The 116,058-nt window shown below is 44.0% G+C and overlaps 5 protein-coding genes and 1 long non-coding RNA gene across 58 annotated transcripts; 3 read left to right on the forward strand and 3 right to left on the reverse strand.

Annotated features, from left to right (window-relative positions):
- Nucleotides 1–5,391: 5,391 nt before the first annotated feature.
- On the forward strand, nt 5,392–39,555 carry htra1b (HtrA serine peptidase 1b). 2 transcript variants are annotated; one of them, XM_036946272.2, is made up of 9 exons: nt 5,392–6,237; nt 15,664–15,763; nt 17,237–17,441; nt 34,756–34,950; nt 36,924–36,956; nt 37,527–37,641; nt 38,213–38,270; nt 38,371–38,466; nt 39,172–39,555. In XM_036946272.2, the coding sequence occupies exons 1-9, from the start codon at nt 5,781–5,783 to the stop codon at nt 39,338–39,340; spliced, it is 1,428 nt and encodes a 475-aa protein (XP_036802167.1). In that variant the 5' UTR covers nt 5,392–5,780; the 3' UTR covers nt 39,341–39,555. The 2 variants fall into 2 exon arrangements, with proteins under 2 accessions (XP_036802167.1, XP_036802166.1); XM_036946271.2 differs by having other exon boundaries at nt 5,459–6,237; nt 37,527–37,662.
- A 6,223-nt stretch (nt 39,556–45,778) lies between these two features.
- c16h10orf88 (chromosome 16 C10orf88 homolog) lies at nt 45,779–50,424 on the reverse strand. The gene is made up of 6 exons (XM_021564853.3): nt 49,127–50,424; nt 48,661–48,858; nt 47,757–47,826; nt 47,362–47,562; nt 46,753–47,117; nt 45,779–46,392 (listed from the first exon to the last, which is right to left on the reverse strand). The coding sequence occupies exons 1-6, from the start codon at nt 49,285–49,287 to the stop codon at nt 46,185–46,187; spliced, it is 1,203 nt and encodes a 400-aa protein (XP_021420528.1). The 5' UTR covers nt 49,288–50,424; the 3' UTR covers nt 45,779–46,184.
- LOC110491425 (prolyl 4-hydroxylase subunit alpha-1) lies at nt 50,397–65,363 on the forward strand. The gene is made up of 15 exons (XM_036946283.2): nt 50,397–50,546; nt 52,322–52,428; nt 52,656–52,752; nt 53,794–53,945; nt 54,460–54,597; nt 54,974–55,222; nt 55,501–55,712; nt 56,289–56,465; nt 57,113–57,183; nt 59,550–59,649; nt 60,190–60,243; nt 60,439–60,504; nt 62,172–62,240; nt 62,351–62,447; nt 62,618–65,363. The coding sequence occupies exons 2-15, from the start codon at nt 52,344–52,346 to the stop codon at nt 62,686–62,688; spliced, it is 1,638 nt and encodes a 545-aa protein (XP_036802178.1). The 5' UTR covers nt 50,397–50,546; nt 52,322–52,343; the 3' UTR covers nt 62,689–65,363.
- Nucleotides 65,364–65,479: 116 nt separating this feature from the next.
- LOC100136179 (arginase-1) lies at nt 65,480–84,999 on the reverse strand. Of its 3 annotated transcripts, XM_090202021.1 has the most exons (23): nt 84,809–84,999; nt 84,506–84,701; nt 83,897–84,328; nt 83,117–83,268; nt 82,728–82,944; nt 82,077–82,217; nt 81,814–81,929; nt 79,904–80,033; nt 79,633–79,799; nt 79,367–79,496; nt 79,192–79,289; nt 75,752–75,906; nt 75,449–75,604; nt 75,066–75,171; nt 71,624–71,777; nt 70,022–70,204; nt 69,786–69,858; nt 67,341–67,515; nt 67,052–67,211; nt 66,369–66,463; nt 66,165–66,269; nt 65,903–66,039; nt 65,480–65,809 (listed from the first exon to the last, which is right to left on the reverse strand). In XM_090202021.1, exons 16-23 carry the CDS (start codon nt 70,127–70,129, stop codon nt 65,646–65,648), a joined length of 1,017 nt encoding a protein of 338 aa, XP_090058147.1. In that variant the 5' UTR covers nt 70,130–70,204; nt 71,624–71,777; nt 75,066–75,171; nt 75,449–75,604; nt 75,752–75,906; nt 79,192–79,289; nt 79,367–79,496; nt 79,633–79,799; nt 79,904–80,033; nt 81,814–81,929; nt 82,077–82,217; nt 82,728–82,944; nt 83,117–83,268; nt 83,897–84,328; nt 84,506–84,701; nt 84,809–84,999; the 3' UTR covers nt 65,480–65,645. The 3 variants fall into 3 exon arrangements, with proteins under 3 accessions (XP_090058147.1, XP_021420546.2, XP_090058148.1); XM_021564871.3 differs by lacking the exon at nt 84,809–84,999 and having other exon boundaries at nt 83,789–84,328; nt 84,506–84,646; XM_090202022.1 differs by lacking the exon at nt 84,809–84,999 and having other exon boundaries at nt 82,073–82,217; nt 84,506–84,627.
- A 1,832-nt stretch (nt 85,000–86,831) lies between these two features.
- LOC110491429 (uncharacterized) lies at nt 86,832–87,792 on the reverse strand. Its single transcript, XR_016487141.1, has 3 exons — nt 87,654–87,792; nt 87,290–87,383; nt 86,832–86,926 (listed from the first exon to the last, which is right to left on the reverse strand). It is a non-coding gene; the product is annotated as an uncharacterized LOC110491429 (long non-coding RNA).
- A 9,430-nt stretch (nt 87,793–97,222) lies between these two features.
- Nucleotides 97,223–109,773, forward strand: LOC110491423 (SUN domain-containing protein 1). Of its 50 annotated transcripts, none has more exons than XM_090201984.1 (21): nt 97,259–97,447; nt 100,460–100,668; nt 100,777–100,985; nt 101,124–101,381; nt 101,594–101,716; nt 103,111–103,191; nt 103,679–103,789; nt 103,906–104,004; nt 104,646–104,739; nt 104,912–104,970; nt 105,072–105,235; nt 105,376–105,645; nt 105,872–105,958; nt 106,172–106,230; nt 106,335–106,464; nt 106,668–106,967; nt 107,368–107,452; nt 107,656–107,771; nt 107,927–108,094; nt 108,290–108,382; nt 109,031–109,773. In XM_090201984.1, exons 2-21 carry the CDS (start codon nt 100,535–100,537, stop codon nt 109,145–109,147), a joined length of 2,757 nt encoding a protein of 918 aa, XP_090058110.1. In that variant the 5' UTR covers nt 97,259–97,447; nt 100,460–100,534; the 3' UTR covers nt 109,148–109,773. The 50 variants fall into 50 exon arrangements, with proteins under 50 accessions (XP_090058136.1, XP_090058110.1, XP_090058102.1 ...); XM_090201976.1 differs by having other exon boundaries at nt 97,263–97,447; nt 105,376–105,657; XM_090201987.1 differs by having other exon boundaries at nt 97,278–97,443.
- Nucleotides 109,774–116,058: the final 6,285 nt, after the last annotated feature.

The following is a 116,058-nucleotide window of genomic DNA, read 5'->3' on the forward strand; positions in this document are numbered from 1 at the left end:
ATTAAAAAAAATAAATTCCCTATATAGTTTGACAAGGACCCATAGAGAATAGAGGGAAAGTCGTCCACAAAACTCTGCCTAAACCTGGAGCTGGCCTGTCCCTCACACTGAGCAGTTGGCGAGAGCTGTCTGTTTTGACTGAGAGGCCCCTGGTTTCTCGTAGGAAAAACCAGCTGGAATACATTGTGCCCTCGGAGCAGGCCAGGCATGACTCATGGTCACAATGTTATGATGCATAGGTATAATGAAAGAAATCCTGCTCTGAAGCTCTTGTTTGGATTGGGAACAAAATGGCACTCCTCTTCTGCTCCCATTTGAGTCTCGTTAAACGAACATACTTCCAATAAAAACACAGAAATAACAAACTGCTTAAACACATTGGAACAGGTTTCCGAGAGTTTGGATGTTACTGGGAGGGAACGAGTTCAGCCAGTGCTTGTTGCAGCAAATTAGATTCAGGACCTAACAATTGGAATCTGTCTCCATTGTTGAGTTCATGTTTGAATAACTCTGACTTTGATTCAAAGGGACATTCGTAGTGCTTCATTAGATCTCGTAAGTTCACACTTAATGGGCTTGTATTGTCAGATAGTGTCACTCTAAAGAACACAAACTGGAAAGAAACCTCTGGGAAATCTATCTATATTGATGACTGCAGTGAATACAGTTGACCTTGGTCAGGACATGGGGAACTAGGGACCTAGACATGCAGGCTGGACACCACAGTGTAATGATGCTGCGAAGACCGCAGGTCTCTGACCACTGATCTCAGGTCTGTTCTGCTGGCCCTTGGCTGTCAGGGTCAGTTGTACGCATCAGGTGTGTTCTGATCCCAGGGCCTGTGCCGGGAAGTGATGATGTCAGCAATGATGACATGGCCCCTAACGGAGGCCTCTAAGTGAGTTGAGGATAACATAAACAGCTGGAAGAACTCTGTAACCAAAGCAGAGCCTCCATGGTCCAACCCAGTGCCTATCAATGGCTGGGTCCAGCTCTAGATCATCCTCATTTTTCTGGGGTGCTGAGGCTTTCTCCACACTGGTTCTGGGTGCCTAATGGAGATCTCACTGAGGGAGTGGTTGGAGCCTAACATCTGCACAGCCAGAGAACACAGGAAGCTTCCTTCCCTCCCTCATCGATTCATCGCTGTGCCAGAATATGTTAAGTAACCACAGTTATTTGTGTGTGTGTGTGTGTGTGTGTGTGTGTGTGTGTGTGTGTGTGTGTGTGTGTGTGTGTTCCAATGTAATGGTGCAAAAGTGCAACTGAATATTATAGATATACTTCTACTTCTTTTTCAGAAATATATGCATTAGACTGGTTCTGAGAAACTCCATTCATTACAGTATATAAGCAACTGTGGATCCTTGATAAGCACTATATAAAACAAATGTGTTATTATTATCATCATTATTATTAGACGTTTCCTGCTCAACCAATCACTGCTTTGCATGCCTGGCTTCCAGTTTCTTTTTTTCACATCTCCCATGATTCAAATTAGGAGAAAGACACAAACAGCACAAATCCCCCACCACCAAAATAATGTATAAAACAAAACAGAGTAGTTCAATTATCCTGAGATGGTAAGCTCTCCACTCTGTCATTGCATTGCTGCAATTAACTTAATTCCCCCCACATGTATTATTTATTTCCCGCTGTAAAAATAATAAGCACTCCCAGATTAAATTGAAAGTGAACAATAAATGTTACAAGAGGTGATGTAAGTTATCAACAATGTCAGGTAGTCTAGCGGGTGGGTAGTTAGCCTATCGGTTGGCAGGTAGCCTAGCGGGTGACAGGTAGCCTAGCGGGTGACAGGTAGCCTAGCGGGTAGCAGGTAGCCTAGCGGGTAGCAGGTAGCGTAGCAGATAGCCTAGCGGGGAGCAGGTAGCCTAGCAGTTAAGAGCTTTGGGGTAGTAAACAAAGGTCACTGGTTCGAATCCCAAAGCCAACTAAGTGAAAAATCTGTTTGTGCCCATGAGCAAGGCACTTAACCCTAATTGCTCTGGCTAAGAGCAACACAAACCTATAAACTTCCAACTGCACTGCTGCCTCCCTGTGCAACTTTAGACTCACTTCCATAAGAAAGAACTACATTTGCTTCGTCAGCACTTGGTAGAAGCTTCTTAATCAATTTAATAGACCAGCAACACTTCAGCACCTAATAAGATAAATGGTAGAGCTCAGCTGGATCTTTTGCCCACTAGTACGGTTCAGGATAAAGAACAATGTGTTCCCACAGAAAGATGGCTCTCTACAGCCAGCTGTGGTTAACCAACACCCCCAACCACTGCCAATATATTTTGGGGACAGGACAATGACGATTAGGAGTGTTGTGGTCAGATTTTAATCAAGTAAAGAACATTGTCTCTTGTGGCTAATGTGGCTTTCTTTGACATCCAGCACCTGGATGCAGTATTACTGTACATCTTTCTCCCTCAAACTGCTGGTGGTTCTTGTTTCTCAGCTGTAATGGGGATGTACTGTAGCACTGGCAGCAGCATGGCATGCACCAGGAACGTGGAGGGTGAACAGGATATGTCCTGGACAAGGGTGGGGAACGAGATAACTGTTTTTGACACCACACTCCAAAAAGCAAGTTCTGCAGGCTCTAGTTTTGTCTAATCTTGATTATTGTCCAGTCGTGTGGTCCAGTGCTGCAAGTAAAGACCTAGTTAAGCTGCAGCTGGCCCAGAACAGAGCGGCACATTTTGCTCTTAATTGTAATCAGAGGGCTGAAATAAATAATATGCATGCCAGTGTCTCTTGGCTAAGAGTTGAGGAGAGACTGAGTGCATCAAACATTGTGTTGAAAATCCTAAATTGTTTGCATAGTCAACTTACACACAGCTCTGACACACACACTTATCCGACCAGACATGCCACCAGGGGTCTTTTCATTGTCCCCAAATCCAGAAACAAATTCAAGAAAATGTACAGTATTATTTAGAGTCATTTTTGCATGGAACTTCCTTCTATCTCATATTGCTCAAATAAACAGCAAACCTGGTTTCAAAAAGCAGATAAAGCAACACCTCGCGGTACAACGCCTCTCCCCTATTTGACCTAGATAGTTTGTGGGTAAGCATTGATATGTAGGCTACGTGTGCCTTTTTAAAAATGTATGTAGTTCTGTCCTTGAGCTGTTCTTGTCTAATGATGTTCTGTATTATGTTTCATGTTTTGTGTTGACCTCAGGAAGAGTAGCTGCTGCTACTGGGGATCCTAGTAAAATACCAAATAATTCAAGTCAAAACCCTGTTTGTTCTGCTTGTGGTGTCTCGGCTGGCAGAAATATAATTATAAACTAGGTGGTTCGAGCCCTGAATGCTGATTGGCTGAAAACCGTGGTATATTGGCCATATACCACACCCCCTCTGGCCTTATTACTTAATTATAGAGCATTGCAATTTAACCATGCTGAAATTACCTCCCCCTGGCTGATATAAGACATTCATAGTGTCTTGTCCCGCCAATGAACACAAACGTTCTTACTTATCAACATCCACAGTATTACATAAGCTACAGTAAAGTAATGTTTCTGCTGGTGGTAGTCAAAACCACAAATAGAGCAGAGCTGTGCTGATGAGAATGGGTTGAGACTCATTCGTTTTGTGGGCCATTTGGAGTCTGTCTATGTGTTGATGATGGGGCTGTGAAAGGCGAGCGGGTGTGACTCATACGTGCTGGAACAGCCAGGTTCGGAAGACATGGATGAGGGGATGGAGAGGGGGATAGAGAGGAGTGGAGGGGAGGATGTTTCCCGGAGCTCTGTTTGACTCCCCTCCAGCATCACTCACATCGTAAACTGTGATGAGATGTCGAGGGTCCCATAAACGATCCCTGAACATGCCAGTGGGTCAGAATCACTGTTCTCAGACCAGCAGCACTGTGTGAGTTCTCTTAAGCTAGGCCCTTAAGGACGCTCCGATTCAGTCAACTCTGACACTCGTTGATGTTAGTTGTTTTCTGCAGTGGCATCCTCGAGAATCTAATTGTGATTATACTTAACAATGTCCTGTCATAATCTGGCAGATTAGATTTATAACAAAATGATAATTCATATTTTTCAATTTAGTTATTCAGATCCTACAAGTGATCAACACAGCTCCCAAACACTCCCAACGCTCTCACTCCCAGTGGCAATGAGAGAAGTGAAGAGTGGGCGGTTTCTCCAGCATAACTGCCTGGGATTTAGTGTTACATTCACTGTAGCTGTCGACACTTAAAACAACATGAGCAAGCTCTCGTTGTTCCTGTTCCTGTTGTTACTGTTGTTCCAGTTGTTTCTGTTGCCTTGGGGCAACAGGTAGCCTAGTGGTTAGAGCGTTGGGCAAGTAACCAAAAGCGTTCTAGATCAAATCCCTGAGCTAAAAATCTGTTGTTCTGCCCTTGAACAAGGCTGTTCCTAGGCTGTCATTGTAAATAGGAATTTGTTCTTAACTGACTTGTCTAGTTAATTTAAGGTTAAACAAGAAAAAAAGTTGTCAATCATACTAAAGGCCTCAGTCATGGCTAGAAAGAATACAGCTTTTGTCAAATGAATATCAAAAGTTGAAACATTTTAGCTAACCATAACCCTTTTCCTAACCTTAACCTAATTCTCCTAACGTGCTACCATAATTATCCTAACCTGCTGCGTAAATTCTTCTAACCTGCTACAGAAATTGTAATCTGACAAAAGCTGTATCCTGTTTAGTCGCAATGAGGGTGGTAATGGCAACGAACACAAAACCAGCGTTAGGCTAACAGCACCCTTGGAAATTATGCATTGTGGGAGAGAAACTCTTCAAAGACCATTACAAGCATCTGTCGTTTAAAGTGCATTAGGATTAGAGGGTATTCGATCAATCCATTACAAACAGCACATGGAAGTGATTATATTTGCTTTTGGATTCCAGTACGATGCCATGGAATGGATGAGCATTCCAGAATACTGACGTAGACATTAGGGTTCTCAGAATCATGCACTAACATTAACGGACATAACATACTGTAGGCGTTTGCCTGGCCCTTACCCAGACCCAGACCATCAACAAATCAAGGACTGCAACCCCAAATCTTTAAACTGAACTATGATAACCTTTGCATCACTTTCCCGGCTGTAAATTCAACTGCTGAGGATTCTATCATTTAAAAAAAAAAAATGCACCAAGCATATATAGTGGCTTTTGTTTTACGTAACCAGATTGTTGAACATTGATAGTATGGCAAAGGAAAATCAATTATCAAAGAGCATGCAATTGCTTTGGGCATCTTTGAATTTCCACAACAATAATTAGGCCAAGTCCAGTGCCGTAATTAAATCTATACAACTCAGTTATATGATGTGGAAATTAATGGGTAGGCGATGCTACTATAAGAGCAAAAGTGTATTGCCATTGTTTCTTTGAACAACTGAATGAAGCAATGTATGATCAGTTTGAAATGAACTCAGGGTACATTCTGATGCTCTGACATAGCCTCAGTAACAGGGCGGGTGGAGGAGGCATATGTACTGAACCCTCTGCACGTCAGTAGAGCCCACCCATCGCCTGTCTTGTTTATATTGCTACAAGGTGTTGTTGCCTTTATAAACTCTGCAACATCACAGAGGGAGTTACAGTAGCGTTGTTGTCTGACAGCAGTAGACTAACGAAGCACAGTTTAGTGAAAAGCGACTGACATTTATTTTCACATTTATGCATCGTTTATTATTTATGCAGATAAAACATTTTTGTAGAAACGTTTGAAAATTCGTTTTCTGGCATCATTGCTTTTTTTCAGTTTAATATTTAACAATGTTTTGGTCGGTCATCTGCGCAACTTTTCTCCTTGCTCCTTTAGTTTGCGAGGCAAGAACCAAGCGATATGTCATCGGCTGTCCAGATAAATGTGACAAATCTCTATGTCCCCCGATCCCTGCGGACTGCATGGCCGGCGACATACTTGACCAATGCGACTGTTGTCCGGTCTGTGCGTCCGAAGAGGGTGAGGCATGCGGCGGCACAGGGAGATTAGGGGACCCGGAGTGCGGAGAGGGCATGGAATGCTCGATAACGGACGGAATTGGGGTGTCCGCCACAGTGAGGCGTCGGGGCAAAAGCGGTGTGTGCGTCTGCAAAGGTTCGGACCCGGTGTGCGGCAGCGACGGGGTGTCCTACCAAAACATCTGCGAACTGAAGAGAGTGAGTAATCGGGCCCTGAAGCTGCAGCAGCCACCGGTCATCTTCATACAGAGAGGAACCTGTGGCAAAGGTATTGGAATTCAACACAATGTATAACAAATTACTGGTTGTCTTGATAAAAGCCACAGCAAGTGCAATATTGTGCGTAAAACCATAATGCATAAAAGGTCCAAGAAAGACCAAATATAAATAATATTATCCATTGAAATGGTCTGCGTTGAAATGTCATAATTGCTTGCTCATTAAAACATCCCATCTCCCGAAATTACATGTTACCGAGTTCAACTGGATCTGTCTTAACTGTAGCCTAGCACAGTGGTAGAGCCAGTATGTGCCAAGATGTATAACAATCACACCCAACACATTTACCAGTAGCCTACGGTTAAACCAGATAGAGATTTTGTGTCGTACATGTTTTTCACAAGGAGATACCATATCCTACAAATATCTTAATTTGTTGGTTAATAACACATTTTACTTGCAATTTGATTGACATTTCAATGGTGTGTCTTCGTGGCTGTTTAGGTTTTCTTCCCTGTCCGTGTTATTTTGACTAATGAACCGGTAGGGCTTCACGTGCCGACCTGGACGTAGTAAACATACATCTGGGACACTCCAATTAGTATGATATGTTACATTTCGTATAGTATGTATTAATATGTGGATGTCCATCATCCATGTCGTATGATATGTTACGAATTGCAATTCTTACAATATGTTACACATTTGCAAAATATATGATATGTTGCTAATTCTAATTTGTTGTAGCTAACGTCATCTATCTATTGGTCAACGTTAACTAGATTATGGGTTGAGGTTAGCAATTAGGTTAAGGGTTAGCCAACATGCTAGTTGCAAAGTTGCTAATTAGCTCAAATTGTCCTGACGAGATTTGAACACGGAACCCTTGGGATGCAAGACATTTACGTTATACGCCTACCCATCCACCCCAACCAACTGCCATACTTTAGTTTTTGCGTGAAGTAACTTTCTGTCTTAACTAACTATTGACCCAGGGTGAAAATCTGTTGAAATCTAACAAGGCTTTCTTGGGAACTTGGTGTATGCAGTGTAAATAAATACTGTCTTTCTGCTTCTGGGATGTGTATAGTTGTGATGCTTGGCCTCAAGGTACACATTGAAAACGCACAAAGCTATGAACACACCATTCACACCTGGATCATTCTGTGCCAGCCAGCTTTCTGCTACAGTAAACTCTTGGAAATAAGGTGCTATCTAGAACCAAAAAGGGTTCCATCAGCGGTTCCTATAGGAGAACCCATTGAATAACCCCTTTTGGTGACAGGTAGAACCCTAGCGGGTATCCAACTCCTGCTACCCACTCATCACTCCCTCATTCTTCTCCTCCCTCTCCCAACTTTTGAACACAAAACTCCTTTTCAGATTTTGGGATTCTGTTTAGCACCTTCAGGTCAGAGGACTGGCTTACCTTGATACCTCAAAAAAGAGCTGTTTCACTCAATAACTGAGGACAGGATCGCTCAGCCAAGCCAAAGATATGGTAGAACTCGGTCATAAAGCCATTACATGAGCTGCTCCCACCTATGTTATCATGGCATCTGGACCTCATGAAGTCAGTCGATTGTATAACTTCTAAACAGATCAAGATCTAGGTCAAATTCGACAGTCATTGAGCCATGTTTCGTCATGAGGTGACTTGTTGCATATATACTGTATATGTGTGATTGACAGGCATGGATATAAAATCAACTAAACTCTGTCAGTAGAAAGTGAATGGAATGGTGTCTTAATACCTTTTGAATGGAAAGAAGTGTCAATAAAATCTCTAACAATAAGATGTTTTGTTGCTGGAGAGGTTCAAATCAAATTTGAGACATGTTTAGTTAATTGGTAGCTAAGTTTGTTAATACTATGTTAATACCTGTTTATTTATTTGCTCTTGATGATGCTCAGCTCTCTGTATGAGTGACATGATGGAGAGTGCTGTGACGAACTGCTCCACAGCTGACCGTGAAAGACAGTGACAGAGCACAAGCTGTTCCAGACGACTGTGTGATCTCGCTCTCTGTAGCCGATGTGAGTAAGACCTTTAAACAGGTTAACATAAGACCTTTGAACAGGTTAACATTCGCAAGGCCACAGGGCCAGGTGGATTACCAGGATGTGCATTCAGAGCATGCGCTGATAAGCGGGCAAGTGTCTTCACTGACATTTTCAACTTCTCCCTGACCTAGTCTGTAACACCTACATGTTTCAAGCAGACCACCATATTCCCTGTGCCCAAGAACGCCACAGTAACCTGTCTAAATGACTATCACCTCGTAGCACTCGCATCTGTAGCCATGAAATGCTTTGAAAGGCTGGTCATGGCTCACATCAACACCATCATCCCAGACACCCTGGACCCACTCCAATTCACATACCGCCCCAACAGATCCACAGATGACGCAATCTCTATTGCACTCCACACTGCCCTCTCCAACCTGGACAAGAGGAACACCTACTTGAGAATGCTGTTCATTGACTACTGCTCAGAGTTCAACACCATATTGCCCACCACTAAGCTCAGGACCCTGGGACTGAACACAACTTCCTCTGCAATTGGATCCTGGACTTCCTGACGGGTCGCCACCAGGTGGTAAGGGTAGACAAGAAAACATCCGCCACACTGACCCACAACACGGGGGTCCCTCAGGAGTGTGTGCTTAGTCCCCTCCTGTACTCCCTGTTCACCCACGTTTGTGTGGCCGCGCACGACTCCAACACCATTTGTTGATGACACGATGGTGGTAGGCCTGATCACCGACTACGATAAGACAGCGTACAGGGAGAAGGCCTGAGACTGGGCGGTGTGCTACCAGGACAACAACTTCTCCCTCAACGTTAGCAAGACAAAGCAACTGATCGTGGAGTACAGGAAATGGAGGGCCGAGCATGGCCCCATCCATATCAACAGGGCTCGGTGTTCCTCGGTGTCACTAAGGAATTAACATGATCCACACACACCAACACCTATTTCCCCTCAGGAGGCTGAAAATGTTTGGCGTTGTCCCTCAGATTCTCAACTGCTGCACAATTGAGTGCATCTTGACTGGCTGCATCACCGCCTGGTATGGCAACTGATTGGCATAATAATAATAATACAGTAGAACAAAAGAAAACAAAAAGTCTAGATACAGTGAGTGCAAATGAGGCAAGATAAGGGAGTTAAGGCAATAAATAGGCCATGGTGGCGAAGTAATTACAATATAGCAATTAAACACTGGAATGGTAGATGTGCAGAAGATGAATGTGCAAGTAGAGATACTGGGGTGCAAAGGAGCAAGATAAATAAATAAATGCAGTATGGGGATGAGGTAGGTAGATAGATAGATGGGCTGTTTACAGATGGGCTATGTACAGGTGCAGTGATCTATGAGCTGCTCTGACAGCTGGTGGTTAAAGCTAGTGAGGGAGATATGAGTCTCTAGCTTCAGAGATTTTTGCAGTTTGTTCCAGTCATTGGCAGCAGAGAACTGGAAGGAAAGACGACCAAAGGAGGAATTGGCTGGGGGTGACTAGTGAGATATACCTGCTGGAACGCGTGCTACGAGTGGGTGCTGCTATGGTGACCAGTGAGCTGAGATAAGGGGGGACTTTACCTAGCAGAGACTTGTAGATAACCTGTAGCCAGTGGGTTTGGCGACGAGTATGAAGCGAGGGCCAATCAACGAGAGCGTACAGGTCGCAATGGTGGGTAGTGTATGGGGCTTTGGTGACAAAATGGATGGCACTGGGATATGGACTCACAGATTCTGCAAGAAACCCCTCAATCATGCAAAACTGTTGCTGTAGTCAAATAAAGAAGAACCTATTGAGGAAGATCTATTCCACACAGTTGTATTTGACCATGTTTACAGTATTAAGACATAACACTTCCTGCCAGCCTGTGTCTCTCTCTTTATGCACTCACTTCAGATTGTGAGAGGGGCCAAAGCAGCCTGACAGCCAGTCAAGCCAAGCACCCCTTGTCAAATAGCTGATGGACTCATCAGGAAACCATCAGTGGGTAAGAATAGACAGACAGGCCATGGCATGCCCCATAATCGGGAGTTCCACTTGGCAGAGAAACGCACATCTGTAAGGTTAGAGGGCTATTATTTTCTCGCTCCACGTGATACAATTTCAATTGGGGTGTGTGTTTGTTTGTGTGTGCATCTGTGTGTGCCTGTATCTGTTCGATCATGCTATAGGCTTTCAGTGCACAAAATAGCTGGTGTGACTGATAGTGATTAAGAAAGATAGAGTGTCCTCAATTTTACAACTGATCTTTTGACCTTTTATCAAAGCTGAAGTATTTGTATGTGATTTGATTTCACATGGCGTGCCTGAGTGCATGTCTCTGTGTGCAGGTCAGGTCGAGAGAACTCTCTCCTCTCTCTTACTCTTTTCGGCAACATGATGACAAGAATTATTACAGATAAGTTGACTAGTCATGATGGTGGAGGCTGGATCTGGAGACATATAGCCTGCTATGGCTCAAGCACATACCACAATCCACTTCTCTGGGTGGTTTGAGGTCAGTTAAAGTCCTTATAGCCTTAGATAATATTAATGAAACAAACACAGACTAGGCTGTCATGACCTGTTGGATTGAAGTTGCCAGAATCTAATATGCCAATCTATACCGAACAAAAATATAAATGCAACATGTAAAGTGTTGGTCCCATGTTTCATAAGGTGAAATAAAATATCCCGGACATTTTCCATACACACAAAAACCTTATTTAGCAACAATTATTTGTCCAAATTTGTTTTACATCCCTGTTAGTGAGCATTTCTCCTTCGCCAAGATAATCCATCCAACTGACAGGTGTGGCGTATCAAGAAGATGATTTAACAGCGTGATCATTACACAGGTGCAACCTTGTGCTGGGCACAATAAAAGGCCACTCTAAAATTGTCACACAACACAGTGCCACAGATGTCTCAAGTGTTGTCTCAAGTGTTGAGGGAGCGTGCAATTGGCATGCTGACTGCAGGAATGTCCACCAGTACTTTTGCCATATAATGTTCATTTCTCTACCATAAGCCAAGGCACATACTGTACATCAGCTGTATGTGACCAGGCGAAAAAACCTTTCCAAGCCAAACCATACCATAACCTCTACACACAGCCTACATCGCTGTCACCATATTAGCTAAAGTAACATAGTCAGCATAGCTAATAGAACTACAATCGTGCAGTAACGTTAGTGAACAGTCAGTAAGCAGTTACCCCGGTGGGCCCCCGGGACAATACATTTGTCAAACCAAAAGCTTACCTTGACTTGGAAGAGTTTCAGTGTTGTGTTGGAAAGTAATAGCCAGCTAGTTAACATAGCATCCCTCTGTTTGAGAAGGGTGTTTCAGTAGGCTACACTAGCTAGCTGCATTTTCTAGCTAAGTAAGTGAATATGAAAGTGAAAAAAATATGACAATCTCTCTCGCTCTCTATTTCTCTCTTGCTACTCTTTCATTTTGGAAGTAATTAATTTCTTCAAAACTGTTCAACTACTGTATTTCTTTCTCATTGTACATGCATGTATGTACTGCAGTGCTAGATAGCTGTAGCGTAAGCTTTCAGTACTAGATTAATTCTCTGATCCTTTGATTGATTGGACAACATTGCAGTTCATGCTGCAAGAGCTCTGATAGGTTGGAGGACGTCCTCCGGAAGTTCTCATAATTACTGTGTAAGTCTATGGAAGGGGGTGAGAACCATGAGCTTCCTAGGTTTTGTATTGAAGTCAATGTACCCAGAGGAGGAAGGAAGCTAGCTGACCTCCGGCTACACCATGGTGCTACCCTACAGAGTGCTGTTGAGGCTACTGTAGACCTTCTTTTTGAAATAGTGTGTCTTAATAAATTATTTGGTGACATGAATATATTTAGTATAGTTTTATCTAAAAATGATAACTTTTTAAATGTTTTACAATTTTTATTTGTATGAAATTCACTGGGGAGGATAGTCCTCCCCTTCCTCCTCTGAGGAGCCTCCACAGGTCTCATTGTGAATGTCCATGATGTTGTGGTTGGGGTGATTGGGAGTGCTCAGCCCAGTTCAGCAGCCCTTCTGCAGTGCATTATTGTTGGAATGTAAGATAAAAGGGGGAGACACCAGTTATTGTTTTGCCTATCATAGGTTGTGTGAGACCAAACCACACAACCTATATGAACTCTTTTGTCAGTTTGCGAGGTGGTTTGGAAAGATGCTATTTATTAGAGGGGGAGATGGAGGATAGGCCTAGGGATATTATTTGACTGGGCCGACACAGACCCAAAGGGAGGAGGGGAAGGCGTAATTGCACATGTTTTGCACGCACTGCAGCTGTTCTGTAACCAAAGGTTGCGCAAGGTAAAAATCAAGTGTTATGGTTATAAAACTTCCTGAGTTTTATAAGCTCAGTGAGGAGATCAGAAGATCTTCAGCTGGACTGACCATGCAGTACAATACGGAGCCTCAAAGCAGATGTTCCAATTTCCCTTTTTTAGATTCAGCTGAGTTCTGTCCCTCGCACTACCGATCTGGATGTTATCAATAGAGAATATGCTTATGTTTATACAGTATAGTGATGATAGGAGGTCCCCTGCGCTCTTTAAAGTTCCTTTATAAGAGTATAGTGTAGAGCAGTGGTTCCCAAACTTTTTATAGTCCCGTACCGCTTCAAACATTCAACCTCCAGCTGCGTACCCCCTCTAGCACCAGGGTCAGCGCACTCTCAAATGTTGTTTTTTGCATTGTAAACCTGCCACACACACACTATATTATACATTTATTAAACATAAGAATGAGTGTGAGTTTTTGTCACAACCCGGCTTGTGGTAAGTGACAAAGAGCTCTTATTGGACCAGGGCACAAATAATAATAGAACAACAATCAAACATTTTGGTCTTTATTTAACCATCTTACATATAAAACCTTATTTGTTAATTGAAAACGGTGAATAACTCACCACAGGTTAATGAGAAGGGTGTGCTTGAAAGGATGCACATAACTCTGCAATGTTGGGTTGTGTTGGAGAGATTCTCAGTCTTAAATCATTTTACACACACAGTGTGCCTGTATTTAATTTTAATGCTACTGAGGGCCGAGAATCCACTCTCACATAGGTATGTGGTTGCAAAGGGCATCAGTGTCTTAACAGCGTGATTTGCCAAGGCAGGATACTCTGAGCGTAGCCCAATCCAGAAATCTGGCAGTGGCTTCTGATTCAATTCAATTTTCACAGAACCACTTTTTGGATGAGGCTCTCTTGTTCAGATATCGGTAAGTGGACTGGAGGCAGGGCATGAAAGGGATAACGAATCCAGTTGTTTGTGTCGTGCATTTCAGGAAAGTACCTGCATTATTGTGCACCCAACTCACTCAGGTGCTTCTCTATATCACATTTGACATTGTCCGTAAGCTTGAGTTCATTTCCACACAAAAAAAATCATACAATGATGGAAAGACCTGTGTGTTGTCCTTGTTGATGCAGACAGAGAAGAGCTTCAATTTCTTAATCATAGCCTCAATTTTGTCCCGCACATTGAATATAGTTGCAGAGACTCCCTGTAATCCTAGATTCAGATCATTCAGGCAAGAAAAAAACATCACTCAGATAGGCCAGTTGTGTGAGAAATTCGTCATCATGCAAGCGGTCAGACAAGTGAAAATTATGGTCAGTAAAGAAAACTTTAAGCTTGTCTCTCAATTAAAAAAAACATGTCAATACTTTGCCCCTTGAAAACCAGCGCTGTTGTAAACGCGTTACATGCTCGCTGCCCATATCATTGCATAGTGCAGAAAATACACAAGAGTTCAGGGGCCTTGCTTTAACTTCTTATGGCTGGGGGGCAGTATTGAGTAGCTTGGATTAATAAGTTGCCCAAAGTAAACGGCCTGCTCCTTAGTCTCAGTTGCTAATATATGCATATTATTATTAGTATTGGATAGAAAACACTCTAAAGTTTCTAAAACTTTAGAAATCAAAACAGGAAGTGAGAAATCTGAGCTTGGTATGTATTCACTACAGTTCCCAATGAAATCCCCTTGAGATATTAATGATGTTGCACTTCCTAGGGGTTCTAATTGAGGTCAACCATCTATAGAAATTTGAATGAGACGTCTACTGTGTTGTGGGACTGAAGGAGAGCAGAATCTAGCAGTCAGCCATTTTCTGATCACGCGCATTCCCACTTGCTCATCAAGACACAAAGGAATACCCCGGTTGGAACTTTATTGAAGCTATATGTTAAAAACATCCTAATGATTGATTCTGTACTTAGTTTGAAATGTTTCTTCGACCTGTAGTATAACTTTTTAAAGTTTTTGTCCGACGTAACGCTGACCAGAATGAGCGTTTGGATATGTATACCAAACGCGCTAACAAACGGAGGTATTTGGACATAAATATCGGACATTATCGAACAAAACAAAAATGTATTGTGGAACTGGGATTCCGGGAGTGCTTTCTGATGAACATCATTAAAGGTAATGGAATATTTATCATATAATTTCTTGTTTATGTTGACGCCAACATGGTGGCTATTGTGACTATTTCTTCTGAGCGCCGTCTCAGATTATTGCATGGTTTGCTTATTCCGTAAAGTTTTTTTTTAAATCAGACACAGCGGTTGCATTAAGGAGGCTGGGAAAATGGCTGTTGTGGTTTGGTGGTCACCTAACATAATCGTTTGTGGTGCTTTTGCCATAAAGCCTATTTGAAATCGGACCCGGGGTGGGATTAACAACAAGACTACCTTTAAAACGGTATAAGATACATGTATGTTTGAGGACTTTTCATTTTGAGATTTTTGATGTTTCGAATTTGGCGCCCTGCACTTTCACTGGCTGTTGTCATATCATCCCGTTAACGGGATTGCAGCCATAAGAGGTGCTTTAACAAAGTTAACCATTTTCACTGTTGTGTCCAAAACGTATTTCAAGCTGCCAGGCATTCCCTTGGCAGCAAGAGCCTCTCCGTGGATGCTGCAGTGTACCCAAATGGCGTCGGGAGCAACTGCTTGCACCATCATTACAGATGCCAACATGAGCAGCAGCTACGTTTGGCTACATACGGACCATTAGTGGAATTCCCGCGAGAGAGTAATGGTTAATATGATTGGATGTTAATAATTTGACTAGGCTACCTGTATTTGACATTGTGTTGTTATTTCGCTGAATGCAGATGGTTTAATTCTATTTTTGGCAGTGAAACAATGCTACTCAGGCGAGAGAAAAAAACTAATTGGACGGCATTGCGCGTATCCCTGGGAGTTTGGGAATACCTTGTGTAGACTTTACAGAGTGTAGTGTGTATATATATACAGTATATATATATATATACATGCACAGTATAGTGCTTAGACTTTGAGCAAACATTTTATACAGATAGATATGCCCACTGTTCCAGTCCAAGCCAAAATAATCCTTTTCCTACCCTGAAGTATTTGGAAATATTTCGGGGCTTGTGGTAAATATATAATCCTGTATGTGTTTGATGTTTTCCAGGCCAGGAGAATCCAGACAGTCTGCGCCACAGATACAACTTTATTGCTGACGTGGTTGAGAAGATTGCTCCTGCTGTGGTTCATATTGAACTCTACCGCAAGTAAGAACCTCTCTTCTTTGCATCACATTCACACACACGCCCACACACACACACACACACACACACAAACACACACACACACCAACACACAGAAACATCGAACATGAAAAAATACTATAGTGTATACTGTAATATTTACTGTAGTATACTGTAGTATTTCCAGTTTACTATAGTGTACATACTGTAGTAAAAAAGAGCAGTATATACTGTGGCATTTACTGTAGTGTTTTTGCAGACAGTTATTTACTGTAGTGTTTACTGTAGTCTTTTTGGGGACATTACTGTACTGTTTCCTAAAGTGGTTCTGTTTTATTATCTTTAACATAGAAGTGTGGTCTTTCTCCTACTGGAGAGGTACTAAAAGAGCTAATGTTCCATAACCTGTAGGTAGGACTGGGTTCTGAACGGAGAGGTCAGAGCTTCTGCTCTTTTCTATAACCTTTAGGGAACACAATATATGCTGTATACTTGGCATGTAGGTTTCTCACTTATGGCACAAATTAGGGTTGTGTTTTTGTGGACTGTAGTGTTTTTGTTGACATTTCTCTAGTATTCACTACAGTGTATTTTATTGTGGTTACTACTGTAGGATTTACTATAGTACTCTACAGTATACTACCAAATGCTATTTTACGTACTACACATGATCGAGGGATACAACAGTGTGTAGTATATTATTCTACAGTATACTACAGTTTACTACAGAATTCTATAGTAAGTACTGTAGTATTCTATAGTAAACTGTATTTTTGTATGTGGGATGGCCAGGTCTGACAGACCAAGCACACACACACACACACACACACACACACACACACACTGACCACAGTAGAACAGGTACTGTATCGCATGCGGTTTTTCCCAGTAAAAGTTATGATAAGAAAGTGACCAATTTCACTCTAAGGTATATAGGAGTGGATGGAGTGTTAGACAAGTATAGACCTATATTAAACACTGTAGATCAACCACCAGATCTCCTGCCTGTCACAGCTGTGTACATAGTTGTCTGCCTGACTCAGGACCTTGTATAAATTGTTTACAAAGTTGATCCTGCTGTTGCTATGAGAACACAAACATTCTCCTGCCCTCCTGTTGATAAACACATCATCAGGAAATTTGTTCAAGGGATCTTTAAGAGGGGCTTTGGGCTAAATGGTATACAGTATGTTTTGTAGTACCATGTGGTCTTCTGCTCATGGACATGTGGATTTACAGATATTGCAGAACATGTACTTTGGCCGATTTTCTGAAATTCTTCTACAGGACATCACAGAGCTTGGTTGCAGGCACTACAAGGTGGAACAGTTTTAGGTGAAAACCAATGAAGGATGTTTCCCTGTCTCGCTATTTTTCACCCTGTCTCTCTGTCTCGCACCTTTGTCACCCTGTCTCTCTGTCTCACCCTCTGTCTCCCTGCTTTACCCTCTGTCTCCTGTCTCTGTCCTCTGTCTCCTGTCTCTGTCCTCTTCCCAGGATGGTATTCTCTAAGCGGGAGGTGGCGGTGGCCAGTGGTTCTGGCTTCGTGGTATCAGAGGACGGCCTGATCGTGACCAACGCCCACGTGGTGGCCAATAAGCACCGGGTGAAGGTGGAGCTGAAGAGTGGCGCTACCTTCGACGCCAAGATCAAAGACGTGGACGAGAAGGCCGACATCGCCCTCATCAAGATCGACGTCCCAGTAAGGCCTGTTACCGCTCTCCAAACCTCTCTTCTTCAGGAGTCTCTGAATGCACCGGTGCTTCTGTTTACCTCAACCTCCCTTTTCTCTCTCTTTCACTCCCTCCTTCCCTATCTCTCTTTCACTCTTGCTCTCTCTCCCTCTCCCCCTCTCCCCCTCTCTCTCTCGCTCTCTCTCTCTCTCTCTCTCTCTCTCTCTCTCTCTCTCTCTTTCTCTCTTTCTCTCTCTCTCGCTTTCTCTCTGAGATGGTGCCAGAGAACAGGAATGTGATGGAGAGATTTTAACAGTGGCTCTGAATGGTCAAGACAAATAGCATCAGTCTTTCAAAGATTGTCATTCATCTGCTCACACAGGCTGGATTAATTTATGGCCGACAAATCCCTGCATGAAAATAATTGTGAGAATGTGTGAAAATAGGGTCTTTTTGTGGTATGATTTAGATTGAATGAACAGTTTTTCATCTTTGGTCCAGTTTGTTCTAATAACTAGGGGTCAACATTATGTTTTATATGGCTGCTTCTCCCTACTATTACCAAAAGAGTAATCACCCAGTTGAGGGTTAGAGCTGTTTGGGTGTCAAGGAGGAAAATGTTCCTCTGTGTGTGTGAACCAGTCCCAGGCTTAGTTCCAATGAACTAGTCCCAGAAGACTGGAGGAAGTGTGTGTGTGTGTGTGTGTGTGTGTGTGTGTGTGTGTGTGTGTGTGTGTGTGTGTGTGTGTGTGTGTGTGTGTGTGTGTGTGTGTGTGTGTGTGTGTGTGTGTGTGTGTGTGTGTGTGTGTGTGTGTGTGTGTGTGTGTGTGTGTGTTTGAAGAGGTGTATCTGGAGCATAGGGTGTCTTACTCCCCTACACTGGCCGGCTCCCGTGCCACGTTACTGTGAGTCCTCCCAGACAAGCCTCTGGCTGACTCCTGGATGCTGCTCAATAGCGTGTCACTTTTAATTTGATTTGCAACTGAAAGTGTCAACATTATAAATCCACTTCTGAAAGGTTTTATTGTTTGTCTCTGAACATAGACAGTGTATTTTTACTTCCATAATGACTTCAAGTACTTATAAGTTAGAAACCTAAATTGTCGAAAGTCATTAAACCGACAATTACACTGTAATAACCTCACCAAAAACACAAAGAGAACCCTTAGGAGGGAACCCAAGGACTGACGGACCCGTTCCAGACAGAGTGGTCAAACTCCCTGACCCTGTCTTGGAGCGTGAGGTGGAAAGATTACATTGCGTTGGTGTGATGGCGGAGGACCGCCCTCAAAGCGGAGTGGGAGCAGCACAGACGTACTCCTGCGAGGCATATATCTGCATGTGCCGTGGCTCGCTCACTGCTCCTGTTTCCATTGCGTCAAAGGATGAGTCTGTACAGGCTTTGACAGACAGTGAAGAGAAATGGTCTCCTGTTGGCAACAAGGACAGGATTCTGTTTCTCTGTTTCTCTCCCCGCTCAGTGACTGATTGACTAAATGTGGATCTGGGTCGTTGTGCTCATCCCCAGTCTTTTCTTTAGTCAAATGGCTGCTGAGGCCCACTCCTTCTGAGCATGTGCAAACACAGGGCTGAAACGACAGAGATGGTCGCCTCACTTCGAGTTCTTAGGAAACTATGCAATATTTTGTTTTTTTTTATGAATTATTTCTTACATTGTTAGGCCAGGAAAACTTAAGTCTTATTACATACAACCGGGAAGAACTATTGGATATAAGAGCAACGTCAACTTACTAACATTACGACCAGGAATACGACTTTCCCGAAGTGGATCCTCTGTTCGGACCACCACCCAGGACAATAGATCTAATTCCAGTAGGCGACCCAAAACAACGATGCCGCAGAAGGGGCAGACGAAGCGGCCATCTAGTCAGGCTCCGTAAACGTGCACATCGCACACCGCTCCCGAGTATACTACTATCCAATGTCCAGTCTCTTGACAACAAGGTAGACAAAATTTGAGCAAGGGTTGCCTTCCAGAGAGACATCTGAGATAGTAACATTGTCACGTTCTGACGTTAGTTCCTTTGTGATGTCTTTGTTTTAGTATGGTCAGGGCGTGAGTTGGGTGGGCAGTCTATGTTCTTTTTTCTATGATTTGGTATTTCTGTGTTTGGCCTGGTATGGTTCTCAATCAGAGGCAGCTGTCAATTGTTGTCCCTGATTGAGAACCATACTTAGGCAGCCAGTTTTCACCCTTGAGTTGTGGGTGATTATATTTTCTGTTTAGTGTGTTTTGCACCTGACGGAGCTGTTTCGGTTGTGCTTTTTTGTTTCTTTGTTTGATAGTGTTCAGTTTAAATAAATAACATGAACAAGTACCACGCTGCGCTTTGGTCCTCACCTTCTTCCACCGACGACCATTACAAACATTCTCTGTTTCACGGAAACATGGCACTCTCAGGATATGTTGTTGGAATCGGTTCAGCCACTGGGCTTCTCCATGCATCGCGCCGACAGAGATAAACACTTCTCTGGGAAAAGGAAGGGCGGGGGTGTATGCTTTATGATTAACAACTCATGGTGTAATCATAACAACATACAGGAACTCGAATTCCTTTTGCTCACCCGATCTAGAATTCCTTACAATCAAGTACCTACCAAGAGAATTCTCGTAAGTTATAGTCACAGCTGTGTAAATTCCCCCTCAAGCAGACACCAAGATGGCCATCAAGGAACTTCACTGGACTATATGCAAACTGGAAAACATACATCCTGAGGCTGTAGTTATTGTAGCTGGGGATTTTAACAAAGAAAGTTTGAGAACAAGGCTACCTAAATTCTACCAGCATATTGATTGCGCTATGCGCATGCGCAATACCCTTGACCACTGCTAATCTAACTTCCGCGATGCATACAAAGCCCTACCCCGTCCTCCTTTCAGCAAATCCGACCACGACGCCATCTTGTTCCTTCCGTCTTATAGGGAGAAACTCAAACATGATGCACCATTGACTAGAACCATTCAACGCTGGTCCAACCAATCGGAAGCCACGCTTCAATATTGTTTTGATCACGCGGACTGGAATATGTTCCCGTCAGCCTCAGAGAACAACATCGACCTATACCCTGACTCTGTGAGTGCGTTTATAAAGAAGTGCATTGGATATGTTGTACCCACTGTGACTATTTAAACCTAACCCTAACCAGAAATCGCGGATGGATGGCGGCATTTGCGCAAAACTGAAAGCGCGATTTACCGCATTTAACCATGGAAATTGGTCTGGGAAAATGTCTGAATATAAACATTGTAGCTAATCCCTCCACAAGGTAAACAAACAAGCGAAATGCCAGCACAGAGACAAGGTGGAGTCACAATTCAACAGCTCAGACATGAGACGTATGTGGCAGGGTATACAGGAAATTACTGACTAGAAAAATAAATCCAGCTACGTCACAGACACCGACGTCATGCTTCCAGACAAACTAAACACCTTCTTTGCCCGCTTTGAGGATAATACAGTGCCACCGTCACAGCCCACTAACAAGGACTGCGCCCCCCCCTCCGTGGCTGACGTGAGTAAAACATTTAAACTTGTTAACCCCCGCAAGGCTGCTGGCCCAGATGGCTTCCCTAGCCGCGTTCTCAAAGCGTGTTTACGGACATATTCAATCACTCCCTATCCCAGTCTGTTGTCCCCACATGCTTCAAGATGGCTACCATTGTTCCTGTACCCAAGAAGGCAAAGATAACTGATCTAAATTATCTGCAATCGCCATCACACTGCACACTGCCCAATCCCATCTGGACAAAAGGAATACCTATGTAAGAATGCTGTTCATTGACTACAGCTCAGCATTCAACACCGTAGTACTTTCCATGCTCATCATCAAGCTGGAGGCCCTGGGTCTCAACCCCGCCATGTGCAATTGGGTCCTGGACTTTGTGAGGGGCTGCCCCCAGGTAGTGAATGTAGTAAACAACATCTCCACTTCACTGACCCTCAGCACTGGGGCCCCACAAAGGTGCGTGCTCAGCCCCTTCCTATACTCCCTGTTCACCCATGAATGCGTGGCCATGGACGCCTCCAACTCAATCATCAAGTTTGCAGATGACACAACAGCAGTGGGCTTGATTACCAACAACGACGAGACAGCCTACAGGGAGGAGGTGAGGGCACTCAGAGTGTGGTGTCAGGAAAACAACCTCTCACTCAACATCAACAGATGATCGTGGACTTCAGGAAACAGCAGAGGGAGCACCCCCTATCCACATTGAAGGGACAGCAGTGAAGAAGGTGGAAAGTTTTTAAGTTCCTCTGCGTACACATCACAGACCAACTGAAATGGTCCACGCACACAGACAGTGTGGTGAAGAGGGCGCATCAGCGCCTCTTCAACCTCAGGAGGCTGAAGAAATTTGGCTTGTCACCCAAAACCCTGACAAACTTTTACAGATGCACAATCGAGAGCATCCTGTCGGGCTGTATCACCGCCTGGTACAGCAACTGCACCGCCCTCAACCGCAAGGCTCTCCAGAGGATAGTGCAGTCTGCACAACGCATCACCGGGGGCAATCTACCTGTCCTCCATAACACCTACTGCACCCGATGTCACAGGAAGGCCAAAAAGATCATCAAGAACAAGCCACTGCCTGTTTACACCGCTACCATCCAGAAGGCGAGGTCAGTACAGGTGCATCAAAGCTGGAACCGAGAGACTGAAAAACAGCTTCTTCTCAAGGCCATCAGGCTGCTAAACAGCCATCACTAACTCATAGAGGCTGCTGCCCACATTGAGACCCAATCACTGGCCACTTTAGTAAATGGACCACTAGTCACTTTATACAAATCACTCTAAATAATGCCACTTTAATAATGTTTGCATATCTTACATTACTCATTTCACATGTATATACTGTATTTTATACCATCTATTGCACCTTGCCTATGCCGCTCGGCCATCGCTCATTAATATACGACATGTACCTACTCTCATTCACCCTTTTAGATGTGTGTATCTTGTAGTTGTTGGGGAATTGTTAGAATACATGTTAGATATTACTGCACTGTCGGAACTAGAAGCACAAGCATTTCGCCACACTCGCCTTAACATCTGCTAAACATGTGTATGTGACCAATAAAATTTGATTTGATTTGATCTTGCATTTACTATAATAACAACTAGATGGTTGATGATAAAGTAAGTACTAGTTGTTGACATGACTGTATTATAATTACTGTATATGGATTGCTTGGGATATTTAGAGGAACTTTAGAGGAAGCCTGGAAATCAGTGGTAAATGACTGATCCTCTGTGACAGGAATTACAGTCCTCCATTGCATAGCTTATTGACAATGATCAAACATGTTTTCGGGAGTGCATTAATATTTTCACTGATGCTATCTGCACACTGTGTAATTATGGCCTTTGGGACTTGGCTGAGGAAGTTCACTAATCGTAATGCTTGGATCGGCAGGGGCTAAAGCTGATATCAGAGGGGAGTAGGTTTAAGACTATAGGCTTGTAGAGTGCATAGGGCTCTATTTTAACAAACCTAAAGCTTTGAACACACCTGACAGCGTAATTGCATTTTGGTACACCAGAATTACATTCATTCGGTGTGTTTTTTTTCTCTCGATTGTGCACGTTGGATTTTTCATTCGAAATAAATCTAATTCTGGTGTACCAAAATGCAATGATGCTGTCGGTGCGTTCGAAGCGTAAGCTCAGGGTCCTAGGTTCAGGGGTGTGTCAGAAATATTTTTGCTATTTTCCCTGTCACCATTGTCGGCGCACTTGCTGGCATTGGCGCGAAAGGGATGGGTTGATGAATAAACAAGTTGTGAGTTTGTCGAGGTTTGGTCCCTCACTGGCCAATCAGAACGTGTTCCATGGCCAAATATGTGGTTGCTTCAGGTTGTGTATTTACGTTATTTTATGTATCGCCTTGGAATCAATTCCAAGGTTAGTCAAATGGTTTACAGAAACAAATTAACAAAATGTAGACCTTTCCCATCTTTGCTAAATAAATGAACTTGAACCCATTAGCAGACCGTATTGTTCTAAGTAATTGCGTGGCTTCAATAAACAAACGTGGTCAATAAACAATATTAAATTAATTATTTATAAGGGCTATAAAGAGAACATATATTTATAATCAAATTCTAAACAAAACGAAACATCAACTTGTTTTAAGTAGGCTATGTCACACTTACAGGCACCATAATCTCTCCCCGTGTGTTTTATATTGTCTAGGGGATTTTGTATGTCATTGGGGTTTTGTAAGTCTAGGTGTTTATATGTCTATGGTTGCCTCGATTGGTTCTCAATCAGAGGCAGCTGTTTATCGTTGTGTCTGATTGGGGACCATATTTAGGTAGCCATATTCCTTGGGTAGTTTGTGGGTTCTTATTCTATGTTTAGTTGCCTGTCTGCACTAGCTATGTTAGCGGCACGGTTTGTATAGTTTGTTCAGTGTTCTTTCTTTCATTAAAGAAGTATGTACGCTTACCACGCTGCGCCTTGGTCTCCTCCATATGACGACCGTGACACCGTGGACATATAATATGAAAACAACATAGACTATGGAGGCTTTTACTCACACCAAAACGGGACCTGCATGGCTAAAATCATGTGGGCTTGCCTACAATGCGTAGATTAAAAGGGAATGTCAGCTCAAAGTTTAACTCCTCTTAAACTTGATATTTTATGAAAGCTTTGGTGATTAAGATTGACTTCCAAGCGGTCTCAGGAGCCAAACCCTTTATCGACAGTCTTGACTACTACGCGATTGCATTGGGCAGACAAAAAAGCCTTAATTGAGAGGAGGCTTTGCTTGGTTTTTAATCAAATAAAAAGGGGAAAACGTTAGTCTTTTATGTTTTTAAATACGAAGTATACAGGCACCAAAAGCCCGTCAGGCTACTCTAGGGCAGTGTGCGTCACGGCTGGATAGGGCAGTGTGCATCACGGCTGGATAGGGCAGTGTGCGTCACGGCTGGATAGGGCAGTGTGCGTCACGGCTGGATAGGGCAGTGTGCGTCACGGCTGGATAGGGCAGTGTGCGTCACGGCTGGATAGGGCAGTGTGCGTCACGGCTGGATAGGGCAGTGTGCGTCACGGCTGGATAGGGCAGTGTGCGTCACGGCTGGATAGGGCAGTGTGCGTCACGGCTGGATAGGGCAGTGTGCGTCACGGCTGGATAGGCTACGTTTCAGCTGTCAAAATCCATGACATAACCAACTGCGTTACCGCTAAAACCAGCTATTGGTTGGTCTTAAATATCTCTATGAACGCTGCCTGGAATTAGAACGTTGGATCATGTTTTGAACGACACATCTCAAATATTTCCACCCCTCCCATCTGAGCGCAAGCAAGCTGATATAAGACAGGTAAATTGCCGAATCTGGTGTTAGGGCGCCAGTTTTTACATGACAAGATTGCAAACTAACGTGCATTTGACACTAGTTCCACCTTAAATAGAAAATGAGCCCATAGATTTGACACCTGTTGTGCTGTTGAAGTTCTCTATCGAGGACAAATAGATACTGGTTGGGGAAATGTGTCCATCTTGAAGTGTCACTAAGTGACTACCTATGGATGAGTCACATCCCAACGCTATGTACAGTTCTGTCAAACCACAGGAGCGCCATAGTTAATCACAGTCCACACAACAAGAGAAGCCATTGTTTTTCTGGCTGGTGCTCTGTTGTGGTGGCTGGGTTTGTATGTAGTTTGTGTTGTGAACTGATGTGCTGTGCCATTGGAAGACAGTTTGCACATACACAGACCTGTCGTATCTCAGTCTTATGCGAGACACCTAAACCAATATTATGCTCTCTTGCTATTCTTAAAGATTCCAGTCTTCGTGTCTGTGCGGTGTGTTTGTTCAGCAGAAACACAGCGGAGTCTAGATTTGGTTGTCGTCCAAAATGGATTCTATGGTCACAAAGGACCATTGATTATATTCCCTCAATGCCGCCAAAGCGTGGATGATGGAAAAGAACTGTTACTGCATCCGTAAGAGTCCATTGTTTACGTGCTCGTTAATAAAGCATCTACATTGAAAAGTCAGTGAAGTGGACCTCAGCTGACCTTTTCATTCTCCTGGATCTGAACAGTACAGAACATTTTCCTGTAGCCATGCTTCCTGCATAGAGGAGGATAAGGTTCCCAATTGTGCTATAACCACAATCTGGAGGGCATTACCCTGTCATACTGAATTAACTGCCTTAAGATGTATTTTACAGTAGTAGTACATGGTATACAACTTATTCAAATCTATCAAAGTACCGCTGTCCAATTCCCCTCTTAAGACCTGTTTTTATGAAGGTTGTTGGAGTAGTCAGATGTACTGGAAAGAGGAAGTTCCTGGCACCATTTGGTTCACAGGTGGAGGCTTGATACTGTATGCATTCATATCAGAGATAAGGTCATGAAGAACTTGTTTCTACTGATCAGTAAAGAGATGCTGCCTAACTCTGTCGTCCGAGTTAACCCTCTTTTACACTGCTACTGTTGACAATGATAGCCTGAATTATAACTTGGGGTTTGCATGCGTTACGCAACTCGTTTCACATCAATCATTCATTGGTGTCAATGAGAGATTTGACAGACATCAAGTTAGGATTCGGTCTGAAGATCCAATTGAGAAATGTTGTTGAATCTTCTTGACGGAGACAGAGTCGTCTCAACACCCCCGCACTGATGGAGGCGAATCAATCCAAACATTTGGATAAAGTAAACAAGTGTTAGGTAAACGAAACAGATGTTTAAACTCTACCATTCAGCTCTCTCTCCATCTAGCAGATGTTGCATTTTTTTTTATGTTCCATGACTAATCCAAACCAAAGAGCAGAGAAGGAGCCGGCCCATCCCAGCCCATAGGTAGACCCTTCATACCTGTGGTTTGATCCACCTAGTCGATTTGTGCCAATCAAACAAGAGTACAAAGAGAGAGATGGAATTTTCTAAGTGGAGACGCTACCTGGCATCAACAAAGTCATCACTCATCCTTGCATTCTTTTATGACGTGCAGTAAGACATATCCAAACTAGGTCAAAGCCTGCACTCTGTTACTTGAGAGTAAATTTGCAACATGTGTGTTATTCAATTGGAGAAAAGTAAACTGGACTGGAGTCTGTTAGACAAAAGAGAGTCACACTCTAGTGGTGCAGAACAGAGATGAAAGACAGCCCAATATATATCTCTGCCAGCATTCCCAGGCTTGTGTTTCTTTCTTGGCTCTGAATTGGGTTATTTTTGCTCCCTCAGGGACATTCCCCGATTATAAATCTCTGGGATACAATGTATTTCCAGTTCCTAATGGTTGGAAAGAAGGAGGCAATTTGTGTAGTTCTCAGTAACCAACATTACTTCTGTCTGCATAGATTTGCTATATCTCTTAATAACCGGAAAGAAAGTGACATGGTAAGTTCACTGTAACAACCAGTAGAGCTCTGAAGAAGGAGCCCCGTGACCCAGGGCTGGCTAACTTGCCCAGAATCAGGTCCTGAAAACGTAATCCCATAGTCTGAGGGTTTGAGTATGATTTACTGAGCTTGTCCCTGATCTAAGAACAGCCAGTCACAAGCTTCCCCTTCTGCCTGGATTGAACATTGACATTCTTGTCAAAATCTGGGTTTGATTAGCCTTTATTGGAATGGGTTATATATATGTGTGTGTGTTAGTCTTTATCTCATCCTTTCCCCATTTCAGCAGCCTCAGAGGGCATTTGTCATCCATTTAAAGCTGGTGCAGAAAGACCACATCAACAGAGAGGGAAATGGTGAATCACTTCAGATGCTCATACTTGCTATGGTCAGTGCCAGAAAGGATCCAGCCAAAGAAAACACATTCTCAAGTCCAATGGCCCCATTTCTCAAAGTTAGCCATTTTCCCATTTGTCTTTCCTCAGACAGAAGATAGCCAGACCAGGGTGACCCCTTAGGAATGTCCAGGTCAGTCACAGACGGATCCTGTGGACTCAAACGATTGTAGAGACACGGAAAATGTCACCAAATGCAATTCCTTGCCTTCAGAAAAGCCAACTTGGCTATGGTGTTATCAGTCTTTTCCCAATGTTATATCGTACACTTATAGGTTTAGAGTTATGAGAGACTTTGATCGTATTTTCTCACCATGTTTGAATGCTAGAGTATCCCAATGTGAAGAGCAGCTCTGGCCTGGAGGACAGGACGGGTTGTTACACTACAGGAATTGGAATAGGTATTTGTGGGTCTGTACACTCAGCTGTGGCCTGGGCAGATACAATCAATCAATCAAATGTATTTATAAAGCCCTTCTTACATCAGCTGATGTCACCTTAGAACCCCAAACAGTAAGCAATGCAGGTGTAGAAGCACGGTGGCTCGGAAAAACTCCCTAGAAAGGCCGGAACCTAGGAAAAAACCTAGTGAGGAACCAGGCTATGAGGGGTGGTCAGTCCTCTTCTGGCTGTGCCGGGTGGAGATTATAACAGAACATGGCCAAGATGTTCAAATGTTCATAGATGACCTGCAGAGTCAAATGGTAATAATAATCACAGTGGTTGTAGAGGGTCCAACAGGTCAGCACCTCAAGAGTAAATTTCAGTTGGCTTTTCATAACCGATCATTCAGAGTATCTCTACCACTCCTGCTGTCTCTAGAGAGTTGAAAACATTAGGTCTGGGACAAGGTAGCATGTCTGGTGAGAAGGTCAGAGTTACATAGCCACAGGCAGAACAGTTGAAACTGGAGCAGCAGCACGACCACGTGGACTGGGGACAGCAAGGAGTCACAAGACGCAGGCCTCCTAATTGTCCCTAGAATTTCTACGCAAACAGCTGGAGGCAGGGCTTTCTCCTATAGAGCTCCATTTTTATGGAATGGTCTGCCTACCCATGTGAGAGACGCAAACTCGGTCTCAACCTTTAAGTCTTTACTGAAGACTCATCTCTTCAGTGGGTCATATGATTGAGTGTAGTCTGGCCCAGGAGTGTGAAGGTGAACGGAAAGGCTCTGGAGCAACGAACCGCCCTTGCTGTCTCTGCCTGGCCGGTTCCCCTCTTTCCACTGGGATTCTCTACCTCTAACCCTATTACAGGGGCTGAGTCACTGGCTTACTAGGGCTCTTTCATACCGTCCCTAGGAGGGGTGCGTCACTTGAGTGGGTTGAGTCACTGATGTGATCTTCCTGTCTGGGTTGGCGCCCCCCCTTGGGTTGTGCCGTGGCGGAGATCTTTGTGGGCTATACTCGGCCTTGTCTCAGGATGGTAGTCGGAAGACTTCCAGTTTGGTGTAGTGCCATCTCCGTTCCAATTTTCTGGAAGCTTGCTTCAGAGCTCGGGTATTTTCTGTTTACCAGGGAGCTAGTTTCTTATGACAAATGTTTTTTGATTTTAGGGGTGCGACTGCATCGAGGGTATTGCGCAAGGTTACATTTAGTTCCTCAGTTAGGTGATTAACTGATTTTGTACTCTGAAGTCCTTGGGTAGGTGGAGGGAGTCTGGAAGGGCATCTAGGAATCTTTCGGTTGCCCAAGAATTTATAGCATGGCTTTTGATGATCCTTGGTTGGAGTCTGAGCAGATTATTTGTTGCTATTGCAAACGTAATAAAATGGTGGTCCCATAGTCCAGGATTATGAGGAAAAACATTAAGATCCACAACATTTATTCCATGGGACAAAACTAGGTCCAGAGTATGACTGTGGCAGTGAGACATGTTGGACAAAACCCACTGAGTTGATGATGGCTCCGAAAGCATTTTGGAGTGGGACTGTGGACTTTTCCATGTGAATGTTAAAGTCACCAAAAATTTTAATATTATCTGCCATGGCTACAAGGTTCGATAGGAATTCAGGGAACTCACTGAGAAATGCTCTATATGGCCCAGGAGGCCTGTAAACAGTAGCTATAAAAAGTGTATGTGTGTGTGTGTGTGTGTGTGTGTGTGTGTGTGTGTGTGTGCGTGCGTGCGTGCGTGCGTGCGTGCGTGCGTGCGTGCGTGCGTGCGTGCGCCCACGGCTAAAGGTTATTAATGAGAAGTGAGGGAGAAAAAGTAAGGTGCCCTCTTTCCTGGCAGGAAACCGTAGCAGTAGAAGATGAGGTTTTCCATAAGCATGTGTGATTGGCCTTGAATACAGACTGAGGAATCTGTTGATACCTTTACATTGTTGTTCATCCCAAATAGAAACACAAGCTGCTTCTCAAATTGACTAATTAGGATGTCTGCAAACAGTTTGACCCTGGATATAATCATTTCTCATCTAGCTCTGGATTTAATGTGTGTGTATAAGACACTGCTTTTATTGGCAGTCACAGTCCTCTTGTGTACGATATACAGTATATTTTATTTTTTAAATTATATTTCAGCATTTATCAGTACTGAGCAAACAAGTCTACCTCTCTTGGTGATCTGACTGTTCAGTCCCTATTGACTCAGGTACACACACAGACACACAGAAACACACAGAACAAGCTGACACACACACAAGCAGACAGGCACAGGCACACACACACACACACACACGCACGCACACACACACACACACACACACTGTGCCAACAGGTGCCTCGTCAATCACTCCAGCAGCAACAGACAGCAGCCTTGACTAGTGGATCCTTCCTGCAGACGGCTGCCAGGTCTGACAGTCCCTTCTGCACCCATTATCCCCCCTGTTCCCCCCTGATGTTTACCTCTCTGACAGTCTGGTCATTTCCACTGACACACACAGTCCTGTCTCTCACCGTTCCACACTGGCACTGTATCAGAGGGCTCAGCAGCAAATATCATCCCAGTCACTGAGAGCTGACAAGGTATCCTATTAGCTTAGGAGCACAATGGAAACTGGAAAGTCAAGGAAACGTTAGGCTGCATCATTGCATCAAGTCTAAGGTCCTGTTACATCGAGACACACTCAGGGACAGACAAAGCAAGACTAGTTTCACTGCCCTGCATCCTTGCAGAAACCGAGCACCGATGAAGCTTCTGTTTTAATCAAATGGCTTCCCGGACTATTTACATTGACCCCCTTCCCCCCTTTTCTTTTACACTGCTGCTACTCGCTGTTTATTATCTATGCATAGTCGCGTGTACAAACTACCTCGACTAACCTGCACCGCCACACATTGACTCGGTGGCGGTACCCCCTGTATATAGCCTCGTTTTTGTTATCTCATTTTATTGTTACTTTTTATTTTTTACTTTAGCTTATTTATTATTTAGGATGGAAGAGGAGGGTGGAGGGTAGAGGTCGACCAATTATTATTTTTCAACACCGATACCGATTATTGGAGGACCAAAAAAGCCGATGCCGATTTAATCGGCCGATTAAAAAAAAAAAAATTATTTGTAATAATGACAATTACAACAATAATGAATTCACTTATTTTAACTTAATATAATACATCAATAAAATCAATTTAGCCTCAAGTAGATAATGAAACATGTTCAATTTGTTTTAAATAATGCAAAAACAAAGTGTTGGAGAAGAACGTAAAAGTGCAATTTGTGCTATGTAAGAAAGCTAACGTTTCAGTTCCTTGATCAGAACATAAGAACATATGAAAGCTGGTGGTTCCTTTTAACATGAGTCTTCAATATTCCCAGTTAAGAAGTTTTAGGTTGTAGTTATTACAAGACTATTTCCCTCTATACCATTTGAATTTCATTAACCTTTGACTATTGGATGTTCTTATAGGCACTTTAATATTGCCAGTGTAACAGTATAGCCTTCGTCCCTCTCCTCGCTCCTCCCTGGGCTCGAACCAGCAACACAACGACAACAGCCACCACATCGAAGCAGCGTTACCCATGCAGAGCAAGGGAAACAACCACCCCAAGGCTCAGAGAGAGAGTGAAGTTTGAAACGCTATTAGCGCGCTCTAACTAGCCAGCCATTTCACTTCGGTCACACCAGCCTCATCTCGGGAGTTGATAGGTTTGAAGTCATAAACAGCGCAATGCTTGACGCACAACGAAGAGCTGCTGGCAAAACGCACGGAAGTGCTGTTTGAATGAATGTTTACGCGCCTGCTTCTGCCTACCATCGCTCAGTCAGATACTTAGATACTTGTATGCTTGTATGCTCAGTCAGATTATATTCAACACAGGCGTGTTATTACTAGATAATATTACTAGATAATATCTAGTAATATCATCAACCATGTGTAGTTAACTAGTGATTATGATTGATTGTTTTTTATAAGATAAGTTTTATGCTAGCTAGCAACTTACCTTGGCTTACTGCATTTGCTTAACAGGCAGTCTCCTTGTGGAGTGCAACGAGAGAGAGGCAGGTCGTTATTGCGTTGGACTGTAAGGTTGCAAGATTGGATCCCCCGAGCTGACAAGGTGAAAATCTGTCTTTCTGCCCCTGAACGAGGCAGTTAACCCACCGTTCCTAGGCCGTCATTGAAAATAAGAATGTTTTCTTAACTGACTTGCCTAGTTAAATAAAGATTAAATAAAGGTGTAAAAAAATATATATAATTAAAATAATAAGAAAATGGCAAATCGGCGCCCAAAAATACCGATTTCTGATTGTTATGAAAACTTTAAATCGGCCCTAATTAATCGCCCATTCCGATTAATCGGTTGACCTCTAGTGGAGGGGGTAGAGAAGGGTGGAGGGGGATGGAAGAGGAGGGTGGAGGTGGATGGAAGAGAAGGGTGGAAGGGGGTAGAGGGGGCAGAGTTGTCACTGGGAGACGGGTGATCTGATAATGCATCTGTGAGTACAACACCATGGAATGCAAAAAACTGCCTGTTTGTCAGTCTGCCTCTCACTGCCCAGAGAGAACTGGGTCACTCAAGCCCACGTCCTTATCTCACTATACTAGAGTGATGTGCTCCAGGTACTGGAGGTAGTATACAGAGTACTGTGCTGTACAGGAGTTGTTTTCCTCCAGAGATGTAGTAGATGTAATCCTGACTTGAGAAATCTTTTCAGTAGCTTGGGCTGTTCTATTGTTCTGATCTACAGTGCATTCGGGAAGTATTCAGACCCCCTTTTCCACATTTTGTTATGTTACAGCCTTATTCTAAAATGGATTCAGTTGTCCCCCCCCCCCCCATCAATCTACACACAATACCCCATAATGACAAAGAAAAAAACGGTTTGTTTTTTACTTTTTGCAAATTAATACAACAACAAAAATATGTAAATATCACATTTAGATAAGTATTCAGACCCTTTACTCAGTACGCTGTTGAAGCACCATTGGCAGCGATTACAGCCTCGATTCTTCTTGAGTATGACGCTACAAGCTTGGCACACCTGTTTCTCAAAATAGTTTTTGTTTGAGTTTTTGTTTGTTCGGGCTCTGGCTGGGCCACTCAAGGACATTCAGAGACTCTTGCATTGTCTTGGCTGTGTGCTTAGGGTCGTTGTTCTGTTGGAAGGTGAACCTTCACCCCAGTCTGAGGTCCTGAGCGCTTTAGAGCAGGTTTTTATCAAGGATCTCTTTATACTTTGCGTCGTTCATCTTTCCCTCGATCCTGACTAGTCTGAAAAACATCCCCATAGCATGATGCTGCCACCACCGTGATTCACCGTAGGGATGGTGCCAGGTTTCCTCCAGATGTGACGCTTGGCATATAGGCCAAAGAGTTCAATCTTGGATTCATAAGACCAGAGAATCTGGTTTCTCATGGTCTGAGAGTCCTTTAGGTGCCTTTTGGCAAACTCCAAGTGGACTGTCATGTGCCTTTTACTGAGGAGTGGCTTCTGTCTGGCCACTCTATCATAAAGGCCTGATTGGTGGTGCTGCAGAGATGGTTGTCCTTCTGGAAGGTTCTCCCATCTACACAGAGGAACTCTGGAGCTCTGTCAGTGACCACCGGGTTCTTGGTCACCTCCCTGACCAAGGCCCTTCTTCCCCGATTGCGCAGTTTAGCCGGGTGGCCAGCTCTAAGAATAGTCTTGGTGGTTCCAAACTTCTTCCATTTAAGAATGATAGAGACCACTATGTTCTTGGGGACCTTCAATGCTGCAGACATGTCTTGGTACCCTTCCCCAGATCTGTGCCTCGGCACAATCCTGTCTGGGAGCTCTACGGACAATTCCTTCAACCTCATGGCTTGGTTTTTGCTCTGACATGACCTATATAGACAGGTGTGTCTTTCCAAATCATGTCCAATCAATTGGAATTTACCACAGGTGGACTCCAATAAAGTTGTAGAAACATCTCAAGGAGGATCATTGGAAACAGGATGCACCTGAGTCCCCTAGCAAAGGGTCTGAATACTTATGTAAATAAGGTATTTCTGATTTATCTAAAAACCTGTTTTCGCTTTGTCATTATCGGCTATTGTGTGTAGATTGATGAGGATTTTTATTTATTTAATCAATTTTAGAATAAGGCTGTAACATAACAAAATGTGGAAAAAGTCAAGGGGTCTGAATACTTTCCGAATGCACCCAACAAGCTTTCGCAGTCTCACTGCAGAATCAAACGTTTTGAAGGTTTAGGCATTCATTCTGAATGCTTAAGTTCCGCAACGCTCTAGCATAACCCAAGCCTACTTGATGGCAATAGAGCTCACTGTTGCTCTTAGTGGCCAGTTTTAAAGCAATCTCCTCCTTACCTGGACAGACGTCTAATTTCACAGTGGATCTTGAGAGACCAGTGTGACAGATAACCTGCTGACTGCTGGGTGGCAGACAAGACACACTGACACTGTGTGCCAAAAGCCCTTCCTCCCAGTCTTTCCCATCCCATCCACCTGACCTCCTTCCTGGAATGTGTCAGTTTATCCCATTTCCAGCCCATCTGGCAGAGTGCTTAGAGCTGTCGGCCAGGGAGCAGCCTGCTGTTCCTGAGTCAGGTCTGGATGTCAGGTCTGGATTCCTGGAGCACTGAGCCCAGGGTAGGGGGCCAATGGTTCCTCTCCCCATATACCTGTGGCTGTATCCCCATGACCCATCTCCACATCCTGCCCCCCCTGCCCTGTCCCGACCTATTCATATCTAGGTCTAGTGTAACCCAGCCATAGTGACAACTGTATAACTCTTATCCATTCTCCTGTCATTGTTGATGGATTTTGTCTGTTGTAGATTGTGTCAGTGAGATGGAGGAAGTGGCAATTCATTGCCTTGATATCTTTTCATAAAGCATGCAGAGTATGCAGACATCAGGGCATATCGTCACTTCCTCTCAGTGGATTTACGGAACGCTATGTTGACCCCCATATGTTTGTTGCTTTTCAAGCATAAACAAACAGGATGTAACGAAGGCACTTCCGGCATGTCTCAAAAGAGGGGTGGTCTTGTTACCGTAGATACTGAATGTACTGTAGCTACAGCTAGTACTGTATCTTCATGCCAACTGTTTCTGTTCAGAATGCACTCTATAGAATACACATCTTGACTGATCTGAGTCCTGTGTCTCTGTGTTTAGATGAAGCTGCCAGTGCTGCTGCTGGGTCGTTCAGCTGACCTGAGGCCTGGTGAGTTTGTGGTGGCCATCGGCAGCCCCTTCTCCCTGCAGAACACGGTCACCACAGGTATCGTCAGCACCACCCAGAGAGGAGGCAAGGAGCTGGGCCTGAGGAACTCTGACATGGACTACATCCAGACGGACGCTATCATCAATGTGAGTGATACATCCACATCATCAGCACACACACAAGCAGCTGTCACACAGGGCATTTAGTTGTGGAACACAGCTGTCACACAGGGCATTTAGTTGTGGAACATAGCTGTCACACAGGGCATTTAGTTGTGGAACACAGCTGTCACACAGGGCATTTAGTTGTGGAACACAGCTGTCACACAGGGCATTTAGTTGTGGAACACAGCTGTCACACAAGGCATTTAGTTGTGGAACACAGCTGTCACACAGGGCATTTAGTTGTGGAACACAGCTGTCACACAGGGCATTTAGTTGTGGAACACAGCTGTCACACAGGGCATTTAGTTGTGGAACACAGCTGTCACACAGGGCATTTAGTTGTGGAACACAGCTGTCACACAAGGCATTTAGTTGTGGAACACAGCTGTCACACAGGGCATTTAGTTGTGGAACACAGCTGTCAGAGCAGGGCATTTAGTTGTGGAACACAGCTGTCACACAGGGCATTTAGTTGTGGAACACAGCTGTCAGAGCAGGGCATTTAGTTGTGGAACACAGCTGTCAGTGCAGGGCATTTAGTTGTGGAACATTTAGTTGTGGATATTTAGTTGTGGAACACAGCTGTCACACAGGGCATTTAGTTGTGGAACATTTAGTCGTGGAACACAGCTGTCAGTGCAGGGCATTTAGTTGTGGAACACAGCTGTCAGTGCAGGGCATTTAGTTGTTGAACACAGCTGTCAGTGCAGGGCATTTAGTTGTTGAACACAGCTGTCAGTGCAGGGCATTTAGTTGTTGAACACAGCTGTCAGTGCAGGGCATTTAGTTGTTGAACACAGCTGTCAGTGCAGGGCATTTAGTTGTTGAACACAGCTGTCAGTGCAGGGCATTTAGTTGTTGAACACAGCTGTCAGTGCAGGGCATTTAGTTGTGGAACACAGCTGTCAGTGCAGGGCATTTAGTTGTTGAACACAGCTGTCAGTGCAGGGCATTTAGTTGTGGAACATTTAGTTGTGGATATTTAGTTGTGGAACACAGCTGTCACACAGGGCATTTAGTTGTGGAACATTTAGTCGTGGAACACAGCTGTCAGTGCAGGGCATTTAGTTGTGGAACACAGCTGTCACACAGGGCATTTAGTTGTTGAACACAGCTGTCAGTGCAGGGCATTTAGTTGTGGAACACAGCTGTCAGTGCAGGGCATTTAGTTGTTGAACACAGCTGTCAGTGCAGGGCATTTAGTTGTTGAACACAGCTGTCAGTGCAGGGCATTTAGTTGTTGAACACAGCTGTCAGTGCAGGGCATTTAGTTGTGGAACACAGCTGTCAGTGCAGGGCATTTAGTTGTTGAACACAGCTGTCAGTGCAGGGCATTTAGTTGTGGAACATTTAGTTGTGGATATTTAGTTGTGGAACACAGCTGTCACACAGGGCATTTAGTTGTGGAACATTTAGCTGTGGATATTTAGTTGTTGAACACAGCTGTCAGTGCAGGGCATTTAGTTGTGGAACATTTAGCTGTGGATATTTAGTTGTGGAACACAGCTGTCAGTGCAGGGCATTTCGTTGTGGAACATTTAGTTGTGGATATTTAGTTGTGGAACACAGCTGTCAGTGCAGGGCATTTCGTTGTGGAACATTTAGTTGTGGATATTTAGTGGATATTTAGTTGTTGAACACAGCTGTCAGTGCAGGGCATTTAGTTGTGGATATTTAGTGGATATTTAGTTGTTGAACACAGCTGTCAGTGCAGGGCATTTAGTTGTGGATATTTAGTTGTGGATATTTAGTTGTGGAACACAGCTGTCAGTGCAGGGCATTTAGTTGTGGATATTTAGTTGTGGATATTTAGTTGTGGCATGCAGCTGTCAGTTCAAGGCATTTAGTTGTGGAACACACAACAGTAGCTCCCCCTTATTTGCCCCGTTACACACGAAGGAGCTGTAGATGAACCATCTGATCATCCTTTTAACCTGAATGTTGTTCCTTTTCAGTATGGGAACTCTGGCGGACCCCTGGTCAATCTGGTAAGATATAATTTCTTATTGATAAGAATTCATCTTTCAGAATGGTCTTAAAGGTCCAATTCAGCTGTTTTTATTTCAGTATCAAATAATTTCTGGGTAACAATGAAGTACCTTACTCTGATTGTTTTCAGTTAAAATGGTTAAAAATATACTAAAATAGCTTCTTAGCAAAGAGCAATTTCTCAAGCAAGAATTTAGCTAAAACTGTCTGGGAGTGGTCTGAGTGGAGAGGGGAAAGCTGAAAATATGCTGCTATTGGCAGAGCGGTTTGGAAGTCTCTTTCTTATTGGTCTGCTAACTAATTTGCCACCGGGTGATGTCACAAGGCAGGCCAAAACTCCATCCCACCAAAACAGGCTGAAATTTCAGGCGGTCTTATCAAACAGCTCTTTACACCAAAAGGATATTATCATCATTTTCGCAATTTCACAGTGTTATTCCAACCTCATGGTGTGGAAATATATATAAAACACAGGAAATCACGTTGTTAACTGCACTGGACCTTTCATTGTAAATCTATGACACATCTGGAGGATGTATTTTAATAATGTGTGTTGTTTCTGTCTTCAGGACGGAGAGGTGATTGGGATCAACACACTGAAGGTGACAGCAGGAATCTCCTTCGCCATCCCATCAGACAAGATCCGTCAGTTCCTGGCAGAGTCCCATGACAGGCAATCTAAAGGTACAGATTACCAATCTAAAGGTAGGGCTGTGACGATTATGGAATTTTGGGGTAACGATAAATTGTCACTCAATTGACCACGGTTATTGTCATAGTTGTCATTTTTTTCAACAATTGTTTTGAGCTTGTAATGCATCATAAATTAATGCATCTTTGAAAATTACCAATGACATACCTAATGAATATAACTCAGGTTTGGTGAAACCCCTGTTTTAAAAATATATTTTGATTGTGCCGTTCTGCTCATAAAACCAACTTTACCCTCTTCATGTATAAAATAAACAAGACTGCTATTGGGTTAGTTTTATCTACTTGAAAATAAAGTTTTAAAAATATATATATTATATATATATAATCTCCCCCTCTTAAAATGCATGTATTAAGACAATTTTGGCAATTTATTTTTAAGTTTCCGGTTATTACCGGTTAGACCAGGGTTTCCCAAACTCAAACTCACTTATTGGGCCAGACCTATCTAAAGTTTCATGGTTTTGACCAGGTACTGCATATTGAATTTCCAATGTTTATCACCATGTGCATGCTAACGCAGCATTTATCCTCTTTTCTTTAGGGAAATTATCAACAAGTAAGAAATATATCGGTGTGAGGATGATGACTCTCACACCAATGTAAGTTTCAGACAGCCTGGTTCACCTTGTGAATGAAATTCTTCCAAATACCTGCGTTACATTAAACACATCTGTGTTTTCATTGGTTCCTTTCCCATAGGCTTGCAAAGGAGCTGAAGGAGAGACAATCAGACTTCCCCGATGTTACCTCAGGGGCATATGTAATCGAGGTCATCCCAAAAACACCAGCTGAGACGTAAGTAGTATCTAGGACCTGAAAGGGTTCTTTGGCTGAAAGGGTTCTTTGGCTGTCCCCATTAGAGAACCCTTTGACGAATGGGTTCTACATGGAACCCTTTTGGAACCATTTTTTCTAAGAGTGTACTGAGAACAGGACAGTTAAAGTCCTCGACCTTAGATTAGGACAGGAGCATTTAACGACTCATTTGGTAGTTGGCTAAGTCTCCGTCCCTCTCATAAAGGTTGCTAAGAGTTCATTGTCGTCTACTCTTAAAATTAGACTGGCCTCATAGCACAATGAATTAGCATTTCATGACCACATAAACAGCATGACAGACCAGTCTACAGAATGCACTCTCTGTATATTTTTTGTGGCCACATAAAATCATTTGCGCTGAGGCGGTGGTCTCCCACTCAAGGAAATTAATAGCTTTCTTTTTGTCTGGTGGAGTTTGTGGTACCAAGGTTAGCAAAATGGTCTTAGATTTTTCAGAGACTATGGTCAGATTTATTTTCTCACAGTGTCTAACAAGAATGTTACTGCCTCTGTAAGTTCATTTAGCTTTTTTTGGAATGGGGAAAACTCCCTTCTCTCAAATTTAAGAGGCTATATTTATATTCTGTGGATTGAGAGATCTAATGGTACACACTGCTTATAGAGCCTAACGTACTTTATCAGTAAAGCGCATTTATTTTTTGCTACATTCCCTCTCCTCCACAGAGGTGGCCTGCAGGAGAGTGATGTCATAATCACCATCAACAGCCAGCGAATCACCTCGGCCAGTGACGTCAGCAGCTCCATCAAGAGGGAAGACACGCTGCGGATGGTGGTCCGGCGGGGGAACGAGGACATCATGCTCACCGTCGTCCCAGAGGAGATTGACCCTTGACTTCTCAGCAACCACGAGCTGGTTCTCGGTGTTGAAAATCACGGACCTTAAACCGGGTGTGTCTGGAGCCACACCCTACCTTAGAACCTGTAACTACTAGTGTTTCCCCCCCCTCCACTCCCCTCAAACTAAAGAGGTCTGTGAGGCCCACACCTACCCCTCTGGGAGCTCAAATGTGTCCAGGCTAATAAAGACATATTTTAGCACCCCTGCTAGTTTTTTAGTATTATTTGTCCTCATGTATGAGTCAAAAAGATACTTCCACACTCATTGACACTGATTATTGCCATCACGTTTGTTTTTATACTCTATTAACATCCTTGCACAGAGAACCCTCCTCAGTCAGAGAGAAGAAGTGAAGGGTGTCCTTAATCTGGTTTGTTGTTGATATTGATGATGTTTTTTAATTGTATTTCTCTTGGTATGTTTTGACGACAATTTCACAGAGGGAATAAAATGTTTTTTAAAAAAGTGGTGTTCCTTACTGATATGAAAATCCTAACTCTGACTGCATGAATGTTGATGGTTCAACTATACACATCTAGTAAAGGCCAGTGTACACATCCAGCTTGGCTGCTCTATTCACAGACTGGGACTATGACCATGGCATGATTATGGTTTGGATCATAAACGTCCTCTCACTGTCAACTGCGTTTATTTTCAGCAAACTTAACATGTGTAAATATTTGTATGAACATAACAAGATTCAACAACTGAGACATAAACTGAACAAGTTCCATAGACATGTGACTAACAGAAATTGAATAATGTGTCCCTGAACAAAGGGGGGGTCAATTCCAAAAGTAACAGTCAGTATCTGGTGTGGCCACCAGCTGCATTAAGTACTGCAGTGCATCTCCTCCTCATGGACTGCACTAGATTTGCCAGTTCTTGCTGTGAGATGTTACTCCACTCTTCCACCAAGGCACCTGCAAGTTCCCGGACATTTCTGGGGGGAATGGACCTAGCCCCCACCCTCCAATCCAAAAGATCCCAGACGTGCTCAAAGAAAGATGCTCAGGGTCCCTGCTCATCTTCGTGAACGTGCCTTAGGCATGCTGCAAGGAGGCATGAAGACTGCAGATGTGGCCAGGGCAATAAATTGCAATGTCCGTACTGTGAGACTTCTAAGACAGCACTACAGGGAGACAGAACGGACAACTGATGGTCCTTGCGTGGCCGACCACGTGTAACAACACCTGCACAGGATCGGTACATCCGAACATCACACCTGCAGTACAGGTACAGAATGGCAACAACAACTGCCCGAGTTACACCAGGAACGCACAATCCCTCCATCAGCGCTCAGACTGTCTGCAATAGGCTGAGAGAGGCTTGACTGGGGGCTTCATAGGCCTGTTGTAAGGCAGGTCCTCACCAGACATCACCAGCAACAACGTCACCTATGGGCACAAACCCATCGTCTCTGACCCAGACAGGACTGGAAAAAAAGTGCTCTTCACTGACGAGTCGCGGTCTTGTCTCACCAGGGGTGATGGTCGGATTTGCATTTATCGTCGAAGGAATGAGCGTTACACTGAGGCCTGTACTCTGGAGCGGGATTGATTTGGAGGTGGAGGGTCTGTCATGGTCTGGGGCGGTGTGTCACAGCATATCAGAGCTTGTTGTCATTGCAGGCAATCTCAACGCTGTGCATTACAGGGAAGACATCCTCCTCCCTCATGCGGTACCCTTCCTGCAGGCTCATCCTGACATGACCCTCGAGCATGACACTACCATCAGCCATACTGCTCATTCTGTACGTGATTTCCTGCAAGGCAGGAATGTTAGTGTTCTGCCATGGCCAGCGAAGAGCCCGGATCTCAATCCCATTGAGCACATCTGGGACCTGTTGGATCGGAGGGCTAGGGCCATTCTCCCCAGGAATGTCCAGGAACTTGCAGGTGTATATATATATATATATATATATATATATATATATATATATATTGTGGGAACTCCTTCAAGACTGTTGGAAAAGCATTCCAGGGGAAGCTGGTGGAGAGAATGCCAAGAGTGTGCAAAGCTGTCATCAAGGCAAAGGGTGGCTATTTGAATAATATCAAATATAAAATCTATTTTAATTTGTTTAAAACTTTTTGGGTTACTACATGATTCCATATGCGTTATTTCATAGTTATGATGTCTTCACTATTATTCTGCGATGTTGAAAATAGTAAAAATAAAGAAAAACCCTTGAATGAGTAGGTGTTTATATACACTGCTCAAAAAAATAAAGGGAACACTAAAATAACACATCCTAGATCTGAATGAATGAAATATTCTTATTAAATACTTTTTTCTTTACATAGTTGAATGTGCTGACCACAAAATCACACAAAAATTATCAATGGAAATCAAATGTATCAACCCATGGAGGTCTGGATTTGGAGTCACACTACAGGCTGATCCAACTTTGATGTAATATTCTTAAAACAAGTCTAAATGAGGCTCAGTAGTGTGTGTGGCCTCCACGTGCCTGTATGACCTCCCTACAACGCCTGGGCATGCTCCTGATGAGGTGGCGGATGGTCTCCTGAGGGATCTCCTCCCAGACCTGGACTAAAGCATCCGCCAGCTCCTGGACAATCTGTGGTGCAACGTTGGTGGATGGAGCGAGACATGATGTCCCAGATGTGCTCAATTGGATTCAGGTCTGGGGGACGGACGGGCCAGTCCATAGCATCAATGCCTTCCTCTTGCAGGAACTGCTGACACACTCCAGCCACATGAGGTCTAGCATTGTCTTGCATTAGGAGGAACCCAGGGCCAACCGCACCAGCATATGGTCTCACAAGGGGTCTGAGGATCTCATCTCGGTACCTAATGGCAGTCAGGCTACCTCTGGCGAGCACATGGAGGGCTGTACGGCCCCCCAAAGAAATGCCACCCCACACCATGACTGACCCACCGCCAAACCGGTCATGCTGGAGGATGTTGCAGGCAGCAGAATGTTCTCCACGGTGTCTCCAGACTCTGTCACGTCTGTCACATGTGCTCAGTGTGAACCTGCTTTCATCTGTGAAGAGCACAGGGCGCCAGTGGCGAATTTGCCAATCTTGGTGTTCTCTGGCAAATGCCAAACGTCCTGCACGGTGTTGGGCTGTAAGCACAACCCCCACCTGTGGACGTCGGGCCCTCATACCACCCTCATGGAGTCTGTTTCTGACCATTTATGCAGACACATGCACATTTGTGGCCTGCTGGAGGTCATTTTGCAGGGCTCTGGCAGTGCTCCTCCTGCTTCTCCTTGCACAAATGCGGAGGTTGCGGTCCTGCTGCTGGGTTGTTGCCCTCCTACGGCCTCCTCCACGTCTCCTGATGTACTGGCCTGTCTCCTGGTAGCGCCTCCATGCTCTGGACACTACACTGACAGACACAGCAAACGTTCTTGCCACAGCTCGCATTGATGTGCCATCCTGGATGAGCTGCACTACCTGAGCCACTTGTGTGGGTTGTAGACTCCGTCTCATGCTACCACTAGAGTGAAATAACCGCCAGCATTCAAAGTGACCAAAACATCAGCCAGGAAGCATAGGAACTGAGAAGTGGTCTGTGGTCACCACCTGCAGAACCACTCCTTTATTGGGGGTGTCTTGCTAATTGCCTATAATTTCCACCTGTTGTCTATTCCATTTGCACAACAGCATGTGAAATGTATTGTCAATCAGTGTTGCTTCCTAAGTGGACAGTTTGATTTCACAGAAGTGTGATTGACTTGGAGTTACATTGTGTTGTTTAAGTGTTCCCTTTATTTTTTTGAGCTTGGATCCCTTATTGATGTCACTTGTTAAATCCATTTCAATCAGTGTAAATTAACGGGCGGAGACAGGTTATTGTGTACGTTTGCCATTCAGAGGATGAATGGGCAAGACAAAATATTTAAGTGCCTTTCAACGGGGTTTGGTAGTAGGTGCCAGGCACACTGGTTTGCGTGTGTGAAGAACTGCAACACTGCTGGGTTTTTCACACTCAACAGTTTCCAGTGTGTATTAAGAATGGTCCACCACCCAAAGGACATCCAGCCAATTTGACACAACTGTGGGAAGCATTGGAGTCAATATGGGCCAGCATCCTTGTGGAACGCATTCAACACCTTGTAGAGTCCATGCCCTGACAATTTGAGGCTGTTCTGGGGACAAAAGGGCGGGTGCAACTCAATATTATGAAGATGTTCCTCATGTTTTGTACACTCAGTGTGTATACTGTATATATTTCTGTCTCTGACATTGCTCGTTCGGATATTTCTTCATTTCTACATTTTTCTGGATTATGTGTGTATTGTATTTGTATTGCTAGGTATTACTGCACTGTTGAAGCTAAAAATACACAAGCATTTAGCTGCACCTGGGATGACATCTGCAAATCTGTGTACGCGACCGATAACATTTGATTTGATTTGCAGTAAAGGAAAGACACAGACAGAATTAGGTCAACTCTCAAGCCATTGGTCATCTCTTACATTTTATTATGGTCATCCATATATCCTCAGCGAACTGCTTAAGGTGCGACATTAAGTGTCATGTGAATTAGCCACAGTAGGAGGTGATTTATATATAGAGAAGGATCCATTACGTTAACTTGTGGAATAGACACCGTCTGGAAGGCAGTTTCAACCAGTCAGCATTCAGGATTAGACCCACCCGTTGCGTAATATGTAATAATTAGACAGTATCCTTTCCGTTACATGTTCTTTGGGCTCGAATCCTAGATAGAAAACACGACCTCACCCTTACCTTTCAAGTGTCCCAAATGGCACCCCATTCCCTATGAAGTGTGCACTGCTTTTGACCAGGGCCCTTAGGGATATGGTCAAAAGTAGTGCACGATATAGGGAACAGGGTGCAATTTGGGACATAGGGAACAGGGTGCAATTTGGGACGTACACACCGTGTGACATCAGTTACAGAGGCCTCGTTGATTAAATGTTTGATTAATGTACTGTAAAGGATAGCTCAAGGTTTCTAGAAATAGTGTAAATGTCCCATTAGTCAGACTATGTGATCTGATGTCAATGTAAGTCCCATGTGTTAGTGGGGATGTAGACTACCCCCTGAAAGGCTACAGTTACAGTGTAGATGAACGTTGAGGATGTGATGAGCGTGTTTTAATAATAGAGACTAGTTTACTGGATGACTCATCCATCCAGGTTAATATCAGTGTCGGGCTTGGGGCCAAATGAGAATACTGTTGTGCTAACTAACAATACAATCTATCTGCAATATTAAAACTAACAGTACAATAAATCTGAATTATGTCGATCTGAGAAGGGTTTCTTACCGACAGGCCGGAGGCCATTCTTTCACTGTTGCATTCAAATCATTAAAATATTGATTGCTCTGGGCTTGTATTCATAAAGCCTCTCAGAGTACTGACCTAGGATCAGGTCCCACCTGTCAATGCCGCAACATGGTCACACATCTAAAAGGCAAAACTGATCCTATAGAGAAACACTCCAACTCAGTGACATACAGGCCCTAATCTGTATGTTACAGAGTATTCATTTCCAAGAGCACACAAGACATAGTAGGCTACAGTACTGAAATGCTGTGTTGATTTTTTCCCACTACTTTACACTTCATAAAGATCCTAATACAACAGGTTTTGATTAGTTCCCTTCATTGCCATGCAGAGTAGCAGCAGCAGCAGTTGGATAGTGTTGATACAGTTGGTACCACTCTACATGCTTTTCTTGGTGAGCGTACTAGGACCTGCCCTTTGCTCACAGGAAGCTTTGCCCTACTTTTGCCTTGCCAGGTCCAGTCAACCAGCACTGACCTACGGCTCTGTAGTTCGAAGCGGTCTGAAGTATACATGTCTAGTCTACAGATCCTGGAGGAAAACACTGGCCCACTCTGTAATCTGGCCCAATGGATGAGTGCAGACTGATCAGGAGTGAGGACAACAGAGACATCATCCAGGGTTGTTAAAGCAGGCAGTGGCAGACGTCACATGGTGTCTCTCCCACTAAATGTTTTACTGTGTCTGTGCCCAGTGGGATTCAACTGTTTCCATCCAGTTTGATGCATGATCATGATTTATACAAAGGATTATTGTTTTCTGACATAGCTATTTATTGATTTAGCTGGTACGGTAATCCACGCCAAACATCCAGCACATCATTCTGGTAAATTCATGTTTCACATAATCCTTAAAATATTTAGTCAGCTGAGCTTTTCCCGGAAAGATCAGCCCGGGGTGTGTTGACCTGTTCAAGGATGCAGCAATGGAGCCCTCTGTAATGTAGTAATGGAGTCCTACCAAAGACACGAAACCAACGGCTCCACCTAGTGCTTCTCCTTTACCAACATAAACATTTCATGTTTTACATTAGAGGAATGAATATGTTTAGCAGGTGTGGACTGGAGAGCAGGTTTTGTTAGATTTTTAAAAAAAACTATTTTTTACCCTTGCACATAAAATAAACATATTCTGTAGTTTTGTTACAGTATAAATATATTTATTTTCACTCTTGATCATACAGTGCAGTTATTTAAACCAGTCTGTTAATACACAGAATATGAAAGAGAGTCAAATTTACAACAGTTAGACATTATTTTACAAACATGCACAAGTGGTAAAACTACAGTAAAATAAGCAGCTTGTCTCTGGGGAGTTGGGTGATTGGGTTCAGGTTATTGGGTGTGGGTTATTGGTCGCAGCCAGTGTAGGGGCTGTGCATGGGGCAGGGGATAAGGTAGGGGCTGGAGTCAGTGGGGGCTAGGGCTGGGGATAAGGTAGGGGCTGGAGCCAATGCAATGGGCTAAAGTCAGTGGGGGCTGGGGATAAGGTAGGGGATGTGGCAGGGGCTGTGGCTTGGGTAGAGGCCGGAGTTGGGATGGAGTTAGTGCAGGGCCTGAGGCTGGTCAGGCGTGGGTGCTGTGGTCTTGAGGTGGTTAAGGGGAAGGGCCAGGGTCTGCAGTAAGGCCGTTTCCAGGCGCAGCTGCATGGCATCCAGTCGCTGGTCCATGTGTTCCATCAGCCTCCTCTCCATCTCGCCCAGACATCTCTCCAGGACCTGCTCCAGCCCTCTGCAGCATGCATGCTCCTGCCTGCAGAATAGGTTTTCAGAAGAATTAAAGTACCTCCCTTTGGTGCTGTCGCCCTCCCATGTTAACATTGCCCTTGAACATATCGCTATCCTCACAGGTTTCACTGGACCGGGAGTTTTCCCTGACAACAAGACCTTTACGGTCATACAGACACAAACATTTCCTGGAACATAAACAGACACACGACAATGCCGCCAGAACCATTACCAAACCCAGACAGACATGGTCAGCCCTAACATACCCCATCCACTTGACTCCTAACCACAACATCTGGACGCCATTCTACTCCAACCACACCATGTAAACGTTCAGAGGGAGTTTTACATTGTAGTTAGACCCACCACCAGTCATCATACTCACCGCGGGCCGTTGGATGTCTTTGAGGCATCCTCGATGCGGAGCTGCGTCACCTGCCCACACACACTTTGCAGCATAGGGAGCAAGTCTGGGCTGATGCATGGCCTCCGTCCTCCTGGCTGGCCGTTAAGAAAGGGTGACATCATGTCTGCCAGGCCGGTGTGAGTATCGCAGGCTGCACGAGACTGGGGCCATGGATCTGAGGAGGCAGAGTCAGACATCTCGTCTGGCTGGAGGCTAGTGTTGACTGAGGGGTGTTGAATGTCAGCTGGAGCTGAAGAGGGTCCGTTAGTTACTCTAGCAAGAGCAGAGAGAGCCCCACTGCTCACGAGGAGGGGCAGAAACCCACTCAGTGAGTCAGCTTTGTTCTGGAAAAAAAATACCAAAGAGCTCGATTTACCATACAATACAGCGATTGTCTTCGGTGTTCTCTGTTCACTAGTCTTGAGCTTCTCGCTATCTGACAGCCATCTTGGTGGGTAGAAGAATGAACAATACAATACAATACGAGCCAGTGTCTTCTGTGTCATTTCAGACTGCGTCATTTTCCACTGAGGCTTCTATTGACTGGTATTGGTGACTGTGGTGCATTGACGTCAGCGGAGAACCCACCTTCTGCTGAAACTGGACCATGTTCATGAGGCTCTGGGCCCCCGGTGAGAGGCTGGCGCCCATCTCCTCCACCATGGACTGCACACGGAGCATGTCGATGCTGGGCCCCAGGCTCAGAGAGCAGTCCACAGGTGTCAGTGTCTGTAGGCCCATCACGACCCGAGCCACAGCTACGCTCCCTCGCCCACCAAGAGACAGCAGCTGAGAAAACACAGAGGTTAGCCCAAGAAAGGGCACCACCCATAATAACCCTAACTAGACAGGTAAAGGGGATGAGTCAATGGATTTCATGTTCCCAGAGCCATTGCTATGTGCTAGTAGAGAATAAACAGGAACGGGACTGAAGTAGTAACAGAAACTACTGTTGATTTGAAAGCTGTGGTCGACATGCATACCTTCACCTCACATGATGCGGCGGGGGACTCCAATATTAAGTGTTTCCTGTAGAAGGGTCCTCTCTCTGCACTGAAAAGCAAAAATATATATATTTTTAATAAGGACGTACCACATTACACCCAAGTATCATACTGTATCCATTTTTCGCTTTAAAATGTATGCCAAACAAAAAAACATGAATTTCTAAGTTAAACCATACAACTCCATGCACAAGGAATGCTTTTAATAATTTACTCAGAAATGTTTATACAAAAACAACAACATTTACTGGACAAACTGTGCAGATGCAAAGTTTGGTAACAGAATTTCTGTCAAATCTGTCGTTTTTTTAGGTGACCACGCTTCCCAAAAGCGTAAATATCTGCTCTGGATTAAAGTTTAAAAAATGTATGCAGAAAGAATGGTGTGTCAGCTATGACATGACAGCTTAACTTAACATTTAAAAAAAAAAAAAAAAGTGGGTTATTGAACTACAGTATTGCAGTAATAGAACTTCATCATGGGTCCCTGATTTGTACTACACAGAAGTGCATAATTTTGGATATGAATGTCAGTCTCTTCATGGTGATGTATCATGTATAGGTACACAAAAAAGGTAGAAATAAGTAATACTCTCCTTTTCGTATTTGGTATTATTCTACACACGGGCTATTATTTACATATTCCCTACATATATACACACTGCCATTCAAAAGTTTGATGCCACTTAGAAATGTCCTTGTTTTTGAAAGGCAACATGTTTTGTCCTTTAAAATATCAAATTGATCAGAAATACAGTGTAGACATTGTTAATGTTGTGAATGACTATTGGAGCTGCAAACGACTGATTTATAATGGAATATCTACATAGGCCCATTATCAGCAACCATCACTCCTGTGTTCCTGTGTATATAATACACACACCTGTCAGGCTGTGTGTTGGGGTCTCTTTCCCCGCGACTGGTGCCACAGTAGTCCCCAGCCTGGGAGTAGACCTCAATTGTGCGGGCCTCGCTGGTCACCAGCAGGCTGGTGATGAGGGCAGGGCAGTGGGGTGCACAGCACAGGGTGATGACACACGGAGACCCCTGCTCAACCTGCTCCAGGAGCACTGGAACACACCTGAGGACAAACAAGAGAGTGATCAAAATGTCAAAGGGTAGCAGTATTTTTATTAAGAAAATCAAGGATTTTAATATCGGTGCTGTAACTATTCTAGAGAGTGGAAGTTAGTCTAGATTGCTAACTATGACCGTCTGGGGCTTCCTGGAACGTTTCAATGAGTTACGGCATGCATAAACCGTTTATGTGTGGTCATTTAAAGGTTGACGAGGTCACTGCGGTATGGGAATGTGTGGCAGTGGAGAAGATGATAAACAAGGTGTCTTACCCGTTTGGTGTGTCTCTGTCGATCTGACTGATGTCAGTGTTGATACTTGACTGTACTGGGAGAAGGATGTCAGAGAGTTGGCGCTCCTGTGATTTGCAAGCCCATGACGTGTGCCCGTTGACAGGTCCATCTTTGCTTGTACTCACGTCAATACTGGCCATGATGATGACCGCTTTCCCTAAACGTAATGCCTATCTAGCCAAATGGACTAGTAAAATACAAAACAGATTCCTCTTCTACAGCACAGTGACGTTATGAACAAATGCTGGGCAGAAACGGTTATTTCAGTCACACTGTTGGTTTGTCTATGCCAGTCGGTAACCGTGCAAAAATATCTCAAACAATCCTATCGACTCTCAAGGAAATGCTAGCTAACGTTAGCATGTTAGCTAGCATACAGGCGGCCCGTCCATTCTTGGGTCAATGGATGGAAACGTCAGTTAAAACGCTACAATTCATACCTTACATCAACTAATAGTTTTAGAAAGCATATCTGGCGACCAGACGACTAAATAGCTGGCAACTTCGATGAAAGCACGGCTCGTTTATGATGTTACACCACCAATGAAGCACTTCCGCGTTACGCTTTTTTTTCCCTTCTGTGGATCGGTTTCTACTAAATAGCACAGCCACAAACTGAAAATTAGCCTCAGGCCGATCGATCAAAAATCATAAAAACGAATTAATTTTTGGTCTTAATTTAAGATTAGGGCTAGACATAATGTTAGCCTTGTGGTTAAGTTTAGGCTTAAAATCAGATTTTAATAAGAGAAATTGTAGAAATAGGTCATACGACTTTGTGGCTGTGTTGACTAGCGACGACCCTGTGGATCTTCTACTGCTGTAGAACGCTTTTCTTTCTTCCTTCAAAATAAGAGTCCTAACCAGTAGACTGTATAAATGAATAATGATATTAGTAACCATCCAATTACATATATTATCATGCAATTATTAGCTAACTATTAATTAATGGTGACATTTCGTGGATGAAAAACAAAACAAATTCTATTAAAAACAACAAAAAAATATATGTACATTTTTTTTTTAAACAACATTTAAAAACAAATGAAAACAACTAGCCTTAAAAATGTTATTTCTTTTCCCTCTTTTGTTTTTTTTTAACATGCTGTTTTATTGAAAGACTGACTGGAGTAGTTTTGAGTGAATTTACCATAGATATTAAAACCAGGGCACAGATTTACACAGCACAACTGTATTTCACTCACTGTTTAAATCCAACCGCCAGGTGGCGACATTCACCATCCTGTATAATGGCAATAAAGAGAAAATGGAAACCGGTACATAAACCTACCAGTTAACCGCAGCCCAGTTCAAAATACCGAGGATTTTGAGAAAACAGCGGTGGCATTCGACGTGGGGATTTTAACCCTCTTCCGAAAGCAGTGCTGAGCCGAATAAGGTACCGAAATATGTAATTGATTCTCTAAATTATTGCATGATATTGCTCACTGAAGTATTAGAGGAACGTTAGTCACTATGACCATTCGTTTTGGTCTGCTGCGTCCCTCTCTGAAATAACACCTTGATGTTACCGCTATTTTACATTGTAAAATTGCCAGTCACATCGTTGTTGTAAATTGAACAATAGATTTTAGTTATTTTTATTTTATCGCAGCTGATATTTGGCCTGCTGTACAGTAGGAACAAAATGTGTTAAGGTATAAAACAGAAAGTTTTGTGTCGCAGCTGCAGTAAAATGTAGCTATGCGCGGAGTTTTTTATTTTTATTTTTTAAATCTCCTTAGTATTTATTTGCTTGCTACGTGTGACAATAACATGTTGCTGGAAACAATTGGTTGATACATTGTTGCACACATGTCGCACATCCTCCGCTGACAAAGATTTCTTCACATGTTGCAACGCCGAGAGTGTCGGCATTTCAAGAGTAGATAATTGCCTAATTTGAACGTTCAGAAACATATCTGCAAGCCCATAAAACATTTGTTAAAACATACATTTGCAGTCAACTCTAGTTTTTGGCAGTATGGTTTACTCCAAGGCTAGGGAATCTATTTTGATGGTGGTCCCAAAAATCCCTGCGATGGGGGGAGGGGCATGTACGTGGCAGTCTTTTCTCCCTGAATTATACTCACTGGTTTGAACCTCTCCACAATTGTAGGGTCCTTGCTGTCTGGGAGCCTTGGGACGTCCATACTCTCCATTGAATTTTAAATGTATTATATAACAATTACACTTTATTTTAGTGAACAGTAATAACAGACACAGATGCATCACCTCTGCATGTCCTCACCAGTTTTCTTAATCTAATAGCTCTTTGTAGTCTTGTTGGGTCACATCTCACACATTCCTGACCTTTTGATGAAAGAACTACTTTCCAATTACCTAGATAGGGTTGGGTGATAGGTCATCTGCCCTGGGCCTCTGTTCACCTGTTGCACATCTGTTTCAAGGGTACCTACCTATCCAAAATCAAATCCAGACCATCATAAAAGGAAATGAAGCTCATTGGCCTATTTATTTACAGCACCTACTGCCAGCCGTTTGTGTGAACTTGTGTACTCTCCCGGGTATTTGATTGCCCGTCGTAAATACTCGCGCGACCCAAAAGGGAAATCAAGCCTTTCCCTTCCACCTCGGCCTCCGCCCCCTCTGCTCCTTGCTCTCCTTGGGATGCAGCTGCTGCTCTCACTGTCCGGCTTGTACTCTGTCATCCTAAAGCCTCAAATGCCCTCTGGTCAAACGGAGTACTTACCTGTTAGCTAGATATGTAGTTAAAACATGTTTTTTTATAGACAAAGGAATTTAAAATCCCTGCTTTGAGTCTATTAAGTTTATTTTTTATATATTTTTTTTAGCAGCAGCATGGCTGACACAGTAGTAGTTGTGTAAAGAACGAAGGCGCAGTGAAAAGGGTCATGCAGGGTGCGTGAGCTGGCAGTGGCTGTATATTCACTTGGTGGGTTCTGAAGGCAAGTCTGGCAAAGCCGTATCCCCAGCGTGGTTAACACATCTTTACAAGCTTCCGCTCAGCCACTTAGCATGCCGAGACTCGCAAAAGTATTTTAATTGGTGCTGTTAGTTTCATACAAATATGTATTTCTGAAGATTCCTGTCATGAGATCATCAGTGGATAGTGTGTCCAAGTGCCCTTACATCTCACAGGTATTAATATGATATGTAACGGGCTAACAACTCATCTACCTCGTTTTACAGACCCCTGTGCGGCAGTGTAAAGATGGAGTTGAGGGGAGTCTGTTGTGTGTTGTTGACCTGTCTATTCTACACATCCTCTGCTGACAAAGATTTCTTCACTTCCATCGGTAGGTTAAATGTCCTCTCCTTTCATGAACATCTCTCTGTTGATCCCTTTATTCAGTAGTTTCATCGCTTCCAGCCTGTCTTGGTCACAAACATTGGCTTGAACGGCATTGCTCCTTATGAAAATCGTTGTTTATCACCGACATAAACATTACTAACATGTCAACATGTTCAACGCATAGAAGAACTAGTACAACTTTTGACCCCTGTGTTTCACTGTGTTCACTAGGTCAGATGACCGATCTGCTGTACACAGAGAAGGACCTGGTCACCTCTCTGAAGGATTACATCAGAGCTGAGGAGGACAAACTAGAGCAGGTCAAAAAGTGAGAGGAGAGCCCCGGTGCATAGGCAGTCTCTTTTATATCTCTCCATCTTTCTCCCACAGTCACAGGCTCTGGCAGGTTATAAAGTGAGAGGAGAGCCCTGGTGCATAGGCAGTCTCTTTTATATCTCTCCATCTTTCTCCCACAGTCACAGGCTCTGGCAGGTTATAAATTGAGAAGAGAGCCCCGGTGCATAGGCAGTCTCTTTTATATCTCTCCATCTTTCTCCCACAGGCTCTGGCAGGTTATAAAGTGAGAGGAGAGCCCCGGTGCATAGGCAGTCTCTTTTATATCTCTCCATCTTTCTCCCACAGTCACAGGCTCTGGCAGGTTATAAAGTGAGAGCCCCAATACCCAGATAGCTACTCTCTTTCTTGGTCACGTTGCTCTCTCCCACAAGGCACCATGCTATAAAGACTGTCAAAGAGAGGAATGTACATCACAGGAGGTTGGTGGCACCTTAATTGGGGAGGATGGGCTCGTGGTAATGGCTGGAGCGGAATCAGTGGAATGGTATCAAATACATCAAACACATGGTTTCCAGGTGTTTGATGCCGTTCCATTTGCTCCATCCCGGCCATTACCCTGAGCTGTCCTCCCCTCACCAGCCTCCTGTGGTGTACATATCCTGCTTCACAACACTACCTGTATCTGTAACATGTCTTTAGAGGGTGTCATATTGCCATGTCTCTAGCTTACAATGGGCCTGGCTAACCAGAGACCTAGTTTCTCTGGCTATGAAGATGGCACAATAAACCAACAGGGTGTGTCAAGTGCAGGACATGATATAACTGTTTTTTCTTTTGCCTTCCGGGGGGGGGGGGGGGGGGGGGGGGTGTACATGAGTTCATATATGAAGTTGCATGTCATATGTAAACGTGCATATGAAAATGATTCACCGTTTGCTTCTGAGTCACTTGTTTTTTTCTTTCTTTATTAGTCACATGATTCACAGGGTACAGTGAAATTCTTAACTTTCAACAGTGCAGGTCAAGAGGAGTAGCCTATATTGAATGCCTTTTCTCTCCGTGGTGTGTCCAGGTGGGCTGAGAAGCTGGATGTGTTGTCGGCCACAGCCACTCAGGACCCAGAAGGCTTCCTGGGCCACCCGGTCAACGCCTTCAAGCTGATGAAGAGGCTCAACACAGAGTGGGGAGAGCTGGAGAGCCTGGTTCTCAAGGACATGTCTGATGGTCAGGGCTACTCACACGCCTCTATTCTAATGACTATAAATGCTACGTTACCACATACAGATTCAATTATTGCTAAGTGCTAATTTGACAACTTAATAAAATAAAAACAATATAATCAGTCATGTTGCATTTTAAGCAATCACTGAAGTGATGTAACAGGGTCTGTTTTCTACAGAGATGAGTGAAATAACAGAGGCTCACATAGATGACGGCCTCCAATCACTTACCACATTCCTCGTTTTGCGAAGTTCACCGTATTGTACATTGCTCTCCAATGTTTATTGTTTTGTATGTATGTTCATTAGCAGAGTACACACAATCCCATTTTTAGCTTCAGAGTAGATTGTGCTGATTTATTGGCACATATAACCATGTAGTGCGCCGTAGTTTTACAAACTCAGTGGCTAGTGCTAAAACAATGACGTCATACCATTTGTTCTCCTAGCATCTATACCACCCTGTGTGAAGATGGTAGAATTAAGGTTCCTAACCATCTTTCCTTCCCATACTCCAGGGTTCATCTCTAACCTGACCATCCAGAGACAGTACTTCCCCAATGATGACGACCAGACGGGGGCAGCCAAGGCCCTGATGAGGCTTCAGGACACCTACCGGCTGGACACGCACACCATATCCTCAGGAGAGCTTCCTGGTGAGTGGGGCTGGGACGTAGAGGCTAGGGGCTTAGGGCATCTACTGGCTAGACACGCTCACCATCTCCACGGGGGAACTGCCTAGTGAGGGCCAGGCAGGGAGAGGCTGGCTAGGGGCTTAGGGCATGCGGTGGGAGCTTCATACCAGGACTGGGTTAGCAGAGGACGTGTTGCCGGCAGAGGTTCTGTTAGAGCTTCAGTGATGGCTGCTCCTACTGTTAGAGGGGGAAATCGTGCACCGTGCTCACCACATGCAGTGGAGCACCCCATTTAGTCCACATGGATGCTTGAAATGCCATATAAGTGAACTGCATGCACATGCTGCTGAGATGGAGATGTGTGTGTCACTCTGCACATGTTAACATCTACACACAGGAACCAATAAGGATGTCGCTATGAGCCCTATGACAGCGGAGGACTGCTTTGAGCTGGGGAAGATCGCCTACTCTGATGCCGACTACTACCACACAGAGCTGTGGATGGAGCAGGCCCTGAAACAGCTGGACAGGGGAGAGGAGTCCACCGTGGACATGGTGACCATCCTGGACTACCTCAGCTACTCCATCTACCAGCAGGGGGAGCTAGAGAGAGCATTGGACTACACCAAGAGACTACTCAAATTGGGTGAGTGGAGACTGTTGTAGTACTTGTACATTATGTAAGGCCAAGGGCCTGTCTGAATACTTCTGAAATTGATACGTTGTCTGAATCTATAACTGAAAGCGGGGTTACCTCCCTTTGGCTTTCACCAGTCCCACCTAGTCAGATTACTGAAATACATTTTTAAGTACTGTCACCCAAGTATGTGTACGATATTTGTTTTTCATGTCTTGATTGTACTGCACAGGTCAATACTGAGTAGACTCATCTTCTGTCCTAACCGAGTCTGTTGTGTTTCTCAGACTCTGCCCACCAGCGAGCCAACGGCAACCTGAAATACTTTGAGTACCAGCTGGCCAAGCAGAACAAGGTGGAGGCGGAGGAGGGCCAGAAGGAGAAGGAGAAGAGAGAGAGGGAGAAGAGAGAGGCATCTGACAAGAAGGGCAGACCTGCAGACTACCTGCCTGAGAGGAGGAAATATGAACAGCTGTGTCGCGGCGAAGGCATCAAGATGGTGAGAGCCACTAACTGTACCACAGGAGGTTGGCGGAACCTTAATTGGGGAGGACCGTCGCATGATAATGGCTGGAACGGAATTAGTGGAATGGTATCAAATCCATCAAACGCTTGGTTTCCATGTGTTTGATGCCATTCCGTTTGCTTTGTTCCAGCCATTATTATGAGCTGTCTTCTGCTCAGCAGCCTCCACTGAACTGTACTAACCAGTGGCTGGTGGCACTTTTAAATCGGAGGACAGACTCGTAGTACTGGCTGGAATGGAATACATTGAAAGGTATCAAACGCATGGTTTCCATTTGTTTGATTCCATTCAATCCTTTCCAGCCATTACTATGAACTGTCCTCCCCTCACCAGCCTCCACTGGCTAACACACACACTCTGCATGCACAGCTTCTAATGGCTATGTATTTTAAGTCCTAGTCCTCTTGAAATACTTTATTTGAATACATTTAAGCACTGTAAATTGACCTCCACTAAGCCCAAAAATATGTTATTTTAGAGTGTGTGGGGGGAGTTCGGGTGGCCCTCTGTGATCATGTATGATCTGTATCCCTCTCTTCCATCTTTCAGACTCCTCGTCGCCAGAGTCGTATGTTCTGTCGTTACTCTGACAACAACCACCACCCCCTGTACGTGCTGGGTCCCGTCAAGCAGGAGGACGAGTGGGACCGCCCACGCATCATCCGTTACCACGACATCCTCTCCAATAGCGAGATCGAGAAGGTTAAAGAGCTGGCCAAACCCAGGGTGAGTTCAAAGTTCAACCTCCGGGGGAAGACGGGGTCTGGCGTGTGGTTTTCCAGAATTATAATTAATTATAATAAGGATCATTTTGGGGGGAAATGATGCAACTCTAGGTGTGGTAGACATTAGAATGTGTCTAAGATGCATGCTGCCATAAGAAGACTGGGGATGCCCACCCTGCATGAGGACCTGACTGTGTTCCTGTGTGTGTATTTGTTTGTTACAAACTAGCTGGATAAGAGCAACATCCCATTTGTTTGGCACATACAGTAGTATTTGATAGCTCCGTTAGATCTAGAGGTGAGTTTTGACTCGGCAATGAACATCACCTCTAATGGTCATAACTGAATCGAGTGGTCATAACTGAATCGAGTGGTCATAACTGAATCGAGTGGTCATAACTGAATTATAGCTTCATATCAACACATAATTCAGACTTTTGCATAAATCGTGTATTAATGTAAATGATAGAGATCCATAACTCAAGCTAGAGTTCAGCTCTTGGAGAGGGTAAGGGGGCCCAGCAGGGACACACAGCACAGACTTAATGTAGCCTCGTAGTGTATGTGGGTCCAGCAGCCAGTCAGTGTGTAACAGGGATTGTCCCTGTAACCCATGTCCTCTCTGCCGGTTGGCTGTTGGCTCCACAGCTGCGCCGGGCCACCATCTCCAACCCCATTACTGGTGTGCTGGAGACCGCCCACTATCGCATCAGCAAGAGGTAAGTCCAGCAGGCAGGGATGGGCACAGCGCTGTACCCCATACCCCTCCGCACCCTGCATCCTCTCCTTCTGCTTGGGCAGGAACCGTGGCAAGAGCACAACAGCTAATCGGGAACTCTGCGATTTAAGCGTAGAGGGATTATAACGGATTGTAAATGGACCGTTTGTATGTTTGGGGAAATATTGCTGGAACAAGTAACATTCTTGTGAGATGCTAGACACTTTGGGTATATTGGAAGCTAGGTTGATTTTGAAGGTATAATTCAGTCCCTCTGGGCCCGTGCTCTTGCCAAGATGTCCCGCTACTGCTTTGATCATAACAAGAGGGAGGAACAGGAGTCCAGTACCTGCTTGTTATGACTCCCTTAACAGTAGTCGGGGTGCGACCAGGCCAGTTTAATATCTTCTACCTTTGGTAATGTCTCATTTAAGTTTTGGCTGTGACCATTACAAGTTGCAAGTCGTGTGCTGCAATGGTTTTAGACCTGATGGTCCGCATGCCCTGGCCTAGCGTCAGTCTGTCTCTCATACAGTTGCTTGATCATTCAGTGATGTCTCTATCTCTCTGTCCTCTTCACTGTGATCTGTGACTGTAATGTGAACCGTCTGGGATACTAGCTAAGGCGTGCCACCGTGCATGACCCCCAAACTGGGAAACTCACTACAGCCCATTAGTCTCCAAGAGGTAAGGGGTCAAAGGTGACAGAGAGGGGCCTGCATGAGGCCCTGTCTGCCCTGCTCATCCCTACCTCTCACCCCCTTTTGTAGAACTTTACTTACGGATACACCTACCTCTCCACCTCTCTCCTCCTACTGCAATGACATCACTTCCTCTCCTCTCCAACCCATCAGATGATTGACATTATCGACATGACAACCCAATCCATGCAGTGGCAAGCACAGTTTTTCCTGCTCTTTTTCTTTGAAAACAGGAGTTTTTCTGTTATCTTGGTGCAGGCTCTGGTGTATCTTACAGAATCACGTTTCAGTGTATGGGTAGAATCTCCTCTTGTAGAAAGGGGTCTGCCTGCCTATTTGTTCCCTTCAAGCCTGTTTAATGTGGCGTGGCTATAGAGCGTCCCCTTGTGGAAATAGATTAACTGCAGTTGATGAGCAAACGGAAACATGGTGATCTTCCTCTGTTCCTCTGACCCCAGATTTCAGCTTCATTACACCAATTAACCTAAATTAGCCACATTTATTCAGCATTTAGCTCATAAAACCTGCTCAATGTGTTTATGAATTATCTTAGGGGCATTTATTTATCAGGGTTCTCGGTTAGGCTCTAGATTTTTCTTCTTGTTAGATGAATGGTTTAATGAAGCACTCCGATACAGAACATGTTTTTGTAACCATACAGCTTATATAGCAGCTGATGGAGTATTTATATCTAAGGATGTGAGCCAGCATTCTGTCCGGACTCTAATGACAGCACTTCCAACCCTGTCTTCCAGTGAAGATACTCGCACATATATACTTCAGAATGAATAGATTGAGGCCATTTTTAAGTCATTTCCTATTCATCTTTATAACATGCACAGGCTACGCTAATTGAACAAAGGACACACACATTCATGTTAAATGAGGGCGTGTAAACAGCGCCTGAGACGTGGGCCTGTCTGACTCGACTTGTTTTGAAGTGAGGCTTGGCCCTTACCCAATGAAAGGATGGGATCTTGGTCTCCCCAGTCAACTCTGCTCCCTGCTGGACTCTTACCAGCATCTTCTGTTACTCCCATAGCTTTTCAATCTATATTTATACATTTCAAACGGCAAGGTCTGTAACAGAGGGACAGAAGGGGCCTGGGGTCTGTTTGTTTAAATTAATAACCCTAACTCCGAAATGGTCACTCTTCCTCATAAATGCCCCAACTTCCTTGGTGAGAAACAGTCCGTTTTTAATGTTTTTGCTCTGAGACTGGATAAATATGGAGTTCCCTTTCACCTGTTTCAACCAGCCTGTTTCCTTCTACAGACGTAGAATCTTAATTTGAGCCAGTTTGCTACAGCAAGAAAACAATTCTGCAGCAACAGGAAATGTGAATTATTATGTGGATCATAATTGTAGGGGTCGAGAATTGTAGGGGTCAAGTCTTCCGACGCATTTTTAAACCTCAAATGCACTACAAGTTTTACATTTCCTACATTGCAGGAAATTTCTCCTGCAACAGGGTGATCAAATTAAGATCCTACATCTGTATACCCCTTCTAACCTACAGTACTACCACATGCTGTCCATGCTGCTATCTTAACTGTTAACTGTGGACACACTAATCTAGAATAACATTATTCAGCTGCCTGGCTGCAATTTTAATGCTAAATAAAGATGTATTTTACGACTCAAACTGTCCGTCTCTCATCACAGTGCATGGCTAACCGCCTACGAAGATCCAGTAGTGGACAAGATAAACCAGCGCATTGAGGACATCACCGGCTTGAATGTCAAGACTGCAGAGGAGCTACAGGTAACACAACCGAACATCAGTGAGGCTGAGGGACTTTAGTAGGACTGGAGCACTGGCAGGAGGGGATACCCTGGCAGTACATCTAGTTTAGCAACTAATGATGTGTATATACACTGGCGGGTAGGAGGAGCGTAGGGCCAGTAACCGTAAGGTTGCTGGATCGAATCCCCAAGCTGACGAGGTACAAATCTGTCGTCCTACCCTTGAGCAAGGCAGTTAACCCACTGTTCACCGGGCGCTGAAAACGTGGATGTCGGTTTAAGGCAGCCCCCTGCACCTCTCTGATTCAGAAGGGTTGGGTTAAATATAAACATTTCAGTTGAATGCATTCAATTGTACAACTGACTAGGTATCACCCTTTCCCTTTATACAGTATGCCTATTATAGCAACTATAAAAACTCAGTGCAAGCAATGAATGCAAAATGAATCCATTTTACTGCTGTTTTCTACTTAGGAAGAGCCTACCAAAGGACGATGAGTGTCTCTAATGACAACACAGCATCTGTCACTGAGTTTGTCCTCTGTTCATCTGTCCTCAGGTGGCAAATTACGGCGTGGGCGGGCAATACGAGCCCCACTTTGACTTTGGACGGGTAAACAAGGCTTCTCTTTCTATTCTGGTCAGGGAATTATGACCTTTATGCTGTATGACTGAGAGCCAGTGGGTGACTGTTGTTGGCTGGCACACGTGCATCAACTGTTGCTAGTGGGTTCATATGTGGATGGGAGTTTTTCCTTGACTTCACTGTTAGTGTTATTGAACCTTTGTTTGTTCCATGTCTTTGTAGAAAGATGAACCGGATGCATTTAAGGAGCTGGGCACCGGGAACCGCATCGCCACCTGGCTCATTTACGTTAGTATTAACCTTTCTGATCTCCCCATCCCGGATCCGGGATCGTGAATACAGACTCAAGCTCATTACCATAACGCAACGTTAACTATTCATGAAAATCGCAAATGAAATGAAATAAATATGCTAGCTCTCAAGCTTAGCCTTTTGTTAACAACACTGTCATCTCAGATTTTCAAAATATGCTTCTCAACCATTGCAAAACAAGCATTTGTGTAACAGTATTGATGGCTAACGTAGCATTTAGCATTAGCATTCAGCTGGCAACATTTACACAAAAAAACAGAAAAGCATTCAAATAAAATAATTTACCTTTGAAGAACTTCAGATGTTTTCAATGAGGAGACTCTCAGATAGCAAATGTTCAGTTTTTCCTGAAAGATTATTTGTTTAGGACAAATCGCTCCGTTTTCTGCGTCACGTTTAGCTATGAAAAAACCCCTGTATCCAGGATTGTGTAAATCTATCAGCAAGCTCATTAGCATAACACAACGTTAACTATTCATGAAAATCGCAAATGAAATGAAATAAATATGCCATCTCTCAAGCTTAGCCTTTTGTAAACAACACTGTCATCTCAGATTTTCAAAATATGCTTCTCAACCATAGGAAAACAATCATTTGTGTAAAAGTAGCTAGCTAGTGTAGCATTTAGCGTTAGCATTTAGCGTTAGCATTTAGCGTTAGCATCCAGCACGCAACATTTCAACAAAAACATAAAAGCCTTCAAATAAAATAATTTACCTTTGAAGAACTTCAGATGTTTTCAATGAGGAGACTCTCAGTTAGATAGCAGATGCTCAGTTTTTCCAAAAAGATTCTTTGTGTATTAGAAATAGCTCCGTTTTGTACATCACATTTGGCTACCAAAAAAAAATAATAATTCAGTCCTCAAAACGCGAACTTTTTTCCAAATTAACTCCACAATATCGACTGAAAACATGGCAAACGTTGTTTAGAATCAATCCTCAAGGTGTTTTTCACATATCTCTTCGATGATATATCGTTCGTGGAAGTGTGCTTTCTCTCCTGAATCCCAGGAGAAAATGCCCGCACCTGAAGATTACGCACAAATTTAGACAAAGGACACCGGGCGGACCCCTGGAAAATGTAGTCTCTTATGGCCAATCTTCCAATGATATGCCTACAAATACGTCACAATGCTGCCGACATCTTGGGGAAACGGCAGAAGGTCTAAGCTTATTCCTGTCGCATTCACAGCCATATAAGGAGACATTAGAAAACAGAGCTTCAGAAATTCTGCTCATTTCCTGTTTGACGTATCATCTTGGTTTCGCCTGTAGAATGAGTTCTGGGGCACTTACAGACAAAATCTTTGCAGATTCTGAAACTTCGGAGTGTTTTCTTTCCAAAACTGTCAAGAATATGCATAGTCGAGCGTCTTTTCGTGACAAAATACCGCGCTTAAAACGGGAACGTTTTTTATCCAAAAATGAAATAGCGCCCCTAGAGATGCAACTTAAGCAATTCACTATTTCAGCTCTACTTCATAGATTTGGATACAATTTTGGGTCTTCTGTTTTACCCATGTGTGAATCTAATTTCAAAGGTTTCATTTAAAAAGAAATGGGTTTCAATTAGTTTTTTTTTTTAAAGCTCTCGTATTAAAGTGGTGTGATGCGATGGCTTGACGAGGCTCTCTGTTGCAGATGAGTGACGTACCTTCAGGAGGAGCCACTGTCTTTACTGATGTGGGAGCTGCAGTGTGGCCCAAAAAGGTGAAACACACAGCTGTGGTGTTCACTTTTAAGTGAGTGATGGGGTTTATTTATTTGACATGTTGATGCTAAATAAAGAGCTTTGTGTATGTGTAAACTGTTCTTTTCAGGGAAGTGCAGTGTTCTGGTATAACCTGTTTGCCAGTGGAGAGGGTGACTACAGCACACGGCACGCAGCCTGCCCTGTCCTAGTGGGCAACAAGTGGGGTGAGCTGACCTGTCTCTCATTACATCCTATTTCCTACACCCTGAGAACTTCAGGTCTGCCCCGAGGGCAGTGATACGGTTGTGTCAAGTCCGCTAACGGTTTGCTGCAGCAGTTAAGTGGGTCCTTGTTTGTCACGTCCTCCTGACTTGGTTTCCTCTTCCTTCTCCAGTGTCTAACAAGTGGATGCACGAGCGAGGCCAGGAGTTCAGAAGACGTTGCACTCTGAACGAATCAGAATGATCCAACGGAATACACTTTTCTCCTCTCATCCCTCTTCCTGGACCCTCCTGACTCTCGGCTCTGTGGGCTGTGAAGTACCCTCTGACCTCTCGTCCTCCTCTCCAAAACTCAGTGTTCACTGAGGCTCTGGCTGCTCATGCGATGTCACATCTATTTGTAGTTGAAGTGTGTGTGTGAGTGGTTCACCAGTGGGTCCGAAGCGCTTCGCTCCCAGTCTGTGCCTTCCGTCATGGGTTTTGCACACTCCGACTGCACAGCTGTCTTAACCTGAGGAACTTTTTTTATTTCATTCTCACCCTTAACAGGGACTTTGATACAAGATATTAAGTTAATTAGAGCAAGCAACACAGCTGCTTATCCCGTTCAACTTCCTACACATTACATGTTTTGGTGTGCCCTACTCTTTTCCTCTACCTGAAACACTCATTTTAACCATCACGCCAATCCCTTCCTCCACTCCTTTTACCCACCACTCCAATCCCTTCCTCCACTCCTTTTAACCATCATGCCAATCCCTTCCTCCACTCCTTTTACCCACCACTCCAATCCCTTCCTCCACTCCTTTTACCCACCACTCCAATCCCTTCCTCCACTCCTTTTACCCACCACTCCAATCCCTTCCTCCACTCCTTTTACCCACCACTCCAATCCCTTCCTCCACTCCTTTTACCCACCACTCCAATCCCCTTCTCTACTCCTTTTACCCACCACTCCAATCCCCTTCTCTACTCCTTTTACCCACCACTCCAATCCCCTTCTCTACTCCTTTTACCCACCACTCCAATCCCTTCCTCTACTCCTTTTACCCACCACTCCAATCCCTTCCTCTACTCCTTTTAACCACCACTCCAATCCCTTCCTCCACTCCTTTTAACCACCACTCCAATCCCTTCCTCCACTCCTTTTAACCACCACGCCAATCCCTTCCTCCACTCCTTTTACCCACCACTCCAATCCCCTTCTCTACTCCTTTTACCCACCACTCCAATCCCTTCCTCTACTCCTTTTACCCACCACTCCAATCCCTTCCTCTACTCCTTTTAACCACCACTCCAATCCCTTCCTCCACTCCTTTTAACCACCACTCCAATCCCTTCCTCCACTCCTTTTAACCACCACGCCAATCCCTTCCTCCACTCCTTTTAACCACCACGCCAATCCCTTCCTCCACTCCTTTTAACCACCACGCCAATCCCTTCCTCCACTCCTTTTAACCATCACGCCAATCCCTTCCTCCACTCCTTTTAACCATCACGCCAATCCCTTCCTCCACTCCTTTTAACCATCACGCCAATCCCTTCCTCCACTCCTTTTAACCATCACGCCAATCCCTTCCTCCACTCCTTTTAACCATCACGCCAATCCCTTCCTCCACTCCTTTTAACCATCACGCCAATCCCTTCCTCCACTCCTTTTAACCATCACTCCAATCCCTTCCTCCACTCCTTTTAACCATCACGCCAATCCCTTCCTCCACTCCTTTTAAACATCACTCCAATACCCACCCCCCACTGCTTCCCAGCACACATTTGACCGAGACCAGTTATAAATGCACTGTCACTGTCCCCCTCTCCCTCCTCAACAGGTCATAATCAGATGACCCCACATCATATCAGACCTTCAACTTCAACTTCAATGGGGGACATCCCAATGATCCTGTAATCAGGGGTTGATGTTGACCAGAGCCACAAAATGGATGTTCTAACGGGTGTTGGGTTGGACTGGGGCTAGATAGAGGGCTCGTGGGAAGGATGGAGGTTTAGTTGGTTGCACTATGACAATCAGGGTTAGTTATTAGGACGATACTATGTGCAGGCCAGGGTTCTAAATTATGACCGTTGTAGTTGTTTATGCGCCTTAAAATGTGGCAGTACTACCTGAGGTATTCGATAGGAAAGCATCAATGTGAAGGCAAAGACTTGTTCAATGTTACCATCAAAAGTACAGTATGCACCGGGTCTGGGCTATTATCACACTTGGGGCAATTTTCAGGACAGTGACTATCTAATACTGTTTGATCCCTATTGCAGAAGGCAATGTTTGCATTCATGGTAAATGCTGCATATATCCACTCAATTGTAAATGACCTTTCAATATCGCTGCCCCACATCTCCTCTATACCATTGCCATGTCTGCCATGGGGCAAGAGCCCCGAGGTCATTCACTCCAGGGCAAACATTACTGCTGCACAGAAACTGTGTCTGAGTCCCTCTGTTCCTCCCGTCTCTCCAACTCCTCGTTCTGCCTTGGTGAAATACAGCAGTCTAAGTGCTGACTCATCCGTTTTGTTACAGAAGCAAAGCTCCTACCTAATCATTCATTGGTTTGATAATCAAAGGATTTCATCTCTGAATGAAAGATGGTGCTAAGAATCATTAGGATTATTAATCCCATGCATCACTCCACAGTTTAAGCCTTTGCTGACCCTGGGAAATCTGTTTAGAGAATGTGGCTATATACACTCCAAAGCAGAAGAGGCTGGTGGGAGACGATAGGACGGCTCGTTACAATGTCTGGAATGGAAACAACGTGAGCCCATCCTCCTATATCCTTCCACCAGCCTCCTCTGCTCCAAGGTGCAGTCCTTATTTTATTTGAAATGTAATAATGGGATGTGTGGCCAGATGTTGTACATGTGAGATTCATGTTTTCTAAATAAATAAGTGTTCACTGAAGACTACAGTGTAAGTGTGACATTTGTCCAGACCAGACTCGATTGACTGGAACTGCAGAAGTATTCCTATATTACCTCTGGTACAATATTAATACCAACCAAACCCTGAAGCAGTTCTGAAGAAAAAAAATATGGTATCTATTTTAATCTCTCCATGATTTGATACAAAGGGCAATTTGTTAACTGGATTACAGAAAAAGAGTCAAGATGACTTTGAAGTGCAGAAAGGTGGTGCTGGCCACAGCCCTTCACTGTAATCGAAGGCTCTGTGGTAGTTGGCAGCTCAAGGCAGGGGCATCTTGTAGTCTGCAGGGTGGTTTCCCTCCCGGAGCTTTCCGAAGCAGCCACGTATCAGATCTACTGCAGTGTTGACCGTGGAGCTGATCTCTTCCTCTGTCTTGCCTCTCTTTGGGTTCACCTCCACCATGTCCACTGCAGACAGCATCCCTGTGGAGACAAAACGCAGCTCAACACACACCTGACTGACCACCTGACTACATTGGAGCAGCCTCTACTGTGTGTGTGTGAGAGATCGCTCACCTGTCTGACAGATGTGCTCTGTGATGTAGACTCCCTCTCTGTAGGTCAGCCCTCCCACTACTGGTGTTCCTGTGGCCGGGGAGATGGATGGGTCCAGGGCATCGATGTCATAGCTCAGGTGGATGGGCTTCTTCACCCTGTTAAATCAATTCATTCAAATCAGTGTTTTGCCATCAGAACAATATTCACATTGATTTATCAGTGTCCGATGTAGTCTACCATTTAATAGCAAGGAATTAAAACAAAATTGTTGCGGTTATACTTTGAGAAGATGTAGTCACATGTCTCCTCCATCACTTTGGATATTCCAAGGCGATCCACCTCTGTCATGGAGTAACCTTTGACACCCAGCAACGTCAGGATATGGCTACAAATGGAAGAGTTTTTCATTCTTCAGTAAACAAATGGGTGAAGTGAAAGGTTATATAATACGATGTATGAGTCAGAATGACAGGCGAAAACTTACTGCTCTTCTGGATCCACGTCTCTCAAGCCAATGTAGACTATGTCTTTGGCTGATACACATGGCTTTATCCAGGAGAAGTTGGGCAGAACTGGAATCTAATCAATCAAAGAAAAGGAGACAAGTCCGCATCTAGAACTGTAGCTCACACCCATGTAGAATTTTGGGGCAGGTAGCCTAGTGGTTAGAGTGTTGGGCCAGTAACCGAAAAGGTTGCTGGATCGAATCCCCGAACTGACAAGGTAAAAATGTGTCATTCTGCCCCTGAACAAGACAGTTAACCCACCTGTTCCCCGGTAGGCCGTTATTGTTAAGAATTTGTTCTTAACTGACTTGCCTAGTTAAATTAAAAAGATATATACTGTCACCACCTAAAATGTAAACAACTGATATGACTAATCTCTATCAACATTTTTCATTTTATAATCAGTTCCTAAAAAATGTATGATGATCAAGGACGAGCACAGGAAGAGGAAGTCTTCCAGTAAATGCTCAAAAATAACTGACATTACATAACTGTGTAAATACTGGTATTGCGAATACCAAGGTGTGGCTGATCTAACATGTTCAACTCTGTTGCAGGGCAAAACAACCACATGTTTTATGGTACACTATTTGAAATATTAAAACTTGGGGATGCCTTTGGGGGGAATAGGAGGAGAGAGAGAAGGATAGAGAGAGATCACCTTGGAGTGCAGCTCGTGGATGAGGTAGGACATGGGCTGTCCGTGGATATTGCCTGTAGGGGAGGTCAGGGGTGTGTTGATGTCTGCATGGGCGTCCACCCATACCACACAGAGGTCCTTCTTAGCTGCTGCATGCCCCTGGATCGAGCCTATCGCCAAACTGGACACAATCATGAGTGAATTCCATATCATATAGTCAGGAAAAACACCCTGCCCACAATCCTGTGAATTTTGGCTGGTTGTTGACACTGGGCTCTTGCTCTAATATGAGTGGATATGACACACACACCTGTGGTCTCCTCCCAGCATCACACAGGTGTGTCCGTCATTCTTCACGGCGTGGACGGCAGCAGACAGACGTTGGTTGGCGCTGCCCACCGCTCTGGGTCTCTTCACATTGCCTATGGGCTCATCGTTGGCCACCTCCTCAAACGTCACGTTGCCATAGTCTTTGACTGCACAGCCTGCAGAGGATGAGATTGGGCAACACAACAGTCACCGAAGGAAATGTATTAGTCAATGCACTTACAGTAATCTAGTGTCAAAATGAATCAAGGAGCTCTCAATGCATCATTTTGAAAAGAAAAGCCACACACTCTCATTAATAAGGTATCAATGGATCACCATAGTAATTACAATGTACCATTCATGTACATCATATCAAATTCATTCCATGGGAGGGCCTAGTGTCTGCCGGTTTGGTTTTTCCTTACAACTAAGACCTATGCAACCAGATGAGGGGAGGTCCTTACTAATTTAGTGACCTTAATTCATCAATTAGGTACAAGCAAAGAGCGAAACACCCGCAGCCACTCGGCCCTCAGTAGAATGAGTTTGACATGTGATGTACATGTTATAACATAGTCCCCTCAAACTCAACTCTGGACCTCGAAGCCAGTTCCACTGCATTTTCATTGTTCCCCTCTAATCAGGGACTGAGTTAGACCTGGAACACCAGGAGTGTGCAATTAATTAGCAGGTAGAAAAGAAAACCAGCAGGCTCTGGACCGCGTAGGGCAGGCCTGTGCAATTCCAGGCCCCGGGGGCCTGATTGGTGTCACATTTTCCCCCCATCCCTAGCAAACACAGCCGATTAAAAATAATTGCATTCTAAACTGAAGATCATGATTAGTTGATTATTGTAGTCAGGTGTGTTAGCTGGGACTGGGGCACAAGTGTTACCTCAATCAGGCCCCCGAGCACTGGGGTTGCCCAGGCCTGTCAGAGTTGAATACCCCTGACCTAATCCTTGCCTCTAAGCTTATTTGCAATGTAAAACAACTCCTCCATTTTGCCTAGATGCAAAATGTTGAATCCTCCCCATTTTGCCAATGCAAATGAGCTCTCTCAAAGTTTAAATAAATTACTTATTTTACTGTGTTTGTTACTATGTTACTGGTTGAGATGTCTGTCTGATATTCTCTCTGTGGTGCACACAGGCAGGCTAAGCATTGACAGAGCACTTGTCCCCCCCGCCCTCAACTGTTGCTGGTGGGTGAGTGAGTGAGCACACTTTCACTGGCATGCATACTGTGTGCAGGAGGCTACCATTGTCATAACCCAAACACACACACACACACTCATGGAAGGGGGAGTTATGCAAGGTCAGGAGAGCTAGGCCTATCAGATCCCTTGTGCTGTGTTCCATGAATAAAACAGAGAAGGTGCCTAGGATGTCTCTGATCTCACGTGAACACACACATGGGCAGAAGCTGACACGGGGACACAGACAGACAGATCTTGCTCACGTGTTAATCCACTTGGATCACACAGATCCCTCAGTCCCTCTCACGCCTTCCCAGGAAGACTTCTCATGACTAAACACTTCCGAGGACAGGTCAGTCTCACTGGTAGTCTTTCCAAAGGACACCACTCCTGTTCGGTGATATCCTGGTCATGATCTCAAGTTTAAGTTCAGGTGTATTTTTCCCCAAAAGGATTCTCTTTGTACCCTAGCCTATGGTTCAGAACTGCCCTAGAATTGAACCTAAGTAGGCTTGTGTGAGGAGCTATAGAAGGATGAGCTCATTGTAATGGCTGGAATGGAGTTTATGGATCTGTATCAAATACGTCAAACATATGGAAAACACATCAAACATATGGAAACCCCCATATTGACTCGATACAGGTACCCCTGTATATAGCCTTGTTATTGTTATTTAATTGTGTTAGTTTAACAAAAAACGTTTGTTTATTTTGTAAATATTTTCTTTACTCTTATTTTTCTTAAAACGTCATTGCTGGTTAAAGACTTGTAAGTAAGCATTTCACAGTGAGTCACGCATGTGACATTTTTATTTTATTTTATTTGTTTGACGCATTCGCTCCATTCCAGCCCTTACAATGAGCCCGTCCTTCTATAGTTCCTCCCACCAGCCTCCTCTGAATTGAATGCGGCCATGGAAAGTCAATCATGCTGTTCGCTCGTGTAAATGCTATTGTCATTTGACACCAGGTTTCAAACTGATCCCCAATGTGTTAAATTATTTATCTCAACACTTCTGCCAAGCCAAGTAAAACAAAATGTTAGATATCTGGAGACTGATCTTAGAGAGATCACTTACTCATTTGATCAAATCAATAGCTTACAGAAAACAGATTGTAAACAGATTCCCTTCACTGTACATTATCTATTTTCACAATTTTATTCAGCGCAAGTGTCTTCCTTTCTGCACTGTAGCTACCTATAACCTATTACACAGAATGAGTGTAAAACGCAATATCAGGACCTCACCTTGCGCTCTGAGCTTTTCCACCAATCCGGCAGAGCGAATGAGGTCTGGTCCTTTCTCCACACCATCCCTCGGCTGCAATATATATAGATTAATAGGACTGTGTATTATAGCAACACATAATATATCACAAATGTATAGTTTATTGTATCTGAACAGTAGTATATTAAGCCTATTCGATAACATATCGAATGGTATACCTATCAATAGACTATAATAAATTACCTACAGTACACACCTGTCCTTTTGAAAAAGGCGCTCCAATAATTCCAACTGAGTGATGATGACTTCGCTTATAAATTCGGAAGGCGAGTTGTAATCCTCTCGAGCTCTTTATAAGGACCATTATCCTGTGTCGGGACACACTGTACAGGAGCACAGGAGAGCTGCGCAGGAGTTGCTTGCACTATCAAATTGTTCACTGAAATCAAAAGGCACACCGGCTTGAGCGTGATACAGTAGCCTAAACCCAACTGGGAGCCTATGTCCGCTGTAACGGGCCACGTCTAGAGGTAAAAGTTTCGGCACCGCCCCAGCATCATCAAGGGTTAGCGGCTCAGAATTAAAAATTGCATAACCTAATCTTCCGCCTTGTATTTAGCGTTCGGGATATGGCCGATCTTCTCTGCTGGTGTCAATAAGATAACTGAATTGAGCGATCAGTAGCCTAAGAGTTTTGATAACTAAAAGTAATACATTTACAGCAATAACCATTTGCTTTCCAAACAGTTTTTCAGTGATTGTATTTTTAAATATTGCGATATGCCTGGCTGGATCTCTGCTTTTCACCTACAGTCACAACTCAACAATCACCTATTTTGGTATTTGCAGCGCCCGCTGCCCAAATTGCGGACCCTTCCCACTAACACAATCCACACCAGTTTATATATATATATTTAAAGAGGCTAATTAGCCTCTGTGGCCAAATTATGCTTTCTGGTTTAGTGGCCAAGTTAGAACGAATTTGTTTCTTTCTGTGTAGACAGGAGAAAGCCAATTAGGCTATATATTTTGGCAATTCAATTTACTTTAGGGAAATCTTAGCCTTATGGACACGCCGCCTATGCTTTTTAATGTGGCATAAACCCAATCAGTCAATGTTTTCATCTGATTGTCAAACAATCGCTTATTAACAAAGACGCTCCTGTAGGCTACCCGCGTACGTTGGTCCACTCACAAAAGTATTTCAGCATCCAAACCCGAAAAGTCCACTCGCCTCCGTGGACTTTGTCACCCATCTTTGCCTTGACAAAATGTAAGTGTTCTCCTCCAACCACAACGCAATTTGGAGCGTATATACCACCCAGCATCCAGTCAATTCACAAAATGTAAATGCGGCTGAAATGCTGTAATAGCCTATAGTTTTTTGGGCATGTTGTATTAATTGTCATAGGCACATGTTTTAACCGTATGGCGTACCACACTATTTTTCCGGGACTCCATCCAAACCTGAAAAGTCCACTCGCCTCAGTCTCGGTCACCCATCTACGCCTTGACAAAATGTAAGTGTTCTCCTCCAACCACAACGCGCTCCTCCAACCCTACATATTTGGTTTTGTTAGATTGTATGAAAATGTCATGAGTTAAATAGTTGCCATAAAAAGCTTTTCATTATGGGAAAACAGAAATAACAAAAAATATCAATCTATTCCTATTCTCATTCCCACATGATACATATTTGGCTAACCGTTTATTATCCTATTGCTTGAGATCCATCCTACATGTACCAGATATCGATATGAATGATTGAGGCAGGGTTGACACATGGTTCTGGGAAACAGATCATGGCTAAACTGGGGACAGGGGCTGAGGCTCAGGCTTCTGATGGAGGGGGACTTACATAGTGGGCTAGGGGCCAATCTGGGCCCTTGTTTGGTGGTCAAGAGGTGGGGAGTGGGACACAGATTATAAATAACTCAGAAGAGGCTCTCCCAAAATGTTCTCCATCTCGTGGATGATCTTCTGGACTTGATGCTCCACCTTCTCGCATTCGTCTGTAACGCAGAAAACACACATACAGCGAGTGATAAGCAGGGAGGAGATCAAATCAAATGTTGTCACATGCACCGAATACAACAGGTGTAGTAGACCTTACCGTGAAATGCTTACTTACAAGTTAAAAATGTTGCAAAAAATGCATTTAAAAATATTTACTAAATAAAGTTAAAAATAAAAGACCAACAATAAAATAACAAGGATATGTGACTTGGTACTGGTACCAAGTCAGTGTGGGAGTAAAGGTTAGTTGAGGCAATTAGGTGATATGTACAGAACCAGTCAAAACTCAAGGGTTTCTTTATTTTTACTATTTTCTACTTTGTAGAATAATAGTGAAGACATCAAAACTATGAAATAACACAGTAGTAACCATAAAACGAATCCAAATCTATTTTACATTTGAGATTCTTCAAAGTAGCCAACCTTTGCCTTGATGACAGCTTTGGACACTCTTGGCATTCAACCAGCTTTATGAGGTCATCACCTGGAATGCATTTCAATTAACAGGTGTGCCTCGTAAAAAGTCATTTGTGGAATTTCTTGAGGATCAGCTTGGCAGATGTGTTGTTGCCTACCCTTACCACCTGGGGGCGGCCCATCAGGAAGTCCAGGATCCAGTTACACAGGGAGGTATTTAGTCCCAAGGTCCTTAGCTCAGTGATGAGTTGAGGGCACTATGGTGTTGAACACTGAGCTGTAGTCAATGAACAGCATTCTCAGGTAGGTGTTCCTTTTGTCCAGGTGAGAAAGGGCAGTGTTGAGTGCAATAGAGATTGCATCATCTGTGGATCTGTTGGGGCGGTATGCAAATTGGAGTGGGTCTAGGGTTTCTGAGATGACGGTGTTGATGTGAGCCATGACCAGCCTTTCAAAGCACTTCATGGCTACAGACGTGAGTGCTACGGGTCGGTAGTCATTTAGGCAGGTTACCTTGGTGTTCTTGGGCACAGGGACTATGGTGTTCTGCTTGAAACATGTACACGTTCTGGTAATCCGCCTGGCCCTGCGGCCTAGTGAATGGTTAGCAGTTGATGTTATTCAATAACCAACCCCAAAGCAAATGAGAGAAAAGTAGATTTGAGAAGGACAAATCATAGATGTTATGCTGGGAGATAGATGTTCAGTCTCCCCTGTCCTCAGCTTTTCTCCACAGAACAAAGGAACAGGATGATATTTCTAACCCCCCCCCCCCCCCCCCCCCCTCCTAGCCTGGGGTTGACCAATAAGAAGTCCTTGCAGTACAACTGGGCCAATGGCCAAATAACAAGTATACTTATAATGAGATACTCTACCTCAGGCGAGCAAAGCCTTGAGACTTCCTTAATATTTGATTTCGTGCACCAGCTGTTATTGGTAAATAGACACAGGAGGCAGCTGTTGTCTTGCCGATGCACAGAAAAAACAGCCAACTGTATATTATCCGTGTCGTCGTTCAGCCAAGACTCGGTGAAACATAAGATATTACAGTTAATGTCCTGTTGGTAGGATAGTCTTGAATGGAGCTCATCCAGTTTATTCTCCAATGATTATACATTGGCCAATAGGACAGATGAGAGGCGGGTTACCTACTAGCGACAAATTCTCACAAGGCACCTGGACCTACATCCCCTATATCGGCGTCTTTTCTTCATACTGTTAGGTTCTAATTCTCAGTGTAAAAAACTCAGACATTATGAAAGCTTAACCAAGTTTATTCTTCCCAGAGGATCAATACAGCTGCATTAGACAAAAACATTTTTCACACAAGCAGTGATATTTTATGCTGCAGTAGTTTATGAGTCGGGGGGCTAGGGTCAGTTTGTTATATCTGGAGTACTTCTCCTGTCCTATTCGGTGTCCTGGGTGAATCTAAGTGTGCGTTCTCTAATTCTCTCCTCTCTCTCGGAAGACCTGAGCCCTAGGACCATGCCCCAGGACTACCTGACATGATGACTCCTTGCTGTCCCCAGTCCACCTGGCCGTGCTGCTGCTCCAGTTTCAACTGTTCTGCCTTATTATTATTCGAACATGCTGGTCATTTATGAACATTTGAACATCTTGGCCATGTTCTGTTATAATCTCCACCCGGCACAGCCAGAAGAGGACTGGCCACCCCACATAGCCTGGTTCCTTTCTAGGTTTCTTCCTAGGTTTTGGCCTTTCTAGGGAGTTTTTCCTAGCCACCGTGCTTCTACACCTGCATTGCTTGCTGTTTGGGGTTTTAGGCTGGGTTTCTGTACAGCACTTTGAGATATCAGCTGATGTACGAAGGGCTATATAAATACATTTGATTTGATTTTGATTTGATATTTAACCCTTCCTCATAGGCTGAATCTCCTCCTACCTATCTGTACAAACATCGTTCTTTACTGTTAGGCAGGACAGTAGTGATACGGGCCATAAACTTTTATTTCTCCCTTAAGGTGACCTTACCTCAATCCCCCTCCATCACTAATCCATGGCTCTCTCCCCTTATCAATGCCTTCCACATGTAATCGCTTCCCTGCACTCAACACATTCCAAGCTTAATTGCACACTATATACCTTCCTCCTATAACCATTAACTTCTGGTGTAGGCTCTCTAAACCTCAGCACTCCATCAGTGACATGGATAAGTATATTTTCATATTCTCAGTACCCAACAATAGGAATGACGGGGATTTGGGCATGGTCGGGTATCTGGAGTAAATCCTTCACGTCCGACTCGTTAAAAAAAAAAAAAATCTTTGTCCAGTTCGAGGTGAGTTGTTGCTGTTCTGATATCCAGAAGCTCTTTTCGGGCATAAGAGATGGTGGCAGAAACATTATGTACAAAATAAGTTACAAACGTGAAAAACAACAAATAGCACAATCGGTTAGGAGCACTTAAAACAGAAGCCATCTCCTTCAGTGCCATTCTTTCACAAAATGGTGGCCATCGACCAACAAAGCTTTCACTAACTTTCCATTACCCAACCCTGCTATTACCCACTTTCTTCACCCACCTTGGAGGCACATTAGAGGGAGGTTTGCATTCTGCCAAACCATACATTATGAGCAATGCTCCTTTTTTAGCTACGCTACAAGCAAAATAAAAAAAATGTGCCAGCAACCAATGTTATCACATTATAGCTACAGATAATAATACAATATGCCCATTGGAAGAGGTTTTCCACATCTGTTGAAGTGGAATGAAACGATGTTGCACAGAAAAAAAGATGGACAAACAGGCAGACAGGTATTAATATGCTAACATTACAAAACAGTACAACAGCAGATATAGATATAGAAAACAGGTTGTGTACAAGTTATGACAGTCAACCTACCCTCCATGAGTTCAGGAAGGGGGCAGTCCCTGGCAGGAGGACCATGTAGTCCTCCCTCGCATTAGTTAGGCAGCCCCAGCAGCATCAGCAGGGTAGAGAAACGCACCTGACGGGGGAGGGGACAATACAGTCACTGGATGATCACTCCTGGTCCTGGAGAGCTGCAGGTGGGTTTTTGTGCCGACCCAGCTCTAACACACCAGCTAATCGTGGTCTTAAAGGTCCAATGTAGATGTTTGTATCTCAATATCAAATAATTTCTGGGTAACATATAAGTATCATACTGCAATTATTTTAAATTCAAATTATGATGATTATTATTTTTTTAAAGCTTCTTAGCAAAGAGCAATTCTCAAAGCCTTCTCATGTCCCAGATATCTCACCTTGGCCGAGCTGTGTCGTGTCTTCAGCAGGATATTGTAGTTGAGGGTCTACCACCGAGTGTCGTCTACTACGGCAAAGCAGAAGTGGCCCACGCACAGCACCAGGTGCTTGGTGACTCTGGTATGGTAAACCTCTTCTCCACCTAGGGTGTTTAACTATACGGGGGTAATAGGGGATCACAAGAACAGATTAGAGCATTGGGACATGTGTAAGGCATATTAGGAAGTCTCTCAGTTGTAATGGTGGCCATTTTTGTGGATGAGTTCTTTATTAAAGTAATGTGAGGGAGAAGTGAGGCTGACCTGATCGACCAGAGGGGTCATGAGGGCATTGGCTCTCTCCGTGCTGACGAAGCACTTTGTGTCGTACAGGCAGATCTTATGGAGGCAGTCCAATATGTATTCCAGCAGCGGGCAGCTCTTCTCAATGTTGTCCTCTGTGTCAAAGAAGGCTTTGTCTGAACGAGGGAAGGAATGCATGATGGAGGTAAACTCAGGCCCAGCGTGTCCCCAGGCACCCTCATTTGTTGACTTCTGTGATCAAAAAAGCCTTGGTTTCATGCATGTTAACATCAGAAGCCTCCTCCCTAAGTTTGTTTTACTCACTGCTTTAGCACACTCCGCCAACCCTGATGTCCTTGCTGTGTCTGAATCCTGGCTTAGGAAGGCCACCAAAAATTCAGAGATTTCCATACCCAACTACAACATTTTCTGTCAAGGTAGAACTGCCAAAGGGGGAGGAGTTAAAATCTACTGCAGAGATTGCCTGCAAAGTTCTGTCATACTTTGCAGGTCTATACCCAAACTGTTCGAACTTCTAATTTTAAAAATTAATCTCTCCAGAAATAAGTCTCTCACTGTTGCCGCCTGTTATCGACGCCCCTCTACTCGCAGCTGTGCCCTGGACACCATATGTGAATTGATCGCCCCCCATCTAGCTTCAGAGTTCGTTCTGTTAGGTGACCTAAACTGGGATATGCTTAACACCCCAACAGTCCTACAATCTAAGCTAGATGCCCTCAATCTCACACAAATCATCAAGGAACCCACCAGGTACAACCCTAAATATGGGCACCCTCATTGATATTATCCTGACCAACTTGCCCTCCAAATACATCTCTGCTGTTTTCAATCAGGATCTCAGTGATCACTGCCTCATTGCCTGTATCCACGGTCAAATGACCACCCCTCACCACTGTCAAACGCACCCAAAAACACTTCTGCGCGCAGGCTTTTTTTCAGGCCCGGGTATCCTGGAAGGATATTGACCTCATCCTGTCAGTAGAGGATGCTTGGTCGTTCTTTAAAAGTAATTTCCTCACCATCTTAAAAAAAATACAGAACTAATAACAGATATAGCCCTTGGTTCACTCCAGACCTGACTGCCCTTGACCAGCACAAAAACATCCTGTGGCGGACCGCAATAGCATCGAATAGTCCCCATGATATGCAACTGTTTAGGGAAGTCAGGAACCAATACACGCAGTCAGTCAGGAAAGCAAAGACTAGCTTTTTCAAGCAGAAATTTGCATCCTGTAGCTCTAACTCCAAAACGTTTTGGGACACTGTAAAGTCCATGGAGAACAAGAGCACCTCCTCCCAGCTGCCCACTGCACTGAGGCTAGGTAACACGGTCACCACCTATAAATCCATGATAATCGAACATTTCAATAAGCATTTCTCTACAGCTGGCCATGCTTTCCTCCTGGCTACTCCAACCCCGGCCAACAGCTCCGCCCCCCCCCCGCAGCTACTCGCCCGAGCCGCCCCAGCTTCTCCTTCACCCAAATCCAGATAGCAGATGCTCTGAAAGAGCTGCAAAACCTGGACCTGTACAAATCAGCTGGGCTAGACAATCTGGACCCTCTCTTTCTAAAACTATCTGCCGCCATTGTTGCAACCCCTATTACCAGCCTGTTCAACCTCTCTTTTGAATTGTCCAAAATCCCTAAAGATTGGAAAGCTGCCACGGTCATCCCCCTCTTCAAAGGGGGTGACACTCTAGACCCAAACTGCTATAGACCTGTATCTATCCTGCCCTGCCTCTCTAAAGTCTTCAAATGCCAAGTTAATATACAGATCACTGACCATTTCGAATCCCACCGTACCGTCTCCGCTGTGCAATCCGGTTTCCGAGCCGGTTACGGGTGCACCTCAGCCACGCTCAAGGTACTGAACGATATCATAACCGCCATCGATAAAAGACAGTACTGTGCAGCCGTCTTCATCGACCTGGCCAAGGCTTTCGACTCTGTCAATCACTGTATTCTTATCGGCAGACTCAATAGCCTTGGTTTCTCTAATGACTGCCTCGCCTGGTTCACCAACTACTTTGCAGACAGAGTTCAGTGTGTCAAATAGGAGGGCATGTTGTCCGGACCTCTGGCAGTCTATGGGGGTATCACAGGGTTCAATTCTCGGGCTGACTCTTTTCTCTGTATATGTCAATGATGTTGCTCTTGCTGCGGGTGATTCCCTGATCCCCCTCTACGCAGACGACACCATTCTGTATACTTCTGGCCCTTCCTTGGACACTGTGCTAACTAACCTCCAAACGAGCTTCAATGCCATACGACACTCCTTCCGTGGCCTCCAACTGCTCTTAAGCGCTAGTAAAACCAAATGCATGCTTTTCTACCGTTTGCTGCCCGCACCTGCCCGCCTAACTAACATCACCACCCTGGACGGTTCTGACCTAGAATATGTGGACAACTATAAATACCTAGGTGTCTGGCTTGACTGTAAACTCTCCCTCCAGACTCCTATTAAACATCTCCAGTCCAAAATCAAATCTAGAATCGGCTTTCTATTTCGCAACAAAACCTCCTCCACTCACGCCGCCAAACTTACCCTAGTAAAACTGACTATCCTACCGATCCTCAACTTCGGCGATGTCATCTACAAAATAGCTTCCAATACTCTGCTCCGCAGTGCCATCCGTTTTGTTACCAAATCCCCTTATACCACCCACCACTGCGACCTGTATGCTCTAGTCGGCTGGCCCTCGCTACATAGTCGTCGCCAGACCCACTGGCTCTAGGTCATCTATAAGTCTATGCTAGGTAAAGCTCCGCCTTATCTCAGTTCACTGGTCACGATAACCAGACCCACCCGTAGCACACGATCCAGCAGGTATATCTCACTGATCATCCCCAAAACCAACACCTCATTTGGCCGCCTTTCCTTCCAGTTCTCTGCTGCCAGTGACTGGAACGAATTGCAAAAATCGCTGAAGTTGGAGACTATTTCCCTCACCAACTTTAAACATCAGCTAACCGATCGCTGCAGCTGTACATAGTTCATCCTTAAATAGCCCACCCAATCTACCTACCTCATCCCCATGCTGTTTTTATTTACTTTTCTACCCCAGAGATACCCAGTACCCCAGTATCTCAACTTGCACATCATCATCATCTGCTCATTTATCACTCCAGTGTTATTCTGCTAAATTGTAATTCTTCGCTACTATGGCCTATTTATTGCCTACCTTCTCATGCCTTTTGCACACACTGTATATAGACTTTCTTTTTTTCTACTGTGTCATTGACCCGTTTATTGTGTTATTGGCTTGTTTATTGTTTATTCCATGTGTAACTCTGTGTTGTTGTCTGTGTCACACTGCTTTGCTTTATCTTGGCCAGGTCGCAGTTGTAAATGAGAACTTGTTCAACTAGCCTACCTGGTTAAACAAAGGTGAAATTAAAAAAATAAAATAATAAGACAAAATGAGCTAAAAATATTGCCTTGCGTTTATCCTTCACATTTGTTATTAAGAACCAGCAGAGGCCAGGAGACAGTCAATCAGATCGCGCTCCATCTCCTTAGTCTTCTCCAGATCACCCTGCAAAACAAACAGCAGTCAAAGCAAAGCGATGTCTTTCGTACAAACGGTCATCAATTCATGGGACAGAACCAGACCTGGCAGTGCTGGGCCCGGAAGTCCAAAGAAATCAGGAAGTACGTGAGCTCTGATTGGTGGGAAGTCAGCTGATCCTTCTCCATGTGACCAATGTGCTCTTTCAAGATGCCCATCAGGGGATCAAGCTGGCTGTGTGAAAATGAAACACTCATAATTGTACCAAATCAATACCTTACATGACCACACAGTGTGAACATGTATTTACTCCATCCTTACATAATGGATAACATATCACACAGGCTACTGTAGGTTAGGCACCACGTACCTGTTTGGAGTCCATCTTATTCTAGTACTTTTTCGAGGGTTGACAGCAGGATCCTGGGAGGGAACCTTGGTGGCCACGGTGGTCCTGAGGGAGGCCAGTCACACGGCCAGCTGTGGGGTGGTGGTGGCGGCCTTCTCTGCCACCCGCCTCAGTCAAGTCACATTACTCTGTTATACCCGCACATAATTTCAGTATAACACGTTCCATTTGATGTATTATGTAAAAAAACAAAAACAGAAGGATGTTTGTGTTCTGGGATAGTAGACGTTACCTGTAGCAGTGTCCTATTGTCCCAGGTGATGAAGTGAGGCAGGGTCTCAGTGACGGCACTCAGCATGTAGATCTCATTAGCAGAGAGGAAAGAGGTGATGTCTAGAGTCTGCAGCACTGCCGGCATCAGCCTGACAAAACAGGAGGAGGGGAAGGAGACTACGGTCACCAACAGTGACTAGTATACCTACGGTGTATTATGTGTCAATATTTTGGGGACAACCTGACAAGTTCTATTCAAGTGTTTGTAGGAAAATAGGAAATATGAGTAAGTGAGCTGCCAAATTCACTGGTCTGAACTGTGCTGCCTGTATCTACTGTAAACACAGAAATGTAGTCTGTGTACCTGGGTAGTTGTGGGATAGCGAGGGCCTTCAGAGTGCTGGCCACCGCCTTCATATATACACACATACACGTTCAAAAGTTTGGGGTCACTTAGAAATGTCCTTGTTTTTTTTAAAAGCTATTTTTTTGTCCATTAAAATAACATCAAATTGATCAGAAATACAGTGTAGACATTGTTAATGTTGTAAATGACTATTGTAGCTGGAAACAGATAATTTTTAATGGGATATCTACATAGGCGTACAGAGGCCCATTATCAGCAACCATCACTCCTGTGTTCCAATGACACGTTGTGTTAGCTAATCCAAGTTTATCAGTTTAAAAAGGCTAATTGATCATTAGAAAACCCTTCTGCAATTATGTTAGCACAGCTGAAAACTTTTGTTCTGATTAAAAAAGCAATAAAACTGGCCTTCTTTAGACAAGTTGAGTATCTGGAGCATCCACGTTTGTGGGTTCGATTACAGGCTCAATATGGCCAGAAACAAAGAACTTTCTTCTGAAATTCATCAGTCTATTCTTATTCTGAGAAATTAAGGCTATTCCATGCGAGAAATTGCCAAGGAACTGAAGATCTCGTACAACACGATGTAATTCTCCCTTCACAGAACAGCGCAAACTGGCTTAAACCAGAATAGAAAGAGGATTGGAGGCCCCAGTGCACAACTGAGCAAGAGGACAAGTTCACTAGAGTGTCTAGTTTGAGAAACAGACAAGTCCTCAACTGGCAGCGTCATTAAAATAGTACCCGCAAAACACTAGTCTCAACGTCAACAGTGAAGAGGAGACTCCAGGATGCTGGCCTTCTAGGCAGAGTTCCTCTGTCCAGTGTCTGTTATTTTGCCCATCTTAATCTTTTATTTTTATTGGCCAGTCTGATGTACCTGAGCTCAAGGATGTACCTGAGCTCAAGTTCGAGTCTCATAGCAAAGGGTCTGAATACTAAAAATAAGTAAATAAGGTGTTTTATTTTTTATAAATTAGAAAAATTGTTTTCGCTTTGTCATTATGGGGTATTGTGTGTCGATTGATGAGAACATTTTATTTAAATACATCTTAGAATAAGGCTGTAATGTTAAAAAAATGCCGGAAAAAGTCAAGGGGTCTGAATATTTTCCGAATGCACTGTATCATGCTAACCAAAACGCCATATAATTAACATCCATAGCTTATTAGATGATGAGTGGAAGTGAGACAATGGGACAGGTCGTAGCTATCCAACGTCACCAACCGCTAGTTGGTTGACCTAGTGGTGTTGTTGATGACCTGAAAGCTTTAGGCGTCGTCCAGACACGTGATGTTGGTGCCCATGAACGTGAAGATGGCCTTAAGTGCAGGACTTTCTCCTGGAAAAGGATGGGGCGGAGTCAAGAGGTCATTGGGAGCACACTTTCGACAGCTATCTAATAGCTGAGAAATGGTTCCGTGACGGCTGAGAAATGCTCCACGTTGAACTCATCCAGCACATCTGTGTGTGGAGGACAAACATAGTCAGTCACACACACACCCCCCCTAAAAGACTCGGGGGTGCACCTGGGCTAAAGCAGGGTCTCTCCGTCTCCTCACCTTTGCTGATGGGTCCTCCGTCGGGGGAGAGCTTCTGGTAGACGTTGAACAGACATGGCCTACATGCTTGGGCGTACTCTAGGTTGTCTTGCTCCACGGTTGACGTCTCCAGGCACCTGAGTGGCCAGAGAGGAACATCACTTGGTCTATGTCCCAAAATCCATTGTAGTATTCTAAATAGTATGCCAGTGTAGGTAACTGGACACATGGCAGGCCTAGCTAAGGCCAAGGCACTGAGAGACAGCGTTGCTGGTTGTACCTACGAGAGGAGGCTGAAGAGCGGGAACTAGCATCTGAGGCCTCTGCAACTTCTTTTTGTGCTGCAGCAGCTCTAGGATGAGTGTTACCCTCTCCCGGGACACAGCGCCCTCTTCTGGCACTGCCTGAGAAGTGTCCTGGCCTTCCTATGTAAAAAGGCACAGAAACACAGTGACTCAAGTCAAATTGCATTGCAACCATTGAAGTGATTGCATCTAGCTAGGTCTTATTGTAGGCCCAGTTAGAGTAGATGTTCCTCCCCTCTGCAGCATCTTGTGCCTGCGGGTCTAGCTCGTTAGCCACTAGCATGCCGTCCATAGCACTCTACAGTGAGAGGATAGCATTAGCATCTAGTGTGGTGCTAGTAGATGCAGTATGCAAAGGTTCCTCCTCACTTGTTTGAAGACACTGACCTTCTCCTCTCACAGGGCTGAGTAGAATGCCTTGGTGATGTGACAACAACAGGGTCATGTTCAGTATGAGCAAATGGGAGAAAACATTTTGAAACAGATTATTATTATTTATTTTTTTAAAGAGGGTTGTCATTGGAGAATTTTCTGAACGTTTTATTACATTTTTCTGTTTTGTGCCTACAATATTGGAAATAAGTAGCATACAGCCATTGCATCACAGAGTATGCTGCTACAGTTGCGTACCTGTAATAAGACAATGATCTGGAAGCAGGGGATATCAGGGTAGGGTTTAGACACCGTGCCCAGGGCCTCAATGAAGAGCTCCATGCAGGCCTGGTCCTTAATCAGGTGGGGGGGCTGCCTGTTCATTGTACTTCCCCAGGACCAGCTGCATGAGCAGGGCCTTTGTCCTTTAGAATGGTGGGTTTCCCCCGGCCCGCTCTGCTCCAGCAGGCTCCGGCTGCGGCACAGAATGAGGAGAAAAGGAGACAGGAATATAAAATATATGGCTTTACAAAAACCTCCAACACCCAGATGAGAGCTCCCATATAAAGAGCCCTCCGAGTTATTTCAATCTTTCACATTCCAGCAAGGACTTCTTAAATGTCTGTTGTCACTCCCTGTCCACTCACCTCTCCCAGAGCCCTCTGTATGGTTTTGGAAGTGTAGGCAGGGCAGCTGGCCACCTGACCACTGAGCGGCAGCTCCTCCAACCCCACTAACAGGTCTTGTCCCGGGCCTTGCCTGTCCCTGTTACAGCCTCTTCACAGAACTTCCTCATGGCCTACAGAAACACATCGATTTGGAAAGAGTGTTTATAATAACATTTCATGTGAATAGAAGACGAAATAGGTGTGTGTTTAGGATTTATTTGTATACTTTGTACCAACAATGCTTCATTGAGAATACAAATGAAGTATTCAAGTGTGTGTGTGTGTCTCACCCGCCTGTCGGTCATGTTCAGTATGAGAAAATGGGAGACAACATTTTGAAACAGACTATTATTATTTATTTTTTTACAGAGGGTTGTCATTGGAGAATTTTCTGAACGTTTTATTCAGTTGTTCTGTTTTGTGCCTACTCCTAGGTTACTGCCGTAGCCTCACACCAGGCACAGGAACTTGAAGAGCTCAAGGGGATCACTCAGGTGGACCTGGGACTAATGGAGGGGGTTGAGGAATGGAATAATGTGGACAAAGGGAGACAGTTGACCGTAAAAAAAAACGGGAGATTGCTTTGTTTCGCCTACTTGCAAACACACTGTACCTTACATTGATTATCATCATCGTTATATTGTAGCATACCTAGAGGAACGATGGACTATCCTTCGAGTGATGCTATGCGCCAATGAGTTGAGTGAAGCATCCGTCTGTGCACTGAAATCCATTGTGTAACATATCAAGTTTCAGTACCTAAAAAAGTAGCGTCATCAGGGCCCTGAAGCTGGCTGCAATGGGCCCCTGGCGTGCCCCAGCGACGATGACATCAAACACACGACACAGCAGTCGGCGGTAGCAGCACGTGTTGGTGTCCAGCTTCTCTGGGTTCGACCATGTCTCACTTGACAGGAAATCCAGACAGGAAGCAAGCCGTCTGTCAGCCTCCTTCCTTCTTACTCAGTGTGTGACCAAGTGGCTAAAGTAACTGGTGATATCCAGGCCTTTACTTGAACATGATGAAAAACAATATGCAGCCAATTGCTTTCGAAAAAGGAACATTTTTGAAGGAAGCGTCGTGGCACTTGAGACTGGATAAGAGTCCTCTAAGCAGTGACACCAGCAGCACCCCATACGCTGTCTGTCTGCCCTGCCCTCTACAGGTACTCTTCCATGAATATCCTCCTGCTGCTGGCAACACAAGAGGAAAAGACGGTAAACCATTTCAGACCAATTTCAACAGTACAGAAAAGCATACAATGGGTTAAGGAATTGGAGGATGAAAATCGTAGAAAGACGTAACGTAAATATCCCAAAAGGAAACCTCTGATTTATGTAGTTGTACAAACTGCCACCCCCACTCACCTGAGGCATGTCTTTCTGGCTAAGTTCCAGCATTGAAGGCTCCAGCAGGGAGTAGACACACTGGGCGGTGTGGAGGTGCTGGGTCTCACTCACGTCCCCCAGGCCCTGCAGTAAGGTCTGGCTCGGCACCATGAACCCTGCCCTCTCCCGCAGGCTGCCCCGCTGGACCGCTACCACACCAGCCAGCTTCAACCAGCTAGAAGACATGCAAATGAGGTCAAGGGTGAGTTGTGTTACTTATGACAATTTCCTCTTGAAACCAGCATGTTAATCCAAATTTCGAGCTGCAAAAATGGATATTACCTGAGCTAGGTCGCGGAGAGATCCAAAAATTATCATATCAGTTTCAGGAAAGCAAGGCAGGTTTGTTTCAAATGGTACTTTGGATACGCCAACAAATTTTTACTAATCACTCATAGCATTTTGTTTGGAGAAGGGGTCCATGTTAGACAGGTTCTTGGTCAGTGTTGAGATGCTGGTTGGCTGAGAAATCCTCTCCATCACGTCCTTGAGTGCTGAGAGCAGATATAGGATGTAGTTAGTACACAGACAACCTTACTGTCTGGAAGTCAATAATCCTAACAAGCAGAACTTTATATTAGTGGCAGCGAGTTTCAAGTATACTTGATCCCTCTGTTTACAAAAGTATCCTCCATAGCATTCTCAGTAAGCCATTTCCAAGTGTCATCAAAGACAAAAAAATGACCTTTATTGTGAAACTCTATGGTCTTATGTGTTTACCATGGGCCCAGCCCTGAGCCCTGAGTGCGGTGGTATAAGAGGGTGGAGACTGGGCCACACAAGAGGCCATCTGGAGGTCTGGGGAGTCCGGCATGGCCGAGGTGACCACAAGGAAGGGCAATAGATCCCGACGACACGGGCCCTCAGGTCAGAGATCCCCTCAACCAGCCTGGGTTCCTCCAGAACCCTCACTGCCTCCGACTGTGGACACCTTTGAAGGAGCACATGGAACCCATTCACTATCATACTATGGATACGGAGATACCTGGGGAATTGATGTACATTTCAAAAGGTGAGAACAGTACTAACCAGTTTTCAGCCTTTGAGAGATCTACGCATGGCAGCAGTGAGTAGACATGAAACAGTGTCCTCTGGATCAAGAAAGAGCTGAGGAGGATAAATAGGATGAGTTAGGTTTAATCCTAGTAGATTCCAATATGAACGTACCTGAAAGTCTAATGTTCCAGCCACTCACCTCCAGCCACTCACCTCCAGAGCCTTCAAAGTTGCAGCCACCACCTCGGGGCCGCCCTCCTTCATGCGCTCCAACAGGGCCTCCAATAGGAAGGCCCGGTCAAAGCCCTCCTGTCCCGAGGTGACAATTCCCAATAGCTGTTCCATAGCCGTGTGCCTCAGGGAGGGGAGCGGGTGCTTCAGGCTCAGCAGGAGGGAGGTGTCTTGAGTCCCTGAGGATCTGCAGCCAAAAGACAGCAGAGGGTAAGAAAAAGGAAGAAACACATAATGGCTTTGAGGAGGGTGAACTGATCCTATAGTTAGTCAGATGCAGGTATAGCACTGCTATTCACTAGGCTTAGGCAATATAGAGTTTATACCGGGGTATTTAGAAATACCAACGGAATTATTTTTTAATACCGTAAAAATAATATGTATTTTAAATGTTTTGGGTTGGGGGCACCTCCGCCTAGCGAGGGCTACATGCTACACCCCTGTTTATAACTAACTATAAGTTAAGTACAACTATAAGAAATCTAAAATGTGTCAAATAAATTATATCCAGTGCAGGCTTCGGTTATGCATTTGGTTTGCTAACTTGCTAGCTAAGTGGTTAGATTTCAAGATCAATCTTCTTGGTTAGAGCAGAGACATTCAATCCCCTCTTGGATCAAGATCCCTGTTGCCTCAGTTTTTTTTATAGCTCCCCTTGTGTGCACATTTGGTAATACTGTATACCCCGGTATGGTACAAAAAAAACTGTATGAAGGTATGAACATCTGGATACCGCACAACCCTCTACTCACCAGTGCTGGAGGAGACAACGGCGTGAACCAGGTAGCAGGTAGCAGAGTAAGGTCCTGATGCCATGGCCTGGAGGGTGGGGACCAAAGAAGTCACAGCACACATCTGGCCAGAGGTTCTAAAGAGCACAAAGACAACAAAGAATGCCAATGAAGCAACACAAAAAGTCTGACAATATAGGGCCTAAGATGACAAAGTGATAAAATAAGTCTCTTTCAACGCCTCTTCTTCACTCACTTTGGGCCAACAGTGCCCTTTTGGTTCTGCAGGAGGACGATGAGGCAGCCCAGGCCCACTTTGGGCAGCAGGGGCTCCTTGCAGTGACTTGCTGATCTGCAGGGCCAGGGTGTCCACCAGCTGGGACTTCATCGACCACCTTCACAACCAGCTGGCACACTTTCATGTAGGTGGAAGCCTTGTAGTCTGTCAAGGACACAAAGGAAAGGGTCAGTACGAGTTGAACAGTTTTAACCTGTTAACAACCTCTTATGGTTACATTTTTTAACTTCAATAAGAAGTGTTAACGTTTCATAACAGAATGGCTTCTTATGAGGCTAAAATTCTGCATCTAACTTTCTGAACATAAGGCAGTAGCTTGGATATGATTGTCAGACTTTCTCCACAGCATCCAAAACTGGTACAAATGGTGGACGCATGGAAAGAGAAAATCACTTGAAGTTGGGCAGTTTCCAGAATTTTCTGAATATGCCTGCAGAAATGACTAACAGGTCAAGATGCTTGATACTTGAGGAAACATGGAGACGTAAAGCAGTGTATTGGGTTTACCTTGATTGACTTAGTGACCAGGGTGTAGATGAAAACCATGAAGCCCAAGTCTTTAACAGTCAGTGATTAGGTTTCCTCTGGCCAAAGGGAACTCCTGGTTTGTCAGGAAATCAAAATATATTGATCATTGATAATATATTATATGCCATTTAGCAGACGCCTTTATCCACAGGGACATAGTCATAAGTGCATACATTTTATGTTTGGGTGGTCCCGGGTATCGAGCCCATAATCATGACGTTGCAAGCGTCATGCTCTATCATCGGAGCCATACAGGACCATTGATGACATGCTGATCATGTAATGAAAAATAATAAATCTGTCAACTTCCAATAGTTATGTTCATAAATCACATAACAATTACCTGAAGCCCCTCCAGCCAATTCCATAGGTTAGTGGGGTCCTTTAACTGAATGACTTACATACACCTTAGTCTCGTAATAAGGTCAACACACAAGAAAGCAGGCTCTCCCCATTATACAGGTGGATGTGGAATCTGTGAGAGCTACAGGAAAGAAATACAAGTAGACAAAATGTCAAGCTATTTTCAGTTTACATTAAGCTTTCATAGCAGTGAGACAACTTCAGTTCTCAGAAGTACTAAAAACAACCCCTCTGACAAGTTATCCATGGGGGGGCTGTGTATAAGCCACTCTATGCACTTCTGTGCAGGCTTGAGCAGGAAGTGTGGAGACAGCCGTGCAAGAAACAGTAAGATGCCTGTGTCCGGTTTCTCGTTGACCTCCTTGGACTGGACACCACGCTCCAGGCCCACAGAGGCTTGGCTGAAGATGGTCTCCTGGAACTCACTGAATGCAGGCTCGATGCTCCGGAGATCCTCAAGCCCACTCAAAACTCTCAACCCTTAGAACAGCTGCTGCAAATGAAAATCTCTGGACAGCCCCAACTTTGGCCACCTCATTCTTTGTCTTTGGGGAATTCCAAAGACAACAATTACAACATGTCACATTTTCAAAACACATGATATTATCTTTTCCACAACTTGGACATCTCGGCTTCTCCCTTCTGCAAATTCTTGAAACATGTCCAGAAGTTTTACAGTGGTCACACTGCATTAGTCTTGGAACCAATGCTCTGATTTTGTAGTTTATATATCCCAACTGCACTGAAGTAGGGAGAGACCATATCAAAAAACAAAAGAACAAGATATATTTTTCTTCATTCGCCCCACGATTCATCAATCACTCCAGGAATATTTTAAATCTCTGCAGCATCGACTTCCCACGAAACGCCAGAAATGACCACCTTGAGATCCTTCTGATCCAAAAGAACGAAATGTCAAAGCAAGCCCGCCTCTCGTAAAACTCACAGCATTCACTTTACCCAGCACTCTCTCCACCAGTTTGAATACCTCAAATGGTTTCTTCAAAATTGGTAATCCAGCCAGCTGCTCCTGAAACATACAAGATAAGGGGCATTTCCATCACTGTATGCTACTTTGCTCCGTTTCCTATATGCCAATTCTCCTTGATTCCCCGCCATTATATTTACGCACCACATCAGCTTCCAATTCCGCCATCTTTTCAGCCGGCTGCCAACCTAGCCTATGCTAGCTAATAAACTTCCAGCTTTGACAACAGTAGTTATTCGCTACTATATTACTCCGGCCAATTCTAACGGTATTTTATTTCCGATTCACGAAATGTACTTCAAAATCAAAGTGGCCAAACCACAACCATTCTCTATTTCTTAAGTTAAAAATAAATACATATATATATACTATATTCAATGTAGTGAAAAATACACAGCAGTCATTTTAGATTCTTCAAATAACATAAAAAGCTGTTGTCCGTGTAGATAAGAAAACAAAAGTACCCTGTTTTACTCCAGTCCAGGGTGGCGATAAAGCACCAGTGAAGTTGATTTACCGCCTTCATAAAACATCAGAATATAATTTATGTGGTTTAGTCACCGACACCGTGGTCCGCGAAATAGTAGAGATTAGAGAAATGTCGATAACCTTACTCTTGTGAGATATTTTTAATGGTTATATTGAGACTCGCGTGTAAATGAAACGTTACTTTGGTTTGTAAGGATTCAGAGATTAGTTTTATTTTGAGAGCTTGCCAAGCATCTTTGTCAAACTAACGTTAGCTAGCTAATGTACAACAACAGAGTTACACATGGAATAAACAGTCATTAATACAATAATAAAGAAATAATAAAGTCTTTATACAGTGTGTGCAAATGAGGTAGGATAAGGGAGGTAAGGCAATAAATAGGACATATTGGCGAAATAATTACAATATAGCAATTAAAGACTGGAGTGATAATGTGCAGAAGATGAGTGTGCAAGTAGAGATACTGTTGTTTGTCAGTTCATTTTTCGCGTAATCCCGCCCACCGCAAATTACTATTGGGCGTGGGGCTCTCAGCCTCCCTTGAACATTGCGCTGATTGAGGGGATTCGATTATCTGTCCCGGGGTGTCACTGTGTAGGAGATTGTATCGGGTGAAAAGTGATTGCATTCGTTTTTGAACCGGGCTGCTTTCCGGGTGTAGGCCAGGGCGACGTTGAGTAAGTTTTTCGTTCTGGATAGTTCAATTGAACGGAAACTGTGCTGTCCTAAATGACCAGTTGAAACACTGGGAGGGGTTGGCTTGGTTAACCCTGGCAGTATGGCCACTTCCCTTTTATGGCCAAGCATTGCTTCAAGCCACACCCACAAAACGAGAGCAAACGTAGTCACTTCAAAAACGTACAATGACGTTTTGATAAACCGTCGTTCAGTACTAACCATTTTGCAACATAGCAAACGTTTACGCGAACTGAACGCAACTGTGGTGTCCTGCTCTGGTCGATGTTGAATTCGGCTCAAAACAAAAGTGATGTACGCTAAGAACGTGGAATAATGAGTTTATTTTCATATCAACGATTTAACTGTCTCCCTAAATGAAGACTAGTCTGAAATTCAAAAATATGTTATATGGAAAAGAGGTGTATGTTTCCGAATGATGCACCATTCAGCCTTGACAACATGGCCGACCTCGCAGTGTATTTATTCCTTGTCACTGTTTTCTTTCACTCTACATTTTTGGAAAATAACATGTTAGTAAGGATTTCACTGTTTGCCTACACCTGTTGTTTACGAAGCATGTGACAAGTCACATTTGATTTCGATTTGAGAAGGGAGATGATACACTTTTGCCCATAGACTGGTGCACCGCGGTTCAGCGTAATCTAACTCCCTCACTGACTGGTTCAATTTTGAAAAGGCTACTGAAGTGACATTTGACATTCTTCCTTCACAATTTACCAAAGATGGTTGGTTGTGTGTTGCTACATGAGTTGCAAATTCTGGAGGAAAGAACAAGCAACACTAGTAGCTATTTCTCCCACTTTGTTGGGGGTTAGACATTTTGGAATTAAGATTTTTAATGACTGGAATTTTAACAGTTTATAACTGTTGTGGCCACTTCCAATCCTGAGTGATGGATCATATTTAGATTGGGTAGTTTTAGGCCAGTGGTCTCCAACCTTTTCTAGCATGAGAACTACTTGGGGGGAAAATGAAACATTTCGGGAGCTACAATTTTTTATTTTTTATTTCTATCTTTCAAATAGGCATTATTATATTTTATCTCCTGCAACTATTCCCCAGGTCCTTGGTGTACAAGTGAAAATAGTGCACTGTTTTCTGCCAATATATCTGGTAAAATAATGGTTAAAAAACAGCTCTAAGGGGGCCCAAAAAAAATGATTTTTTTTCTCCCGTAAATAGTTTTCTCAGTTTTAATTTAACTGGTTTTAGTTTTTTAAATCACTCTCAATTGCATTGTTCATAGAGAAACAATGCACTTGGATGTTTTGAGTCCAAGTCAATGGTTAATTCCCTTCTAATTGTGCATCTGGCCCTTTCAATTGCGAGTCTAGTGACTGCTGAATGTGCTGTCTTTGCGGGTCTAGCAATGGTTCACTGTACAGCTGCTGCTCATTTTATGGCAAAGTTTGCAAATTACATGTAATAGATACAAATGATATACTTACTCATGATATACTTCTGCCAGGTAAGCCTACTTTGCAGCAGTGGTGTAAAGTACTAAAGTAAAAATTATTTTAAAGTATTTTTTTGGGGTATCTGTTCTTTACATTACTATTTATATTTTTTTAAATTTGTACTTTTTACTCTATACATTTTCCCTGACACCCAAAAGTACTCGTTACATGTTTTATGCTTAGAAGGACAAGAAAATTTTCAAATTCACACACTTATCAAGAGAACATCCCTACCCTACCTCCTCTGATCTGGCAGACTCACTAAACACATGCTTTGTCTGTAAATTATGTCTGAGTGTTGGAGTGTGCCTGTGACTCTGTAAATAAAACAAGAAAATTGTGCACATTTGCTTAATATAAGGAATTTGAAATGATTTACAGTGCATTTGGAAAGTATAGAGACACCTTCCCTTTTTCACATTTTGTTACGTTAAAGCCTTATTCTAAAATTGATGAACATATTTGTTTTACTCAATCTACACACAATACCCAATAATAACAAAGTAAAAACAGGTTATACATTTTTGCAAATTTATGTAAATGTTTTTATTTTATTTTTTATAAGTATTCAGACCCTTTGCTATGAGACTCGAAATTGAGCTCAGGTGTGTCATGTTTCCATTGATCATCCTTGAGATGTTTCTACAACTTGATTGGAGTCCACCTGTGGTAAATTCTATTGGTTGGACATGATTTGGAAAGGCACACACCAGTCTATATAAGGTTCCACAGTTGACAGTGCATGGAACAGCAAAAACCAAGTCATGAGTTTGACGGAATTGTCCTTGGTGTAGAGCTCGGAGACAGGATTGTGTTGAGGCACAGGCTTGGGGAACATTTCTGCAGCATGGAAGGTCCCCAAGAGCACAGTAGCCTCCATAATTCTTAAATGGAAGAAGTTTGGAACCACCAAGACTCTTCCTAGAGCTGGCTGCCTGGTCAAACTGAGCAATCGGGGGAGAAAGGCCTTGGTTAGGGAGGTGACCAAGAACCCAATGGTCACTCTGACAGAGCTCCAGAGTTTGTCTGTGGAGATGGGAGAACCTTCCAGAAGGAAAACCATCTCTGTGGAACTCCAACATTCAGGCCTTTATGGTAGAGTGGCCAGACGGAGGCCACTCCTCAGTAAAAGGCGCATGACAGCCCGCTTGGAGGCCAAATCTTCCCCTAAACTGGACGACGCTGGGCCAATTGTGCGTTGCCCTATGGGACTCCCGATCACGGCCGGTTGTGATACAACCCAGGATCGAACCAGGGTCTGTAATGATGCCTCTAGCACTGAGAGGCAGTGCCTTAGACTGCTGCGCCACTCGGAAGCTCCACTTAAAGGACTCTCAGACCATGAGAAACAAGATTCTCTGGTCTGATGAAACCAAAATTGAACTCCTTGCCCTGAATGCCAAGCGTCACGTCTTGAGGAAACCTGACACCATCCCCACGGTGAAGCATGGTGGTGGTAGCATCATACTGTTGGGGTGTTTTTGAGCAGCAGGGACTGGGAGACTAGATGGGATCGAGGCAAAGATGAACGGAGCAAAGTACAGAGAGATTCTTGATGAAAACCTGCTGCAGAGCGCTCAGGACCTCAGACTGGGGTGAAGGTTCACCTTCTAACAGGACAATGCCCTAAGCACACAGCCAAGACAATGCAGGAGTGGCTTCGGGATCAGTCTCTGAATGTCCTTGAGTGGTCCAGCCGAGAACCTGGACTTGAACCCGATCTAACATCTCTGGAGAGACCTGAAAATGGCTGCAGCAATGCTCCCCATCCAACCTGACAGAGCTTGAGAGGATCTGCAGAGAAGAATAGGAGAAACTCCCCAAATACAGGTGTGCCATGTGTGTAGCGTCATACCCAAGAGGACTCATGGCTATAATCAAAGGTGCTTCAACAAATTACTGAGTAAAGGGTCAGAATACTTACGTAAATAAGTATGTAAATATATTTCATTATTTTTAATACATTTGCAAAAATGTCTAAACCTGTTTTTGCTTTGTCATTATTGGGTATTGTGTGTAGACTGGGGGGGGGGGGGGGGGGGGACGACAATTGAATCAATTTTAGAATAAGGCTGCAACGTAACAAAATATGAAAAAAGCCAAGGGGTCTGAATACTTTACGAATGCATTAACTTTGCAGTCAACTTTGGCGTTGCAGCTTCTTTTTGTATTTTTTTCAATATTTTTTTAGTTGTAAGAATTTTTAAAGAAATTGCTCTTAGATACCCACATTTTCTTGTAATTTATTTAATGAAAGGGAGCCATTATAATACATATGCTCAAAATGTATGATGCCACTTTGGGAACAGGACTTGTTGCTGGAGATAATGTTGGGCTGTTCCAAAAAGGAATGCCTGGCGCTATGGGTTTGTTCCGTTTCATGAATTTATGTACATTTTCCCAAATTTGAATGAAAATCATTGGGTTGTATTTTTTCTTTTAAGCCTTGGACCAACCCAAAGTAGTGATATATATAAATATATTAATTAATTAATGGGGTATTACATTTATGGCTTCAATACTCCTCCAAGCACAGGATAGTCTGCTGTCCATTGTTTAAGTGAAGACCGTTGTGTGGCCCAGTAATACATTTTCAGAGGAGGCAGTCCAAGACCTCCCGCTTTAAGGTAAGTGTAAAACATTCAATTTGGCTCTTGTTCTTACCATTCCAAATAAAATTGGAGAGTAGGCCATTTATTTTTCTTACAGACGTTGGATGGAACTGGAACTGGTAAGGCTTGGAATAAATGCATCAACCATTGTAATATATTAATTTGGATTATGTTCACCCTACCTAACATAGAAATGGAAAGAGTTCTCCATCTCTGAACATCAGATTGAATCTTATCTAATAAAGGAGAGTAGTTGATTTTATAGGCCTCCTCTAAATTGTTTGGTATCAAAACACCCATGTCATGAGCCTTTGTCCATTTCCACTGAAATCTACTTTCCAAGTTTGAAAAGTCAACTGAAATAATTCCCACTTTCTAATTTTCTCCCAATTTACTTTGAATCCTGACACAGTACCATACGTGTCCAACAGTTGCAAAATACATTCTGACATAATGTTCTGGTTCAGATGAATACAGTAAAATGTAATCTGCATACAATGATATCACATGTTGTTATCCACCAATCTCTATTCCCAGGATTGAGCAATGGGTTTGTTGATGTACTGATGCTAGGAGTTCCGTGGCTAAAGAAAATAAATAACTGGACAGAGGGCATCCCTGTGTTGTTCCTCTTAATTTAAATGGAGCTGAGATTAGTCCATTTGTACTTCTACCTGCTTTGGGGGATTTATACAATTGCTCAATCCAGGAAATAAATACCAGACCAAACGTGTGTTTTTTTAAAGACTGCCCTCAAATATGCCCATTCCACTCTATCGAATACTTTTTTCAGCATCCAATGATACTGCCACTTTTGGAAAGTTCAAGTTCCTGGTATGAAGAAATTATATTCCTTATGAACCCTGTTTGATCTAAGTGAATCAAGTTTTTTATTACACTGAACAAAAATAAATGCAACATGCTACAATTTCAATGATTTTACTGAGTTCATTTAAGGAAATCAGTAAAAGGAAATAAATTCATTGGGCCCTAATCTATGGATTTCATATGACTGGGAATACAGATATGCATCTGCTGGACACATAAACCTTAAAGGTAGGGGTGTGGATCAGGAAACCAGTCAGAATCTGGTGTGACCACCATTTGCCTCATGCATCTCCTTCGCATAGAGTTGATCAGGCTGTTGATTGTGGCCTGTAGAATGTTGTCCCACTCCTCTTCAATGGCTGTGTGAAGTTGCTGGATATTGACGGGAACTGGAACATGCTTTCGTACATGTCGATCCAGAGCATCCCAAATATGCTGAATGGGTGACATCTCTGGTGAGTATGCAGGCCATGAAAAAACTGGGACATTTTCAGCTTCCAGGAATTCTGTACAGATCCTTGCGACATGGGGCTGTGCATTATCATGCTGAAACATGAGGTGATGGCAGCGGATAAATTATACGACAATGGGCCTCAGGATCTCGTCACGGTATCTTTGTGCATTAAAATTGCCATTGATTAAATGCAATTGTGTTCGTTGTCAGTAGCTTATGCCTGCCCATACCATAACCCCACCATGGGGCACTCTGTTCACAACATTGAAATCAGCAAACCGCTCACCCACATGACTCCTTACATGCTATCTGCCAGGTACAGTTGAAACTGGAATTAATCCGTGAAGAACCTACTTCTCCAGTGTGCCAGTGGCCAATTGAAGGTGACTATTTTCCCACTGAAGTCAGTTACGACGTCGAACTGCAGTCGGTTCAAGACCCTGGTGAGGATGACGAGCACGCAGGTGAGCTTCCCTGAGACTTTCTGACAGTTTTTGCAGAAATGATTTGGTTGCGCGAACCCAGTTTCATCAGCTGCCTGTGTGGCTGGTCTCAGATGAGACCCGCAGGTGAAGAAGCTGGTTGTAGAGGTCCTGGGCTGGCGTGGTTACACATGGTCTGTGGTTGTGAGGCGGCTTATGGTAGAGAAATGAACATTCAATTCTCTGGAAACAGCTCTGGTGGACATTCCTGCAGTCAGCATGCCAATTGCACGCTCCCTCAACTTGAGGCATCTGTGGCATTGTGTTGGGACAAAATTACACATTTTAATGGCCTTTTATTGTCCCTAGCACAAGGAGCACCTGTGTAATGATCATGCTGTTTATTCAGCTTCTTGATATACCACACCTCAGATGGATGAATTATATTGGCAAAGGAGAAATGCTCACTAACAGGGATGTAAATAAATTTGAGCGAAATAAGCTTTGTGTAAAAATGTATTTTATTTCAGCTCATGAAACATGGGACCAACACCACATGTTGTTTTTATTTTTGTTCAGTGTACTATTTCTATGCGAAATGCCAATGCCTTAGCAATGAATTTATAATCCACATTCAAAAATTATACTGGGCGGAAGGTTCCGCAATGACAATCCATCCTTATCTATCTTTTTTTAAGTTAGGTGATTTGAAGCCAAACAGTGATTGGTTAAGTACATTTTTCTCTAGAGTTGCTGTTAGCATATGTAACAGGCTTTAGTGATTTGGGATGAAAGTGTCTGTAAAATTTCACTGGGAATCAATCATCACCAGGAGATTTCCCATTTTGTAGTCTATCGCCTCCACCAGCTCACTTAGGGAAACATTTCCCTATCATACAATATTTCTCTGATTCAGTTATAATTTGTATTTATTAATTTATTAAGGAATTTGTCTCTTTGAACTTTCAGATTGATACGGTTTGATCAAATGTTTTAAAGACTGAGTTAATTTCAGAAATTCCATTGGGGTTTTTAATGCTGTAGATGGTACATTCCTGGTCCTCTTTCCTAATTTGCCAAGCAAGCATTTTCCCCACACTTTCACCTTGCTCAGCATTGTTTGGATTTCAGGGCAGCTATCTCTGCAGACCAGGTGTTTTTTATTATGCTATTATTCAAGCTTCAACGTGTTCAACTGTTGAAGGGTGTCCACATTTCTATTTAATCTGCGTTTTCTTTCTTAGTCGTGAATTCTGTAATTGTATTTCCCATTCTTTATTGGTATTTTTCTTATGTGAAGAGTAAGACCTGATACAACCTCCTCATATGCTTTTACGAGCTTCTCAGACAACAGTTGGGCATACTTCATTATAGACATGCTTTTGGAAATAAATGTAGACCTGTGTGGTGAGATGAGGTTAACTCTTCGGTCCTTTAAACAAACTGCTATATGAAAAATATTGTGCACTATAGCTTGGAAAATAAATTTGACATGTTTCTTCCAACATGAGGGCTGCTTTCCAAAATAAGTGAAATCTGCTTCGTGTTTTGTTTCCTTGCCAGGATACTAACAAGTATCGCGATACTGGTATCGGCCCTAAAGCTCTATTTAGCATTTTCGGGGGTTGGGCCATCGATTAACCCTAAAATTTGTGTAGACCAAGAATGGTTGCCTGGTTACCCAGACTCATTGCTCCGGCGGAAAGCTCGTTTGTTTCTTCACCGCAATTTGACTCCGCCCCCCCGGACCCTTATAGAACGCATACCCATTCTCTGATTGGGTCCAGAAACTGATGGTTTGGGCCAGAACCAGAACACACGTGGGTAAAGCAACGTTTTGAAAATGTCATTGCCTTTTGATACTGGTTATAGATACTGGTCCAATCGATGATTACTTTGTTTTGTACAATCCTGCTTGTACAAAACAAACAATTTTTAGATTATGGCAGACTGAAGTATGTAGCGAATGATAGAGCAACGGAAGAATTCAGTGTGTCAGGCAATGATAATGGCATTGAGTTATTCTGTCTACATAGCAGTTTCTGTTTTTCCGGAGTCCTGCGGTTGATTATTTGTATCACAGTGTACTGTTACATGCACACGATCAATATGGTGAATCATCAGAAATATAATAGTTTGGTTTTAAGGACATTTCCAATCAAAATATACGTTCTACAACAGCCACCATGTTATTTTTGGAACCCTATATGTGAAAAGTATTTGTAAAATGCATAATTTCAGTTTTTCCGAACTCCCTTCACTCGCGGAGAAGAGGGGGGCTGGCGGAGAAGAGGGGGGCTGGCGGAGAAGAGGGAGGCTTGCGCCAGCGCTGGAACTCCGATTTAAACGGCTTATTTCGAGTTTGACCTTAATAAGCAGAGTGAAGTTTACATGACTACTGACATAATCAGTTTAATATCAAATTATTATTAGTGTGCATGTAAACATACTCACTATGTTTTGGAGTCGAGTAACCGTCATATGTCATGATTGAATGTCTGTTTCAGAGGTGTTCACGGGTCCAGGTCCAAAATGAAAACTTTTCCCTCAGGGTCGGGTCATGTTTGTTTGTCATTGGATCTCTGTAACTACAGCCGAATGGACCTGACCACTGCTCTGCATAGCCCATGAATTGACTTATAGAAGGTCTAGCCAACATATATAAAGACCTATTCGTTGAACAGGGAGCATTTATTATTATTATTTTTTGGCACTGGTCCATTAGGGTACGGATCGGGTCTAGGTCTTGTTGTCGTCGGGTCCGTCTGGGTCTGATTGTCCCGGGGTCTGTCCGCGTGCAACTTTTTTGGAGCCGAGAAGACCTCTAGTCTGAACTAAAACCAACTTGGTGTGTGTGCAGGAGCTGATGGGTGAGAACCATGACAGACATGTCTTGTACGTTTTTTCCACTGAGTACGAGACGTGGAGGGACTGCTGTACCCATCAGCCTGGTCTCACTGCAGCTGTCCTGGGCCTGGCTCCCCTGGCCCAGACTGGGGATTTGGGTGAGACTGCTGAGGACTCACTGCTGTCCCACGGAGGGGCATAGAGCGCCCCTAGCAGGGGGCAGGAGGGGTAACAGACAAAGCAGCGGAAAGCACATAATTGGCTCTGCCAAGGCCCTCTGTAATCCTTTCGGCTTAATTTAGGACATGAATGGAAAGACCTGGAGGGAAAGAACCGGAGAGCAGGGTGATTTTTTAAATATTTTTTTACATGGGCAAGGGCCCTGGAGAGTTTCTCCTTTCGTTTATGAAATCATATTCGATATTAGCTCTGTGACACTGATATGGACACTGGGAATTGCCAGGGACCTCACGATACGATACTTAGGTGCCGATACGATATGTGTTGCGATTCGATCATGTTCCAAACATGTTTCTCACCATGTCTGCTGCAGAGCAACAAGAGGCAGCCATGAGAATGAGTGTTGATCAGTCATGGAAATAAGTGTTAAACAAATTGGCTCTTTATTTTAGAAAAAGTTATGGAGGAAAAAATTATGGCGTTTTGGTGCAGGTAAGACTACTAGTGCAAAAATAATATTGCAATACAATATATCATCAAAAAGAACATCCCAATATGTAATTAAAAAAAATGTTTTTTAACAAGTCTCCTCCTTTTTGTTGTACAGTCAGTTGCAACTAAGGACTGACATCACTCATGTCAAAGTGCATAATTCATGGATTGGTGTCATTGTTTTGTAGAGACGGGAGGAGAGGATAAGGGAGGGGGACTTGAATCTCTAATAGGCTTGTCTATCGCTGGCAACAGGAAGTAAACACGAAGCATTGGCTACATACAGTATTAAGTAGTGTTAAACTGCCTAATCTCCTGTCTCGCGTGAGTGTCTGGGTGAGTGTCTGTGATGTTTGTCTGCTTTTCCCTGGGATGAGCGATGGTGACGAGAGGTGGACTCTGGTGAGCTGGGTGACGTGGGGGGGGGGATCTGTATGTATCATCCTCTTTCATTATGTTCTTTGTCTGTGCGCTTGCCTATTTTTAGACAGCAGGCAGGGTTACTCCTGTTTGCTCTGTGTGTGTGTGTTTTATTATAGAGATTAGGTTTCAGGCTGTAATAGCCTGTCATGCATTGTTATATGGAAAGTTACCGTTCCGTTGTACTACCGTTGTGCTATTCCCAACTGGGACTTCAGTCAGCCCAATGATCGTTTCTGGTATCAGTCGCGTGTACAGATTTAGAAACGGTTTCAAAGGCGAACAATATGAATGCCGGGATTGTTCCTTGAGAGATGGCAGCAACAGTTAGCTTTTTTTGCTTTTTCTTGGCAGGGCTTTGTTGAGCATAACTCGTCTCTGTTGAAATCTGGGCCAACTCTGGGCAAGGAATATGGGAGAAGTGTGTCTATAGCAGCTGCCAGTAGATGTAGGTCCCCAACTCTTGCTGTAATATCACCATGTTTAGAGAAGGCCCCATCATGTGGCCGCATTTCTCTTCCTGTGTTCTTTACTGTGATGGGGGAGCATCAGTGCTCATTTCCTGTCAAACCAGCTCTGTGTGGTTACAGGGGAATAGAACAACCGCAGCCTCTCAACTTAAGCTTTGCACTACTAGCAGAGGGTGACCGTGCCATTACGGTAAAATGTTTGCTGCCATTGGGGAACAATTGCGCCTTCCATGCTTTGTCTGCATGCTAGAAGAAGAGGAAGTTAAATACTAGGATGTATTTTGGTATTTTTGCGTGACGTATGATTTTAGAATTAGAATCATTCATGTTGCCAATGAAATTATTTACTGTTGCTTAGAAAATAAAATGTTTATTATATGAATTTTCATCTAAATGCATTCCTGTCTTTTCGTCCTTGTTTTCCCAGCTCCAGCTTCTTAACAACAGCCCTGGACTTTGAGAAGGAGCACATGATCACTCCAGTGTTTTCGAGTCTCCCAGGATGTCTCGGCGGAGCCTGCGTCTGCACACTATCACTGGTCTCTATGGCGACGACAGCCTAGACTCTAATCTGAACCACAATGTGTACCACGGTGCCTCTTTCAGCGCAGGAGGAGCCAGTCGCAGAGAGTCCAAGTAAGTGATGTTGCTGCTGCCCTGGGGTTCCTTCTATGGATTTGGGCCTGCGTGTTACAGCCAAAGGTTTGAATGTCTAATCTGACTGTTCACTTCTCCCTCTCCCAGAGGGTTGAAGAGCAGGAGGTCTCAGCAGCACTCGGTCTCCTGCACCCAGTCTCTGCTCAGCACCACGCCCCGTAAGAGCCAGCATGGCTCCCGGCAGCACAACAGCAGCGTGACCGCCAGTGACGCCTCCATGCTGGACGAGTCGTGCATCCAGGAGCGCACGCTGGTCGGCAGCTGCTGGGGTTTGGATGAAGCTTCTGAAGATAAAGGTCTTATTTTTTTCTTTTCTTTTTACGACCTTATCGATCACAATTACTTGTCCTGCCTGAGACATCAGTGTCTTGAATGGATTCCTTTTAAAAAGGCTAATTTTGTGTTTCATTATCAAATCTGTCTGTGCGTTACAGAGCGGACCATGGCGGTAGACCACAGTATGTGTAGGACCAACGGAGACATTAACTCTGTACAGACCCAGACCTCCATGGTGAATGGTAGCTTCTGTAAGGACTTCCCTATCCCCTCGGACAGACATGAGGCTCTAAGCACCTACTCCTCGTCCTCCACTGGTGCCTGCTCTGCCACCAGCTACCAGGCCCTGACAGCCCCCTGTACGTCCCCTCCCTCCACGGTCTACGCCAGGGACAAGAGCCGCAAGCACAAAACGGGTGAGAGCCGTGTACTATAATATGTATGCGCTCAGTACTGCATGTGTTGTATCTGGGAGTGTTTTCCCTTTCCATTTGAAGGCATATCATCCACAGTGTTTTGGTTGTTGTTGTCATTGCTGATGCATGACTGTGTCAGTTTTCATTTTCTTACATTTGACATTCATTGTGATTTTGTGCATTTTCAATCAAGTTGAATTGGTTTGTTTCAGGTCTGCTGGTGTCTGTCTCGGACACCTGTGTGCATGTGAGCAGGAGGGCAGCAGCCTCTGTGGCATACGTCTTCTCACTGCTCTTAAAGAGTGTACTGATGAGGACACACAAGAATGGTGAAGGTATCGGCTTCTGAGCCGGCTCGGCTTCTTGCTGTCTTTACAGCGCCAGCGTTGCCTTTCACTCTGTCTCTCTCATATCTGCCTTGCAGCATCCCACTTTTGTGTCATAAATAATGCGGATAACGGATAATTCATCGTTTTAGGTGGGTCTCAACTTTTTCCTGCACTCCTAACAGCGGTGTAGTGCTAAGATAGGCTACCACCACATGATTTGCATAGGCTGTCAGGAAATCTGACAATGCTTTGCTAAAGCTCAACATAATCATGCAATCTGGATTATTTGCCCCCTTTTTCTCCCCAATTTCGTGATTACGATCTTGTCTCGTCGCTGTAACTCCCCAACGGGCAACGGTCGAGTCATGCATCCTCCGAAAACATGACCCGCCAAACCGTGCTTCTTAACACCTGCTCGCTTAACCTGGAAGCCAGCCGCACCAACGTGTTGGAGGAAACACCGTTCAACTGACGACTGTAGTCAGCTTGCAGGCACCCGGCCCGCCACAAGGAGTCGCTAGAGTGCTAAAGAAAGACCCCCCCCCCCGGCCAAACACTCCCCTAACCTGGATGACGCTGGGCCAATTGTGCGCCGCCCAATGAGACTCCCGGTCACGGCCGGTAATGACACAGCCTGGGATCGAACCCCAGGCTGTAGTAACACCGCAATGTGCCACTCGGGAGGCCAGATTATTCCCTTTTAATATCCTCTGTCTCTTTCGGTGGGTAGGAGGGCAGCTGCTTCCACAGTGTCTGTAGTGACTGGGCTCATACAGGCTGCTCTGCTGAAGATGGGCAGTGGGGGCAGGAAATTTGTTAATGGAAGTATTCCACTTTGCTTTTTTAGAGGCTGAACGATTATTCATCGGGGTTGGGCATCCACAAGTCAGGTGTTGCATGATTTGCATGGGACTGTGCTTAGTTGTCACTGGTTGAAACTTGATGTTAGGAATACCCCTGGTTGCAGTCCACCAATCTCTTGCACTGTATTGAATCTGCACTGACACAGGAGGTTGCAGTGGCTGTGTGAATGACCATGGTGGCTCTCACTGCTGACTGACTAACCTAAAACTTCTCGTCACCTGCTTCTGGACTGTCCTCTATCTTTCTCAACCGGGGGACAGAGGCTGACACTACCACAGCTTTTCCTGCCTACAGCTTTCTCACTCCTTTTAACATCACTCCACCTTCCTTTTCGGGTGTTTGTATGGCACTTTTACCCCACAGATTTCACCCTCTATCTCCCAAACAAATGGACTACCTTCGCTTTGGCTATTGCCCTGGTGACATGCAAATTCGCTCTCTCGCTCTGCGCTCAGGTCAAGGAAGGGAAAGAGGGATGCTCGATCGATATGTAGTTGTGCTAGTTTTTATCTGATTTTCTTTCTTATTGGTTGCAGCTCTCTCCAGCTACTGCGGAAGCATGCATGTAAAGGAGTTGGGGACTGACGGGAAGCACATGAATCTGATTGGCTCTCTGTGTGAGTAACTGACCTCCACACCGATGTAGTTGTTTGTGCATGAACCCTTGACTATGTACTACAAGACAATGTGTTTTTTGTGAATAATAGTATGTGACTTGGTATGATTTTTCATGTAACTCTTCTCAGAACCTTTGTGACACACACCAATGCCACGTACTTCTTGTTAATGTACTCTTGGTGGAGGAAATGTCAGTCGCACACCTGAATGCATTCAGTCAGAGAGGTGCTGCCTTAATCGACGTCTTCGGCGCCGGGGAATAGTTGTTGTTGTTGGGAGGTTAAATGTCTTGCTCAAGGGAAGAACGGCAGATTTTTCAACCTTGCTGGCTCGGGGATTCGTACCATCGACCTTTTGGTTATTGGCCAAGAGCTCTTAACTGCTAGGCTACCTGCCTTTTTAGCCTGCCTCTCTCTCTCAAAACATTTTTATTTTCATGTTTTATTTTCTGCCTTTGCTGCTCACCCACCCTGCTGATGCTAATAGGTGATGACTGCAAACGGAAGCAGCACGCGGAGACACACGCAACCTACACCACATGGGCCTCCCGGTCACACCACGTGTTGGGAGCACTGTGGCTCGCCGCTGTTTACACAGGTTACCTATTAATCCAGCAAACTCTGGCCTATCCTGATATACTTGAAACGAGTTCAACATTTAGTCCTTATTTTACTGTTGTATGTAAGTAGATGAAGTTATGCTTTGGTCCCCAGGCTCAAGTGTGTTGTGGGTTGGGCAGGAGGCAGGCTCAGCTGTCTGGGCCGTGATGAGGAGGATGCTGTCGGTTCCCTGGTTGGCAGTTAGATCCCCAGGTCATAATTTTCCCGTGTGTAACCAGCCTCCAGATACACCCCTGCATGATACCTCCTAGTCCTAGTCTCCCCATGGCTAGTTTGTGTGTCTGCCTACCTAACGTGAAACCCATTAGAATGGTGGCTTGGAGTATATCTATCTCTCTAACCTTTTCCCATTTAAGATGACTAGCTGCCGTTTCTTTTGCGTCTCATCATTTCTAATTCACTGCTCTATGCATTAGGCTAGGAAACTGCAGAGACTGTCTGCAGAACTGATCCCCCCCATCTGCCTGCTGCTTCCGTCTCTCTGGGCATTTTAAAGTTGGCGCCAAGAATGGGAGCGATTTGTCACACTGTACAGGAGTTTGATGGAGTCGTGCGATTTGCTAAAGCTGTGCTCTCCTTAAAAAAAGGCTCCTCTCTGCTGTACTGTGCATCTACGCTGACAGAGAACACTTTTGCTCAGCCTTCTTTATCACCTCTGTCTGTAACTAACCCCGCAACCTGTTGCACTGCATTTATGTCCTTGTCTCTTACCTCATCTGGTGAATGTACTTGATTCTCTAATCCTTAGTGCTGTGTGGACGTGCCTCATCTACCCCTCCCGCCTCCTGAAGAACGCTCACTAATCTGCTCCCTGTCTGTCTTTGTGTGTACAGGCAAGGCAGCGACGGGGGTCTTCTGGTGGCTTGGGACTGGATGGTACCATCTGGTTACCCTTCTCTCTCTGCTCAACGTCTTCGTCTTGACACGGTGAGTCTCTTGGGCCTGAGAGTAATGCTCAAGGAACCGGTAACTGCTCAAATAAAGGAAACGCCAACATAAAATGTAGTGTTTCCATTATTTTTGCAGTCACCTGTATGTGGTAGTGGATGGAGCTCCATAATATGTGATCACACTAACAAGTGTTTTTCTGTTGCCGTAGTTACCCTGCCAAGCTCCTCAAACTCCTGTTGATTTTGCTCCCATTCCTCATCCTCCTGGGTGAGTAGCACCGCTCTCATGCTGGTTATCCATAGGACTGAACAATCACCCACTGTGACCTCTTCCGTCTCCTAAATCCTCCGTTCTCGATGTTCTCCCAGCTCTGTGGCACTGGGGTCCATCCAGCCTGCTGTCTGTATTGCCGGCCGTTAACGTCACTGAGTGGAGGACAGCCTACTCCCTTAGTATCACCTCTGCCCAAGCCCAGACCAAAGACGGGCAGTCCACCATGACTCCACCACCACCACCACCAGCTGTCTCACAGGTAGCAGGGGTGTTGATGCACGTATTCAATCAACCATTATATAATTGTCAGCTTCCTTAAGACCTTCCAATTCTATGGATAAGGCCTGATACTCTGTATAGCTGACCTGACCCCTATCCCCCTCCCCTGTATATGAACAGCCAGGCAGTGTGGCCGTGTCTGTGGACTCTGAGCGCCTGGCCCAGTTGGAGCAGAGGCTGGCCCAACTGTGGGAGAAGGTGGAGGGAGGGGGCCAGAGGCAGGAGCAGCAGCACGGAGAAGTGCTGGGTCTCTACCATTCTCTACGAGCGCAGCTGGACACTCAGGCGGACAGGGACGGCATGGGGCTGTGGGTGTCTGGCCTGCTGGAGGAGAGACTCACCCTACTGAGGAGAGAGATGGAGAAGGATGCAGTACTGCAGAGGGAACAGGTGATTCTCCAGGTTGGATAGTCAGGGGGTCCATTTCAGGGAGCAGATAGTAATTGTGCTTGTAATGAAAAGTAAATGAGTATATAATTTGGTCCGCTTACTTGGGTAACTTAAAATATATATATATTTACTTTATTTTTTTCTCCTTTTTTTTACCTCTGCTCATTAAACTCTTCCTGTGTTGTGCAGGATGTGATGCTCATTAATCTCTTCCTGTGTTGTGCAGGAGCAGATTGTGGTGCAGCAGCAGGGCCAAGAGTCTCGTCTTGCTCAACTAGAGGTTCTACTGCAGACACTGGCTGCCAAGACAGAGGTACACATCCATAGATCCTATACTACGTTCTATGTATAGCCCCCGTCCCCACAGAAGGCTTTTTGCCTCCCTGTAAATTAGAATTTGTTCTTAATTGACTTGCCTGGTTAAATAGCGGTAAAATATTTTATATAAATGTACAGACCTTACTGTAGAACCTGTATAAAATGTATTTGTTGTCATTTATCCATGTTATGTTGATGATGTCTTCAGGAGGTGCAGAGGAGGCAAGTTGAGACTGCCAGTGCCACGCCAGTTCCTGCGGCAGTCAGGTGAGTTCAGCACAAAACCCTTTGGATTGTAATAATTGAATGAAATCACGAGTGGTGTTGAATATTGCTCCCTGTGTGTGCCCTTCGATTGTGGGTGTGGACAGTGAGTCCCATGATGCCTTGCTGGCGGAGGTGCAACGGCTGGAGGCGGCACTGGGGAGCATTAGGCAGGACCTGCAGGGGGTGATGGGATGCCAGGGCATGGGGGACCGCTTGGACCATCTCCATGACATGGTGAGTTGCTTGCGCTCTCTCTCTGTTCTTACATGCATTTCTCCAGTATGTGCCTTTCCAGATGGCCTCTTCCATTGCTTTGAATAGCTGGTCCTGTATAGACACTTAATATTATCTCTGACTGAATCTCAGCATAATATTTTTTTCGTATAAATTTTGTATAAATCTCCTCTGTCGACCCTTGACCTCTGTGGTTGTGACAGGTGTCTGAGCAGGTGTCTGCCCAGGTGAGGCGGGAACTGCGGATCCTGTTCTACGGCAGTGAGCAGGCTGGAGATTCCGAACCCGGGGAGAAGGAACTCCCTGAGTCACTAATGCAGTGGCTCTCTGAGCGTTATGTGAGCGGGGCAGACCTGCAGGCCTCTCTGGCCTCCCTGGAGCTCAGCATCCTGCAGAACGTGAGCCTGCAGCTTGAGGAGAACAGGGTCAGGCAGGAGATGCTCAGCACTGAGACGGTCTCTCAGACCGTGATGCACACTGTTGGGGCCGGGATGTCCGAGGAGGTAGGTTGTTTGTTTGAGTGCGATGAGCCAAGTAAAGCCTCCCCCGGGCCAAACCCTCCCCTAACCCGGACGATGCTGGTCCAAACCCTCCCCTAACCCGGACGATGCTGGTCCAAACCCTCCCCTAACCCGGACGATGCTGGGCAAATTGAGCGCCGCCCTAAAAGACTCCCGGTCACAGCCGGTTGTGACACAGCCTAGGTCACGGCCAGAAGTGACGGCGCAACACTGCCATGCAGTGCCTTAGACCGCTGCGCCACTCGGGAGGCCATATATACTTTTTGTTAATATCGTTTTAAATTAGATTCAGTGTTTTGGTGTTCTCAATGACTTATTTCTTGTCTGTCTGCATTATTCCAGTTCCTCACCCAACAACTCTGTTCCTCTCTTGCTCCTCCAGCATGTGCAGCTGATGGTGAAGAATGCTCTGAAACTCTACTCCCAGGATCGGACCGGCCTGGTGGACTACGCTCTGGAGTCTGGAGGTAAAGTTTCACAGCTGTTGTGGTGGCGGGGCGTGGAGACCTACGTTGACTGTTTTGTCTACTGCCTATTATTTAGAATGATCTGTTTTGACTTTGCACAGTACACTGTTTCTGCTATGACTGGCTTCAGCTATGCCCTCGTTGTGAGGGTGGCTGACATTGTGTACGGTCGTGAAAGTGACATCATGGCTACGTGTGTGCAGGTGGCAACATCCTGGGCACTCGCTGCTCTGAGACGTTTGAGACAAAGACGGCACTGATGAGTCTGTTCGGCCTCCCACTCTGGTACTTCTCACAGTCTCCTCGTGTGGTCATACAGGTACGACTCAAGTCACCACATGAGACTAGTCTTTTTTTTGATGGCTTGGTGATTACATTAATGTATTATATTGGGAGAGTTTTAGTTCCTGATACTGCCTAGCCAACACATTCAGCCACTGGTCTGATCAATGTTCTCTCTCTTTTCCACTGCAGCCCGACGTCCATCCAGGGAACTGCTGGGCGTTTCAGGGTTCCCATGGTTACCTGGTGATGCGTCTCTCCATGAGGATCGTGCCCTCTGCCTTCTCATTGGAGCACATCCCCAAAGACCTGTCGCCAACAGGCAACATCGACAGCGCCCCACGCCAGTTTAACGTCTATGTAAGCCACACTGCTTACCCAATTTAACATGCCACATGTTTGTTATTGGCGTCTTTACAAGCCATTCAGAAGAACACCTAGTAGATGCTCAAGTCAGTCACGTTTTCTGTGAATGTGCTCTGGTGAAGCAGTACTGATTGACACACTTACTGCTGTGGCTCTCTGCTGTTTTCTAACTGTGTCGTCGGTTTCCAGGGTCTGGATGATGAATACCAGGAGGAGGGTAAGCTACTTGGCAGCTATACCTACCAGGAGGATGGGGACGCGCTACAGACTTATCCCGTCACCGTAAGTACACTTAACACTGCCTCAACGGGCTTGATTGGTCAGATGTAGATGTTTTGTAAGTAGTCCACATGCAGTGTTGGGGAGTAGTGAACTACATGTTGTTGAACTACATTTTGCAGTAGCTTGGTGGTAGATGAACTTTATTCAAAACTTGGTGTTTTTTTCTGTAGTTATACTGCTACACGGCAAAAAAGTAACTAACTACTGGAACTACACACTGTTTTTGCAAAAAGAAAATGAAATAATGTCCTTTTTCGCTATCAGACCTTCCTAATTCTCACGTGAAAACACATTTTTGTGTTTAATAGGCTCAATTACACATTGTGTTAAAATCTGATTCCAGAGTGATCTGTTCTTGCAATTGTTTGTCTATGACATTTCAGATTTAGATGTGATAATTTATCACAAAGTAGCTTAGATGTAGTGAACTACTGTTTCAAAGTAGCTTTAGTTAAGTACACTACAGTGTATTTAGCTTGCTTTAGCATCTTAAGTAATTGGTAGTTTGGTAAACTATGATTTCAGAGTAGCTTTCCTGACACTGTCCACATGGCATTTATCTCTAGCACTACTAGAGATGGTGACTTGGCAAGTTATAGGTCTTGCTACTTGAGTGTAAACCGAGTGTCCTTTGCCATCTATCCACAGGAGGAGAACGATAAAGCCTATCAGACCATTGAGGTTCGGGTGCTGTCCAACTGGGGACACACGGAGTACACCTGCCTCTACCGCATCAGAGTGCACGGTCAGCCCAGTATCAACTGATGGCACCGAGCAGACCACCCTGCCTACATTTGAATGTTCTGCGGATGACTGGAGGCATATTATGCAAAACATTATTGGATAACAATCCGTGCTTTACTACTGGTTGAAAAGTGTTTCGAGTACATTTTTCTCAGTCTATTTAGACATGAGCTATATGTATTCTGAGACCAAACTGGATTATTGAGTGTTGAGCCCCTTCTCGCACATGGTTAAACCAGGTTTTAGCATGTTCATTTACAAATAATGTAAACGTGTATGTCATTTTAAGTCTACTAATGTCAAATGCTTTGAAAGATGTATATGCTGCAGTTATAAAAATGTTTATTTTGTTTGTTTTTTAAAGGGAAGTAAGTAAGTTAGGGATATCTTGCACTGGTCCCTTCAGCCACAGAAATCAGGCTTTGACCATTAACTTTTTATCGATAATCTAAAAGTGCCCAGTTGTAAATCTCATTATTTATTTGTTTGTCCTGATTTAGCAATCTGTGTACTATATTTTTGTAAAGGCTTTTCAGGCTATTTGTAAAATTGGCTTGGGACTATACAGGTGTTTTTTTTTTAAATATAATTTTATTTTTGTCTTTTGTAACTTGTAAGAAATGTTCAAATAAAGACCTTCATTTCCAGTTGTTGTAAAGTAACGGTCATTGATTGTTGTAAAGTAACAGGCTTTTTTAAATAACTTTGAAAGGATATGTTAGGCTGAGTTTCAAAAAATGTGGATGTTTTGTTTTATCATGCCCCACAGGCACAGCTTGGTTAAAGTCTGATTCTCCACCCATCTTCCTGAAGTGTGCCCCCATTCACACTGATTTTGACCCATCATGTCCAGTCCAGTAAATGACAATAATGCTCTATGGACAGTTTTTATATCCTAGACTGAACAGAGAAGAAAATTCTCTGTGCAGAATTCTCAAATGCAGCAGTCACTTGTCGTAGCTAGTCATCTGGGGTGGTAGTATCTCTCGCTATACTCAACAATAAGGGAGGGGCAGCAGTAGCAAAGAGTAGCTATATTCTCTCCAAGGAGCTGCTCAGTAAATACGACTCATGCTGCTTTTTGACTGTAACAGCAGTGTTACACTAGTGTATACACCCAGATTTTCATACTAGGGAAGTGTTTCCATATCTAGGGTTGAGAGTGAGGACTTGTGAAGAGCAGGATCAATAACTGCATAATCAAGACCGTTGCTTTTTGAGAAGGTGTTAACTGTCGAAGATGTAAACCCATGTTCATAGTTAGCCATTGTTATGTAAAAGCATGCTGAAAAGTACCAGTGGCCTAACCTTGGCTCCAAGTCAGAGCAGGTCTGCTGGAGCCATGGCCTAGTGCAACCTGGACTCCTGGGTAGACATAACATAGTCAACGAAAATACGGGGCACTGAAATTAGTATGTTACGTTTGAATGGAATTCATTTGTGATGTCCATACATTTTGTATGATATGTTACAAATTATAATTTCTATGTTATGTATTGCAATTCGTACAATATGTTACAAATTTGCAATGCGTGTGATATGTTACGAATTACAATTTGTTGTTCCTAATGTTAGCTCGGTGGCTAATGTTAGCATTGTTAGGTTAAAGGGTTTAGGTTGTGGATGGGTTAGCTAAGTAGTTGCAAAATAGCTCAAAAGTAGTGAGTAGTTGCTAAAATGCTAAAGTTGTCTGTTACGAGATTTTAACTCGCAACCATTGGGTTGCTAGATGTTCTTCATACACCCACCAACCCTACTTTTGTTTAAGTAACCTTCTGTCTTATGTAACCACACCAAAGGTAACATGATACTAATTTGAATTTGAGACATGGCCTGCATACATGGAAACAAAGGTCTGAGCCTTCTGGGTTAAACATTGGGGCAGAGAGGAAGAGGCGAAGCGAGAGGGATAACTGGGCCCAAAATCGGTGTTCTCCAGCAGGTGAAGCTTTTTCCGCTCACCAAGCGAGGAGTTTTTGTATGGAGGTCAATGAGAGTGTTGAATTTAGTTAACAAAAAAATTAATGGCTTAGTTGCTATGTGTGGCTTATTTGATCAAATAGAAGTTGAGTAATGTTTAGGTTGTTACGAGTGTACTGATGTAAGTAGGACACGTGACATCCCGGCAACTTTGAGAAAAAACACATATCTGAGTTGTGCCCATTGTTCACAGCGTGTCTGCCCTCTCGTTGACTAGAATGGTCCCACTTGGTCTTGCCTGCTCCAGACAGTCATCCATTTTTCAAGACGCTTATTTCATTGTTAGACTGGCCACTTGAGTATCTAGTCAATACTGTATAATGGATCATCTGTGACAGGTAAATCCTCATTGGAAATGAGCCATCAGTGGACCGGTGATGAACTCATGAACTACAGCAAAGATATTCTAGCCTAATCACACTAAGCTTTTTGTGATATAATCTTTATTGAGGTGGTGATAAAATATACTATTATATACACTGTATATTCTATACTCTTATAATATTGACTCAGAGACACTAAGCCCCGCTCAGGTAATACCTCCCATCCTTTGTAAGCGTCATCGCCGTACTAATGTCTTTCCTGCCAGGGGTGTTGTCTATACTGTCTATACTGCCAGGGGTGTTGTCAGTTGTAATCTTGTACCCATTCCTTTGAATTCCACTCTTAGATCTGTAGTCTTCTCACCCAGTGCAATGTGAATTCCATAAACTTGAATACCCCCTCGGATTTCAAATCACGTAGAGGGCTTGGGCTGTTGCACGATAGCAACCAAAACCCATGTAGTTCAGTTTCTAACATTCCATCATTGGTTACTCTGAGAGTTCCTCATATTGACATTGGCCGCGGCCTCAGGGCCTATGGTACTAACCTTGGAAAAGTCATTCCAATTTCTACTCCTTCCTCTATTACTAATATGGATAGACCAAATGGTGCAGTTCTATGCAATCTTGTAGCCATACCAACTATATCAATATCAACCATCAGACAGGGCCTGCAACCGCCTACTGAAAGTTGGAGATTTCTTGTGACTTTAAAAATCGTAAAGGACTTGGATTGATGCATCTGAACATTAGGACTGTACTAGATTACATCAACATCTGGGCTATGCAGATGAACCCAGACACTCTGGTATTGACTGAAACTTGGAACTCTTGGGATATTCTGGACTCTGATATTAAAGATGCACTATGCAGAAATAGCTCTGCCATTTCCTGGTTGCTAAATTCTAATAGTTCACCTAATATAAGTTTATGTGACAAAACAAGCAAGTATAATATAGAGAATAATTGTACTATCTAAACCCGTGTGAAATATATTTTACAAAACCAAAAATATTGTATTTTCAGCTGTTTGAAGCTGGTGTACAAAACCCAAAGTAAAAGACTCAAAAAACAAAACATGGAGCAGATCTACCGCTTCTTAGACTTACTTTCAATGAGCATTACAGAACTATAATAAACATGTGAAGTTGGTCAGGTTGCCCAGAAAGTGACATATTGCAGCTTTAATATTGAGGGTTATAATGTGTTCAGCACTGACAGAGAGGGTAGAGGTGGTGGAGTGGCCATTCGTATAAAACATATTTGCTGTTCCTTATTAACTGAAATCCATTTACCTCTGCCAACTTTTTTTGCTCCTATCTTCAAGCCTTTGTCTGGGGGAAAATGTATCCATAAATGTTATACGGGTCTATCGTCCTCCCTCGGCTAACCTTTGTGCACTTGAGGAGTTAACTAGTTTGTTGTCTTCTTTTACTAAGTCAGAAGTTATTATCCTGGGTGACCTAAATTATGATTGGTAAATGCAGGCTTCAGACAATCTAAAAGACGTATAATGATGAAAAACCTGACTAAACCTAAACCAGCTGGTGACTAAGCCTACACGGCCCAACCCTAAAGATCCTTCAAAGTCAACTCTGATTGATCTTATTTTAACAAATACACCAGAGAAACATACATACTATACAAAACATTAAGAACACCTACTCTTTTCATGACACAGACTGACCAGGTGAAAGCTATGATCCCTCATTGATGTCACATGTTAAATCCACTTCAATCAGTGGAGATGAAGGAGAAGAGACAGGTTAAAGAATGATTTTTAAGCCTTCAAACAATTGAGACATGGATTGTGTATGTGTGGGCAAGACAGTCCGTGTTCTGACGAATTGAGGCTGTTCTGTGGTAAAAAGGAGGTGCAACTCAATATTAAGCAGCTGTTGCTAATGTTTGGTATACTCAGTGTGTTTCTACTGGTGTCTTCACGCAAGACACTAGAGACCATTACCCAGTTGTTTGTGTTAGAGATGTGAGAATACATAAATCTGAGCCTTGTGTCATCACAAAGAGGCTATTTAAAAACTACAGTGAACAGGGTTTTTTACATGTGATCTTGATTATATTTCCGCTATCCCTGAACCTGATTTATCTTTCAGCCTTTTTGCAGATGTCTTCAATACTATTGTGGATAATCATGCTCCCTTGAGATGGTTTGGGATGAGTTGGACCACAGAGTGAAGAAAAAGCAGCCAACAAGTGCTCAGCATATTTGGGAACTCCTTCAAGACTGTTGGAAAAGCATTCCAGGTGAAGCTGGTTCAGAGAATGCCAAGAGTGTGCAAAGCTGTCATCAAGGCAAAGGGTGGCTACTTTAAAGAATATAAAATATATTTTTTATAAAACACTTTATTGGTTATTACATGATTCCATTTGTGTTATTTCATAGTGTAGATGTCTATTATTCTACAATGTGGAACATAGTATAAATAAACAAAAACCCTTGAATGAGTAGGTGTGTCCAAACTTTTGACTGGTACTGTATGTATTCATGTTTGCTGACATTTCAATCAATCAAATGTATTTATAAAGCCCTTTTTGCATGAGCAGATGTCACAAAGTGCTTATACAGAAACCCAACCTAAAACCCCAAACAGCAAGCAATGCAGATGTAGACGTACAGTGGCTAGGAAAAACTCCCTTTAAAAGACATGAACCTAGGAAGAAACCTTGGCTCTGAGGGGTGGCCAGTCCTCTTTTGGTTGTGCCGGGTGGAAATTATAAGAGTACATGGCCATTAAAAGGCCAGATCAATCTTCAAGATGTTCAAACGTTCATAGATGACCAGCAGGGTCAAATAATAAACACAGTAGTTGTAGAGGGTGTAACAGGTCAGTACCTCAGAAGTACATTTCAGTTGGCTTTCCATTGCCGAATACTCGAGACAGCCGGTGCGGTAGAGAGGGAGAGAGAGAGGGCGAGAGAGGGTCGAAAACAGCAGGTCGGGGACAACGTATCACGTCCAGTGAACAGGTCAGTATTCCATAGCCGCAAGCAGAACAGTTGAAACTGGAGCAGCAGCACGACAAGGTAGCACATCTGGTGAACAGGGCCAACCAGGCAGGATATAATCCCACCAAGTTTGCTAAAGCACAGCCCCCACACCACTGAAGGGATATCAACAGATCACCAACTTACTACACTGAGACAAGGCTGAGTATAGCCCACAAAACTCTTGTCCACCCCAAGAGCCAGAGGGTTGGCAAAACCGGACAGAACTATACTCCATCATAAGACCTACTGAAGAGATTAGTAAAAACTTAAAGGAAGAGACCTAGTCTGCATCTCTCACATGGATAGGCAGACCATTCCATAAAAATGGAGCTCTATAGGAGAAAGCCCTGCCTCCAGCTGTTTGTTTAGAAATTCTAGGGACAATAAGGAGGCCTGCGTATGGTGACCATAGCGTACGTGTAGGTATATACGGCAGGACCAAATCGGAGAGATAGGTAGGAACAAGTCCTTGTAATGTTTTGTAGGTCAGCAGTAAAACCTTGAAATCAGCCATTGCCTTAACAGGAAACCAGTGTAGAGATACTAGCACTGGAGTAATATGATATAATGTTTTTGTTCTAGTCAAGATTCTAGCTGCCGTATTTAGTACTAAGTGAAGTTAATTTAGTGCTTTATCCAGATAGACGGAGAGTAGAGCATTGCAGTAGTCTAATCTAGAAGTGACAAAAGCATTAATTAATTTTTGGACAAACGTTTCTGATTTTTGCAATATTAGGAAGATGTAAAAATCTTGCCCTTGAAATATTCTTGATATGTTCTTCAAAAGAAAGATCAGGGTCCAGAGTAACGCCGAGGTCCTTCACCGTTTTATTTGAGACGACTGTACAACCATCCCATTTAGTTGTCAGATCAAACAGCAGATCTCTTTGTTTCTTGGGACCTAGCACTAGCATCTCTGTTTTGTCTGAGTTTAAAAGTGAAACATTTGCCGCCATCCACTTCCTCATGTCTGAAACACAGGTTTCCAGGGTAGGCAATTGTGTCGTCCGCATACAATGAAAGTTGACATTGTGTTTCCGAATGACACCACCAAGAGGTAGAATATATGGTGAAAACAACAGTTTTCCTAAAACCTTGAGGAACACCAAAACTTACCATTGATTTGTCAGAGGACAAACCACCCACAGAGACAAACTGATAACCATCCGACAGATAACATCTAAACCAGGCAAGAACTTGTCTTTGTGGATCAATTAGGGTTTCCAATCTCTCCAAAAGAATGTGATCGATGGTGTCAAAAGTGGCACCAAGGTCTAGGAGCACGAGGATAGATGCAGAGCCTTGGTCTGACGCCATTAAAAGGTAATTTATCACCTTCATGAGTGCATTCTCAGTACTATGATGGGGTCGAAAACCTGACAGGAGCATTTTGTATACATTATTTGTCTTTAGGAAGGCAGCTTGTTCTCACATTTTTGAGAGGAAAGGGAGATTCAATAGGCCGATAGTATTTAAAAAAAATAATAATTAAGTTTGGCTTTTGCAGGAGAGGCTTTATATTTTATTTTTTTGTGAGTTTGGTATACATCCAAAGGATAGGGAGATGTTTATTATGTTCAACATAGGAGGGTCAAGCACAGGAAGTAGCTCTTTCAGTAG

The sequence above is a fragment of the Oncorhynchus mykiss genome, chromosome 16 (assembly GCF_057628025.1).
Source record: "Oncorhynchus mykiss isolate SJ-2025 chromosome 16, ASM5762802v1, whole genome shotgun sequence".
Lineage (NCBI taxonomy): Eukaryota > Metazoa > Chordata > Actinopteri > Salmoniformes > Salmonidae > Oncorhynchus > Oncorhynchus mykiss.

Bases quoted from the DNA above. Each gene is read 5' to 3' on its own strand.
- htra1b (XM_036946271.2), top strand. From the start codon at position 5,781: ATGTTTTGGTCGGTCATCTGCGCAACTTTTCTCCTTGCTCCTTTAGTT. The intron at 17,442-34,755 runs GTAAGGCCTGTT...CTCTGTGTTTAG, and splicing joins TCATCAAGATCGACGTCCCA to ATGAAGCTGCCAGTGCTGCT. The intron at 38,467-39,171 runs GTAAGTAGTATC...TCTCCTCCACAG, and splicing joins CCAAAAACACCAGCTGAGAC to AGGTGGCCTGCAGGAGAGTG.
- c16h10orf88 (XM_021564853.3), bottom strand. From the start codon at position 49,287: ATGGCCAGTATTGACGTGAGTACAAGCAAAGATGGACCTGTCAACGGG. The intron at 47,118-47,361 runs GTGGGTTCTCCG...TTTTTTTTCCAG, and splicing joins TGGTCCAGTTTCAGCAGAAG to AACAAAGCTGACTCACTGAG. The intron at 46,393-46,752 runs GTGAGTATGATG...CCTATTCTGCAG, and splicing joins AAGACATCCAACGGCCCGCG to GCAGGAGCATGCATGCTGCA.
- LOC110491425 (XM_036946283.2), top strand. From the start codon at position 52,344: ATGGAGTTGAGGGGAGTCTGTTGTGTGTTGTTGACCTGTCTATTCTAC. The intron at 52,429-52,655 runs GTAGGTTAAATG...TGTGTTCACTAG, and splicing joins AGATTTCTTCACTTCCATCG to GTCAGATGACCGATCTGCTG. The intron at 55,223-55,500 runs GTGAGTGGAGAC...TGTGTTTCTCAG, and splicing joins CAAGAGACTACTCAAATTGG to ACTCTGCCCACCAGCGAGCC.
- LOC100136179 (XM_090202021.1), bottom strand. From the start codon at position 70,129: ATGGTCCTTATAAAGAGCTCGAGAGGATTACAACTCGCCTTCCGAATT. The intron at 69,859-70,021 runs GTGTGTACTGTA...TATATATTGCAG, and splicing joins CGCCTTTTTCAAAAGGACAG to CCGAGGGATGGTGTGGAGAA. The intron at 67,516-69,785 runs GTGAGGTCCTGA...CATCCTCTGCAG, and splicing joins GGAAAAGCTCAGAGCGCAAG to GCTGTGCAGTCAAAGACTAT.
- LOC110491423 (XM_090201976.1), top strand. From the start codon at position 100,535: ATGTCTCGGCGGAGCCTGCGTCTGCACACTATCACTGGTCTCTATGGC. The intron at 104,005-104,645 runs GTCATAATTTTC...TTGTGTGTACAG, and splicing joins GTTGGCAGTTAGATCCCCAG to GCAAGGCAGCGACGGGGGTC. The intron at 105,236-105,375 runs GTAGCAGGGGTG...GTATATGAACAG, and splicing joins CACCACCAGCTGTCTCACAG to CCAGGCAGTGTGGCCGTGTC.